The sequence below is a fragment of the Chlorocebus sabaeus genome, chromosome 22 (assembly GCF_047675955.1).
Source record: "Chlorocebus sabaeus isolate Y175 chromosome 22, mChlSab1.0.hap1, whole genome shotgun sequence".
NCBI lineage: Eukaryota > Metazoa > Chordata > Mammalia > Primates > Cercopithecidae > Chlorocebus > Chlorocebus sabaeus.
This window is the reverse complement of record NC_132925.1, coordinates 59,153,175-59,297,353: the sequence shown is the minus strand read 5'-3', so window position 1 is coordinate 59,297,353 and position 144,179 is coordinate 59,153,175.

Here is a 144,179-nt window from a genome sequence, read left to right as displayed (position 1 = left end):
TCCATAAATCCTGTAGGCTTCCTTCACTCTTTTTCATTTTTTTCTCCTCTGAATGGATAATTTGAAATGACCTATCTTTAATTTTGCTGATTCTTTCCTCTACTTGATTAAGTCTGCTGTTGAAACTCTCTACTGCATTTATTAGTTTACTTATATTATTATTATTATTATTTGTGTGTATACTTACTGTATTCTTCAACTCCAAAATTTCTGTTTTGTTCTTTTTATGTTTTTAAATCTCTTTGTTCAACTTCTTATTTTGTTCTTGTATTATTTTCTTGATTTCATTAAATTGCTTACCAGTATTCTCTTGTAGCTCACTGAACTTCTTTAGAACAAGTATTTTGAATTCTCTGTCAGGCAATTTGTGGATCTCCATTTATTTGGGGCTGGTTACTGAAGGTTTATTATAATCTTTTGGTGGTGTCATGTTTCCCTGATTTTTTTGGTGTGTTCTTTTACATCCTTATGTTGATTACCGCAGATTTGAAGAAGTGGTCACCTCTTCCAGACTTTATGGAATGGCTTCAGTAAGGAAAGGCCTTCAGTTCTAGAGGTGAGATGGTGCTAATGGGGGTGTAGTACCTTGTGGTCCTGTAATTTGAAGCACCAATCTGTGGCATCAGATCTATTGGTATGGGGCTCTAAGTGCAGGGCTGTGTGGCAGCTCCAAGTTCAGGCAGGCATAGTGTTTGCAGACCACTGGAGTCTGTGATATTGGCAACTGGATGGCTCTTGGCAGCAAACTTCTATGAGGGGTGGTCTGCAGTGGTTGTGAAGGCTGTTGGGGTCCTCAGAGGCACCTCTGGGTCCAGTGGAAAGTGTGCTTGGGTAGGTGGGGGCAATGACCAGTGGTCTGTGCCCACATGGCAGTTGGGGCTGATGATAGGGGTTGGGGTTGACTCTGTGCATGTGCATGGCTCCAGGGGTCAGGGCTGGCAGCTTATGGGTGTTTAGTGACTCCATTGGGTTCTGGGATCAGAGTGCCCTTGGTGCACTGGCTGGGACAGGTCTTGCAGGAGAAATGGGTGAGGGAAGTGGTGGGTCAGGCAGGTGTGTTCCATGAAGGCAAAAAACTTTGGGGCCCTCAGTGGCAAAAGTTGCAACAGTGTCTGCAACAGTTGTACTAGGTGTTGGTTTCCTCAGTAGCAAAGCTGCTGGGGTCCAATTTGGAGTGGGCTTCTGGATTCTATTATGGTGATCACTTCAGGGTCCTTAATGATTAAAGCTGTGGAGGTTTCATGGTGACTGCAGAGGATGTTGAGAACCTCAATGGTGAAGGCTACTGGGTTCTTTGCAGAGTAGGCCACTGGGGGCGGCTAATACTAATAATCCCCACCCTTCTTTTTTGTGCCTAGCCATTTCCAGCTGTCTCAGCTATGTCAGTCTCCTTACTGTTCTGGGTGGATGAAACTGAAATCAGTTCTTTATGCAGCACTGTGAAAGACTGGGGAAGCTGGAATCTCATTCTGTTCTTCTTTCCTTCCACAAGGGGAATTCAGGGGCTGAGGATATCACTTGCAGCACTAAGCTGTGCCACCCTGGGGGATAGGATGATGAAGGCAAAATAAAACTGTCCTTTCTATCCTTTCTGTGCGGTTATTTTTGAATTTTGCTTCACTGTGTTGCTGAAGCTTCTTACCTAGACTTGAGCTCTCTCAACTATTTTTGTTCATTGATAGCTATCTAATTTTGTTTGTGTGTGTGTGTGTGTGGTGGGGAATGAAGGCTGGGATCTCCTACTCTACTATCTTGCTGATGTCACTGCTGCTATTACCAGACACTATCTTCTTATTTTGGAAATAGAAAAGCAGTATTGCTCGAGGAGATGTTTTAAATCTGAGAGCCAGTATGGTAGATGCCTTGAAATCATATTCTTGTGCATAATTCAATACTATAGATTTCATTAATGAGTTTATTTTCCAAAGTGAAGACAACAGATTTATTTTGCTTCTGTGTCATTGTGGAATCTGCTCCATTATTAGTAAAGCAAAGTAACTCTGGGAAAATGGGGCATGACATTTGAAGATTATTTGAAATGGGGCAGTGCTTACTGAGATATTTAAGTGGTAGATTAAACAGAGAAGCAGAGATTAAATTTATAAGAGGAGTTTCTCAAAAAGGTCTTTTAAATAGACAATTTGGATTTAAAATTATCAACTTGGGGAGGGATATCCACTTGTTGGTTAATGGGCATTTAGGCTGGTTTCACATGTTTTGCAATATGTGCTGCTATAAACATGCATGTGCAGGTGTCTTTTTCATATAATGACTTCTTTTCCTTTGGGTAGATACCAAGTAATGGGATTGCTGGCTAGAATGGTAGTTCTGCTTTTAGTTCTTTAAGGAATCTCCATACTATTTTCCATAGTGGTTGTACTAGTTTACACTCCCACCAGCAGTGCAAAAATGTTCCCTTTTCACCAAATCCATGTCAACATCTATTATTTGTTGATTTTTAAATTATAGCCATTCTTGCAGGAGTAAGGTGGTGTCTCATTGTGGCTTTAATTTTTCATTTCCTTGATAATTAATGATGTTGAGCATTTTTTATATGTTTGTTGGCCATTTGTATATCTTCTTCTGAGAATTGTCTATTCATGTCATTTGCCCACTATTTGATGGGATTATTTTTTTTCTTGCTGATTTGTTTGAGTTCCTTGTAGATTCTGGATATGAGTCCTTTGTCAGATGCATAGTTTGAACATATTTTCTCCCACTCTGTGGGTTGTCTGTTTACTCTGCTGATTATTTCTTTTGCTGTGCAGAAGCTTTTTAGTTTAATTAGGTCCCATCTATTTATTTTTGTTTTTGTTTCATTTGCTTTTGGGTTCCTGGTCATGAACTCTTTGCCTGAGCCAGTGTCTAGAAGAGTTTTTTTCCAATGTTATCTTCTAGAATTTTTATGGTTTCAGATCTTAGATTTAAATCTTTGATCCATCTTGAGTTGATTTTTGTTTACGGTGAGAGATGAGGATCCAGTTTTCATTCTTCTACATGTGGTTTGCCAATTATCCCAGCACCAATTGATGAATAGGATGTCCTTTCCCCACTTTATGTTATTATTTACTTTGTTGAAGATCAGTTGGCTATATAATTATTTGGCTTTAGTACTAGGTTTTCTATTCTTTTCCATTGCTCTACATGCCCATTTTTATACCAGTGCCATGCTGTTTTGGTAACTATAGCCTTGTAATATAGTTTAAAGTTGGGTAATGTGATGCCTTCAGATTTGTTGTTTTGCTTAGTCTTGCTTTGGCTATGCAGGCTCTTTTTTGGTGCCATATGAATCTTAGGGCTTTTTTTTTCTAGTTCTGTGAAGAACGATGATGGTATTTTGATGGGAATTGTACTGAATCTGTAGATTGCTTTTGGCAGTATGGTCATTTTCACAAAGTTGATTCTATTCATCCATGAGCATGGAATATGTTTTCATTTGTTTGTGCCATCCATGATTTCTTTCAGCAGTGCTTTGTAGTTTTCCTTGTAGAGATCTCTCACCTCCTTGGTTAGGTATATTTTATTGTATTTTTTGCAGCTGTTGTAAAAGGGATTGAGTTTTGATTTGTTTTTCAGCTTGGTTGTTATTGGTGTATAGCAGCACTGCTGATTTGTGTACATTGATTTTGTATCCTGAAACTTTACTGAATTCATTTATCAAATCTAGGAGCTTTTTGGATGAGTCTTTAGGGTTTTCTAGGTATATGATCATATCATCAGTGAATAGTTACAGTTTGACTTACTCTTCACTGATTTGGATGCCCTTTCTTTCTTTCTCTTATCTGATTGCTCTGGCTAGTACATGAGAGGTTTTGGGAAGAGGTAGAAGTTAAACCATCCATGCCTTTCATCTATTTATGAAAGAATATTAAACACTATTGCTATCTTTAGATCAAAGAAAAAGCCATGGGCAGAGAGGGGATAGACATTATCAAATTTGAGTGTAGAAAAGATTTCCCCATCTGAACTCTAGAGCTCTAATGGGAGGGAGTTAAGAGAGGATGTGGGTCAACTATTTAAGAAGGCTACTTTGCACCTGAAAGCATCAGGACACCAAATATCACCCAAGTGTGCAGAGATATAATTTCTACTTTCATTGCTACTTTGGATAGAGGTAGTAGATCAAACCTTGTATTACCATTTTGTAGCAGGACCTTTATTGCAAACAAAATCTTCAGCTTCATAAAAAATGATAAATATTGTACTGCTCTGGCTTAGGTGGGTTTGGGAGGTAGTGGACAGAATTCATCTGTAATGATTAATTTTGTTTGTCAACTTCGCTGGGCCACAATGTCCAGATATTTGGTCAAACATTATTCTGTTTTTGAATAAGATTAACATTTAAGTAGGTGGACTGAGTAAAGCAGATTGGCCTCCTTAATGTGGGTAGTCTTCATCCAGTTAGCTGGGGGCCTGAACAGAACAAAGACTGACTGACATTCCCTGAGCAAGAAGGAATTTTGCAGTAGATGGCCTTCTGACTTGAACTGCAAATCTGGCTCTTCTCTGGGTTTCCAACCTGCTGGCCCTCCCTGCAGTTTTTGGACTTGCCAGCCTCTATATTCATGTGAGCCAATCCCTTAAATCTCTCTGTCTCTCTCTCTTTCTCTCTCTCTCCCTCTATCTGTATATACATTTTATTGGTTCTGTGTCTAGAGAGCTCTAACAAACTTTCTATCCCTCCTCTACCCCATTTAACCCCAATGGGGAGCACCATCCTTACATTCCTTATAGCCAAGATTACAAACTACTAGCTTAAGGCTTCAAGAGGAGGTTGGTGATAAGAGGGAAGAAACATCCACTGGGAATATATGTGAAACTCTGGTACCCCTCTTAGATCTGTTCTATTTGATCCCTGTCTTCTCCTTGCCTTAAAATACAGTAAAAAATGATGATTAATAAATGGAAAGTATTTTTTCAAATAGGATTAAAAGTAATTGTACTCCTATTTTTCCATTTTAAGCATGGAATTGTACAACAGAACATGGGTAAAGATGACTACAGGAAATTGACCTCTTTGGAATGTCAATAAGACTAATTACCTTCCTAGGCTGGAAAAACAGGAGTGAACAACTCATCACTTATATTAGCAGTGCTTCTTAACTATTTGGGTATGAGTGGCTTTAACAATCTGATGATTATTAAAGCCTTGGCTCTTTCCTTCCCAAAATGTCTGATTAAAAAGCACACATTTAATGTTTTATTATGCTTTCAGATGTTCGTAGATATCATCTTAGAAACTCCTGCTTTGGGAAGTAACTCCTGCTTTGGGAAGTAAAATGTGGCTGGTGGTTGTCATAATAGAACGGAAGGCACTCTGTATATGGAATATGAAGACCTGGTTCAACCTCTAGCTTTTTACAAACAAGTTGAGTGATTTTAAGCAAATGGCTTCATCTCAATGAGTTTCAATTTCTGCAGTTGTGAAATGGGGATGGCAATATTTAGTGCAGATGACCATTGTGATGGTTAAATTAGATCATGCCTGTACAGACTTTGCACACTATAAAGGTCTATATGGATGTAAGATGATGGTATCTTCTCATTAGACAAAGTTATTAATCACCTTGGTGGACCTTGCTTGAAGGCATGGGACACAGGAAGATGAGTTTTCATAAGGGAGAATGCAAATGCTTGAAGTCTTTGCTAATGTGGCAGGCAGTGCACAGAAAGTTATAGGAGTAGAAGCGGATAATAGGCAAAAGAGAGAACATCAGGGTTCTTGACAGGAGGGTGGAAAGATGCTAAACATTTATCTCTTGTCACTATTTTGCATAAAGTTGGACACAACTCAGCTATTTGCAAGAGGCCAAGTGGATATAGAGGCCTGGGTGAGATCAAAATGAACAGATTTGGGAATTCTGGGTACATGGGGGTGGAAAAGTCTTTAGGCCTTGATGTCTCCCTGTGTCCAAAATTTTGAAAGATCGATTGAGTCAGTAGGTATTTCATCTGTTTCTCTGTGCTTTCTAAGGGTCAGAGAATAGAGATGTCAAAAGAAACAGCTATTCTAACCAGGCATTGCAGTGATCCTCCATTAAGCCCCCTTGAGGCTCTTTAGGGCTTGTGCTAGTATCCAGCTTGAAAATAATAGTGTTGGTACTACCTTATAATCAAAAAGGGATTTCAGCTTGTCAAGGAGCATGCAAGCTGGTGATCACGTTTGAGGTATTTGAGGCTGGTTTCTATTACGGTTACTTCATGAATGAGAAATCTAAGCATGAGATGGGCTGACCTGCTCAAGATCACATTGCAAACTTGTAAGTGGTATCTATCTCCTACTCTTGTGCCTTTTAAATTGTGCTGACACGTAACCTTGAGAGGTGGCATGGCACAGTGTTAAAAGTGTAGACTCCAGCAGTGGATCTCATTTATTAGATGTCTGTTCATGGGCAAGTCCTCTAGATCTGCATGCCTCAGTTTTTTCTTCTATAAAGTGGGGATATTGACATACCCACCTCTAAGTGTTATGGTAAGGATTAAAAGTATGAATATACTTTAAGTGTTTGGGAACTGTGCCTGGCTTACAATAAGTGCCATTTAACTATGTCTGTACCAGTGCATCTCAATGTGAGAAACTGTGAACATAGAGGATCTTTGGTGGAAAGTTTTAGAAATGGAGACTGACTATGGTCCTAGGAACTTAATAGGCACAGTGGCCCCCTTTAACATTTAACAGGAATGGTGCTTGCGGCCCATCTCACATGCTTTTCTCATCCTTCAGGTCTTAGCTCAAATACCCCCTCCTCCAAGAGATTGTCCCTGTTTATTGGTGGTTTCCCTTCACTCCCTGCCCACTTATTCTGTATCCCATCATTCTAACTCTTCCTCTTATAACACTTACCACAATCTGTAATTCCCTTTACTTACTTATCTCCTTATTCATTGGATGCCTCCCTCACTAGAACGTCAACTTCATGAGGGCAGGGACCTTGTCTATTTTCTTCACTTCTAATATCACAATGACCAGCATGTTTCCAAATGCATAGAAGATACCCTATGACTAATTTTCTGTGTGTGTTGTGGTTGGCAGTGAACTTCTGGCTTATCTAGAAGTTCATGTGATAGGGAGCACAGACTAGAACAGAAATTCAGAATTTAGGCATTCAGGCTGGGCTCAGTGGGTCACACCTGTAATCCTCATGCTTTGGGAGACCAAGGTGGGCAGATCACTTGAGGCCAGGAGTTCAAGACAAGCCTGAACAATATAGTGAGACCCCCATCTCTACAAAAAATAAACAAACTTAGCTGGGCGTGGTGGTATGCACCTGCAGTCCCAGCTACTTGGGAGGCTAAGGCGGGAGGATTGTTTAAGTCCAGGAGTTTGAGGCTGTAGTGAGCTATGATTGTACTAATACACTCCAGTCTGGGCAAGACTCTGTCTCTTAAAAAAATTTAGGCATTCACCTCTATCATCACGTTTCTGCGATCTTTCTCCCCTGCATGTGATGATTTTATTAGCACACCACTCCCTGCCTTCAAGCCTAGGATCTCTTTGTGTCCCACATTACATAGCAGCAGCTAACAACATGCCTCTTCATGTCATGATCTAAATAGAAGCTTTCCTTCTCTGCCACAGGCATGGATTATTTTGGTGCCTTTATTATTTTTCTGATAGATGAAAGTGACCAGGGCTGAAAGTTCCAGACAGATCTATTTGTGTCCGCTTCATCTTCCATTTCAAATTCTATTTATAAACACCATTCTCTTCACCTTCTAATTATGAACTGATTAAGGTAGAGTGCGTAAACACGATACAGAGGGCACAATAGATCACTGAAACATGAGCTCATTTACCTGGAGAGAGATTTCACTGGCTTTTATAATACCAAAGGAACAGGTACAATAAATTATAGCACTTCCTTGAAATTAAAATTTTTACTCAGAAACCAGAGGTACTAAAGAAAAGTCACCTGAAAAGCAATTACATGGTAATAAAATGTGTGGACATTTCATTGATGTTGGAAGTTGGACTCAGTTTGCCAGTTAAATTTGCAATGTGGGGTTCTTCAAATGCATTGTGTGTGCCCTAGGCTTTGATGAGGGACTAGCTGTGAGTGTGCTGGCTGGCTGCAGGTCGCTGGTCTTTGCTTTTTTGGATGGTATAGAGGTTTGCTTGACAAAATGCAATTATTTCTGCTGCAGAAAGAATAGCAAAGCGCCAACCAAAGCTAGAAATAATTATTCTATCTGAGGCTTTAATAGGAATATCAGATGTAGCTCTGAGCTGTTAAACAACTTTTTAAAGGTAGTTAGGTTGGATTGGAGCCTACCTTAGAAATACGAGCTTTCTTAACAGCTTCCTTAGCTTGAGTCAGTTATGTTCCCACTCTGGCTCTCTGTTTCCTCATCCGTAAAATGAAGGAGTGGGGCTGGATGATTTCTAAATTTATTTGTAGCTATTTCTTCCTAAGGCCATATACAGTCAGGTGTTCTGTTCAGTAGTCATCTAAGACAGTCCTCATTTTATTTGAATCATGTTTAAATTGAGGAGGTGAAGGCAGGGACTGGTGTTTGGCTTTACCAAGCTAGATTTGCATAGGTGTGAGTTGGAATATCATTCAATCATGGGAGCTTGGAACTTTCCAGTACCATGTATAGTAGCAATTGGGGATCTTGGGGAGTCATGAGCTGAGATTCAAATAGATTCACTCAGCTGGATGGAATTTTCCAGGTAACACATTACCACTTTGTAAAAACTCAAGCCCCTTTATAGGCTGTGAAGGCAAATTATCAAATTCTTGACTTGGGGATTGAATGAAAGCGCTCTGAGGTTGAGGATCCCGTGGGTCTTGTTTATCATTGTTTCTTCTACCTGGCACTTGGTTGGTGCTTCATTGCTACTTGCTAATTTAATAAATGACTAAATGATTCTGTACAATAGACTATGGAAGAAGAAGGAGGGCTTGGGTGCCTCCCTATTTTCTTTTTCAGTTTAGTCCATCAATTTCTTTCTGTTATGACTGTTAAGAAATCCTGGGACTGACTGGCCGGGGTGGCTCACGCCTGTAATCTCGCACTCTGGGAGGTGAAGGTGGGTGGACCACCTGAGGTCAGGAGTTCAAGAGCAGCCTGGCCAACATGGTGAAAACCGTCTCCACTAAAAATACAAATATTACCTGGGCATGGTGGCAGGTGCCTGTAATTCCAGTGACTTGGGAGTCTGAGGCAGGAGATCACTTGAACCTGGGAGGCGGAAGTTGCAGTGAGCCAAATGGCACCACTGCACTGGGCGACTGAGTGAGAAAAAACAAACAAACAAAATCCTGGGAATGCTTCGGTAGCCCAGAAAATTCTCATTTTTCTGAGGGAGAGAGTCAACCAGTGCAGGGAGGTTCTCTTTGCAGTGCTATTAGATCCCTACATTTTCTCTCCATGATTCAGTTAGAAATGACCAGACTTTCTGAGTTAGAAGTGAGCAACAATCTAGGAATTGCAAGGATGTTACCCAATTTAGCCTTATTTCTGTTACCCACCTCCTCTTCTGTCCTTTCCCTTCCAAAGCCTTCCCAGGAACTCCAGGCTATTCTACTCCAGGTGTTGCTAGAGCATCTTGTAGCCATGGCATGCATTGCATTGTTGAATACTTACTTGTTCCCATGTCTAAATTCCCAGCTTCATCACGAGCTTCCCCCAAATGGAATCTTAGCCTTTTCATTTTGTGTCCCTCTTAGCACAGTTCTTTTATCTATGTTTGCTAAGAAAGAAAGTCCTTTAGAAACCCTTGTGACTCTTTGATACATGAACAGGGAAGAAACAAGTCTTTAGTAAGCAGTGTTGATGTTTGGTATGATATAATGCGTGCTAGGACTAAGGGGCTGTATTGGAGGGGACAAGGCAAGCGAGGAGTGGGGCTGGATGATTTACTACCCTTGAGCTTCTACCCTTTGTGGAAAGGTAAGAACCCTTTAAGTACCTACCCTTAAGCTTCTTTCAACTTTGCTAGAGTTGTAAGTTTAGATCTATTTAAAAAAAAAAAAAACAGATTAAAATCCAGGCTTTGTGGATACAAGAAGTTTAGCTCTTTTGGCATTTAAAGGAATCAAAGACAGTTAAGGATGACATCTTATTTTCTAAAGTGACTCTAATGCACCTTTAAAAACCCAATATAGACACAATCACATTCCAGAAACAAACACTCTCAGACAAAACAGCTGGCCAGTCAGTTTCTTGCCCATCTTACATTCACAAATTGTGGGTTATGACATCTGTCTGTTGGGTTCTCTCACCCTTGACTTTATGTGACCACAAAGATGCATAAATTTCTTTCAATTTATTTCTAATTACCTGAGGCTTTGTTTTTAAGGTAAATGCACTGAGATTTCTTTTCTGCTGATGGGTTCTTGACTGACAGTATTGTGGAATTCCTGAAACTCCCCAGGCAAATATATGAGAAAATTACTTGATGGTTTGTATGACTAAACCATCACAAACAGATATATCTTCCATATCTCTATGGGTGCATCTTGCATCTTTGTAACTATGACATTCAACATGTATTGAATGGTAGAATATGTCAACTACTTGTCTAGATGCTGAGAATACAGCAGTGAAAACACACACACACGTGAGTGTGCATGTACATATGCATGCATGTATTTTCCTAGAGTTAACATTCTATTTGCAGGAAACAGGCAATTGATAATATAAACATGGTATGTAAATGATATGGAAGGTTAGAAGGTGATAAGCGATATGGGGAAGCATAGGGCAGACCAAGGTGGTTGGACATGCCAGGGCGGGTGGGTGTGGGTTGCCATTTTACACAAGTTGGTCAGGATGGACCCCACTGTGGTGGTCAGGATAGAACCCACAGACAAGGTGACATTTGAGTAACCTTGAAATTATTATTGAAGGAGGAAAGGGAGAGAATCATGCAGATAATTGGGGAGGAGTATTCCAGGCAGAGGGAACAGCCAGTGCAAAGGCCCTAAGGCAGAAGCATACCAAGCATGTACGAAGAAGCTCCCAAGGAACCCAGTGTGCCCAGAGTAAAGAGTAGGAGGCGATGATATTGGAGAAGGAATGCAGGTCACATTATGTAGCTCCTTGAAGGCCATGGTAAATACCTAAATTTTGACTGTGAGTCAATAAAGAGGTAAAGGGGACTCATTATTTTACTATCATATATTTCAGGAGATGGTATTTAGCAGTCTCTTAGAAGACTAGCTATTGGCCTCAAAATGTAAATTTGTCTGCTTTGATTTGATCTGCAAGGACCTCTAAGGCCAGTCACTTGTCAGTATGATAAAATGATAAAATGGAAAAAGCCAGCCTGGGTACTACTCTCAGATTCACTCCTATCTGGGTCATGGCTCATTTCTCTTTCAGTGCCCCCAGTGACCCTCACTGTAAAACGAACATGGTAGGCAAATCAGAAAGGGAAATATTTGTTTTATGTACCAACTCTAGTTGGTACTTAATGGTTGCTCCAAGTACCCAGAGACGGAGTCGCAGTAAAATCTTTGTGATTGATTAGCAATGTCTACCCTGAGAACAGACCAGGAAGTGGTGGGGAGTATGCTATGAGCTAAGAGGCCTTAGGGTGTGAAAATTCTGTCCTTTATAGTTGGTTTTTAAGAGAAAGACTACAGAGTTTTGTGATTTTGACTTACAGTTGTGTTCGTCACAAAATGTGGGAAGACTTTGCAGCTAGAAGAAAAAAATGTAAGAAATGAATTGGATAAAAGGAGCTTATATCCTTTTGTGTGACAGTGCAAATTCTCATTCATTATCATAAAATCTTAACTTTCCTTGATAGACCTTATGGTAAAAATAACACTTTTAGGCTCTTCCTCATAAATCAATGAGATAGATTGGATGGGTATTTTCCTAGTTTTATAGGATACTGGATCACAAAGTCATAACTAATTACCTAATTAAAAATTAACTATGTTTTGCTAGTGTAATGGCCAAAATAGGACCTTCTGAGAGTGAAAGAAGATGCTATAAATAATTACTCCTAGACAACAGGTATCCAATGGGACTATCCGTGGCAAATGGGGATGTTGGATCATCCTAGATTTATTTGAGGCCCTGTGATTGATGCTTGGATCAGGCAGAACTGGAACCCAGATGTTCCTATTGAAAACCATTTCCTTTTATCCAAAATTCTGATGCATTAGACGCAGTGTAGAATAATAATAATACTGGCAGCTACCAGTTTTATGTGCTCATCGTGGGCACAGTCATGTGCTACTCGTTTTTTTTCATGCTATTATAATTTCAGTCTCACACTTCAAGGTCAATATTCTCTCCCTATTTCATAGACATTGAAACCAAGGCTGAGAGATGTGAAGTGACTTGTCAAAGCCACAGAGCTCAGAAAGAATCTTATATTCAAGCCCAGCTCTGTGTAATCCAAAGTTCAAGTTCAACCACAAGTTTATTCATTGGAAATATTTATGTTAAAACTATTTTTGTTTTTTGAGATAGTCTCGGTCTGTTGCCCAGGCTGGAGTGCAGTGGTGTAAACTTGGCTCACTGCAACCTCCACTTCCAGGTTCAAGTGATTGTCATGTCTCAGCCTCCTGGTTGGCTGGAATTACATGTGTGCCCACCTCGGCTTCCCAAAGTGCTGGGATTACAGGTGTCAACCACCACGCTGCCCAGCCTTGATTCTCTTTAAAGGGATTCATTACCATTAATTGAAGTATTTTGTATTTAAAAGAGGGTTTAAATTAAACCAAAGGCCCTGAGCTGATACCTCACTTCAGTATTATGTTCCAATTTAACCACCTTTTGAGGAAGGGAAATGGAGAAGATACTGGGATTGGTATAAGGGCTAGCGCCAATGAAAATAATAAGATGTAGCAACACTACTTCCTGATTTGGATAAAGAAGAGCTGGAGTAAAGAGAGCTGTTTTATTTCAGCTCCAGAGGGAAAACCCTAGTGTGTATTATAGGAGAGAGCAGGAGGGAGTGGGAAGAACCTTCTGGCTGCTGCTCAGATGTGTGCTGGAACTACAAAGTAGGGATTTTCCTTTGATGAACTCAGACTGGTTAGAAAGGTGAAGAGTTCACTTGTAAATGAGACTTGGTAGTGCGAGCCAGGAGCAAAAAGAAGGAGCTCTCGTGTTCTTGAAGCTATCTTCAAGCCTCCAGTGATGTGTAGGGGTCTGAGGTTCCCACTCTGGGCTGTGGATCAGGGTGAGTTAAAAGGAATGTTTTAGTGAAAGAGCAAGAACAGAAAGAAAACTTACCAACATACACGTTAGAGTATATTAACTTTAGAGTTGCTTTATAAATAGTAGTTGAATAGATGCTTCATCAAAATTTGATGCATGTATGAAATATATATTTGAATATGCATTTGAATATATATACATATATGTATCCATTTAATTGCATTGTCAAAGCAGATGGACTTAACAAAGAGCTATCATTGTAATCTTATGTCCTAAACAAGAGGTGAGCTGTCATGTCTGTGGTACATTACCACTGCCTGGTAATAGACTATTTAAGTTATAGGATTATTTGCAAAGACAAAATCTAGCTCCAGTGCTATAACTGAACACTCAAAATGAGGAAGTAGAAGCCTAGGTAGTGATGATCCGTAAGTGAAAAGAACTGATCTCTGTTCTCTTGCTATTTAGAAGCCACTGTTGTCATTCAAACAGCTTTCAAGCTCCATCAGTTCACACGTATCATATGCTTAGGGCTGGTCACGATTCTGCCAACAATGCAACCTCTGTACCTATCTTTCTATCTTTTCTTGAGATTCCTATTCTCCCTTTGTTCTCTATCACATTTATCATAGAGCATAAAGCAAATAGAATTTTCACAACTTTTTGGTTAGGTCCTAGATAAATCGGCTGGGCTTTTTTTCCCCCATGGATGATTGACAATTCTGATTTAATACAAAATAAAGGGAGTGCTGAAGACCAAAGTCTACGGTCTTCACTGCATCTCAATTCCTAACGATTCTTATCACATGCTAACTTCTACAGTTTTAGTTTTAGAAATTTTAGTGTTCTGGGACAGGAGGTTTTAATTCTAAATATATTCCCTGCACCATAAAACCCAGTAACAACAGCATAAGTACTCAAGCTAAAATGTGTGAATAATAACCTAACCAAATCAATAATTTAAGACCAGTGTGGATGAGTGAAGTTGCATGTGTTCCTGATGACTTTGTTATTCTGTTTCTACTGGTTTTGTTTTTTTGCTTCCAAGTCTAGTGAAATGCTTTTGCAATACAGAGACATCAAAGGCATGATGAGTGAGCTTGTGATGCTGATAAGCAGAAAGATCAAAGCAAGCAGGGCTATAGAGGGACTGGGAATATTATCACAGCAGAGGTTCAGTGATAAAATCAACCTAACAGGGTAGAACCTTGGTTTTTGGAATAAGGCTGGCCTATAAGGTCTAAGGGGGATTAGCAGAAAGAAGAGATTCATGCTGAATCTTGTGATGGCTTGAACTAGGAATTTAAAAATTCCCCTGGTCAAGGAAATGTTGTAGGACTTTCTCCTTCGTTCAGCTAAAAGCTGGGTTCTTGTCATATGGTCATGAGAGATTAGGCTCTCAGACACTTTGAAGGGTGAGAAAAATGGAATTTATTGGGTGAAAAGGAAAAAAAAAAAAAAAAGGGAAACAGGGACTCTCAGCAAAGCAAGAGTCCTGCTAGCTGGTTTCCACCTGACAGATTGAATCCCAGTTTCTATCCCCAACAGGAGAGGCCAGGCTCCTCCCCACTGCAAAGGGTGTGAACTTCTGTGGCTCCATCCTGTTCTCCCGGTGTGCAGGCTGGTCGGAGTTTCTCTGGGGACCCCTTTAGACTTGGCTGTCTCAGAAAGAATGGGCTTCAGGTCTTAGGAGTAGCCTAAGCCAAGCCTAAGCAAACCAAGGAGAGAGACCCCAAGAGAAACTAACCCTAATGATGCCTTGATCTTGGACAATCTATCCTCCAGAATAGTGAGTAAATAAATACATTTCTGTTGTTTAAGCCACCCAGTCTGTGCTATTTTGTTATCATAGCCCTAGGAAAACTGAGGCTTCTAATGATGAACAAGTGACCCCATTCATGGGAAGGTTTGGGATGTCAGGGCCGGAACCAGGCAGATCCTGATTGTGCCACAAAAGAGAATGTAGGGGATGAGACTATTTCTAGGCAACATTTCAGGTTCAGAGCAATCATTGCATTTTGAGATTTTTGGGTAAGGTCACTGTGTCAGGAGGTCCCCAAGACCACTCTCAGGTTTGTTGATTTGCTGGGAAGACTCATAGGACTTAGCATACAATTGTACTCACAGCTAAGATTTATTTTGGTGAAAGGATAGGAAGCAGCATCAGTGCAAAGAAAAGATGCATGGAGTGAGGGCTATAGGGGGCCAGGCATCAGTTGCTGAGAGTCCTCTCCCAGTGCAGTCTTACAGGTCTTACTTAATTTCTCCAGCACTGAATTGTGACAATGCACGTAAAGCATTGTCTATCAGGGAAGCTCACCAGAGACTCGGTGATCTTTTTACAGGGGACTGGTCATGGGTAGCTGAGAACATACCAAAATTCTAGGCTCCCAGAAGGAAAAGAGATGTTCAACATATACCACATTGTTTGTACAAACTATTTCTATTTAGGCACAGTGAGCCACTCTGATCAGGTAGGGGATGGTGGGAACCTTCCTGAAATCCAAGTTCCTAGACAGACACTAGGTAAGGGCTAACTTTGTAAGTGGGTTTTCCTAAGGAGAGCAGTCTCAGAGCTGCTATATTAAACTCTTCTGCACAGTCGCCTAAGTGATAATTCTGTCAAAGCTGGGACGGCTGCCTCTTGTGTATAGCGAGAGTCTGGCACAGGTTGGGGAGTCTTATTTTGGGTGTTTGCAAAAAAGGCATGGAGATAATTTCTGCCTCAGGCTCCCTGATAAATGAGAACCCCAGGGATTCTGAGTATGGTGGCTCCAGATTACATGTCTTCTTGGAGTACTAGGCTATGTTATTCTGTTCAATGTCACTCATTATCCTCCAGGAAGATTGTCTACCACAGATCACATTCTTACAGGCTATAGAGGAGAGTTTTCCAACTTCATTGGGGTGAGGACCATTGAGTTCCCCCATCACTCGCCACTCCACACACTCCCATCTTCGCTCTTTTTTTTTTTTTTTTTCTTTTGAGACAAGGTCTGACTCTGTCACCCAGGCTGGAGTGCAGTAGTGTGATTTTGGTTCACTGCAGCCTCAGCCTCTCAGGCTCAAGCGATCTTCCCACCTCAGCCTCCCAAGTAGCTGGAACTACAGGTGTGCACCACCATACCCGGCTAATTTTTGTATTTTTTGTAGAGACAGGTTTTGCCATGCTGCCCAGGCTGCTCTTGAACTCCTGAGCTCAAGTGATTCACCCGCTTCAGCCTCCCAAAGTGTTGGGATTATAGGCTTGAGCCATTGTACCCGACCATCTTTGCTCTTGAGTTCTTAAAGGCAGGATCCATGTCAGATTCATTCTCAAAATCTCTAAGAGTTCTAGAACGTGACTTGCAAATAGTAAACAGTGCATACTTAATAAACACTTACTGAATCACATAGAGACGTTGTCATGTATCAACGACAGGGTCTCCCTCAGAGACACTGGTAGACTTAAAACTTTGTGCCTAAAGACCCAGATCTTCTTACCAATTTAAGACTGTGAAGGAGAGAAAACTCCCAGCAGAGTCTGAAATTAAAATGTAAGCAAGTGAAGCTAAAAATAAACAGCAACGTGGGATTCCTCAATTCCGACAGGCTGTGACAGCACCAAGTGTCATGCAGCTCTGAGTGGTGAAGAAGAGGAATAAATTTAGAAGGCTTAATGAGGGGGGATTCTATAACTGCTTGAAAAGCCTAAGCCACCAAATGGAATGAAATTTTCCTAGACAGGAGTGCGATATTCCCTGCCTCCACCCCTGACGCCTCTGGGCAATGTGACACACTTTCTAACCTCCTGAATACAATCAGGTCACCCATCCTGGAGAGAGTGGAGTCTAGTGAGAAGGAAGCACAGTCTCTGACCCTAAACCCAGAGTGGCTGCTGGGAATGCCCCATCCCCAGGAGTTCTTTTTACGGTACATAGAGTCATCATCACAGGGTATTAGCAATGGAATCAGCCTTTGAGTCATTAATGATTTTCAGAATCTTTGAGCTGCAAAGACTTCGCAAAATGTTATGCAGAAGGGCAAGATGGAAGCATAAAAAGTAGAACTGCTGTGATTGAAGTGGAGGCAGCAGATTGGCTTCCCATCCCTCTACCTTCCCTACCTTATATCTGTGGAACCCCTGGGTTCCTGAAGAGCAGGACCGCTGTGTGGCATCATGCAGTTTCTGCACATAGACAGTGTGTACATTTGCCTCAGAGTACAGCTTGAACAAATTGATATAATTTAATCTTCTTACTTATAAGTAAGGAAATTCAGGCCTGAGGTGAAGCGACTTGCACAATGTCAGTAAGTATCAGAGGTGGGATTTGGACGTAGGACTAGTGACTCCCAATTCATTGCTATTTTAGGGTCTTCTTGATATCTAGGGTCTCACTAGCCCACCCGTGCAAAAACAGCCTTACAGCAGGAATCATGGGTCAGAGTGAAACGTCCATCTTGCTTCAGAGAAGAAACAAAAGAGAAAACATCTTCATGGTCCAGCTGTGCTTTCAGAGGTACCAGCTTGGGTGCACAACCAGGCAATCACCGGCCTGTCCTTTACGCATTGGTAGTGAGTGAAAAGCTGAGAAACTCTCCCACTCCCAGGGCTGTGGCTTTCCAATAAAGGTTAACAGTGATAAAAGACTACCCGCATGACGTGAACTATGGCTTTGACCGTGACTACAACTTTGTCCGTGACTATGATTAGGACTATTACCCCCCCAACTGCCCAGTACCTATTAGAGATTCTTGTTGCATTACCCACCAAAATGTAGGATCCAAGAGAGCAGGGCCTTTGCCAGTTTTGCTCTTCATACATAGTTGGTGCTGAATAAATATTGGGGATTGTTTTAGGCTGTATTATATTCCCCCAAATTCATATGTTGAAGTCTTAACCCCCAGTGCCTCAGAATATGGCTGTATTTGGAGTTAGGGCCTCTGAAGGGATAATTAAAGTGAAATGAAGTAATATGGGTGGTCCCTAATGCAGTGTGACTGGTATCCTTATAAGAAAAGATTAGCACACAGCCACAGAGGTAAGACCTTGGAAAGACAAAGAGAAGAGGGCCATCTGCAAGCCAAGGAGAGAGACCCCAGGAGAAACTAACCCTGCTGACACCTTGATCTTGGACAATCTATCCTCCAGAATTGTGAGGAAATAAATACATTTCTGTTGTTTAAGCCACGGAGTCTGTGGTATTTTGTTATCGTAGCCCTAGGAAAACTAACACAGGATTAAACAGAGCATCCCAAGCTAGATGTGCTATTTCTGACTTTGGAGCTCTACCCACTGTTTGAAATGACACGTGTGATATTCCTGTACGAGGAATGATGAGGGATAGGGATAAAGACCTACTCATTCAAATGATTTTCAGTGGTTACGGATTCAAGGTTACCTTTAAGTCATGAGAACTTATTCTGTTTTGTAGGACAAAATCTGAACGGGCTGTGATCTATAATCACATCTTTCTGCCTACTCCCCAAGCTTTTGTTGTTAAAATGTTTGGAAGTTTTTTGGTCTCCTTATTTTAATTTTTACAAAGCAGATGAAGAAGTGAGAAGCATAGGTAATAACAAAACTATAAAACTAATTAACACCTCGGATTATAAGGAGAAGGGGTTGACAGAATGTCTCTTTTAAGAAAACCTGTGAATATTAAGGGTTTCACTGCTGTCAGTAGTTTCCTAGAAGAAGCAGGTCCTTCCTTCTGTATCCAACCCCCAAAATAAAAAGTAGCCTTAATGTGTTCATAAATTATAAAAACAGAGTTATATCAGAAACCACACTCTTGGCAAACCACCTTGGGGAGATAATTAGGGATATTGGTACTGTTTGTTTCTGGCTGGCATTTTGCTTGAACAAATGAGCCTTCTGTTAAGGCTGAAGGAGGGGATGGGGGCAGGGGCACTGGCAGTGAAAAATCTATCATAAGATATAGACTCTCCAAGAGCATTTAAACTTCAGACATCACGAATCTCCTTGGGATACTTAAAGCTTCCCCAAAGCCGCCATGTGGCTGTGGAGTCAAGGAGATCTGACTATATGACCTAGAACAGGTCACTTGACCTTCCTGAGCCTCAATTTCCCCATCCCAAAACACAAGTAATGTAACTTATACCTCAGAGAAGTTTTTTGGGAGAAATAGATGAGTTTGGTACAGGAAGTTACGAACTTATAAAAGCAAGTGGATTTATGGCTGTGAAGTAGACTTTGGTCAGTTCTTAAATATTTCCAGGGATGTGGAATTTGCTAGATTCACCTTTCCTTTGGTTCAGGAGAAAAAAAAAAACAACAGTAAAGTGGGAGTGAGATGACTTTAATTCTAGGTTCAGATCTGTTATTTACTAGTCACATGTCCTTTGATAAGTCACTTAATTTATCTGAGCCTCAGTTGGTTCAATTAAACAAACTCAGGGTTGCAGGGTGACATGCTCTCAAAATTGCTGCGAGGATGAAATGAGAGAATGTAAAAGAGGTGCATTGTAACCTGTAAAGTGTTATGCCAATTTACAGTAATATTATTGCCCTTGGGGTTGTGCAGAACAAGCCTTAGCACAGTTATTTTCAAGTGTGTCTGAATTTGCATCTAGGAAGATGAGTGTCGCCCTTTGGTCCTGGACAAATGTGAATGTTGATGATCCTCAAGTGTTTTCTATGAAAACCAGTGTCCCATGACAGGTTGCAAGGCATTCCTGGGGGAAAAGACTTTCTGGCCAAATAACTTTGGCAAACACACTGTACTCTTTGCCCCCTTAGAGACTGACAAGGCTTACAGTGTATTAAAAGGTCATGTATTGATGAAATCCATGTTCCTTAAATGTATTTGTCCTCAGAACCTTCTTCATAAAATACTGGTTCGCTTCTTACGGAACAGGATTGTGGAAATGCTGCCAACCTCTGAGATATCTGACGAGGCTTTGCAGTGTCCCAAATATTCTCTTCTCCTGGCTAAATATTATCCATTCCTATAACTATGTGCTCCCTGGTCTTGAGTCTTTTTTTTTTTTTTTTTAAACCATCTTGATCATTCTTTTTCACACGTCCCATGCATCTCTATTTGTCTTTGTCTGCCCTGTCCTTGAGCATGATTTCTAGGTGTGGCCCAGTGATTAGACTAGACAAGGACAGACTCTTTAGGACTGTTGGCTTTCTGTAGGAAAAGGGGTTTGGAAGTGGGAGAGGGTCATACATGTCACTTTTGGTCTCTCTTTCCCTGTTCTCAACAGACAGAACTCCCCCGAATCTCACGGCTCCGTGAGTGTGAGATTGCCCACCTTCAAACTTCAAGAGAATTTACTGGGCACAGAAGCAACAGTGTCTGGAAAAGAACGGCCCCTAGAGGGCAATATGGTCACAAAAAAAGACACTTGGTCTCCCAGGATTTTTCTGGGTGCTAAACCTATACAGATGCTACTCTGAGGAAGTGCTGTACTCTTTCAGTGTATTTTTGTATTTACCAAATGTCTTAGGAAATAGTCAAAATGTCAACTGGAGCATAAAAGGCAAACACCAAGGAAAGGTGGGAGTCCCAGAGGAAGGAATCAGGCATCGTCTCAAAGAGGAAATGCCCTGAAGTCAGTCACTTGCCTGGGGCAATGCTTGTGGCTATCGTGTCTTCCTTGCTACTATGATTCTGCTTCTGGTTTAGGGCTTCGGTTATTGGGAAAGATATTCATATTTATTCTGAGCTGGAGCAAACTTCCTTAAGAGTGACGCATACACTAATGTTCCTGGGCATTAGCATTTGATTAGAATTTTAATGAAAAGGTAAGGTTGACATTTTATTTAAATCAGTAATAAACTGTTTTATGTCACAATATAATCAATATGAACAATTATTATAATGGTTTAGAGCAAAGGTTTGGCCAGGGTTGAGTCACAATCTGGCATATGCTGTTTCCCAGCAGGGTGAACCTGGCCGTGCGATTTGAGCTTCTTTAACTTCATAGAGAGTTGTTTCTTCAACTCTCTCTGAGGAACCACTGTCTGTCTCAAAGGCTGGTTGTGAGGATTAAATATAACGTCAAATGTAAAACATCTTGCAGAACAGTGGTTCTCAAAGTGTAGTCACTGGACCAGCTGCATCAGCATCAGCATCATCACCTGGTAACACCTTAGAAAGGCAAATTCTTACAATAGGAGGGGGAGAAAAAAATGGAAATTCTCAGGTCCCACCCCAGATCTACTGAATCAGTAACTCTGGGGGGTTGGGCCTAGCAATCTGTGTGTGTGTGTGTGTGTGTGTGTGTGTGTGTGTGTGTTTGTGTGATGGAGTCTTGCTCTGTCGCCCAGATTGGAGTGCAGTGGCACAATCTCAACTCATTGCAACCTCCACCTCCCAGATTCAAGCAATTCTTGTGCCTCAGCCTCCCGAGTAGCTCGGATTATAGGCACACAACACCATGCCCAGCTAATTTTTTTTTAGCATACATGGGGTTTTACCATGGTGCCCAGGCTGGTCTTGAACTCCTAATCTCAGGCAATCCACCTGCCTTGGCCTCCCAGAGTGCTAGGATTACAGGCATGAGCCACCGCACCTGGCCAGCAATCTGTGTTTTAATAAACCCTCTAAGTGACTCTAAGGCATGCTAAAGTTTGAGAAATGCTGTTGTATAGTCATTGGCTTATGGATGCTAAATAATAATATTTGTTGTTATTGTTATTGTTATGAATTGTTACTGAGAGTCCAAAATACACAGTCTCTACTTCTTAGAGGCCTAGAGTCTTGTTGGTGGACCAAGATGTTGAATGTGAGATAGTCAAATAATCACGGTCATTATTGACAAGAAGAGAAGTAGAACTTCTGAGGAAAGGGAAATAGGGGTCTGCAGGACTAATTTGACTCATTGAAGATTTGTGATGGAGAAGGACTGAAGGATGAGCAGCATTGTAAAGGTAGAGAGATAGTCAGGCACGGTGGCTCACACCTGTAATATCAGCACTTTGGGAGGCTGAGGTGGATGGATTGCTTGAGCCCGGGAGTTCAAGACCAGCCTGGGCAGCATGGCAAAACCACATCTCTACAAAAACAAAACAAAACAAAAATTAGCTGGGTGTGGTGGTGTGCTCCTGTAGTCCTAGCTACTTGGGATGCTAAGGTGGGTGGATCACTTGAGCCTGGGAGGTCAAGGCTACTGTAAACTGTGATAATTGCGTCATCCAGCCTGGGGAACAGAGCAAGACCCCGTCTCAAAAAAGACAGAAAGAAAGACAGAAAGAAAGGCAGAGAGATGTTAGCAGGGCATTCTGGTTGAGGGAAATAGCAAGAGCAAAAGAATTATGGCTTAGAGGGGAGAATACTCAAGAAGTACTGAGATGTCAGCTAAGTCAATATGTCAGCTAAGTTCAACACAAGTTTAACATTTCTGAGTATCTATTGCAGGCCAGATACTGTGTTAGTACTGAGGACAGGGACATCAGAAAGGCTCAGGCAACAAATTCCTAAAGGTGCTATAATTATGGAATAGAATAGCATCATTATTATAATGTTCTTCATTTTCATCATCATAAATACCGTGTATTGAGAACTCCCTATGTATCAGACACCATTCTGAGCACTTTACGTAAATCTGCTCATTTAATTCTAAAAATAACTTGATGGCGTATGTATTATTATTCTCCCATTCCATACACGAAGAAACTGTGGCTTAGAGGGTTTAGATAGTCAAAAGTCATGCAAGGAATTAAGTGGAGGAGCTGGGAACTGAGCCTAGTTCTGCTCGATTCTAAGGGGCTTTTAAATAAGTAGTCAATTCTTCTTGAGGGCTGGAGGGTTTGCAGGGCACTGCCAAGAAGTCTCACTCCATATTGCATTGCTCCTCTCCATGTCTCAGCCCTCTGTGCAGGTAGGCGAGGCCACATGATTACTACAGGCCAAAGCAGCATGAACTGAAGGGACATGCATCACTTCTGGGATCAGTTATTGAAAAACTTGTCGACAATTTTCCAGCCCCTCTTTTGTTGCAGTATCAACCAAGTGGGCAGATTTGTGTTCTAGATGTGCCATGACAAGATCATGGAACCTTTGCTGGCCAGAGTCCCTGAGTAAATCTGTGATGCAGGGCACCCTGGGCATTTCTGCTGGATGTGTAGTTTAAGCAAGAAATATACCAAGTGAACAGGCTGTGATTTGGGGGTTATTTGCTACTGCAGCATAAGCCTAGTCTATGCTGACTAATACAGTTTGAAAAAGGGGATAAACCTAGGTTTGTAGGGTAGAGAGAGACCTCAATTTTGGCCTAAAGTTTTCCAGTGTAGTTTGCAGGCAAGTTGAACCATTGAAAGTTTCTTTGCACAAAGTGGAAATCCCTTTTTTTTTTTTTTTCTTCTGAGATGGTGTCTTGTCCTGTTGCCCAGGCTTGAGTGTGATGTTTTAGTCTCAGCTCACTGCAACCTCCACCTCCAAGGTTCAAGCAATTCTCCTGCCTCAGCCTCTTGAGTATCTGGGATGACAGGTACGTGCCACCACACCCAGCTAATTTTTGTATTTAGTAGAGATGGGGTTTCGGGTTTTGCCATGTTGGCAGGCTGGTCTTGAACTCCTGACCTCAGGTGATCCACTTGCCTTGGCCTCCCAAAGTGCTGGGATTACAGGCATGAGCCACTGCACCTGGCCCAAAGTGTAAATCTTTGGGTCTCTTTTAGGAACTGAGTTAAAGGTAGGCACAGGGATGCATAAATAGCATTTTTTGTTTGTTTGTTTTTAGACAACCCTGTTTTAAGATGTGCTTTCCAGTTATCTCCCAGAAACCAAGCCATTCCAAGATCCTGGAAAATCCAACAATTTGAGGTTAATTCTAAATTTTACTGGCTTCTTTAGTTACATAAAATCAACACACACACAGACACCAAAACAAAAAGGAAACATTCTCTTCTCTGCTTGTGTGTCCTAATTTTCAGTCTGGGAAAATATGATTACCTTAGACATGTTCTCCTGGCTGCCCCCAGGAATATCTTCAGAGTTCAGTTCCATGAGCAGAGCTTGATCTTGTAATCTACATCCAACCCTTTCTTCCTGCCTTTGGCAGAGGAGCCGTGACAGCGCTGCTCTCCGTGAGCCTGGCCACTGGCATGTGTGTAGTATACTTCATTTGGTTTCCCTGAAGGATATGCTGGGAGCTCTGTTGGACCTTTTAGATTCTTGGCATGCTTTGGAGCTCAGCTGAGGTGGATAGGATTTCTAAGCCTGCTGAGTAATTCTTTGTTATTTATTTTTAATGTCAAATTAAAACAAGAACTACCAGGACCTCGAGGGAAACATCTTTGAACAGAACATAGCACCATGGTGGGTCTTTCCACCAGGTAGAAATTCGAGAGCCAATTGCCAAGGGCAAGTGAAAGAAGGGGAGGAGGATGTATATATCTATAAACATTTGTATAGAGATACAAACATATGCTCATTTAGATGAGGATCTCTCACCAGGAAAATCACATTTCAACAATGAGTATATTCACAAAGAAATTCAATGTAGAACTGGTAGTGGTTGTTTATTTACTTGGTTTTCATGAGGCCAAAGTTCATGGAGATCTAAAGTACTAAGAGGTAGTATGTTCTTACATAAATATTCTACAGAAGAGTTCAAGGAGGGGCTGATCTCTTGTCCATTCTGTGTAAATTCTTGGCCATAGCATTGGAAGGTCTGGGATAGCAGCGCCCAAAAAGGTATGGCATCAGATCTTAGGCTGAGAGACCTTACACACCACTCAACACGAGTGGGCTTCAGTCTTCTTATCTGAGAAATGCATATTTGGTCATTAATTCAACAAATATGTGCCTCGACTATTCTAAATGTTGGGGATACAGTCAGGGAATAAGGTAAGATGGTAAGTAGGGGAATAAGTAGGGGATGTAGTAGGGGTTGTGCTCTCACGTGAGGAAACCAATAAATGAACCAGCTAATTATTGTTGGCTGCTAGTGCTATGGGGGGAAAAAAGGTTGAAAAGATAGAAAATGATTGAGGGGTACAGAGGTAATTTAGATTGGACTTGAATGGTGAGACAAGACAGCCATGTGAGGTTCTGGGAGTAGAGGGAACCACATCATGAAGTCCCCAAGTCACAAATGAACTGGGAATGTGATGACCAGAAAGGAGCCAATGAGCCAGGGAGATGTGGAGGCAGGGACAGGCAAGCAGCAGGTGACAGAGGGCCACGTACAGCATAGGGGGCGCTGTTTGGATTTTATTCCGAGTGCAATGGGAAGTCATTAGAAGGCCTTACGCAGGGGAGTGACATGATCCAATGTGTTTTTTTTTAAATTGTGGTTTGTTTGCCATAGGGTCTTGCTGGAGGCTGGAGTGCAGTGGTGTAATCATGGCTGACTGCAGCTTTGAACTCCCAGGCTCAAGTGATCCTCCTGCCTTAGCCTCCCAAGTAGCTGAGACTACAGCCATGCGCCATCACATTTGGCTAATTTTTAATTTTTTTTTGTAAACACAGGGTGTCGCTATGTTGCTCAGGCTGGTCTTGAACTCCTGAGCTCAAGCAATCCGCTTTCCTTAGCAAGTGCTGGGATTATAGGCATGAGTCATCGCATCTGGCCAATGTGCATTTTTAAAAGCCTCATTCAGGCTGCTATGTCAAAGATAGATTATTGAGAAGTCAAGAGTAGGAGCAGAGAGACAAGTTAGGAAACTCTTATAGCATCTCTCAAGATTGAATCTGCATCGGGGAAGCAAAGGAATTTTAAAATGATGCATCTTAGTGTCTGGCCAAAATAACCCCCCTAAGTACATAGCCCATCCCCTAACTGAAAACTGCTAGGGACGAAGAGAGTTCACTATTCAAGCTACATATTCCATATATTGAATCAGAGGTGAATTAAAGTTATCAAAGCTCATTATTACTAACTAACAATCATGGGGTAAAGAGTGATGATTTATTCCCTTAGGTATTGACACTAGTCATGGTTTAGCCAGGAAACAAAAATTACTTGAATATTTAATATGGAAGGCCTTTCATGGAGACAATGGGATACACAGGCAATTAAAAGGCTGAGATGCAGGCCAGGAGTAGTGGCTCACGCCTGTAATCCCAGCATTTTGGGAGGCCGAGGCAGGCAGGTCACTTGAGGCCAGGAGTTCGAGAGCAGCCTGGCCAACATGGCAACACCCCGTCTCTACTAAAAATACAAAAATTAGCCTAGTGTATTGGCAGGCACCTGTAATGCCAGCTACTCTGGAGGCTGAGGCATGAGAATTGCTTGAACTCAGGGAGCGGAGGCTGCAGTGAGTCGAGATCACACCATTGCACTCCAGCCTGGGCTGCAGAGCGAGAGTCTGTCTCAAAAAAAAAAAAAAAAAAAAAAAAAAAAGTGGAAAGGCTGAGATGCCAAACAAGGGACAGTGAGGCAACCAGAGATGAAAGTCATAGGAACGGGAGTTGCCTGAGTAAGCTGGACCATGGTGGCCCTGTCTAGAGTGAACTAACGGCATGAAGGAAATACAGTCACTGCCGGAGATGCCTGGGAAAAATATCCCAGCTTCTCCCTCTTCCTTCTTTTCAATCTCTTACCAGTGCCCCACATTGGCCAAACCCAGCAAGAAGCAAGCTGCAGTGGCAGCCTGGGAAGCACAGCCTGCAGTCCTCCTGGGATACAGAACAGAGCAGGGAAGGGGGAACATGGACCCGGGGCACACAGGCCCAGGACAGGACCTCACTCTACCTTCTGCCTCCAGATTCAAAAAGCAGGTGCTGCCACTTAGGGTTGGCGAAGAATGGATGGTGGAGGAGGCGAGATCGATTTATGAGCTGGTAGGAATTCTTAAGTATCATTTTGTTTTATATGGTGCCTGCAGCTGAGTCTATGTCAGGCATTCTTTGGCTTGCTGTTTCAAAGCTGGGCAGGTAGTAATGCCTCTGTAGCAGGGAGTTCCAGCTGACCTCTCAGCTTCACCACTGCTCAGGCTGGGGAATTTCTGGACATCCTGGATGAACTGGTGGGGCAGCCCCTACATAGGTATATTTTCAGGAAGGATCAAGGAACTTAACAGAGTAACATTGATCTTGAAGAAAGAGGGTTCCTGGTACAATGACATGGTTTTGATTGTTGGGAAGTGAGTTGGCATGCAGTTCTTGGTTTTTATGATTGAATCAGCTTCTAAGACCAGCCTCTCTGTGGTTTTGTTTTTGTGTATGTGGGGGTGTGTCCTGTGAGCTCTGACTCGATGGAGCTATTCCACTAAACTCTGTTAATACCCTTGGCTGTGAGCATTTCTCTTCGGAACCCTTGGACAGCATGTGCCCTAAAGTGAGGAGAGAGGCCTTCCTCTTTCTGCATGGAAAGCAGTGTGACTCCTAGGCAGTGCGAAGTCTAGGGGCTAAAACACTATCTTCCTGCTTCAAGAACTTCAAATATCAGTGGCAGTTATAAAGGTGGCTCAAAGGAGCAGTGGAGTACAATTTTGGTGGGATTCAAGTGAGAAGTCAAGGAAAAATATGAATGCCTTTGGGGATACTCAGTTTCCAGATATCTTGAAATAGTAGACTGAGGCAAGGACAACAAAATGGCAGTGACGCATATAATTAGAATTTGAAAGGCCATAAACATTTATTTAATCCACTCATGTACTTCTCTGTGTGTTGGATATACGTTGATGAAAAATTTCTTATAAAATTTTATGTAATCCATTCTCACATATTTGCAGGAACTTTATGTGTACATCTCATCCATCTTTCCATTCATCTATCCACACACCTGCCTGTCCATCCATTTAACAGAGATGTATATTGAAAACATACTAAGTACAAGGATCTGGGAACACAGCAGTGAACAAGACAAGATGACTGTTTTCACGGAGTTTATATGTGTTTGTGTGTGCATGTATGCGTCTGTGTGTATAATAAATACTAAAAAGTGATATAAAAACACAAAACTCTAATAGTAAGATAAACAAGTCTCTGAGAGGCCCCAAATGGGGATGAGCTTAATCTGGGTTGTCAGAGAAATCCTTAGAGGAAGTAACTCTTTTTTTTTAGTGTTTTTGAGACGGAGTCTTGTTCTGTTATCTAGTCTGGAATGCAATGGTGTGATCTCGGCTCACTGCAACCTCTGCCTCCCAGGTTCAAGTGATTCTTCTGCTTCAGTCTCCCAAGTAGCTGGGATTACAGGTGTGAGGGTGCCACCACACCCAGTTAATTTTGTGTTTTTAGTAGAGATAGGATTTCACTATGTTGGCCAGGCTGGTCTCGAACTCCTGACCTCAAGTGATACACCCACCGCGGCCTCCCGAAGTGCTGTGATTACAGGCGTGAGCCACCGCACCCAGCCTAGAGGAATTGACTCTTGATAAGCGATCTGAAGAACGAGGAAGAATGAACAAGGTAATGAGGGAATGGAAAAACATTCTAGGTGGAGGGAAATCATGAGCAAATGGCCTGCGAGGGGACAAATCAGTTTGTATATGAAGGACTGATTAAGGGCAGAGGCGCAGGATGCAGAGACAGGGAAGAACCTGGGTTCTGGAGAGGCAAGTAAGGACCTGACACACAGGGCCTTGCAAGCCAAGGTAAGGAGTTGTATCTGCCCTAACTATTGGTGACCATTTGTAACCTGGTTCCCAGTGTCTGGTCCTTTACATGTAGCTCATTTTGTGTTTGTTAGACAATTTTTCTTCATATTGGGTTGGAATCATTTTTGCTTTAGCTTCCAGCTCTAGGCTGTATCCCCTGGAGCCTTGCAGAGAAATCCTACTACTTATCTATTCTTTCTCTAGATCACATTTCCTGTAACTCTCCTGTTCTCTAAGTGTAGCCCATCCTCATATGACAGGGTTTTAAGAACCTTTCCTGTCAATGTCGCCTTCTTTGGGACACACTTCAGTTGGCCAGCATCCTTCCTCAGATGCAGTCTTCAGAACCAAACACCTGAGGCTGGGTGAAAGTAGAGAAGGACTTTCACCTCTCTTGTTTAGGACACTTAGCTTCTCTAGACGTGTCTTTAAGATCAAAGTCTTTTTTTCTGAGTGCCTCCTCACACTGCTGATTCAAAATAAACTTGCAGTCAGTTAAAACCTTTAAATTCATTTCTTGTAAGCTGCTATTAAACCAGGTGGTTCTCATCCAATATGTATGTAGGCATTTATTTTTAATTTATACCTTGTCTATTTCTAAAAACGACTTCAGCCTTGAACAGAACTCAAGTATACAGCTACACAGTTAAAATAAAGATCCAAGGGAGTGCAGAAACATATTTTCACAGTAGCCTTTCTGAAGGCAAGTGCAGGTCTCTAGCTATACCCCATTTCTATCTCATTTTGTTGACTTAGGACTCTATGCTATACTGTGCTATGTGTATTTTCAAATCTCCTTCTTTTCTTTGAGTTGGAAGCCACTCTCAGCACTGGTTCATCTGCCAATTTGCTGTTGATCACCATTCTTACATATTTCCTGATTCTTTAAGTCAGAGGTACGAGTTCCATCATTTACTAGCTGTGTGACCTGGGGCAGGTTAATTCACCTCTCTGTACCTTAGTTTCCTCATTTGCATAATGGTACCTAGCTGATCAAGGTGTTGTAAGTATTAAATAAAGCAATAATGTAAAGCCCTTTGAACTGTGTGCTATTCAAGGTAAGCTCTTGATACATTTTAATTATTTTATTATTATGAATATAAACATTGATTGAGAATTTATTGTGTTCTAGGCAATGTGGTAGATACTTAAATACAATATTGTATTTACTCCTCCCATTAAGCCAGTCAAGTAGTTACTATAATCACCTCCGTTAGAGGTAAATGACTCATTTGGGTTCCCACAGCCAGCAGTTTGGTGTTTGCAAGAAGAGATAATGGAAGGACATTGTAGGCAGTGGGAACCACACTAGCAAAGACCTGGCCTACTTGATGTACAGTGAATCACTGTAGTCTAGAATATGTGGGTTTGCACCAGGGTGGACAGCATCTCTCTTTCCTTCCATTTCTAAAATAGGGCTTGTTTCCTAGAGTTTCTACCTGTACCCTGGCCCAACTCCTCTTCCGGGAGGCTCGTATTTCTCTGTCCTGCATTGAGACTGGATGGTGTGTCTTATCTTACATATTTGTTCCTGGTAAGTGAACAAAAAGTCATGCTGCTCTTTGGAAGTAACTAGTAATTACACCTCAATTTCTGTAGAAAAAAGAAGACTGACCATCAGTCTTCTGCCATTCTGGTAATATGACCATAACTATCTGTGAGATTTATTCTATTGTGCTTGGGCTAGGGAGTGTCATTCACTGTTTTTGAAATGTCTCTGGAAGAGAACCAGGGTTTCATCTACACCTTTTAACTACAGCTACATTTCAGTATTGGCTTGACATGACAGTATATAAATGGAACATTTGCATAATGTATTGAATTTCTAGTTAAGTCTTAATGATAATTAACTGAACTGGATTGTCCCATAGGAAATAATGAGATAATGAGTATTGCTCGCCTTGCGTCTAAGACTTTAAAATGTCAAATAACTTAGGGAAAAGTTTTTGCCTTTACCTAGTTGCCTCATCTGTTCTGCTTTTGCTGCCTTTCCCACAAACTAACGGTGCACTAGACTTTCCAGGGAATAAGCACTCACCCATATTGCAGTTTCCTTGTGTCTACCTGTCTGCTGACAAGCGTGTCAAGCTTCCACAGTAACGTGCCCCTAGAACAATCTATGTTTGTTTCTTAAGATTTCTGAATGTCCATTAAGAAACCAGTTATTTCAAGAAATTTTTATTATAGTAACATAATTTGGATTAGCTTTTATTAAAAAGAGAACTCTCTCCTTTCTTTCTCTGCTTTGTTGAGATATTTAGGAGGTCTTAGGCTCTGAAAAAGATTATGCCAATCCCCACTTTAACTACTCTGTGTGATTCTAGGGAAAAAACAACACTAAGTTTTAAAATAAGTATGAGGAAGTTCCACACAATCTGATTCTGGGTAGGCCAGGGGAACATGAGCAGGCCGCTCAGGGCTTGACTGTCTGTTAACTTTGGTGTATGCTCATGGTAGCATTTATTCCTGTTGTAACTTAGTACCTGTGTGCATAATTATCTTCTTGCCCATTTCCTTTATTAGACTGTAACTTTCATGAAGGCAAGGAACATATCTATCTGTTTACTGCTATACCCCTGGTATCATCTGAAACATCATCTGTTTCAAAACCAGAGCCAGGTATACAGTATGCACTCAATTAATAATAATAATGAAAGATAAATAATAATGAAAAGATAGATAATAATAAAAATAAATTATAATAAAAATTATAGCTAAATTGATAGGTTATTATATAAAAGACATTTCTAGGTGCTTCACATGTAACTTTTTTTTTTTTTTTTTACAACAACCTGTTTAATATTCACTATATTGATGTGGACATTGAAGTACAGAGAGGTTAAGAAACATCAACAACATCACACAGGAGGAAAGCTTCCTTCAGTTTTAACATTCTAGGAATTTAAATAGCTTTAAAACCAATCTCAAGTGGGTTGGAATACTCTCTTCCACAACAGCTGTCAGCAAGATTATTGACCTGAAGCGTTAGTGACTGGTGGAAGAGTTCTTGATCTTCAGTGACACTGTTGAAAGTGCTCAAGACCCCCACTGCTTGAAGAAAATTGGACCCCAATTGTCTTTCTGTCTTTTAAAGTTTAAAATGTTTCTATCATAGCGGAAAATTGCAGAAGTACAGGATAGGTTCAGAAGGGCATATGGAGTGAGAACAGATTGCTTCCAGTAGGCAAGAAAAACATTTGAGTTCTGATGTGGATTACACCTTTGGAAAAGAGCAATGGCTGTTGCTAATTCTATAATAAGATGTTTCAGATTCTCAGATCCTCATCTGGTGCCTTTCTTACAAAAGCCAATGGCTTATAAGTTCCAAAGTTCTTAAGTGGTCAAAGTCCATCACGATCTTGTTTTAAACTTCATTTGGATCTTCTTTTTCCACCTTTCTCCACCTGCTTGCTGTCAGTCAGGACTTTCTGTTACGGGTAACAGAAAACTCACCTCATACTGGCTTGAGTGAAAAAGGATGATGTACCGGTTCAGATAATGGAAAGAGTTCACTGGGAGAACTAACTTCATCTAGGGGCTCAAATGATGTCATTGTGAATCTGGTGTTTCCCCACATCTGCTTTCCTCTGTGATCAGTGAGTTCAGGGAGGTTCTTTCCAGGCAGAACCTCTCATCTCCCTATCTCAGTAGCCCTTGATACCCCAGGCTTACACCCTGTACTCTCAGCAGCCAGTTTGAATTAGTTGGCATAATGCTAGCTGCTGTAAGATGCAATTTGTTAAAATTAATTGTCTTCATGATTAGCAAAAAGAGCTTATTTGTTTTCTCGTATGACATCTGGATGCAGGTGCTCCTTGTTAGTGAGTGGCTTTTCTCCATGGAATGATTAAGGGCCCACCATCCTTTAGGCCTCAGAGTTTTCTTAGCAAATGGGGAAGGAAAGAGTGGAGAAACTGCAATCATTTTTTAAAGGACGTTTACTCTGCACCTTCTCTCAACTCTCTTTAGTGAAATTGACCACATGACCAAATATGGACACAGGAAGGGCTAGAAAATGTAGCCCCAGACTGAGATACTTCTTTCTAGCCACAGTGTCACACCACGGGCAGGAGCACATGAATTTGTTGATTGCTGTCAGTCTCTGTCACAAATTTCCAGTAATGACAACCAGAGTCTCTGAAATTAAGAAGTCTTGGTCTGGTTTGGGTCATACGCCTATTCTTGAATGAATAACTGCTTCAAGAGATGGAATTCATTCATTTATTCTATCATTTATTCCACAAATATTTATGACAGTTATTATGTGCTAAATACTATTCCCAACCCTGGGAATACAGCAGTGAATACAACAGGTGAAAGTCCCTGCTCTCATGCAGTTTATATTCTAGTGAAGCCAGATGACTAAAACATATGGCATTGCAGATGGTGCTATGATCAACAATACACTAAGGAAGAAGGATAGGGAACACTGGGAGTCACAGATTGGAGTTTTCTTTTGGGTGTTACAGAGGCTTCCCCCAGAAAGTGGCATCTGAATGAAGATTGGAAGGAGATGAAGGAGTGAATCATGTATGGGGGAAGAGTGCTGCAGGTAGAGCGGACGGCTAGTACCAACGACTGAGACAGGGGCAAGTCTGGCATATTTGTGAAAAGCAAGGAGGCCAGTGCTAGGGTCTAAATGTCCCCTCTTCACCCCAAATTCATATGTTGAAACTTAATTCCCATTGTGGTGGGATTAAAAGGTGGGGCCTTTTGGGGAGTGACTAAGTCATGAAGGCTCTGCCCTCATGAATAAACTAGTGGCTTCTAAAAGGGTGGGAGGGAACTAGCTCAGATCCTTTGTGCCCTTTTACCTTCTGCCTTGTGAAGACACCTAGAAGATGCTATAATGAAGAATGGGCCTTAGCCAAACATCAAACATGCCAGCATCTTTATCTTGGACGTCCCAGTCTCCAGAACTGTGAGCAATAAATTTCTGTTATTTATCAATTACTCAGTCTCAGACATTTTGTTACAGCAAGACAAACAGAATAAGACAGCCAATGTGACTGAAATGAAGTGAGCTGGGAGAAAGAAAGAGAAGGAGAGGACAGGGGAGTAACAGGTAGACAATCAGATAGGACTTTGCTGATTACTGTAAGGACTGTGGCTTTTCCCAAGTAAGATGGGTGGTCTAGGAGAGTTTTGAACAGGAGTAAAATGAAGTGAGTTATGTTTCAAAACTGATTTCATAGTAACTAACCCCTCTGATAATTACACTGAAAATAGACTGTAGAAGAGACTGTGGAAGCCAGATAAGAGGCAAGTGTGGTTATCCAGTGATGAAATGATGTTGGCATGGGCCAGGAGCGTGAAGATGGAAGTAAGTGGTCGGATTTTGGATACTTTTTAAAGACAGATGAATTATGCTGATTTTCTGGGCTTGGGTGACATGTTTTATCCTGAAGCAAGAGAGTGGAATCAACACATCGGAACCACATGAGTCAGAGAGAAATGATTTCCTAAAGAAAATTGAAAAGGGAATTGGGAAGATGAGACTGAGCAGTACTCAGTCAGGGTGGGCTGATACTACAGTAATCAACAACCTCAAGACCTCAATGGCTTAAAGCAGTAAAGTTGAACTTACTGCACTAGTGACATGCCTAGTGCAGATTAGCAGGGGACTTGAGCTTGTTATGGTAACTCAGTGTTTTAACTATATTACCATGGGTGAGGTTTGGTGAGAGCAGATGCAAATCAAGAGAAGAAATACAGCTCCCTGGGAGAACACAGCACCCCATGAAAAACCACTTGGGGGATGCACCTTGGTCAGTCATGATGCAGAGGAATATGAGGGAACTGTGGGCACTATTGTGGTTTCTGTGGGAAGGAGAGGGTAAGGCAGAGCATGCAGGCATAGGAGTGGCTAATTTGAATGATTTCAGTGACTGGAGTATAGGGCCTGTCCTTGGTTGTAGAGTACTTGGCCCTGGGGCAATTAGGGTGAGTATATAGTGGCCTGGAGCATGAGAACCTGATACAGCAGGTGGTTGGGGTTTGGCCTTAATTGACTGTCCTAGAAGGGAACTGTCTGGTTTTTGGCCAGGGCCTCAAAACTGGGTTAAGACAGCTGGTGGGAAGATGGCTCAAGTCCATGAGTTTGAGGCTGTAGTGTGCTATAATCACACCTTTAAATAGCCACGGCACTCCAGCCTAGCAACATAGCAAGACTCTGCCTCAAAACCAAACCAAACCAAACCAGTTAAGGGCAGAACGGTTTTTTTTTTTTTTTTTTTTTTTTTTTTTTTTTTAAGAAATCTATGTTACACTCAGGGACTCAGACTGACAGAAACTCCACAATCTTATAATATCACTATCTCAGCAGGAGGCATCAAGATTGAAGTCAACAGAATGGGGAAATTGTGTACAAGCTCCTAAATATTTCACCAAAAGAGACTCATGACACTTCCTATGATGATTGACTGGCCAAAGCAAGTCACATGGCCATACCTAACTTCAAGAAGGTGTGTGTCTGGATGGAAAGGAGAATCAGAAATCTTGGTGATCAACAGTAAAGTCTACCAAAGGAGACAAAGCTCACAGATATCCACCATATACTCCACATTTTCCAAAACCACTACGTGTCCACCTTTTTAGACTTCTGTTGTCCATCTTCTGAACTTTATTCATCTTCTGAGACCAAGCCCTAAAGCCCCTTCCTCTGTAATTGCCCTTTCTCTTCACTCCAGGAAACATTTGTTTTTTTCTTTTTCTGTGCTCTGGTAGTAGTTAATTTATGCCATTTTGAAAACTTAATTCTAATATTAGCTTGGTTCCAGTCATCTGTTGCTATCTAATAAACTACCCCCAAACTTTGGCTTATAGAAACAATAATCATTTGTTTTGCTCAAAAATTGTGGTTTGGTCAGGGCAGTCCCTATCTTCTTCACAGGGCATCAGCTACAATGGCTCATCCAGGGCTGAAGGATGGCTCACATGGCTGACCAGTTGGATGCTGGGCTCCCCATGGGAACTTTGGGCTTCCTCCCAGCATGGTGGCTGGGCTCTATGAAGGAGTGTCCAAAGAGTGTCCAAGTGACTTCTAAGGCTAGATCTTCAAAGTCAATATGACTTTTAAGTCAACACAACTTTTAAGATCTAGCCTTAGAAGTCACATGATGTCATCTTAGCTGTAAGCACCAACCCTTCCTGATTCAAAGGGAGGGAATACAGACTCCATCTTTCACTGGGCAGAATGTTAAAGTCACACTGTAAGAAGAGCATGTGAGATGGAAAGTTCTGTTGTAGGCATTTTTAGAACATACAACCTGGCAAAGCTCTTTACACTTCCAATCCATTTTATAATTAAGCAGGGAAACAAATAATACAAATTGTTGTGCGGGTGCTCATTCCCCTTGTATCACTGTGTGATCCTTTATAATAGTGGCTGTGGTTTGTTCATCTTTGTATGTCTAGTGCAGAGCACAGAGGTAGATGCTCGAGGGAAGACGCTGCTTAGTAGGCACTGCTTTACCTTTTCTTCCTTACCAACAGATCCCTAAACTTGTTTAGGTGACAACATGCTCAAGAAAGGTGGGCCCAGACCTAGGGGATGAATCATGATTGGTCTTCAGCCTTTATGACTATCATATTCCTTTATTCTGGATTATCGATTTAAGAATGTTTATGTGATCTAATTCTCTCCAAAGAGATGCAAAAGAAAGTCTGTTGAAAGGAATTGTGACAAAGACTTTTCATTCTAGAAAAAGAGATGGGCATGGAGAAATCCCACGTTCCTTCCTACTTTTGGGTGGTGTTGTGTGAAGATGCTATGTTTGAAGCTGTGGCAGCCATCTTGAAATCATGATGATCTCTCCAAGGGAATCTCAAAAAAACCAACCAATATTCTTGGCATTATTTAGCTGCTAGATTAACCAATTTCTGGACCTGCCTCTCTCCAACTTCTTGTTATGTGAGGTAATTAATTCCTATTATTTAAAGCCAACTTTAATTGGCTCTTTCAGCTGTTATTTGCAGCTGAAAGCATTCTCACTGAAACAGAGCTCAATTAATGTTCATAGAATTGAATTGAATTCCCCTAACTGATTTGGCTCATTTCGTAATCTGGGCCATGCACAAGAATAAGCGCAGAGGATTGTAAAATCTCATTCCTATGTATGCTGCTACTCTGAGTTTCTTCTGTGAACCTCAGGGATTTCAAAGTTGGATTGCCTGAAATGTTTCCAAACCGGAGTCCATTGGCTCACATATGTCTAAACGGTAGCTTTCCTTAGGAAAAAAAATGTCTTTTTGGTCCAAGTATTTAAAACACAAAAGACCTCTGGGTGTGCTGGCTTCTTGGCATTCCCAAGTCTTGCAGCTGAGACATAATGACTAACTACAGGCAATTAGAGGGTGAAGTTGCTACCAGCAGTTTGAATGAATGGAGAATGCAGCTGGGTGCAGGCAGGTCTTTCTGGCCTCAACTAGGGAAAACTTTGCCAAAACACCTGTAAACTTTCCCAGCCTGCTTCAGCAAAATCTCCCTCTTTTAGGGAGCATCCATCCCCTCATGTTTGCAGCATGATACCTAAGCAAGTGTCCTTTGACATTTTCTTCTTTGTAGGCAGTTGTTATTATTATTTAATAGCATATTTTAATCCCTTTCTTCAAGCAGATTCTAAATAAGGCTACAGGGCTCTAGCCAGATCATGTTGTGACGGGTTAAGGATGGCTATGAAGAAAAGCCCTGTAGGTAAGTGAATTATGGGACTACATGGGTGGTTTTTCACAGCTTCAGTTTTTGTCAGTCCCACACCTAGTCCTTCCTCTCTTCTCCCCTTCCTTTTGTTGTAGAACTTCAAAATTTAGGTTTGTATACTTGATGCACAGTAAGCCAAACACTGACACATCAGTGCTTAGGAACAGAGAAAGGTTTATTTGATTTGGCCAAAGCCAAAGAAGATGGCAGAGATGAGCTCTCAAATCTGATCTGCCTTTGAATATAACCAGGGGCTTTTATGAGTAAGGCAGGAAGTGAGGTTCCCTTGAAGATCAAAACTGTTTGCATCCCTCAGCCCAATCAAACTCCTGGATGCTCTCAAGGAGGTCTGCATGACTAAGGATCATTGATAGAGAACAAAGAAAGCAAGTTCATGAATCTTGCAAGCAGCCCTGGGGGGTTAGGATATGAAGTTAATCAATTACTAGCGACTCCTCTCTACAGAAATGACTATGAGCAAGCCAGTGTGCCTGGAAGAAAGCAAAGAAGGAAAAGTTAAACATACGCGCACACACACACACACACACAAATCCCTTATGAGTTTTATGATGAAGGCTCAGTTACACTTTCATCACCCACAGAGGAGGCAAGTGACCCAGCCTAACTCTCAGAAGGCCCCACTCTCTTCAGCCAGAATGACTGGTTAAGGGTGGACACAGGCCCCCATGACCCACCAGCACTACCCGAGTCCCTGTGAGAGAGTTGGGTATGGATTTTTCAAGGGGGAGGTCTTTAGTCCTGTGTCAGTGTGCGTGGCAAGGATGATGACATCCTGGCCCTGTCAAAGACAGGCTTCTCATCCCATGAAGAGAGTTTGTCTGCAACTGAAAGACAGTAACACCAAGGAGAGAAGAGCTGGGAGGGAGAGAAAGAGCACTGGCTGTGTGTATGGATACCTTGAGCTGACTTTTTAGTTATGCAAACCAATAACCTCCAACTCCCATTCCTTTCATTTTGTGCATTCCTTAAGCTCGTCTGCACCATGTTTATATTTTTAGCCACTCCACGAGTCCTGGCTAGTAGAGCACAGTTAAAGGTCTAAGAGCAGACAAAAGAAATGCCCCAGTGCTTAAGTGTTTTTTGTTCCAACTAGATGAAATCGTTGTTATTTTGAGGACAAAGTCATCACTATCCAGCTGGAGAATATGATGTGGGACAGATACATTTAGATATAGAGGATGAAGAAGAAAAATATCTGGAGTCTTAGATGTATTCAGACTTCTTTTCCAAGCCTGCAGCAAGGTCCTGCAGGGCACCCAGAGATTCACTCAAGAGCACTGGCTATCCTAGGGTTTGAGAAGGAAGAAAGAATGGAAGAACTACAGGCTAATATTTCCTATGTCAAAGTTTTGTGGGTAGTTGGGTGGTGTTTCTATTGGAGACAAGAAGAGTAAAAATGATCCAAATTGCAGCAGGAACACTTATGTGCATCTTTTTGAAGAAGTTCTATAACTCTTTTATTTTTGTCTTATTTATTTTTTTTTCAGACAGATCACTCTGTCAACCAGGCTGGAGTATAGTGGTACAATCTCAGCTAATTGCAACCTCTGCCTCCTGGGTTCAAATGATTCTCATGCCTCAGCCTCCTGAGTAGCTGAGATTTCAGGTGTGCACCACCATGCCTGGATAATTTTTTGTATTTTCAGTAAAGATGGAGTTTTCCATGTTGGCCAGGCTGGTCTCGAACTCCTGGACTCAAGTGATCTGCCTCCCTTGGCCTCCCAAAGTGTTGGGATTACATGGCATGATCCACTGTGTCCAGCCAATAAGTGTAACTCTTGGGAGACATTTAGGAAAGATGAAGGAGTCATTGATTGGATTGTCACAAATGTAGCAATGATGCAAAAGCACAGAGAAAGACTCAAGTCATAGGGTGACCAATTGTCCTAGTTAGCTTGGGACTGAGGGGATGCCTAGGATGTGAGACTTTTATTTTTAGAACTGGGAAAGTCCTGGGCAAAATGGAACAAAGTGCTTACCTTACTTGAGGGTTTCTTAAGCATCTAATTGATCAGCACATTTATCAAGCACCTGCTGTGTGCCAAGCACTGCCTTAGTTTCTAAGGACCCACAAATGAATAAGACACAGTCCTTGCCCTAGAAGAGATTTAGAGTCATGGAGCAAAATGTGGATTTCAATCTCACATAAGAAATTCTGTGGCTTTATCAGTGTTCACAGCAGTTTCACCCAAAACATTTGAGTCTATGGCTGATGTGAAATCTTAAACCAGGAATTTAGGTCTTAAGGCTTCCCATGCAGGAAAACATACTGAAAAATTACTGTGATTGGTTGATTAGGCAAAAGTGAAGTTCTTTTGATTAGAAGTTTAGTTCAGTTACCTATCTGAAATAGACATTGTTGAAGCCCTGCCCAGATCCCGTTTACCCAGCTGTTGCATCTCCCAGCTGCTGGCAGTGCTGGCTGCTCACGGCTCTTTGCTAGATCCTTCTCTAAAGAATTGCCCTTGGTCCACAAGAACAACCTCAGTAGAAAATGCCTGGGAGCTTATGGTCCCACATCTACTTGTAAAAGACCAGGAACAGCCCAGTTCTCTTGCATTCCCGTGTGTTCTCTGATGCTATCATATTCCAGAGCTTCCTGTGGGATCAGACTGAAGCTAGACTGTAGCTGAAGTCACATCTTTTCTCTTGCCATCTTCTGTTCCCCACACTTTCTTACAGGCTTCTCCTGAGAACACTCCTGTTGTGGACTGAATTGTCATCTCCTGCTCCCTAAATTCATATGTGGAACCCCTCCCTCCCAGAACCTCAGAATGCATCTGTATTTAGAGGTAGGGCCTTTAAAGAGGGGACTTAGTTAAAATAAGGCCATTAGAGTGGGCTCTAACCCAAGCTGACTGGTGTCCTTATGAAAAGAGGAAATCTGGATACACAAAGAGACACCAGGGGTGCACGTGCACAGAGAAATGGCCATGTGAGGACACAACAAGAAGGCAGCCATCTGCAAGCAAAGGACAGAGCCTGGGAAGAAGCCTGACCTGCCCATACCTTGATCTTCGACTTCCAGTCTCCAGAACTATGAGAAAATAAATTTCCGTTGAAGCCATCCTGCCTGTGATATTTCGTTATGGCAGCCCAAGCTGACTCACATGGCTTCCTCAAAAAATCCCGTGCATAAGAATCCTCATCTCAGGGTCTGCTTTCCGGGAACCCAACCAAAGATATTGTCTTAGAATAACTTGGAGAGTCAACAGGAAAAAAATTCAGCAGTCAGGTGTTCCTACTAACTTCTCCGTCAAAGCTTTGTGGGATCTAAAATTTAAGAAATGCCAGAAGATTGCCTTTCATTTTACCGAGTCACATGTTGGTACTTTATAAGAACTATACATACATACATACATGTTTGCTTTCTTAATGTTTTATTAAAATATAAGAATTTGAAAATTGAATCAATAAAGCGTACTTCTAAGTCTAGGTGACCACCCCTACTGCCTTTCATATTTGAAGGTGGACAGTGGGTCCACTGCATGTCATGTCTCTGGTTTATGTTTTTGAAGCACAGGGTTGGAAGAGTTCTGAAGATTAAAGGAGGATCACAAGAATGATAATGCTAAGAATAATATTAACAGTGATCAGAGGAAGAGGAAGAGTATAGTATAAAATTCAAGAGAATGAGTTTTACAAAGATCTAGAACCAGAAATACCATTTGACCCAGCAGTTCCATGACTAGCTATATGCCCAGAGGAATAGAAATCATTCTCTGATAAAGATACATGCATGTGTGTGTTCATTGCTGCACTATTCACAATAGCAAAGACAAGGAATCAACCCAAATGCCCATCACCACGAGACTGAATAAAGAAAATGTGGTATGTAAACACCATGGAATACTATGCAGCCATAAAAAGGAATGAGATTATGTCCTTTGCAGGGACATGGATGGAGCTGGAAGCCATTTTTTTTTTTCAGCAAACTAACACAAGAACAGAAAATCAAAACACTGCATATTCTCACTTATAAGTGGGAGCCGAACAGTGAGAACACATGGACACAGGGAGGGGAACAACATACACTGGGGCCTGTTGAGGGAGTTGGGGAGGGAGACCATCAGGATAAATAGCTAACGCATGTGGGGCTTAATACCTAGGCGATGGATTGATAGGTGCAGCAAACCACCATGGCACATATTTACCTATTTAACAAACCTGCACGTCCTGCACCATGTATTCCAGAACTTAAAATAAACAAAAAGAGTATGAGTTTTAGAGAGAGAAGGATTTGGCCTTCTGATCTCTCTTTAAATATCAGTTTTCCCATCTGCAAAATGGCAATATTAATTGCTAAGGATAACAAGAGCCCCATGGAGTTCTTGTAAGGAATTAAGGACATAATGCTTGTCAAACATTAGCACATACCCTGACCTATAAATGCTCAATAATGGACAGCTATTATGAAAATACCAGGAGAGAAACATTTTTGTAAACAGAGAGGGTCTCAGGTAATGGTATTTTGAAGTCACTTAGAATACCACTTCTAAGAACTGATAGTTCAATTTTCAGGAAATTTGTGAGCCTGTTGTTAATCTCAGCCATCCTTGAGGTCAGCTGCAGAGAAAATGGTCACAAGCTACACATCAGGGCTCGTTCCCTCCCCAAGAGCCAGCTGTGATGCATTTACCAGTACAGAGAGGTCTAGGATTGCTCAAAGGTGAGACTTTTGGTGCCCATTTACAATGCTGTTCTGCAGTGAGTGTGCTCCAGCTCTGCTGCTTGCTTTTGCCCTGCCTGTTTCAGATTCTGCAGCTTCACCCTTGCTGTCTCTGCTGCTGTGCTTCACTCATTTTTCTCAAATCCTCCCTTTCCTTCAAGGCCCAGCCTCAAGCATCATCTCCTCCTAAAGCTCCATCCCAACCCTTCCTGCCCTCTCCTCTGGAATCTGCAGGCACCTCCCATATCGCTCATTTGTTAACACTCTGTTGCATCAGTGCCATCTCTTCAAAAGTTCTTCAGGCTCAGTGACAGCAGGTGCCTTTGTTTTACCCCACTCCTCCTTCCCTAGTATATAGATCAGTGACAATCAGGCTTCAAAGACCCCCTTCTCTGGGAGTCAGCTCATCTAATTATATGTGAGTTTCCTTCATTTAACCTCAGCCAATCAGTTTCTAATTTGCAAAATGAGTAGATGGGACTAGTTTGTTTCCACATTCCCTTCCAATACCATCTTTCTAATAAATCCTGGTTGAACTGAGTTGACTTTGCCCTGGATTGTGAATTCCTCAAGAACTTAGAGCATCTGTGTATAGTTATCCAACCCAATCGCCTAACAGGATCAGCTACACACAGTAAGTTTTCAACAAAGGTTTATTAACCTCCGCAGGAGCAACAAACACTTCTGGGTAAAGTTACATATAGGATCCTTTATGAGAGAAGACTATGTGAATCAATGAGTAAGTCCAATTTACATCAGCAAGTCCCACGCCTAACCCACTTCTGTTTGTATAAACTTGCTGTGAGATTTCAACCACTTTAAAACAATCTCCTTATGGCTCAATGAATGAGTCAGGATTTCTGGGGGCCTGATGCACAAAATCACGATCAAAGCTGGTTGGTGAGTCACATCCTTCGTGAATGATCACTCCTGGGCAGGAAAATATACAGTCTCCCCGCCCCCCCAATCCCCACCCACTGTTGCTCAGTATCTTCTCTACCTGGTCAGAGCCAAGGGTCACAGAGACATTGGCTGGAGACAAGAGTAAAGATCACAAGGGGACTGAACCAGAAGCCGGTTCCATGGGACATTCTTTGTATTCCTTCCTCTTGGGTAGGAAAGGTCAGTCACATTGGATATCCTGGTGCAGGTAATTTTTGTTCCCCTCCTGTATTAGTCCATTTTCACACAGGTGTAAAGAACTTCCTGAGACTGGGTAATGTATAAAGGAGAGAGGTTTAATTGACTCACAGTTCCACATAGCTGGGGAGGCCTCAGGAAACTTATAATCATGGAGAAAGTTGAAGGGGAAGCAGGCACCTTCTTTTTTTTTGAGATGGAGTCTTGCTCTGTCGCCCAGGCTGGAGTGCAGTGGCGCAATCTCGGCTCACTGCAAGCTCTGCCTCTTGGGTTCACACCATTCTCCTGCCTCAGCCTCCCGAGTAGCTGGGACTACAGGCGCCCACCACCACGCCCGGCTAATTTTTTGTATTTTTAATAGAGATGGGATTTCACCGTGTTAGCCAGGATGGTCTCAATCTCCTGACCTTGTAATCTGCCCACCTCGGCCTCCCAAAGTGTTGGGATCAGAGGCGTGAGCCACCGTGCCCGGCCACAGGCATGTTCTTCACAAGACGGCCGGGCAGAGAGAGTGGGAAGGAGGAACTGCCAAACACTTATAAAACCATCAAATCTCCTGAGAATTCCCTCATGATCACGGCAACAGTATGGGGGAAACTGCCCCGTGATCCAATCACCTCCCTCCAGGTCCCTCCCTTGACACATGGGAATTACAGTTTGAGATGAGATTTGGGTAGAGACACAGAGCCAAACCACATCACCTCTACTATTTGTGAAGATTTGTTATGATGAGGCTTCTGCCATGGAAATGTTAACATTTGACTCCAGTGTTGCTGACGTTTTGAAATAAAGTTTTTGCAAGGGTTGCAACACATCATTTTCCTTACACACCTGCTGGCATCATTACATTCCCTGGTCAGGAACCAGGAGGTTCACATGATGTATAGTACTGGATCTTTAACAATCTAACTTCCTAATTCCTTAGTCCTTTCTGTCCAGGACTCCTAATTGCTTATTCTCTGTGGAAATTACATTCTCATTCTCCCTTCTACCTGAATTCCTGTCTGCCTGCCTCCTTCCTCTCCTCTCTACTTCCTTTCTTTCTTTATCTGCTATTGATAGTACTTGGAGCTGCTGATACAATTTAGACGCTACCCAGGCCTTTAACGAGTTCCTGCTTTCTGCTGTTGCCATGAGCTGAAATTCTTTTTCGTCTTTACTTATCCAAAGCTGCTGGGAGGTAGCTCAAAGTCTAACCCAACCAAGAACACAGTCATTTATTCACTTATTTGTTTACTAAATTAATATTTGTGGAGCACCCACTCTGTGTTAGCCTGTGCCAGATGTTTGCTGTTCAGGTAGGAAAAAAGGTTCCTGTTTGCATGGAGCTTGCATTACACAGAGAAAAAAGATGAAAAGTAGATAAAATATCCAATATCAGTGGTGGTTCCAGAATCTCTACATCAAATGGGCTCAGAGGTGGAAATTTGGTAGGAAAGTTGGTTAGAAGAAACGGAGTTTTAAAATCTGATTTTGCATGGTGAGAGTTAACGTTAAAAATGGATAAGATGTTGCCAGGGCCTGGAGGTGGAGAGGGAGGAATGGGAGTTGTTGCTTTACAGGCACAGAGTTTCAGTTTTGCAAGATGAAGAGCTCTGGAGGTGAATAGTAGTGCTGGTTGCACAACAGTGTGAATATGCTTAATGCCACTGAACTGTATGATTACAAATTGTTAAGGTGGCAAGTTTTATGTTATGTGAACTTTACCACAATTAATAAAAAACAAAAATTAAGTTTGCTCAAGTTTACATAAGACTGAGAAAATATCAGCAGTCTGCATCCAAAACTGTTATTGTGGGAACTGACTCCTCAGTACCACTTATCAGAGAGTGATAAATACTGGGGGAAAATAAAGCAGGGAGGTCTGTTTCCCTGTGGCTGGCTGATTGGCGGTCATAGAAGCCCCTGAGTTGATGATGTTAAACTGAGAGATAGTTGTCAAGAGGGAGCCAGGCGTGTGCTGATCTGGAAGCAGAACTGCCCACACAAGAGGAATGGCTAGGGCAAAGTCTCCAGGGTGAGAAGGAGCAAGTTTGGAATATTCCAGAAACTGAAAGCAAGGGCCTGTGTGGCTGAAGCATGGTGGAGGAGGGGCCGATGGGTGAGAGATGGGGCTGGAGAGGTGGGCTGTCTTACAGGAACACAGTCAAGTCCGTTTGTTTGCAAACATTTGTTTCCAACTGTCGAGGGCTACTTTCATGCTAGAAGGGTGGACTTGAGTAGTTGTGATGGAGTTTTGGCCCACAATACCAAAAATATTTGCTATCCTGCCCTTTTAGAAAAGGTTTGCCGACCTCTGCTTTCGAGGGTTATGAGCAGGGAAGTGGCACAATCTGATGGGAAGTTTAGAAAGATCACTGTGGCTGCTGGGTAGCATATTTGTAGCTGACCCTCAAGTGTCTCCTATGTAGGTCTGAGCTCCAGCTGGACTGAGGGCAGGGTCTCTACTTTGTTCCCCAATGATTCCCTATGAGATAGTGGGCATGAGAAAGCTGAGACAAATAGAGGTGCAGGGACTTGCTTCAGGTCCCAGAGCTGTGAGTAGAGGAGCAAAGATGGAAATTGCTACCCAAATGACTTCATAGCCTAGGCGTTTTCTTTTACACCCAGCTGCCTTTGACTGGAGAAGCATAAAATGCCTCTAATCTATAATTCTGGAGCAAAACAAGGTAAATCAATCAAATGCAGGTGGCATAAAGTATGTGTAAAAAGAAGTTATTTTTAAATATAATCATGCATCACTTAACGGTGGGGATATATGCCGAGAAATGTGTCATTAGGCAATTTCGTCACTGTGTGAATATCATGAAATGTACTTGCAAAAACCCAGTCGTGCAGCCTATTACACATCTAGGCTAGCTGGGATAGCCTATTGCTCCTAGGCTGCAAACCTGTATGGCATGCTAATGTACTGAATACTGTAGGCCATGGTAACACAATGGTTAAGTATGTGTGTCTCTAAATATAGCTAACCAGGGAAACTGTAAAGTAAAATTAGGGTATTATAATCTTATGAGACCACTGTCATACATGCAGTCAATTGTTCACCATAATGCTGTTTTGCAGCATCTGACTGTATTATATTTGGTGAAAGATGACCAGGAGTAGAGGTGACCTCCAAAAATCATTATCCCATCCTCCAATACCTGGGAAAGTAACTCATAGACCCAAACAAGATAGATGATGATGTGTGATGCTTGATTGATGTAGAACTATATTCAGAAATCTCCATTTGTTTTCTTTAAGCCAGCTATAGATTGTGTTGAGTAATTTAAATAACCAAAATAACTGTTTTCAAATAGTCTCCCTGCCAAGTTTGATACCTCAAATACTTGAAATGTTCTGAGGAAAGAAGCTGAGATTACCAAAGTGAAGAACAAAAAGGGAAGCCAGATTTTTGAACCAAGAGGGAGATTGTGCCAGGCCTAATCCAGCAGAGAGAACATTTTGAATGGGAGTTTTCAAGAAGCAGGTTTTGGCTAGTGGAGGTGAAACTGTGAATCACAAAATAATGACATTGTGAGCTGTAAACAGTTTTAATTTATACAAGTGACATTTAAAATGCTAATCAGACCTTAAGATAATTGCTGGAAGTTAGAAAGTCTCAGCTGGGAACTCTTCCAGTTTCTATGGAAATGGTTCAAAACATAACCAGATCAGTGAAGATGTTTCTGGTTTACCTGACTTGGGTTTCAACTTGTAATAGCCAAGGAATTTAAGTGACTATTACTTGTGGTGACACTTTTGGTAATTGAAATGTATAGACTCCAGTCTGTAAGTAGAGAGTGAGAACTCATCTCAGCAAGGGGAGATTTCAATGTAGCTTCTGTGGTCTGTTCACCTTGCAAGTGGAGACGTATCAACAGTAAGAAAATTAACTCTGTCTTCAACCAAGTCTGGTTTTGTGCATTGATTGCAGGTCGTACATACACACAAAAAATCTCAAAGAAGTTTTTTTCCCCACTATTAGCAATTTATTACACAGTTTTTCAATATTGTGTTTGTTCAACAATCAGCAGGAGTTCAAGTGCCTGCCATGTGCTGGACATTGCTTTGGCCCCCAGATGTGGTGATGAACAAGGCCAATAAGGTCTCTGCTCCCAGGAACTCATATGTGAAGGGAGAAATTAATACACATAACTGCTACATACATAAAGTAATATTGCATCTCTGATGAGTAGCGCAACCAAAAATAAGCAGGGTAATAGGATTGAGTGGATGATTAGAGGGCTCCATCCACCTGAATATCAGGGCAAGAGGATTCCAAGTAAAGGGAACAGTATGTACAAAGGTCCTGAGGCAGAAACAAGTTGCCATTTTCTCTCTCTCTCTCTTTCTTTCTTTCCTCCTTCTTTCTTTCTTTTTTCTTTTTTTTTTTTTTTGCGACAGGGCCTCTCTCTGTCACCCAGGCTGGAGTGCAGTGGTGTGATCTTGGCTCACTGCAACCTCTGCTTCCCAGGTTCAAGCAATTCTCCTGCCTCAGCCTCCCGAGTAACTGGGATTATGGGCACGTGCCACCACACCCAGCTAATATATTTTTAGCAGAGACAGGGGTTCACCATGTTGGCTAGGCTGGTCTCGAACTCCTGAAAGGTGATATGCCCATATCAACTTCCCAAAGTGCTGGGATTACAGGCATGAGCCACCACTCCTGGCCAACATTTTCAAAAGGAGCAAAAACACCTATCTCAAGGAGAAGAATAGTACGAGACAGAGTGGGTGGTAGGAAGAGAAAGAGTTTGGGTTTTCCACGAGTGCCTTTGGGGGTCTCCCTAGACCACCTGTGGTATTTCCCTTTTGAAAGTCCCTCTGTGACACCTGTCAGGTGTCCCATGAAGGAGAGCCCTCTGCTTTGTGGAGACACGATGATGTCTAAGATCTTTTACGACTTTGGATGACAGTGAGTGGTTTTTAAAAAATGGTTCCTTGAAGGGCATGATCCTGTAAAACCACTCGAACATTGATATGGTTTGGCTGTGTTCCCAACTAAATCTCATCTTGAATTGTAGCTCCCATAATCCCCATGTGTCATGGGAGAGACCTCATGGGAAGTAATTGAATCTTGGGGCAGGTTTTTCCTGTGCTGTTCTCATGATAGTAAAAAGTCTCACAAGATCTGATGGTTTTATAAAGGGCAGTTTCCCTGCGGATGGTCTCTTTCCCACCACCATGTAAGATGTGCTCTTCCTCCTCCTTTCCCTTCCGCCATGTTTTTGAGGCCTCCCCAGCCATGCTGAACTGGAGTCATTTGAACCTTTTTCCTTTTTTTTCTTTTTTTTTTTTTTGAGACGGAGTCTTGCTCTGTCGCCCGGGCTGGAGTGCGGTGGCCGGATCTCAGCTCACTGCAAGCTCCGCCTCCCGGGTTTACGCCATTCTCCTGCCTCAGCCTCCCGAGTAGCTGGGACTACAGGCGCCCGCCACCTCGCCCGGCTAGTTTTTTGTATTTTTTAGTAGAGACGGGGTTTCACCGTGCTAGCCAGGATGGTCTCGGCCTCCCAAAGTGCTGGGATTACAGGCTTGAGCCACCGCGCCCGGCCGAACCTTTTTCCTTTATAAATTACCCAGTCTTGGGTATGTCTCCATTAGCAGCGTGAGAACATACTAACACAAACACTCAAGCTTAGTTTTCCTACTTGTGAAAAGGGGTGAAAAATATGCTAACACTTCCTTTGTACACCACTTTTACCTTAATTTTGTTCCTATCTAGTCCTCTATTTTATTTTTATATGGCTATTTTTGTAGCCATATAAAAATACAGCTATTTTATGAAACCTCCCTGAAATCTCAGGAAATGACCTCACATGATCAATTTAAATCAGAATTTTCCAACTAGATTTCACAAGCCAACAGTTACTGGTTGATGGTATTTGTTTGGTCTAATGTTGGCCTGCATAGTGTTAAGACTTTTTTTTTTTTTTTGGTAATAGCCATATAAAAATCAAATAGCTACCACCACACTCCCTATTGTCACCCCACATTCTACTACTTTACTCACTTATTTACTAGGATGTCGTCTGTAGATTTGGAATTAGTGACCACTGACTGAAACACTTGAGATAATTTTAATCCCTGTCAATTTTATATGGCTATAAAAATAAAATAGAAGACTAGATAAGAAAAAAATTAAGGTAAAAGTCATGTACAAAGGAAGGCTGATGATAGCATTGGTGGCACTTTGAGCATCTACAAGCCTTTCCTGATCATACTGATAACTCTCTTCATTAAACTTCTCTTTGGCCACTTACATAGCAAGATTTCAAGATCCCAGAAACATCTAATCTCTTCAAAATATCCACCGCCACCTACTTCCTTATGCACAAACTTCTGTTTCTTTGATTTTAGCCTACTTCTTGCAAAACTTACCACTGAGTTCTTTGCCTCTAGCACTGTCCTGTTACATCGCAGGCACTAAATAAATGCTTGTAGAATAAATTAGCCTCCATTCATTGGTTTTAATCACGCTTTCTGTATTCCCTCTCTTGTGACAAATCAAGTCTTAAAGGCAGTGCTCAAGTCTGTCATGATTGTTGTTTCTTCTTCTTTTGCCATGGTCCCAATCTCTCCATCACCCAGGCGGCTTGCCTTCTGACACTTGTCAAAGTGTCTCTTAAAACGTGGTACCTGGAGCACATCATTGCACTTTGCTGGCAGGCACTGTCAGCTCTGTGTACACTGTGCTGGCCTCAGCAAGTAGTCAGTGATCCCCGAGACTATGCCCAAGCTATCCAACAGTCGTTAACCATGTGTGGGAATAAAGAAGTTGTTCAACAAAAACATTTATACACAGAAGTCTTGATTCTGTTGCTGCCCATGCAAATAATCTGGAGCTTCAGGCCACAGTGAAGTAGCTCCTTGTTTCAAAAACACCAGCCACACCTTGTACAGAAGGTCTTGTATAAGTTTCTAGATGCTGGCTGATTAGAAGCACCTGAATTGCAAGAGTTAGGCTGGGCTGCTGCCTTTGGCCTAGGTGGGAGAAAGCTGCTAAAAGCTCCCCCAGGGAATGGTTTTCTCGTGAACAAATGGATTTAGATGAACAAATTACCTGCAATTAATTTCAGCCCTGTGCACAGTAAACTGAATTGGGGTTACCTGTGAATTCCAAAAGATGTGGCTTAAGATAATCATATTTTACCCCTTATTTTTATTTTACTTTTTAAAAACTGAATTAAAATGTAATTAACTCAAAGCATGTGTGTGCATGTGTGGGTGCTCGTGTGCGCGCACGCGCGCACACACACACACACACATGCACACACACACACACACACACACACAGTGCTCTTTCTGAGAGCCAGAACTCTGCTAAGAATAGAGCGATGAAGGCTCCAGCAAATCTTTTCTTTTAAGATCCATCTTATCCTCTTTGAAGCACCCGAAGAGCAAATTGCAATGTGAAGTGTCTCTGCACAATTAGCAATCCCTTTCTGTACTCATTTTCTGCATGGGCACCCCCAACTCCTTTGCATTAACTCTCTCTCAAAGCTCAGGAAATGACCTCGCATGATCAATTTAAATCAGAATTTTCCAACTGGATTCCACAAGCCATCAGTTACTGTTTGATGGTATTTGTTTGGTCTGGTGTTAGCCTGCACAGTGTTAAAATATATATGTATTTTTTTTGTATTAGTTGTCAAGAAATTTAATACAGACCTTCACTCAAAAATGAACATCTAGTCGTTTAGGCTTTAAAAAAAAGTATGGGGTCACTCAAGGCCCACGTTCCTGCCTGGCAACAATGAGTAGAGCTGAGTAGTTGCTCTCCATTCAGGGGATGTGTGGACCCTTTAGCTAGCTGCAGTCCCCACCACTCCCTGTCGTCACCCCACATTCTACTGCTTTACTCATTTACTTGACCTGCGTGACTCCTGTAGATTTGGAATTAGCGACCACTGATTGAAACACTTTGAAATAATTTTAATCCCTGTCAGTCTTCTTCCCTAGAGAATTGGCATCTTCAGCCTTAGATAGTCTCTTATTAAGGGAATTTGACATGGATCATAGAGAGATTTTATAAAAAAAAAAAATCCCCTTTAAAAGACCCCCCTTTAAATCCTACCAGATAGGAATTTATTTTTAGGTTTGTGCATAAGGCAGACTCTATCCTCGTTAGTGGATGCTTTCATTATTTACGTGTTTTAATAATGTTGTTTCTCTCTTTTTTATATCTTTGTCCAGGTTCCTTACCTGCCTTGAGGCTAAGGTAAATTTCCTACAGTGAACTTCATTATCTCTTATCTCTTTTTGTACTCATTATACAGGAAGCTTTTCATTTAGCTGGGATGCCCTTTCTCTGTCCTTTCTCTAGGCTTCATTATTGGCTAGTTTTCTTTGGTGAACCCTGTTTGCCATCCATTTTCCCAGCCTTGTAGATAAGCTTTTTCTTTTTGTAACCTGAATGGTGTCTGGCGGTATGGTATTCTACCAATTAAACAATGACGTTCAGCTGGACCATGTTGCCAACCTGTTTGAAAATAATAATGTATCCTCTTATCTCAAACTCTGCTGAAAATTTTTGCTGCTGGTTTTTTTTTTTTTTGTCAAGAACCTCACTTTTAGAGCACATTTCTTGCAGTGTGGATATTAGTCTTGCCATCTATGTCTCTTCCCAAACTTTATCTTGTTGTTTTCATGGGCTTTGGAGTCAGAGACCTGGGTGCAAGTCACTTCAGAGACTGGAGCTGTGTGATCATAGGCAAGTTATTTAACTTCTCTGAGCTACAGTTTTCATATCTGCAAAATGGGGACAATCATAGTACCTGCCTTTTAGGGTGGTTGTAAGGAGTATATCTTATAATAAACGTAAAGCACTTAGCTGAGAACTTGGCACATAGTAGTTGCTCAGTAAGTATGGGTAGCATGTTTGCTTAGTATCTCACTGTTTTCAAAGTGCTTTCACATTCTTATAATGCCCATAAAACCCAGTGAGATAAGCTGAAGCTCAGAATCAATATCAGAACCAGGGAGGATGAGAGTGGAGAGAGGCTGTGCTAATTGTTGGGGATTATGGTGCTACAAATCCTCTACTGAAATGTTTAGATCTTGATAGGGGACCCATCCCACCCATCCCTTGTGGGAATGAACCTGCTTCCCCACCCACAGATAAAGATCCTCGTTAGGGCTGGGGGAATGATCATTGCAGGAACAGACTTTTAAGGGTGACCAGCTACTCTGGTTTGCCTGGGACTGAAATGTTTCCTGGAATAAAAGCCTTTCAGTGCTGAAACTTGGACAGCCCTGGGAAAACTGGGGTTGTTGGTCACCCTCGACTCCCCAGGAGGCCACTGTAAAGCTAGAGGAAAGGAAACACATCCGTGAACTCTTGGGCACGTTGTCTTTCTTTGGCTGAGAGTGCTGCTTCTTAGTGCAGGCTTTAGCTCAAGAACTAGAGGTTCATCATGCTTGAACAAAAATATAAAATATTTCATGAAGAACTTTTTTTTTTTTTTTTTTTTTTTGAGATGGAGTCTCATTCTGCTTCCCAGGCTGGAGTGCAGTAGCAAGATCTTGGCTCACTGCAACCGCTGCCTCTCAGGTTCAAGCAATTCTCCTGCCTCAATCTCCTGAGTAGCTAGGATTACAGGTGCTCACCACTGTGCCCAGCTAATTTTTGTATTTTTAGGAGAGGTAGGGTTTCATTATGTTGGCCAGGCTGGTCTCAAACTCCTGACCTCAAGTAATCCTCCCACCCCCACCTTTGAAAGTGCTGGGATTACAGGTATGAGCCACCTGGCCTCCCATGACTAACTTTTGTATTGGTTACATGTTGAAATGGCAATATTTGGATATGTTGGGTTAAAAAAGTCACAAAATTTCCAAAAAAAGGCAGCAGCATAGCAAAAATTATTTTTTCTTGGAGCGACTGAGGCAGGAGAATGGCATGAACCCGGGAGGCGGAGCTTCCAGTGATCTGAGATCCCGCTACTGCACTCCAGCCTGGGCGACAGAGTGAGACTCCATCTCAAAAAAAAAAAAAAAAACTTTTCTCTACTTACACTTAAAATATCACTGGTGCGTATGCTCTGTGTGGAGCTAAGAGACCAGGTAAGAACAGTCCCCAGCAAAGCCACTCCTGTACATCCCCCGTGAAGCCATCTTGAGGCCATTATGTTCTGTATCACAGGCCCTCGCTACTTAAAGTATGGCCTGTGGACCAGCAGTATCAGCATCACCTGGGAACCCATCAGAGCTGCAGATTCACAGGCCCCACAGCAGGCTGCTGAATCAAACTGTAGTTTAACAAGATCCCCAGGCAAATCACATGCCCGGTAAAGTTTGAGAAGCTCTGGTCCAGGCTTCAATCAGGTTCTTGAACTTTGGTGGGTCTCAGAATCTCCTGGGGAACTTGGTAAAGGCAAGCAGGTGCTTTCCTACTTCAACGAGTAGAAGTCTCGCTGCACTTGATTAGCTCTCCACGTGATTCAGATCCCGCAGTTTGCAGACCACTGGCTGAAATGATTAAGTATTGACAGCAGGTGAAGGTGGACTCCTCTCACCAGTCTGAAATCCACCCGCAATGTTGCAGACGCGGAACAGAGACACAAAAGTAGGCATGTTTGCAATTGCTCTTAGCTTCTCAGTCACAGCAGAAGCTCAATTTATCTACAACAGCAAAGAGATCCCCTGGTATTAGCCAGGACTCATACACCTGTCCCATTTGATGCATCATTTCTGTGAGTCCATCCTTCGCCAAGGTGAGTGTGCCCTCTGGGTAGGAATTATTGGGAGGAAAAGGACTTTGCAGACAAGAGGGCCTGGCTTTGCCATATCTACTGCTCACACACTGAGTTCTCCTTGAGGGGACTCCAGCCAAATCGAATAGTTCTTTATTGAGCAAATGCCTTGGGGTCAGAGTGGGAGGTCACATCTAACTAAAGTGTTACATGCAACATGATAGCAGGGCTTTACACTAGTGTGATCTGGGGTGATGAGGAGTGTTTAAGATGAGAACAGAAACTAGGTGTTGAGGTTAAAGTCCCTCAGTGGCAATTGACCTTTGGAGCTGTAGCAAATATCTGTGCCCACATTTCTACTCTGTGCCCGGCCCTGGTTTTTGCTGCAGCTGTGCCGGATGGTTTCATGTAGGTTCTGACTTACTCGCCACTGGCAGTGTCTCACCCCAAGGGTTGGCTTTCTCTAGTATGGGAGGCCTTCCCAGTCTGGAAGATTAGAGGCATTAACTCCCCAAGGGACAGCTCTCAAACAATGGGAGAAGAGCCAGTGGATAAATACTTCAGACTCTGGTCCTTCAGGGAACATTTCTGGAACGCTTTCTTTGTTTTCTCCAGTCCTGCAGGAAATTGAGTTCCTGTTGCCTCTTGAGAACTCAGCAGTGCCCCTCATATTAGCTGCTCCTTTCCTGTCTGCCTCGCCTCACTCCTACACCTCCCACTTCCTTGATTTGTCTTTCAAACAGAGCACCTTCCACCAAACCCTTGGCTCTGCCTCTGGGGGACCTAAACAAAGGCAGGAGCAAACCCTGGTTTCTTGGCCTTCTTCTCCAGTCCTCTCTAGTGTTATTGAACTTCCGGAGCAAACCCTGGTTTCTTGGCCTTCTTCTCCAGTCCTCTCTAGTGTTATTGAACCTCCCCTAACCATTCCATTTGGAACAAGCATCATGGGTCGTCTCTAACCCTGCTAAGGAGCACTCTAGTGTGGTGTATTCTCTCACATGACATTTTGTTCATAGTTTGACCTATGCTTTCAGGCCAGGCCCATGTGTAGTCACTGGAGTGAGAAGCTCTTCCATATTGGTACAAAATGCTGATTTATGGAAGTAAAAGCAATGAGAACATGACTGGAAGACCTAGTTCTCATGCAGCTGGTCCCCAACCATGTTCAACCCCCCTTAGACCACACAGCAGGCTGGGACGCTTTCATCCAACCTTTCTTCTCTCTCTCTGTCCATCACTCAGACTGAGATGTCAGACAGCCCCTCCTGCTTTTCTTCCACATAGCTCCTCTCCTAATCATATCCTTGCGACTTAATCCCATCTTGGTGTCTGCTCTTTGGAGGATCTGGACTATCACAAAGAGAATTGTGTCACTACATCCCATCTGCTTTCCTCCTATTCTCCTTGTCTGCTGGACTCTTTCTTCAACTGTCTTGGTTGCTTTTCCCCTGATACTTCATTGCTCCGCTCCAACCTCCCTATCAATCAATGACTTCTGTGACTTCTCTTTGTCTGACGGGGTTCCTGGTATCTCTGGTCTGGTTTTAGCAGCTATGTGGTTGGTATGGGGGTGGGGTCTCATGTGCAAGGTCTGTATGGATTGTCTGGCTTTCCAGTTTGTGAAGTGCTGCCTCTCAGGGCATTCATTATGCAGATGCATTGACATCAAAAGACAGTAGTAAAATATGCAATTCTGGGTTTCTTTATTTTGATTTGGATACACAGGGAACCAATATTTTTGCTGCTGAGGGTCAAGCACTGCCCTGGATGAAGTCATTCACCTGTTTTTAAAATTTAATCCTTAGTGTTCTCCTGAGAAGTAGGAGGCATGATTCTCATTTCATAGACAAGGAGAATGAGGCTCAACAACCTTCCCTAACTTGCCTCAGCCCATGAATTCACCCACTGTGTTTGGCTGAGGAGTACAAAGTGCTTGATTAAGCTGTTCTTTTTGGTTTGTCCCGTAGCTCCTGGGACCTATGGTGAGCATATTGTTAATTGTATAATGTGGAAACTGAGGCAAGGGGTGGCAGTAACTCTGAGTATTCTGAGATCAGAACTGGCAAGGGCTGAGCAACTGTGTCAAAAGGAACCGGTGTTGGCCCACATATTGTGGTTTTAGTTATGTTTTTGCCTGGGTTTTGACTATGAAAGCCCTGAGGTGAGTTGAAAGATGGTTTCATCCAACTAAAAAAGACTGTGTGTGTGTGTGTGTGTCTGGCTGATTGGAGCCAATTCTCTATTCTCTGCATGCTAGGGTTTAAAAGATGCATGACGAACCATACTTGTCTGGTGCTAATGTTTTATTCAGTTTCATGTGATCCCTCTGATGCCTGCTGTATCATCAGAGGCCACTTCCAAAGGAGCCATGTGAGAAACGACACCATGCCCAGAACAAGGGCACTGCATTGCTTTTTAAATCTGCTGTAAGCAGCCTCATTTGTACAGATTTGGTTCCTAATGATCTTGTTCTGGCTTTTCTCTGCTTCCTGAGCCTGGGTCAGATACGCAGTTAGGAAGATATCAGAGGGGAGATTCTTTCATGGTTATGAGCTTCATTCTCCTGAGTTAGGCCAGCTGTGGCAGGTGGACTCCGGGGCTGGTTACTTTGTTTAGTGGCCTCTTAGGTCAGGCACTTGAAGTTTCTTGTGGAAACTGGTTCAGGAAAAAATCAGAAGGAGCTGCCGGTACAGTAGGAGGCTTCTAGTATCTTGGCGTGCTGCAGGTAACCTCAAGAATGTATTGTTTCTGGGAGTAGTGGTTGGCCAATAAAAGGCAAGGCGTTGACTTCTGTGTATCTTTGCCTGGGTGAGGTATAGGGATGTGTGTGAGGGGAGAGATCTGTTTTTAGTGAAAAGAAATTCTCAAGTTACCCTAAGGAATTGTTCATTCATTTATTTCTTTGCTCAGATGTTTAATAAGCTCCCCTGATCTGTCAAGCACTGTGCTATGTGCTGGGGATATGGGAGTGAACAAGACAGATAATCTTTGTCTCATGAGCTTAGAGTCTGTAGACATAGAGGTTTAGGAGCAATGTTTAGTTTTGTGCAAAACGCATGGATATGGGTAAATTTGGCCCACCTGGAGCTTGGCCTTTATGGAGTAGCCTTGAAATTTAATAAGAATATCAAGTAATTTTAACATTTGTATTAATAGTTGTATGTGTTATTTTCATTCAGCACCTTTCTTTACTTTTCTTTCTGCAAGAGGCCCTGACTCTGGGCATAATATCTCACACCCACAGCTATGGGTAATTGGTCTAAAGTCGAGGAATGTAGCCAAGCTTGACCAATCATAGTCCTTCCCTAGGATTTTTAAAACCAATCTAGGAGTGTGCCTCCCTTCTGTCCCCAATCCATTTCTGCCTCCTTTCACCCCCCATCTCTCCCCAACCCCACCTTCTGGTAATGGAGTAGAGAGAGAGGAGAGGAAGGCAAGGGGGAGGGGTGGCAGAGAGAGGGGTGGGCAGCAGAGGATGTACTGGAGGGGTGCTTGACACAGACTAGGGTGGGGAGTGTTAGGAAAAGCTGTTTGGAAAAGAGTTGGGTCTTGAGGGTTGAGCAGGAGTTTGTCATGCCATTGTTATAGCTTTCAAGTAAAGGACAGGGTGACCAAAGGTAAGAGAGTAAACATTCTCGGTCCGTTCCTGTAACTTCCAAAAGTGCAGGTGCTATAGCACAGGCCACGTGAGGGAGGAGTAAGGAGGGAGCAGGAAGGGGCCTGGGATCACCTCAGGAAGTGTAGAGTTGATCCTGAAGGCATGGCCAGCACTGAGCATTTGCTGTTCTATGGGTTAAGCATAACCTGGGCCCCATAGACACCAAGGCCTGATGAAAGAGCTGCTGGCACTGACAGATCTCCTGGGCTTCCAGTTCCCCTTTCCCATTCAGCATCTGAATGCTGCATCTCCAACACACAAAACCAGCGACGTCCCCTGAGTGAGTCCACTTCTTAACAAACGACTCCCCTGTGCCTCCCAAGTTTAAGCGCACCTGCTCTTATTGTCTGGGTAACACAAAAATTTTTTTTTTTAGCTTGGTTTTTCTTTGCCTCTTTTAAAAGTTCAGAGAATGACTTGTAGTTCTTGAAGTGTCAGTATAGATTGCATGTCTAATTTACTCTACTTGCCCAGAGACACTTGAGATAATTACAGTGGGAAATTCTGTTTTCTAAAAAACCTACATGCTGAGAGGATTATTTTGCCAGGTTCTCCACGGGACTCTGTCCCTTATGGGAATAAAGAGTACTTTATATACCTACTGGGGTGATTCTGAGGCTCCAAGCCCCAATTTTCTCAGTGTTTCCAGAGATCTGGCACAGAGGCTGTAGCATGTTTTTGAAAATTCAGTTTAGGAAATATAATACATTCAGACATAGGTAATTTCAAGTTGAACCTTTCTCTTCTGAGAGTTTCAAATGTGCGAATGTCCACTGTATCTTAGAAACAGGTTGCTGATTGGAATAATGAATGACTTTTAACAAATATCATTTTTATTTATTTTTCTATCTTTGTAAACTTTAGTGAAGTATAACATATACACAGGAAAGGGCACAGATCTGCCAGTACAGCTCAATAAATGTTTCACTGATTGGTTCAAATGCGGAACCAACTCTCAGATCAAGAAACAGAACATTGGCGGGAGCACTGCAGAAGTCCCCTTGGGTCCTCACCTCCCCTGCTCCTCTTCCCAGGGTGACTGTGACCACAGATTTGTTTTGCCTCAGTCAATATTGTATTTGTGAGTTTCATCCTTGTTGACTGTACTTGTACTTCATTTCATCAGTCTCTTGGCATTCTGTTGAAAGAGTATATTGTAAATTTTTCAAAACACAGTGAATGACCATTTGGGCTGTTTCTGCTTTTTGCCTATTATGAAGAGTGCTGCTACAAGCATTCTTGTTCATAGCAGATGGACTTTGTGCATTTAATCTCATAGTCTCTGTGTTAGGGTTTGCCAGAGCAACACAATCAGCAGTGTGTGTGTGTGTGTGTGTGTGTGTGTGTATTTTTAAGGAACTAGATCATGAAATTATGGAGGTGTAAGTCCAAAGCCTGCAGGATAGGCTGGCAGGTTGAAGACCCAGGGGAGAATTTCAGTTCAAGCTCAAAGGTCATCTGCTGGCAGAATTTCCCAGACCCTGGGGGAGGTCAGCCTTTGTTCTGTTAAAACCTTCAACTGATGGTCAAGGCCCACCCACATTATGGAGGGCAACCTGCTTTACTCAAAGTTTGTGGATTTACATGTGACTCTTATTCAAAAAACACCTTCATAGAAACATCTAGGACAATGTTTGAAAAAATATCTGGGCACCATGGCCCAGCCAAGTTGACATACAAAATTAACCATTGCAGTCACTTACTATTTGCTATGTGACTTCTCCTGTGCTAGTGCTGGGTTGGGAGATAGAGGTGGGTAAAATGTGGTAGGAGTGCTTTAAAATATAGTGTATTAATGGAACATTTGAGGTATAGTTGGGCCAACAGATCAGGAGGTAACTGTCATTGAAAAGATAGTTTGGGTGGGGCATGATGGCTCACACCTATAATCCCAGCACTTTGGGAGGCCGAGGCTGGTGAATTCACATGAGGCCAGGAGTTTGAGACCAGCCTGGCCAACATGGCAAAACCCTATCTCTACTAAAAATTACAAAAAATTGGCTGGACATGGTGGCACACACCTGCAATCCCAACTACTAGGGAGTCTGAGGCACGAGAGTAGCCTGAACCTGGGAGGCAGAAGTTGCAGTGAGCCGAGATTGGAGATCATGCCACTGCACTCTAGCCTGGGTGACAGAGTGAGACACTGTTAAAAGAAAAAAACGATAGTTTGTTACAGTTCCCCTGGGGAAAGGAACAGCACACCACACCATGCAGGGCCACATGAGGAAGCACCAGCATTGGTCAGGAGGCGGAGGGGGAACAGGGGGATGGGGAGTATATTGTGATTTCTGCAAGAAGAAATGGATGAGGCAGGGTAAGGAGGATCACGATTGGCTAGCTGAATAATTCCTACGGGCTCTGGGGGAAGAGGGGCTGTCCCTAGTTGTGTGATATATGGCCCTGGGGTAATTGGGGCAGGTGGCTAGAGTAAGCTGGAATGGTAAAGGAGGTGGTTGGGTTATAGGCTCTGGATTGGTTGGTTTGTATTTGCAAAACATATTTTCTAAGAATTGACTAGTCCTGGCAGGGTCAGCAAGGCCCCAGATACTAAAGCATGGAATACTATGCAACCATAAAAAGGAACAAGATCATGGCCTTTGCAGGGACATGAATGGAGCTGGAAGCTATTATCCTCAGTAAACTAATGCAGGAACAGAAAACCAAACACTGCATATTCTCACTTATAAGTGGGAGCTGAATGATGAGAACACATGAACACAGTGGGGAACAACACACACTAGGTGGAGAGGGAGGGAGAACATCAGGAAGAATAGCTAATGGATGCTGGGCTTAATACCTAGGAGATGGGATGATCTGTACAGCAAACCACCATGGTACACCTGTGTAACAAATCTGCACATCCTGCACATGTACCCTGATCTTAAAGTTGAAGGTAAAAATATATACATATATGTATATATAAAAGAAAAGAAGGTGATACGGAGATAGGAGAAACTCTGAAGTAGGACTCGGGACCTAGAGTGCGTCATTAATCACTGATTCTTATTACATTTTGCAGTAATGATGCCCACTTTACTGGTGAAGACCCGAGGCCTAGAGGAGCTAATCAGGTCGCTGGCAGGGAGAGAGCTGAAGCTTAAATCTGAGCCTCTCTGACTTGACTTTCTTAATCTTTATGCTTTTCTCCCTCTCAGGATTGTTCAAAACATGTTATTCTTAACTCTTCAGTCACACAGGGTTATTAGAAGATAATGAGTTTATATAAGTGAGGATGCTTCGTTCCCAGTGATGAGCTAGACAGGTAGATGGTAAAATTTTTATGAGTTTATGTTACAGGAGTGTGACTATGATTCAACCCTTGACATATATAAATTCAACTTATAGGATCTTAGAACCAGAAGTATTTGGAGATCATTTGGTCCCTGTCTCTGTTCTTAAATAGGTGGGATCTGAAACTACTTATTTTCTCCTGGAGAGTAGCCAGTCCCTTGGTTGCATCGTATGTTATGACTGTGAAGAGAAAAAGATCAATGGATGTTTATTTCACAGGGACTTTGCTTAATAAGTTACTTCTTCTGTGTACCCAAGAGAAACTTGATGATCTGAGTGTTACTAAAGAAGCTTTGGATGCACCTAATGTACCCAAAAGACATGGTTGAAGATGTGGCTCAATATGCCTTACACAGATCACCCAGTCTGTGATTAGTAACAGTCTCACAAAATTCAGAGTTCTTTGCCTGTGGGAAGTGGTGGCAAGAGTCCTGGACTGGAGATAAGGCATTACTGCTGGTGCTGCTTGACTGCAAAGTGATTGGTTGATCTTGGATGGTGACTTGATCATCTGAGCATCCATCTTCTCACTTAAAAATCAAAGGATTGGTTAGATGATGTTTCAAGTCCCTTTCAGCATAGACAGACGATGTTCAATCATCTAGGATTTGGATGGCTAATGTCATTTTGATAGAGGGACAAAGCACTTATAAGTAGCTAGGAATCTGGTCGCTTTGATGTCTGGTAGTTAATAAATACAGATTTTCATGAATAGCTGAGCTGGTCTTTAACTCTCTTGCCAGCTCTCTGCTGACTCCACTTTCTTGGTTAGCCCTGGGTTACTGTAAATTAAGCTAACTGCGTTTTCTGGGAATAGTGCTCTGTAAATCAACACTGGAGGAGAGTGGCTCTGTCAAGAAGGCTTTTCATGAGATGCTCTAACCATTGGAAAGACAACATATTATCTGGCAGCTGTTTCTGAATATTAGTTTATGTCTGGGCAATTGTTTTCTTAATAATCCAAAGCTGTCAAGGAAACATAGCTCATGTAGCTTGGAAATTTGCCCTGCCATCTCTGCCTGGTAGCAGCTCATTCATTGTTTTCCTTCTTCCCCACAAACCCTTTCTTTCTGTATGTGGCACAATTAAATTAAATGATCAGTTTTGGGTTAATTATATCATGAAACAACTCCATCCTTTTTTTTTAAAAAATCAAAAAGACATTTTTTTCTAAAATGAAACTGTATATCAGTGCCTGTTTTTGTACTGTCATTCATGTGACTCTCCAAAATAGGCTGATTCATCATCAGTGAATTGATAGTTATTTTCAGCACTGGGGCTTAATCAGACATGCCCCTATACCTCCAAATAATCATTTTTTTGGTTTTAATTATCTAGTTAAAAAATATGGAAGCCATCTCAGTGTTACTTTGAATATCCACAATGGCAAAAAAAAAAAAAAAAAAAAAAAAAGAAAAAAAGAAAAAAAGCCACTTCTGTGACATCTGTAGCTGGTGTGCTGAGCTTGTAGAGTTACTGGAGTTCAATTGTCTCATTAAAATGGAAGGGGATGCTGATATTTCAGCCCTCCCCGCTGCCCATTCAACATATCAGTGCTAAGCTCAGAGGAGAGCTACAACTTGACCCTTAGGTTCCTATACTTCTCCAGAAGCTTCCTAGATTTACTCACAAGTAGGGAAGACAGCTAAAGCAACCTCCAGTTTACCTTTCCACCCACAGAGACTCAGTAAATAATTGCAGTGGCCTATGAGAGAGATGCAGTGATGAGGTCATTTTAATGAAAATGAGCCACCCCCAACCATAACAAGGGTGACAGACTTAATCACCTCTCCGTGGGGAAAATGGCCAGGATTAGGCAGTTTATTACTGAAATGGAGACTTGGAGAGAGAACTCTCAAAAGCAGACATGAACTGCTGCTGATTGTGCACATGCTGCTTCCAAGGAATAGTTTCTCCCTAGGATGTCTTGGCTCCACGGAAGACCACATTGTGCCAAGAAATCTGGGCTCAAAGGAATTAGTTATGAGGCATTTCATGAGCAGCCAGGACACTGGGATGTTCCACCTACCAAGAATGACTCACGCTGGGATGTGAGGTGAATGGTACCAAATTGACCTGGAGATGGTAGGTGGGGCTTCATCACTATCCTAGTGACTATATTTGTGATACAATTTGAGCTGTTGAGATGATTTTTAAATAGACCTCATACCTCTTGCCTGGGGAGAAGGGGAGAATTACTAGTCACAACAGAAACTTCATGGGTGGTTAACATGGGTTTGAGTTTGGCGGTAGCATAATTTGGACATGGAAGGAATAGCCGATGTGCTATGTGCCTCACACACATGCTTTTGGCACTGACTACCCATAGTACACCTGTGAAAATCTGCACTCTCTGTGGGAGGGTGGTGGTCGTTGTGTCTGCTCAGCCTGTGTGTGTAGGGCAAGTTGGAAGAGCTGGATCATGCTCTGGAAGCAAGTTTCTAATGACAGGTGGAGATTTGGTGAATAAGTGCCCCCATCTCCTCTGCTTCTTGATTGGGATAAGCCTGGGGCACAGTCTACACTGTGTCCCAGAGCTCTTCAGTGAACTTGACCTCCAGTCATCCTCGGAACTAACTTGCTCAATGACGTACCTTTAGTTGACTTCTTTCCAGTCCCCATCTTATTTCTCTACTCTATTACCAGTGTTTCTCAGATGAAAGAATTCATCTGAATCCTTGCCTCAGGTTTGTTTCTGGAGAAAGTTAACCTAATTTAAGGGGTGGGATTGCTACAAAACAAGACAGGTTACTTATTACTAGGATATAATGTCACTGTTCCCACCCACCACTCTAGTATCTCAGAGGATGATTACTCAGCATGACACAGCATTTTCCTGTTGGCCTCATGGAGATAGCTCAGGTCAGAGATTCTTTCTCTAGCTCTTGGCAGGGTACAAGGTGAAATGCTAATAGATTTAGTTAGGCTAAGGCTAGATTATGCTGCAATAACAAGTAAGCCACACATAGTTTCATGTTGGTTAAATGGTTCTCCCTGGAGACTTTTCCCTAAGCGTGACTCAGGAATTTGGTCTGTTTTTATCTGTGGGAAACTGCAACAACTGGCAGTGTTAGTGGGTGAGGTGCAGGCAGTGGCAGTCAGGGTTCTCCACTGAGCAGGGAGCTAAGATCTGAGGGGGAGGTGAGGATGAGAAAATCTGGAGAGAAGCATAAAATAGGTCCAGTACAGGTGGCAAATGTATCTGCAGGCAAGATTTGTGTTAAAGATATGTGCTAAAAATAAAAGAGAATGTAAGTTACTTATCAGAATAGATGCCAAATTTGATTGCTGGTGTGTGAAACATTCATGCTGTTAGTTTGTCCCAACTCAATAACTATCACACAGTCTATAGAATAGTATACCAGCTAGTATCATTAGTCAGATAACTAGTACCTAACCTAGTGCAGACAAGGTCAAACCAGTTGTTTATCAATTTGCATCTTGTATTCTGAAAAGACACTTCATGGTGGGAATATAGTGACTTTTCAACTGGAAAGGTTGGTGGTGTGTGGGCCTAGTTAAAATCTGGAGCTTTGAGTAAGTTGGACAGACTTTTATAGGATTATTTTTCTAGGTTTTCTATTTATTTTATTAAATTGAGAAACACAGGAGTAAAAGGAATGCAGAATGTAACTTGAAGGTCACAGCCGTAGAGAAATTTATGAATTTTTCTTTTTTTCTCAAATTGTTACATGCTTGAATAGGGGGTAAAGTTTGAACATAGCATTTTGAGTCAGAAAACCAGGGTTTGAGCTTCAGCTCAAACATGTCAGTTGTGTCACTTTGAGTAGTTTTCTAACTTCTCAACTTCAGTTTTCTCCTACGATTGGGCTGATAATCTGTGTCTAAGGATTAAATGACTTAGGACAAAGTACTTGGTTTGGTATCTGACATGTGGCAAGGGCTTAACGATGGCTATTTTTTTTTTTTTTTTATGTCCTGACATATAAAACGGGACTTCAGTTATTTATTCACTGTGTCAACAAATATTTCTAGAATGTCTACTGAGTGCTAGGCCCTATGCTAGATGCTAGGACTGAAATGGTGAGTAAATATAAAGTGTAGTCCTTGGCTTGAAAGTTCCTGGTCTGGTCAAGGAGATAAGATGTTGGCAAACTTTTTCTTAAAGGGTCATGTGGAAATTATTTTAGGTTTTATGGGCTATAGGGTCTCTGTTTAACCCATCCAACTCTGCCATTGTAGCAGGAATGTAGCCTTAGATAATACATAAATGAATAAATATGGCTATAGTCCAATAAAACTTTATTTGCACAAAGGGTCAGATTTGCCCTGTGGCTATAGTTTGTCGCTCATTGACATAGCTAGTAATAGCCATTAATAGCTATTATTTATTGAGAGCTTACTATGTACTCGTTCCTTTATTTATTTAACATTTATTTAGCAAACACTTAAATAGCAATTGCTATGAGCCATGCAATGTTCCAATCACTTCACACATATTAACTCATTTAAAATGTCCTTAAACAACTCCATGAGGTTGGTACTATCCCCATTTTACAAGATGGACTTAGTACTAGGGTCATTCCTATATTTTTTGTTGTTGTTGTTGCTGAGATGGAGTCTCGCCCAGTCCCTTTGTTGGAGTACAGTGGCATGATCTCGGCTCACTGCAACCTCCACCTCCCAAGTTCAAGCAATTCTTCTGCCTCAGTCTCCTGAATAGCTGGGACTACAGGTGCACACCCCCACACTCAGTTTTTTTTTTTTTTGTATTTTTTTGGTAGAGACAGGGTTTTACTCTGTTGCCCAGGCTGGTTGCGAACTCCTGAGCCCAGGCAATCTACCTGCCTCGGCCTCCCAAACTGCTAGGATTACAGGCGTGAGCCTCCATGCGCAGCCGGGTCATTCTCATTTTACAGATGAGGAAGTCAAGTCAGTAAGAGGTGAAATAAGCCAGAGATGGAGTTGGGCTTTGAACCCAAATGATCTCTAGTGCCAGAGTCTGGTCTTGCAACCACGATGTCCCACTGCTTCCCTCACACAGCACTTAAATATGTACTCTGATTCATGACGGAGGTAACAGTTACCTCTACCTCTCAGGTTGTGACCTTCCAAAGAAATGAAAGTGCTTGGTAAATTGTAGCAGGTTAAGGAATTGCTAGTTGGTTTTTCTTTCTTTCTGGAGCAGTAGCCTCTGACACTTGAGGTGGGACATTTGGCTTTGGTTTCCGAACTGCAGAGTAGAAATGGGCTGGACATGGCTTGTCTGCAGCTCTCAGAAAGGAAAATGAGCCATCTCTCTGAGGCCACATCTCATTTCTCCCTTTAAATGTCTATGAATTAAAACGTTAACATCGGTTCTTATGATATGCAAAGTCTTGTGCTAAGTCTTTCACACACATTCATGGAGTTTCATCTACAGAAAAACCCCAGGAGGTAGTTATCATGTCCATGGAACAGAGGAACCAGAATCTCGGGAAATGTTAAACAATGTGTCCCATGGCTGAAAGTGATGGAGCCAGGATCTGAACCTGACTTCTCTGCTGCCTGCATTTTTGATCATGGGAGCCAGGAGCAGGGCATGTGTACACACTGTTCCTGATCTTGCCCTTGATTTCCATTGGCTGGTCAGCATAGAGGGCAGTTGAGAAGAATTGGTTAAACTGACTGTAGCTGACAAAGAAGACGATATTCATCTTATTCAGACACTGTCTGTGACACGGAAAGAATTTGATAAACAATAGCCTACCCATCTTGATCATTAGGGCTTCTGAAAAATAATGGTTTGGCCCGGAGGTATCATTACCTGGAACAGACAGCTTAGTGTCTGTTTCAAAACAGTGATAATTTTTATTCCCTACCGTAAATGATCACTTAAGCAGCTTGAAATGACGACAGGTCAGAATGCCCCCTGTGCTTGTGGGTTTTGTGCTAGAAAGCTAAAATTGCTCTTAAAGAGAAATGCCCATCTGTGCCCCCAAAGTGCTTGTTAACTCTCCTCATGTTTTAATAAACAGTGGACTGCCAAAACTTGTCTTGGGCAGAGGCAGAGGCACAGGCAGTACGGGAGGTGTTTTTGCTGAGTGGAAAGAGGGCAGATGGGGTCTGAGATGGCTTTAGAAACGCCCTGGGAGGCACTTGGGATTGAATTGTGTCTCCCCAGAAGATCTATTGAAGTCTTAACTCTTGATACTTGGTACCTATGAATGTGACCTTATTTGGAAATAGGATCTTTGCAAATGTAATTAAGATGTTAAGTCAAGATGAGCTCCTACTGGAGTAAGATGAACCCTTAATCCAATATAACTGATGTCCTTATACGAAGAGGAGAGAGAGATGCAGATGGAAGGCTGCCAAATGCAGGTAACAGAGGCAGAGGTTGAAGTAATACAGCTGCAAGCCAAAGATTGATGAGCACCACCAGGAGCTAGAAGAGTCCGGGAGGGATTCTCCTCTACAGGTTTCAGAGGGAGAGGGGCCCTGCTCACTTATCTATCTATCTATCTATCTATCTATCTATCTATCTATCTATCTATTTATTTATTTATTTATTTAGAGACAGAGTCTTGCTCTGGTGCAGTTTCGCGTCACTGCAACCTCCGCCTCCCAGGTTCAAGCAGTTCTCCTGCCTCAGCCTCCTGAGTAGCTGGGATTATAGGTATCTGCCACCATGCCTGGCTAATTTTGTATTTTTAGTAGAGACAGGGTTTTGCCATGTTGGCCAGCTGGTCTTGAACTCCTGACTGACGGTGATCTGCCCACTTTGGCTTCCCAAAGTGCTGGGATTATAGGCATGAGCCGCCACACTCGACCCGTGCTCACTTCTTGATTTTGGGTTTCTGGACTTTGGAACGGAGAGACAGTAAGTTTGTTCTAAGCCACCCAGTTTATGTTGTAACAACAGCCATAGTAAACCAACACAGAGCTAAGATTCATGGACATAAGGTGGGTGTGTGTGCACACGGGAGAGGGGACGAAGCATTGAATAACTGTGTTCATTTATTTCTTTGTTTGCCACTAACACGGAAGGCAGTATTTGATGATGATTAAGAGGAAGTCTTGGGAACTAGACAGACCTACATTTGATTCAGTTCTGCCACTTCTCTGGGTGAATTTTGATTACAGCAATGACCTCTAGCATTTATTAATTACAACATTCTAGCCCCTGTGCCTGGAGGTGAATATGTGATATCTCCTATTTTATTGGAGAGGAAACTGAGGCGCAGAAAAAGTCACTTGCTTACAGTTAAGTAGCTATTAAATGACTGTGGAATTAGAACCTAGGTACTTTGGCTCCAGAGATTCCTCTATTAACTACCATGAAACACTTGAGACTCGCTTTCCTCAGCTGTTAAATGGGTAAGATTAAAATGGCTAACAGAATTTTTTATGAGGATAGCAGTTAAAAGAATTCAACCAATGTATACATGTAATTAAATCCAGTTATTCTTTAAACATCTTTATCATGAAATAATTTCTGGACTCACAAGAAATTGCGAAAGTAGTACAGGGAAAAACTGAAGACACTTCATCCAGCTTCTGCCAGTCTAACATTTTATTGACTCAGTTAAATTTCAGCTTATTCTTTTTCCTTTGAAGTTCAATTTTTCGTTTCAACCTCTTAGACCACATTTCCTACTTACCTAGAAAAAAAGGGTGAAGGATTTTTATCTTTTACTTGATTACTTATTTTTATTATTTTTTAAGCGATAGGGTCTTGCTCTGTTATCCAGGCAAGAGTGCAGTGGTACAATCATATCTTACTGTAACCTTGAACTCCTAGGCTCAAGCGATCCTCTTGCCTCAGCCTTCCGAGTAGCTAGGACTATAGGTGCAAGCCACTGTGTCTGGCCTTACTTTTTAATTTTTAAAGAATAACCAAATGAAGGATATAAAAGGGACAAGAACTTGTCCATAGAAATGTATAAGGACACTACCATTGGGCAGAAGAAAGAGATCACTCAGCGAGGCATGAGGCAGTATATGAATCAGAATCTATTGAACCCTAATTCTTTGCCTAGAACGAGGATAAAGGCAACAGATGACGTTTTACCTTTGTTTTAGATTCAAAAGGGAAATGAAACAAATATATAGGTGAGGGAGTTGAAAGCCTGTCTTAATGACAGCTTAAAAAAATAATCTAAAGACCTAGGAGCAGTGATGTGTGCCTATATTCTCAGTTACTTGGGAGGCTAAGGTAGGAGAATCACTTGTGCCCAGGAGTTTGAGTCCAGCCTGGGCAAAAGTGAGACCCTGTCTCTAAAAAGACAAAAACAATAGTCCAAAGGAATGGGAGGTTCAAACCAAGTCCAAAGGTGTAAGGTGTCAAAAGAGACAGGTCAGCCATGAATGAACAAGCTCCGTGATGAATAGGCTAGGGAATTTGAGCCTATTTCAGTCTTGCAGTATTTTCAGTGTCCATAATCCTGGGACAGGGGCATGTTTTGAAAGGTAAAGGTATTCTGGAGTGGAGGTGCACCCTGGAAGTATGAACAGTGTAACTCAATAAGGTTGTCAATAATCAATACACTTTTATGGTAATGAAAAATGCGTTAATACAAATGAAATAAATTTGCAAGCATGTAGTGACGGTCTACTTAGAACTTTGTACGAAGCATCATGAGAGACAAGTTGGGAAAAAAGATGTGATTCTCCAAAGTAGTTAGTGAAAACTAAAAATTTGAGATTACAAGAGCAATTACACACAGAATTGTGGTAGTAAACTAGCATCCAGAAAAAACAACACAATTACCGTTACAGGTGGCTTCAGTCCTCCTAGGCATAGCTATTTTTGTTCATAAATTGTGTTTCCAATATATTTAAAGTGTTCTCTTAATGCTTCCACTACTCCTTTTATTATAAAAGGTCCTGTTTGTAAGTTATTCTTCAGCCTCACATCCATTTTACCTGGGCGAGGAGGCTGTGTGGTCCAGTCTAGTCTTTGACACATTGAGTCTGTTTCTACCTGGAGGTCTTTGGAGAGCAAGTGTGATGTGGATTGGCTTGGGCTGGGGGGTGGGGGTTGCTCTTCAGCTTCCTCTCTACCCTCCTTTTCTGACCTTCTCGTTGAATGACAGCTGTGCATGTGCAGAGGCTAGGGGCAAGGGTGAGAGCTCTCTTTAAGTTCTCACCCACCTCCAAGGTAAGGGTCCCTTCCAGTCTCAGGTCTTTGGGCTGCTTGTGATTCCTCCCCACCCCCAGTATAACATCTTGCATAACTACAGTACAACTTCAAAACTAATAAAGCGGCATTTGTCCAATCTACAGAATGTATTAATCTTTTCCCAGTTTTTACATGGACTACTCTGTGTGTGGGAGTGCATGTATGTGTAGTTGTATTCAATTTTATCAAATGATAGATTCACATCACGACCACCACAATCAAGGTGTACAGCACTTTTCCCTCACTATGTGAGAATGCCCTTGAGTTGCTCTTGGGTCGTTGTAGCCCAGTCTCCATCCCTAATTCCTGGCTATCTCTAATCACTTCTTCATCTTTGTGATTTTATCATTTGTGAATGTTATATAAATAGATCTGTACAAGAAGTAACCTTTTGAAACTGGCTTTTTTTTTTTCACTCAGCATAATAGCAAATGTTTTTTGAGCTCTTCTCTAAGCCAGATGCCATGTCTAACTGTGAGTATGGCATGTTCTCACTTATAACTGAGAGCTAAACAGTGGGTGCACATGGTCATACAGAGTGGAATAATAGACACTGGAGACTCCAAAAAGTAGAAGGGTGGGAGGGGGATGAAGGTTGAAAAATTACCTATTGGTTACAATATGGATGTAGTATATGCATATAAGAAACCTGTACTTGTATACCCTAAATATATAAAAAGAAAAACAACAATAAAAGAAACTCTGGGTATAAAAGTGTCAAATTTGTCAAATTCTGCATTTTCACTTGAGCTAGTCAACTTGCTAGGTTGGTCTGCCTCGTTATTGAGGGGAAAATGTCCCCAAGTTAAGTCAACAGACCATTTTTCTGGTGGCAGACTTTGCCTCTTTTTCATACTGGCTTATGTTTCCCAGTGCATTTTCTTCCTCAAGTCAAACGTTTTCAGCATTGTAATTAAGAAATATGTGAAGAGGCTGTGAGAGTATTTTAATGGAAACAACTTCACAAACACTAAATTGCTCTTTATTGCAGTGGTAGCCTGTAAACGTTAATTGAGACCTGGTGCAGGTTCATTGCTTTTGTTTCCATCTACCTCCGAGCTCACCCAACTTCATGGGTGAGGTTTTGGAAAAAAGGTTAACTGTTAACTCTCTCTGACTATAGCCAGCAGATGGGTGGGGGAAAAAAAATAAAGAATACAAGGTGGTATGTTATCTGTTTGCCCATGTACTGAGAGAAAATCTCAGTCTATGGAAGTACAAGGTAGAGAGTAGAAAAGTGTTGTTTCAAAAAGATTGAGATCCTGATACACTGGTTTCTAGCCTCATGGTTGTTACTAAGAAGTTGTGTGCCAGCAGCCAGTCACTGAACTGCTTCAACCTCTTCTGTGGAAGGAATACTTTGGATTATTTGACCTTAAGTTCTTCCGTAGATGGAGACAATACTTCTGTTTCTGTTTGGAGATCCTACTTTATAGTCATTTCATCTTAAGAACACCCAAACTGAGACTATTTGAAAGGCCAGTGGAACCCCTTATGGCCCCATTGCCTACCCTCTAGACTCATCTGCAGCTGGACCTCCTACTCTGTCTTCCTGTGCTCCGTAGGAGGAGTGTCCCTGCTGCTGTCAAAAGCCAACCTCTCCCTCAATGCTTTAGGGTCCAGCCTTTAGCCCTTGCAAGGTCTTTGCTCCTGCAGGTCTCTTCCTCTTTTTTTTTTTTTTTTTAAATTTATTTTTTATTATTAATCTCTGGGACACATTTAAAGCAGTGTGTAGAGGGAAATTTATAGCACTAAATGCCCAGAAGAGAAAGCAGGAAAGATCTAAAATTGACACTCTAACGTCTCTTCCTCTTTGGTATCATTTCTTTTCTGTCTGCTGGCCTGTTAATCCGGACATATGAATGAGCTCTAGGTATCTCTTGTAAATAAACAGCTCTCTTCGGATGCCATATCCTCCTCCAGCTGATATCCTCTTCTTCTTCCTCCCTTCACAGCAAAAAATGTGTAAGCATTGCCCACACTTTCTGTTTCTTGTTCCTTATCTCCAACTCTCTCCACAACTTGCTCCAATTAGGTTTTTGTTTTCATCAAGCCAGTAAAACTGGTTTTGTCTTTAACAACCTCCATGTGGCCAAGTCTAAGAGGCCCTTTTCTGTCTTCATCGTAGAGACTACTCATCATCTTTGACCTTCCTCCTGCCTTGGTCTCTGCAGTGCCACTTTCTTTGGGTCATTCCTCCTTATTCTGTACTGTATTTCCTTCCTCAGAGTGATGAGACTACTCTGGGTTTTGTTCTGAGTCCTTTTTTACATCTCTCTCCATATTCTCTCTAGGTTTCTCACACAGACCCATGGCTTTAACAATATCTGAATGCTGATGATTGACATGTGTGTGTCATTGACCCTGTCCCCTGCTCATGTATAGAATATTCTGCATGGTTTCTCAAAATGAATATTTTCTAGGAACCCCCAATTTATTTTTCTTCGCAAACCTCCTTTTCTTTGTGTGCTTACCTAGTTTCTCTAACCAGCATTCTAGGCTCTAGGCCAGAACTGAATGTTCCCCTTTCTGTCATTGGCCACATTGAATCCAAGTCCTTTGGGTTATCTCCTAAGTGTATTGCAAATTTTTCCATCTAATCATCTCCACTTTCACCTCTCTAGTCAACGTCATCACCATGTTTCACCTAACTATTGTCTAGCATCTGTAACTGATCTCTGTACTTCTATTCTTGTCTGTATTTATTGTCCACAGAACAGCCAAAGGGATTTAAAAAATGAACCCATTTCAAGTCAGATTATATCACTTTCCTGCTTAAAACTTTCCAGTATCTTCTCTTCGTGTTTTGGATAATATTCAGACTTTTTGCCAGGACCAAAAGCAAGCTGCCTCCTCTGGCTTTCTTTTACCTTTCCAGCTGCTGCTCCATCACTCTCCTGGCTCACTGGGCTCCAGCCGAGCTGTGTCTTCCTTCTATTCCTCAAACAAGTCAAGCCCTTTTATAACTCTTGGCCTCTGTGCTTACACATCCCTTTGCCTGACATGTCCGTTCTTATAGTCTTTGTATGACTACCAACTTAGTCACATTTGGGCATAAACATCAGCTCCTCAGAGACCTGTCATAATCACCTTTCCTAAAATGCCTTTCCCGATTTCCACAACTGTTCATCATGTATCCTGTATATTTTCTTCCTAGCGTCTATAATGGTTTTGTTTTACCAATTTATACTAGTTTAGTAGCTTTTTCTTCCCTATCCCTCTACTCTTTGTTCCGAGAACAGGAATATATTTAAAAATAACTTCCTTTTTAATGTTATTTTAGGCATAAAAAGAAAATAATAGTAATGTTAATAGTAGCAAACATTGAACTTGTGCTTACTCTGGAGCAGGTGCTCTGCTTTCTAGGCTCGGCAATGGCTACTCACTTTCCAAAGGGACTACAGCCAGAAGAGGCAGGTTTGGACAAACCATGCCCCTTATTATTAGCATTATTAATGGTAATATGCATTATTGGCATTAATAGCACTACAATAATTCACGTTATTAATGCTGACCCTTTTTCATTATAGATAGAGTAGCAAAGAAAAGAACACAGTGTATGATGATAAACCCCAGCTCTGACTCTTACCTATTGTGGGAGCTTGGACAACTCACTTCATTTCTGAGCTTCAGTTTCTTAGTGAAAAAAGGGGACAATAACAACTATCACCCAAGGTGTTAGGAGGATCTAATCAGATCAATAGCTCTGTCACAGTGCTAAATGAATGAATGTATTAAGTATCCAGCACAGACTCTGGCACTCTGTAATTAGTATTATGTGTTAATATCTCTGGACTTTGGCTTTTGTCTAGGTTGAAGGCAAGGGTCATATCTTTTCTGTAAATGAGGTCCACTGAAAATGCACAGTGAATCCTAGGGTTGGCCAACACCCAGGTGTACGTCATTTAGCCACTTCCTCCCTTCCCTTCCATAGACCTTTGGCCAGCCTCTCCTCCAGAAACCCACTTCTCCTGTGTGTCCCCTGCCCTGAGGTTCTAGACCCAGGTCTGCTCTTGCACACTCCCTTCCCGAGCACAACTTTTTTTTGTGACTCCTATGGCTGGCTGTCAAACTGGGAAGCAGTCTGATAAATGAATCCTATCTAGGGGTGAAATGTTGGATAATGTTTGAAAGTGCTACCACATTGGCATTTTAACAGAGGACTTACAGAGAGGCAAGGCTTGAAACCTAAGGGTCATCTCTCTCCTGGTGAAAATCCTAGCCCAGTGGCAGGTTGGAGTGGGGAAGCAGTAAGGAATATTGGCGGGCCAGGAAGCTTTCCTAGAGTCTGTAAATCATCCCTCCAACAGGTAGTTGCTGTCTCAGCTTTTTGTATAAGACAGGCCCTGCATGCTCACAAAGAGCACTCAGGAAGTAATTTACTAATGATTAGGATACTGCCACTGAATAATGGAAAGCATCATCCAGGTGCCCATCTGTTCTTCATTTGGTCCAGGGGAGCTGAAGTCAGAGGGGTCTGCTACAATTACAGGTAAAAACCTGATGCACCTATTTACTAGAAGCCAGCCAACCCTGAATGCTCAATTACCTAGGACTAGATAGTGTTTCCCAGCAAGAGGAGAAGAGCAAAAAAAGTTTTTATCAACTTCTGTTAGAAATTGACTAAAAAAATAAACATCCGGGTCATATCTTAAGGTCATGCCTGAGCATGGAGATATATGTGTGTGCATGTGTGTGTATAAAACTTTTATTTTTGAAATAACTTTAGATTTATAGAAAAATTGCAAAGATGCTACAGGGTTCCTGTATATCCTTCACCAAGCTTCCCTTAATGTTATACTCTAGATGTTTGGAGTTGTAACTTTTTGTCTCAGAGAGGAAAATCCTTCATTTATCATCTAGTTTTTGGGAACTCACTGTGTACCATGCACTGTGCTAGACACTAGGGATAGAATGATGAATAGGACAGACTTTGCCCCTTGCTTCATGAGTCTCATAGTCTAGCTTAGTGGTTTTTTTTTTTTTTTCTTTTCTTCTTTTTTGAGATGGAGTTTCAGTCTTGTCACCAACTCTGCCTCCTGGGTTCAAGCAATTCTCCTGCCTCAGCTTACCGAGTAGCTGGGATTACAGGCACCTACCACCACGCCTGCCTAATTTTTGTATTTTTAGTAGAGACAGGGTTTTGCCATGTTGGCCAGGCTGGTCTCGAGCTCCTGACCTCAGGTGATTCACCCGCCTCAGCCTCCCAAAGTGCTGGGATTACAGGCATGAGCCATCCTGTCTGGCAGCTTAACAGTTTTCAAGGTGGGTGGTATCTGTAACACCAGCATCACCTGCGAACTTGTTAGGACTATAAAGTCTCAGGACCCACTTCAGACTTGAATCAGAAACTCCAGGGGTGAGGCCCAGTGATTTGTAGTTTCACAAGCCATCCAGGTGATTCTAAAATATGGTTATGTTTGAGAACTAATGGTCTAGTGGGGAGAAACAAATACTAAGTGGTTAATTACAAATAATGATGTGATTTTATCACATGAGACAGAACTATTGTCCCACACAGTTGAGCAGCTCACCTAGCCTGAAGGTAGACAAGGCTTGGCTGGGGAAGGGGTTCTTAAGCTGCCATCTGAAGGCCGATGAGAAGTTGTCCAAGTGGATTGGAGAAAAATGTGTCCTAGGCTGGATAACTGGAACCAGCGTGAGAGAAACTTGACATTGAGATCTTGCCTCTTCAACTCCTGTAAAAATTGTGAGTTAGAAAAGATTAGTTTTTGGTATGAAAGCTTAACTAGAAAGTCCAACTAACTAGCTCTTTGTAGTCTCCAAATATTTCAGTTTATCTGGGTTTTAAAAACCAAATGTATGTTGCATTTAGAGGATGCTGTGATAAAAAGGAGGAGCTTCAAAATAAGGGACAAGAGACCCATTCTTGTCCAGACTCTGCTCCTATGGACACAATTAGCCTGTGGGGGCAATTCAACTTCACTACCTCATTGTCCTTACCTGTAAAATGAGAGGATTGGATTTTCCAGCCATTTTCTTTTTGATTTCATGATCCAGAATTAGCTATAAATGTCATTTTACTGCTGTTTACTTTTAGAATATACATTTCTATTCATTTAGTTCAGTAGCTAATTCTGCACATTGCCTACTGGCTGGCAACTTTAAGAGAGATTTTCTATTTTTTTTTCTAAAATTACTGCCATAAGTTTATCCCACAAGAATATATTATTTGCTCTAATGATCTGGTAATTATCGGGTAATGAAATGAGCAATGGTAAGTATATTATTAAGAGCAGTTGCTGCATGGAATATTTTTGTCATGCAATTAAAAATGTTACTTAAATTTCAGTAATGCATATGAAGTTACATGCTGAGGAGAATGGAAATAGAGAATATCTTTCCTTCTTTTGCTGAACGAACTCTTAAAATCCATATATTAAAAAGTGGAAGGAGTCTGATTCCATGGACTGGAGTTTAAAGCCAAGCTTTATCTGGGCGTAGGCGATGTGCCCCGCTATCATTAATTAGAGCTCTTCCCTCCAGGGGAGTTGAGAATGTTGTTCCCAAGCTGGATTAGGCCATCACGTTTCTAAGCGGACCATCCTGACTTAACTGGTCCCTCTTCATGCTCTATTGGGTTCATTAGGAGAGTAATAATCCTGATGGGTAGAGAGCTCTCCACTGAGTCAGGCACAGAAAGGCCTTTAATAAGAATAAATTACATTTTAACTAAACTATATTCACACTACTACTGCTGCATCTGCGGCTGATTTGTGGACGTCAGAATGAGCCATATAGTACTCAGGCATCTGCATTTTGAAGAACGTTGCGTAAGTGTAGAGATTTACAAGTATTAATTTTGGCCTTTGGGACTTTAATCTTTGATTCTAGTAACCCCCATACTGGTCTTTATTTTCTTTCAATATGACATGTCTCAGAAATGTTTCACAAGACAAATGAGAAGTTACCAGGCAGTAGCTAGAAGCAGTAAGATTCTTCCCAGGCTCGGCTGTCCCTTGTCGGCACTGACAATTGTGTTATGTGCTTTATTTTCTATATATGCATGCATAATTTTCCATTCTTGACTGTAAGCTCCTTGAGGATAGGATCCATATCTGATTCAGCTTGGTGTGTGATATTAGGTAGCACTTGAGGGTGCTAACTTTGAGGCAGGCATTTTACATTTCATTTGTTATTCCCCATACCTCTATAAACAGCGCTGCAAAACATCCTAGCAATAAACTGGGGCCTCGTCTGTGAGGTAAGAATTACTAATCCCATTTTATAGATGAGAAAACTGAGGTGCAGAGAGATTCCATAATTGCCTTAGGGACATTGAGCTAGTTAATGCTAGAATCAGCATTCAAATCCATTTCTCTCCAACTCAAGTTTGTGCTCCTAAATAAATCTTCTCTTGCAATGGTATGGACCCTCTAACATCAAGTGAACTCAATAAATAATTGTAGAATACATGAATAATGCTCCATCTAGATGGCATGGAAAGCTGGTGTACTCTGGGGAAGGTGAAAATGCATCAGGGGGCTAAGTGTGAACTTGGAAAGTATTAATATGTAGACAGAATCTATCAGAGATTATATAAATAAAGGAAATGCATCTCTACCTGAGTAAACCGTAGGATCTACTGTATTGCTTGTCTACCGTAGTGATGCTCAAAGCCAACCATCTCTGGTAGAAGCAGTGTAGTTCTTGAGCTTGTTTTCTTTCCATATTGCATGGTTGATTGTATCACTTCAGGTCTGATATCACCCTTCTTAATTTTTGTTAGATGGTTCTGTTGACACTGCTTCTTTGCCCAAGGCAGTCTTCATAGGTTAGGGGTTCAGTTCTGGACAGAAAAATTACTAAGTGAGGGGAGTCATGGGACTACATCATTCCATTCCACTCCATGCCATTTCATTCCATTGAAATTGTTTCCATGTTGCTCTATTCCATTCTACAGACATCTCTTGAGTACTATGTGCTGCCAAGCATGGTATTAGGTACTGAAGACGCAGTGAGGATCAGGTTAGGTATAGCCTCTGCTTTACCTAGGTTGGTGTCCACTGGAGAGGTAGATAAGAAAACAGCCAATTGCAATGCAGATAGGTAAGACTGATGAATGGAATACTACAGGGAGGATGAGAGCTCAGAATGTCTTGGGGTTGGGGCTTAACTCATGAGTCAGAGAAGGTACTTAAAGTGAGTGAGACCTGAGAGAGGAAGAATCAGCCAAAGGACATTTTAGTGATCCAGTAACAGAAACAAGTTGAAGACAGACTCCAACTCTCTACATTTTTCACTCTCAAAAGATCAGCTTGCTTGCATGGAGATCTCCAATCTGCTGAACTGGAAGCAGGTTATGATGTTAGACTTGTGTTTCTTCTCATAAACCTGGGCAGTGTAGAATGACAGCACTTGTTAACAAGGTGGAGTGGTCTGATGCTCAGAGAGTCCAGTGGGTGCTACGGTTTGAATAATGGTGTTCCCTCCAAAATTCATGTTGAAACTTAATCCCCAATGCAACAATCTGTAGAGCTGTGTCCTTTGGGAGGTGATTAAGTTCTCAGGGCTTCACCCTCATAAATGTAGTTAGCACCTTTATAACAGGGCTCAAGATCGAAGGGAACCTGTTCCTGCCTTTCCATCTCTTCCACCGTGTGAGGACACAGAATTCATCTCTTCCTGAGCATACAGCAACAAGGCACCATCTTGGAAACAGAGAACGGGCCCTCGCCAGGCACCAAACGTTGGCACCTGGATCTTTGACTTCTCAGCCTCCAGAAGTGTGAGACGTACACTTCTATTCTTTATAAATTAATGAGTCCATAGTTTTTTTTTTTTTTATAACTGCACAAATGGACTAAGTGTAGGAAGAGGGAAGAATAGAGAATTAGAATATTTCTAGATTGATTTGCCTTTCTGAAGGAAACCTCAAACTTAATTTCTGGAAAATGTTTTTTTTTTTTCCTGGTCAGATTTGCTTTGCCTGAGTTAAAGTGTTCTTCACCTCCCCCATTTGACTATGTTTCTATGGATTCAGCATGAATATGGTTGGCCTCATGCACATTTAACAATATATTCCTCATTCTTAAGGAATATTCTGTAGAGACATCTTCAAATAGATAACCAGCTGTTTTAGATCCTAAATTCTGAGGACACCATTCTACATTTTCTCTCCTTTAAAATTCTTTACATTTTCTTCTTATTACATTAGTGACAGTCAAAGGTGCTAGCATCATCAACACCTGCTCACCCCTCTTTTTTAATTATACTTTAAATTCCAGGGTACATGTGCACAACGTGCAGGTTTGTTACATATGTATACATGTGCCAGGTTGGTGTGCTGCACCCATGAACTTGCTGTTTACATTAAGTATATCTCCTAATGCTATCCTTCCCCTCACCCCACAACAGGTCCCGGTGTGTGATGTTCCCCTTCCTGTATCCAAGTGTTCTCATTGTTCGATTCCTACCTATGAGTGAGAACATGCGGTGTTTGGTTTTCTGTTCTTGTAATAGTTTGCACAGAATCATGGTTTCCAGGTTTATCCATGTCCCTGTACAAAGAACATGAACTCATCCTTTTTTATGGCTGCATAGTATTCCATGGTGTATATGTGTCACATTTTCTTAATCCAGTCTATCATTGATGGACATTTGGGTTGGTTCCAAGTCTTTGCTATTGTGAATAGTGCTGCAGTAAACATACGTGTGCATGTGTCTTTATAGCAACATGATTTATAATCCTTTGGGTATATACCTAGTAATGGAATGGCTGGGTCAAGTGGTATTTCTAGTTCAAGTTCCTTGAGGAATCACCACACTGTCTTCCACAATGGTTGAACTCGTTTACAGTCCCACCAACAGTGTGAAAGTGTTCCTATTTCTCCACATCCTCTCCAGCACCTGTTGTTTCCTGACTTTTTAATGATCGGCATTCTAACTGGTGTGAGATGGTATCTCATTGTGGTTTTGATTTGCATTTCTCTGATGGCTAGTGATGATGAGCATTCATGTGTCTGTTGGCTGCATAAATGTCTTGTTTTGAGAAGTATCTGTTCATATCCTTTGCCCACCTTTTGATGTTTTTTTTTTTTTCTTGTAAATTTGTTTAAGTTCTTTTTAGATTCTGGATATTAGCCTTTTGTCAGATGGGTGGATTGCAAAAATTTTCTCCCATTGTGTATGTTGCCTGTACACTCTGATGATAGTATCTTTTGCTGTGCAGAAGTTCTTTAGTTTAATTAGATCCCATTTGTCAATTTTGGCTTTTGCTGCCATTGTTTTTGGTGTTTTAGTCATGAAGTCCTTGCCTATGCCTATGGCCTGAATGGTATTGCCTAGGTTTTCTTCTAGGGTTTTTATGGTTTTAAGTCTAACATTTAAGTCTTTAATCCATCTTGAATTAATTTTTGTATAAGGTGTAAGGAAGGGATCCACTTTCAGCTCTCTACATATGGCTATCCAGTTTTCACAGCACCATTTATTAAATAGGGAATCCTTTCCCCATTTCTTGTTTTTGGCAGGTTTGTCAAAGATCAGATGGTTGTAGATGCATGGTATTATTTCTGAGGGCTCTGTTCTTTTCCATTGGTCTGTATCTCTGTTTTGGTACCCATACCATGCTGTTTTGGTTACTGTAGCCTTGTAGTATAGTTTGAAATCAGGTAGCATGATCCCTCCAGCTTTGTTCTTTTGACTTAGGATTGTCTTGGCAATGCAGGCTCTTTTTTGGTTCCATATGAACTTTAGTTTTTTCCAATTCTGTGAAGAAAGTTATTGGTAGCTTGATGGCGATGGCATTGAATCTATAAATTACCTGGGGCAGTATGGCCATTTTCACAATATTGATTCTTCCTATCCATGAGCATGGAATGTTCTTCCATTTGTTTGTGTCCTCTTTTATTTTGTTGAGCAGTGGTTTGTAGTTCTCCTTGAAGAGGTCCTTCACATCCTTTGTAAGTTGGATTCCTAGATAATTTCTTCTCTTTGAAGCAATTGTGAATGGGAGTTCACTCATGATTTGGCTCTCTGTTTGTTTGTTATTGTTGTATAGGGATGCTTGTGATTTGTGCATATTGGTTTTGTATCCTGAGACTTTGCTGAAGTTGCTTATTAACTTAAGGAGATTTTGGGTTGAGACAATGGGGTTTTCTAAATATACAATCATGTCATCTGCAAACAGGGACAATTTGACTTCTTCTTTTCCTACTTGAATACCCTTTATTTCTTTCTCCTGCGTGATCACCCTGGCCAGAACTTCCAATACTGTGTTGAATAGGAGTGGTGAGAGAGGGCATCCCCGTCTTGTGTCAGTTTTCAAAGGGAATGCTTCCAGTTTTTGCCCATTCATTATGATATTCGCTGTGAGTTTGTCATAAATAGCTCTTATTATTTTGAGGTATGTTCCATCAATACCTAATTTATTGAGAGTTTTTAGCATGAAGGGCTGTTGAATTTTGTTGAAGGTCTTCTCTGCATCTATTGAGATAATCGTGTGATTTTTGTTTTTGGTTCTGTTTATATGCTGGATTATGTTTATCGATTTGCATATATTGAATCAGCCTTGCATCCCAGGGATGAAGCCCACTTGATCATGGTGGATAAGTTTTTGATGTGCTGCTGGATTTGGTTTGCCAGTATTTTAATGAGGATTTTTGCGTCGATGTTCATCAGGGATATTGGTCTAAAATTCTTTTTTTGTTGTGTCTCTCTGCCAGGCTTTCGTATCAGGATAATGCTGGCCTCATAAAATGGGTTAGGGAGGATTCCCTCTTTTTCTGTTGATTGGAATAGTTTCAGAAGGAATGGTACCAGCTCCTCCTTGTACCTCTGGTGGAATTTGGCTGTGAATCTGTCTGGTCCTGGACTTTTTTTGATTGGTAGGCTATTAATTATTGCCTCAATTTCAGAGCCTGTTACTGGTCTATTCAGGGATTCAAATTCTTCCTGGTTTAGTCTTGGGAGGGTGTATGTGTCCAGGAATTTATCCATTTCTTCTAGATTTTCTATTTTATTTGTGTAGAGGTGTTTATAGTATTCTCTGATGGTAGTTTGTATTTCTGTGGGATCAGTGGTGATATCCCATTTATCATTTTTTATTGTATCTATTTGATTCCTCTCTCTTTTCTTCTTTGTTACTCTTGCTAGCAGTCCATCAGTTTTGTTGATCTTTTCAAAAAACCAACTCCTGGATTCATTAATTTTTTGAAGGGTTTTTTGTGTCTCTATCTCCTTCAGTTCTGGTCTGATCTTAGTTATTTCTTGCCTTCTGCTAGCTTTTGAATGTGTTTGCTCTTGCTTCCCTAGTTCTTTTAATTGTGATGTTAGAGTGTCAATTTTAGATCTTTCCAGCTTTCTCTTGTGGGCATTGAGTGCTATAAATTTCCCTCTATACACTGCTTTAAATGTGACCCAGAGATTCTGGTACGTTGTGTCTTTTTTCTCATTGGTTTCAAAGGACATCTTTATTTCTGCCTTAATTTTGTTATATACCCAGTAGTTGTTCAGGAGCAGGTTGTTCAGTTTCCATGTAGTTGAGTGGTTTTGATTGAGTTCTAGTTTGATTGCACTGTGGTCTGAGAGACAGTTTGTTAAAATTTCTGTTCTTTTACATTTGTTGAGGAGTGCTTTACTTCTAACTATGTGGTCAATTTTGGAATAAGTGCATGTGGTGCTGAGAAGAATGTATATTCTGTTGATTTGGGGTGGAGAGTTCTGTAGATGTCTATTAGGTCTCCTTGGTGCAGAGCTGAGTTCAATTTCAGGATATCCTTGTTAACTTTCTGTCTTGTTGATCTGTCTAATGTTGACAGTGGGGTGTTAAAGTCTCCCATTATTATTGTGTGGGAGTGTAAGTTTCTTTGTAGGTCTCTAAGGACTTGCTTTATGGATTTGGGTGCTCCTGTATTGAGTGTATATATATTTAAGATAGTTAGCTCTTGTTGAATTGATCCCTTTACCATTATGTAATAGTCTACTTTGTCTCTTCTGATCTTTGTTGGTTTAAAGTCTGTTTTATCAGAGACTAGGATTGCAACCCCTGCTTTTTTTGTTTTCCATTTGCTTGGTAGATCTTCCTCCATCCCTTTATTTTGAGCCTATTTGTGTCTGTGCAGGTGAGATGGGTCTCCTGAATACAACACACTGATGGGTCTTGACTCTTTATCCAATTTGCCAGTCTGTGTCTTTTAATTGGAGCATTTATCCCATTTACATTTAAAGTTAATATTTTTATGTGTGAATTTGATACTGTAATTATGATGTTAGCTGGTTAATTTGCTCATTAGTTGATGCAGTTTCTTCCTAGCATCAATGGTCTTTACAATTTGGCATGTTTTTTCAGTGGCTAGTACCAGTTGTTCCTTTCCATGTTTAGTGCTTCCTTCTGGAGCTCTTCTAAGGCGGGCCTAGTGGTGAGAAAATCTCTCAGCATTTGCTTGTCTGTAAAGGATTTTATTTCTCCTTCACTTATGATGCTTAGTTTGGCTGGATATGAAATTCTGGGTTGAAAATTCTTTTCTTTAAGAATGTTGAATATTGGCCCCCACTCTGTTCTGGCTTGTTGAGTTTCTGCTGAGAGATCTGCTGTTAGTCTGATAGGCTTCCCTTTGTGGATAGGGAAGGTCCACTTTCTCTCTGGCTGCCCTTAACATTTTTTCCTTCATTTCAACTTTGGTGAATCTGACAATTATGTGTCTTGGAGTCACTCTTCTCGAGGAGTGTCTTTGTGGCATTCTCTGTGTTTCCTGAATTTGAATGTTGGCCTGCCTTGCTTGGTTGGGGAAGTTCTCCTGGGTAATATCCTGAAGGGTGTTTTCCAACTTGGTTCCATTCTCCCCATCACTTTCAGGTACACTAATCAGATGTAGATTTGGTCTTTTTACATAGTCCCATGTTTCTTGGGGGCTTTGTTAGTTTCTTTTTTCTCTTTTTTCTCTAAACTTCTCTTCTCTTCTCTATTTCGTTCATTTGATCTTCAGTCACTGGTACCCTTTCTTCCAGTTGATTGAATTGGCTACTGAAGCTTGTGCATGTGTCACATAGTTCTTGTGCCATGGTTTTCAGCTCCATCAGGTCATTTAAGGTCTTCTCTATGCTGTTTATTCTAGTTAGCCATTCATCTAATCTTTCTTCAAGGTTTTTAGCTTATTTGCAATGGGTTTGAACATCCTCCTTTAGCTCAGAGAAGTTTGTTATTACCAATCATCTGAAGCCTTCTTGTCTCAACTCGTCAAAGTCATTCTCCGTCCAGCTTTGTTCCATTGCTGGTGAGGAGCTGTGTTCTTTTGGAGGAGAAGAGGTGCTCTGATTTTTAGAATTTTTAGCTTTTCTGCTCTAGTTTCTCCACATCTTTGTGGTTTTATCTACCTTTGGTCTTTGATGATGGTGCCGTCCAGATGGGGTTTTGGTGTGGATGTCCTTTCTGTTTGTTAGTTTTCCTTCTAACAGTCAGGACCCTCAGCTGCAGGTCTGTTGGAGTTTGCTTGAGGTCCACTCCAGAACCTGTTTGCCTGGATATCACGCACGGAGGCTGCAGAACAGCAAATATTTCAGAATGGCAGATGTTGCTGCCTGATCCTTCCTCTGGAAGCTTCGTCTCAGAGGGGCACCTGGCTGTATGAGGTGTCAGTCGGCTCCTGTTGGGAGGTGTCTCCCGGTTCGGCTACTCGGGGGTCAGGGACCCACTTGAGAAGGCAGTCTGTCCGTTCTCAGATCTCAAATTCTGTGCTGGGAGAACCACTACTCTCTTCAGTGCTGTCAGACAGGGACTTTTAAGTCTGCAGAAGTTTCTGCTGCCTGTTGTTCAGCTATGCCCTGCCTGTAGAGGTGGAGTCTACAAAGGCAGGCAGGCCTCCTTGAGTTGCAGTGGGCTCCACCTAGTTCAAGCTTCCCAGCTGCTGTTTACCTACTCAAGCCTCAGCAATGGTGGGTACCCCTCCCTAAGCCTCACTGCCACCTTGCAGTTTGATCTCAGACTGCTGTGCTAGCAATGAGTGAGGCTCTGTGGGCATGGGACCCTCCAAGCCAGGTGTGGGATATAATCTCCTGGTGTGCCATTTGCTAAGACCATTGGAAAAGCGCAATATTAGGGTGGGACTGACCCGATTTCCTGGGTGCCGTCTATCACAGCTTCCCTTGGCTAGGAAAGGGAATTTCCCAACCCCTTGTGCTTCCTGGGTGAGGTGATGCCTCGCCCTGCTTTGGCTCACGCTCCCTGGGCTGCACCAACTGTCCTGCACCCGCTGTCTGACAAGCCCCAGCGAGATGAACCTGGCACCTCAGTTGGCAATGCAGAAATCACCCATCTTCTGCATCACTCACCCTGGGAGGTGTAGACTGGAGCTGTTCCTATTTGGCCACCTTGGAATCCCTCCCCTCACCCCTCTTTTAATAAAGTGATGGTACTCCAAATTTAGAGCAGTCTTTGGTTTTGAGGGGTATTGGAGAGGATATTGAGGTCAGGATGACTTCTTAATGGCCTCAAACCAACTTGTGATCATGAAGATTATGAAATTGGGATATAAGAGGGTTTACATGTTTCAATTTTGTATAGCAAATGTCACAGTAATTGCTATAAAAAGAGGAAGATTTTTCTCTCAAATGATGTATGTAAATGTATATTCTCCTTGACGTCACTGCTATCTTGTCACTTAAACACTAAAATTATTTCTAGTTTGTGTATCTCAAAATATCTGAACTCTGTTTAAAAAATCAGTGAATTTTTAATCAAAGCTTTGAAGCTTATTTGACTAAGGAAGCTGATGTCATTTTGACCACTGCCACTGAATATTATATGTAATATTGTCATCTTAATCATCTGTACATATTATATTTTTTTCTACTTCTGATACTCTAAAACAGCCTTAAGATGAATCAGTGGAAAATTATTAAGGCTTTGTGTAGTAAAGAATTTGGCCTTGCTCAAAAAGAGCTCTGGACTTTGTCTTCAGCTTCTGAAAGGCAACCTGTGTCATACCTGATAGGAATGTCTTTGTTTTGGACAATGGCTGGACACACCAGAAAGATTAACCATGTGATCTAGGGTAGGGGTTTAGGGCCACACTATCAACCTGGAAAGGGTTATCAGCCATGTGGGCCACCAGTCAATCATGCCTGTGTTAAGGGAGGCCTTTTATGGGTTGAATCATGCGCCCCCCAAAAGATATGTTGAAGTCTTAAACTCCAGTATCATGGAATGTGACCTTTGGAAATAGCATCATTGTAGATGTAATTTGTTAAGATGAAGCCAACCACCATCCAATAATATGACTGGTGTCCTTATGAAAAGAGAGAGACATGTGAAAGGAGAATGTCGTGTGGCGATGGAGACAGAGATGGGAATGGATGCAGCTGCGAGTGAGAAGTGCAGAGAAATACCAGAAGCTAGAAGAGGCAAAGAAGGATTGTCCCCTACAGGTTTCAGAGGGAGTGAGGCCCTGCTGACATGTTGATTTCAGATTTCCATCCTCTAGAGCAGTGGGACAAAAACATTCAGTTGTATAAGCCACCCAATTTATGGCACTTTTTTATGGCAACCTTAGGAAATGAATACAAGCCCCAATAAAAACTTTGAACATAGAAACTCAGATGAGCATCCCTGGTTGACAATTTCATGCATATTATCACACATTGATGCTGAGAGGGTAATGTCCTGAGCACAGTGGAAGCTTCATGTTTGGTGTCCTTTCAGATTCTGCCCTCTTCCTTTGGATATAAAGGCAAGTTATTTATTAATACTTGGATGCTTCTATCTTTAAAGCAAGTTGTGTTTCTCACTTGGTTAGTTGCAATTGATCAAGCATAACATTTTTCTATGCAATCTTTCAGTTTTGTTTTTTGTATTTATTACATTAGGGCAAGGTAGGCCCCAAAGGCTAGGATTATGAGCAGTGGCTTTTTTGTTGCTGTTGTTGTCATTTTTTTTTTCCAATAAATGAAATCTATTCTTACCCAGCATAGCGGTTTCACATTAGAAAGAAGCACTGATTAAGGCCAACACAATGGCCCAAATTCAGGCCAAAATTAGTCTTGACCCATCTACCATCCTCTTTGCGTAACCTCCTCCAGATCAGGACGCTGTCTGTCTTCCTGAGGAACTAACAGTGCTTGTTCCTTCTATTCTAGTTTCTTTTCTCAGGAAGCACTTGGAATATTTATTCACACTAAGCTATTAGTGGCTTAAGGTTATTTTTCCCTGTGAATAAATATATATTTTAAAAGAGGTCAGCCCTGGCTGAGTGTGACGGCTCACACCTGTAATCCCAGCACTTTGGGAGGCCAGGGTGGGTGGATCGCCTGAGGTCAGGAGTTTGAGACCAGCCTGGCCAACATGGTGAAACCCTGTCTCTACTAAAATACAAAAATTAGCTGAGGGTGGTGACAGATGCCTGTAATCCCAGCTACTGGGGAGGCTGAGGCAGAAGAATTGCTTGAACCTGGGAGGCGGAGGTTGCAGTGAGCTGAGATGGCGCCATCACACTCTAACCCAGGTGGCAAAGCAAGAGTCAGTCTCAAAAAAAAAAAAAAAAAAAAAAAAAGTCAGCCCCAAAGAATATTACTCTCAAGTGGTGAAATCTGAGGTGTTTGAAATGGGAAAATTTTTGGTATCTGTCAGAGTCCTACATTCTGCTGCACAGTAGTAGATAGTGTGTGCCTCTAAATAAAACCAATCCTATTGGTAAAAAGAAAATTATTATCAAACTGACATTGTGGAACACGAGCTACTCTGCATGAAAGCTGTACTGTAAATGAACAAATAATTCTTGAAGACGGACTATGAACCACCATTTTTCTACCCATCTTAACCTTATTTATTTTGTGTCCAGATTTATGAATTTTAAAATGTAAAAATCATTGCATTAAAAAATCATAAATCAGGACACACTTAAAAATTATTTTCTGATTTGTGTGTGTTTAATATAAACAGTGTTCCAAAAGTATTGCAATTAAATCACTTTTAGATATATCTTTGATGTAATGCTCTTGTTACAAAGGGAAAAAATTGTCACACAAAATGCTGGACTGAGGGCTACTGTGGGCAGTGTGGAATTGGTGAAGAGCTCTGGTCTTGGAGTCAAACAGATGTTGGAAAGCGACTTCTTTTTTTTCCTTTAAACTATGTTATTGAGGTATGGTTGACTTATAAAAAGCTGTGTATCCTATGTGCATAACTCCATGAGTTTGGGGATAACTACATACCCGTGAAACCATTAACACCATCAAGGCTGTGAACACATCTATCATCTCCCAGAGTTTCCTTCTACTCACTTTATTGTTATAATTTAAATTATAGTAACGTAATTATAATATGTTTTTGTGGAAAGACCCCTGAACATAAGGTCCACCCTTTTAGCAGATTTTAAGTATACAATGCAGTATTGTCAGCTATAGACACTGCCGTGTAGTAGACCTCCAGAACTTACTCATCCTGCAACTAAAATTTGGTCCCTTTGAGCATCCTGTCCTCATTTCCCTCTCCCTCCACCCCCTGACAACTGCCATTCTATTCTGTACTTTTTTTTTTTTGAGGCAGAGTCTTGCTCTGTTGCCCATGTAGTGGTGTGATCTCAGCTTACTGCAACCTCCACCTCCTGGGTTTAAGCAATTCTCGAGCCTCAGCCTCCAAAGTGTAGCTGGGATTACTGGTACACGGGACCATACCTGGCTATTTTTTGTATTTTTAGTAGAGATGGGGTTTTGTCATGTTGGCCAGGCTGGTCTGGAACTCTTGGCTTCAAGTGATCCACCCACCTTGGCCTCCCAAAGTGCTAGGATTATAGGTGTGAGCCACTGTGTCTGGCATACTCGATACTTCTATGAGTTTGATTATTTTAGATTTCATATAAGTAAGATTACATAATATGGTTTTCTGTGTCTTGCTTATTTCACTTAGTGTAATGTTCTCCATGTTCACCTGTGATAGTGCAAACGGCAGGATTTCCTTCTTTTGTGTATATATGCCACCTTATTCATTATGTATATACACCACATTTTCTTTCTTCATTCATCTATTGATGAACATTTAGGTTATTTTTATAGCTTTGCTATTGTGAATAATCCTGAAATGAACATGTGGGTGCAGATAACTCTTTGAGGTAGTGATTTTTCTTTACTGTAATTTTGATTCTGTTTTCAGGTTTTTTTTTTTTTAATTATACTTTAAGTTCTAGGGTACATGTGCACAAAGTGCAGGTTTGTTACATACGTATACATGTGCCATGTTGGTTTACTGCACCCATCATCTCATCATTTACATTAGGTATTTCTCCTAATGCTATCCCTCCACCAGCCCCCTAACCCCTGACAGACCCCAGTGTGTGATGTTCCCTACTCTCTGTCCATGTGTTCTTGTTCACCTCCCACCTGTGAGTAAGAACATGTGGTGTTTGGTTTTCTGTCCCTGTGATAGTTTGCTTAGAATGATGGTTTTCAGCTTCATCCATGTCCCTGCAAAGGACATGAACTAATCCTTTCTAATGGCTGCATAGTATTCTGTGGTGTGTATGTGCCACATTTTCTTGAAACAGTCTATCATTGATGGGCATTTGGGTTGGTTCCAACTCTTGGCTGTTATGAATAATGCTGGAATAAACATACATGTGCATGTGTCTTTATAGTAGAATGATTTATAATCCTTTGGGTATATACCCATTAATGGGATTGCTGTGTCAAATGGTATTTCTAGTTCTAGATCCTTGAGGAATCACCATACTTTCTTCCACGATGGTTGCACTAATTTACACTCCCACCAACAGTGTAAAAGCATTCGTATTTCTCCATAGCCTCTCCAGCATCTGTTGTTTCCTGACTTTTTAAAGATTGCTATTCTAACTGGTGTGAGATGGTATCTCATTGTGGTTTTGATTTGCATTTCTCTGATGACCAGTGATAATGAGCATTTTTTCATGTGTCTGTTGGCTACATAAATGTCTTCTTTTGAGAAGTGTCTGTTCATATCCTTTACCCACTTTTTGATGGGGTTGTTTTTTTTTTTTTCTCTTGTAAATTTGTCTAAGTTCTTTGTAGATTCTGGATATTAACCCTTTGTCAGATGGATAGGTTGCAAAAATTTTCTCCCATTGTGTAGGTTGCCTGTACACTCTGATGATAGTTTCCTTTGCTGTGCAGAAGCTCTTTAGTTTAATTAGATCCCATTTGTCAATTTTGGCTTTTTTTGCCATTGCTTTTGGTGTTTTAGTCATGGTCTTTGCCCATGCCTGTGTCCTGAATGCTGTTGCTGAGGTTTTCTTCTAGGGTTTTTATGGTGATAAGTCTTATATTTAAGTCTTTAATCCATCTTGAGTTAATGTTTGTATATGGTATAAGGAAGGAATCCAATTTCAGCTTTCTACATATGGCAAGCCAGTTTTCCCAACACCATTTATTAAATAGGAAATTCTTTCCCCATTGCTTGTTTTTGTCAGGTTTGTTGAAGATCAGATGGTTGCAGATGTGTGGTGCTATTTGTGAGGCCTCTGTTCTGTTCCATTGGTCTATATCTCTGTTTTGGTTCCAGTACCATGCTGTTTTGGTTACAGTAACCTTGTGGTATAGTTTGAAATCAGGAAGCGTGATACCTCCAGCTTTTTTTAAAATCAGGATGATGCTAGGCTCATAAAATGAGTCAGGGATGATTCCCTCTTTTTCTATGGATTGGAATAGTTTCAGAAGGAATGGTACCAGCTCCTCTTTGTACATCTCGTAGAATTCGGCTGTAAATCCATCTGGTCCTGGACTTTTTTTGGTTGGTAGGCTATTATTGCCTCAATTTCAGAACCTCTTATTGGTCTATTCAGAGATTCAACTTCTTCCTGGTTTAGTCTTGGGAGGATGTATGTGTCCAGGAATTTATCCATTTCTTCTATATTTTCTAGTTTATTTGCATAGAGCTGTTTATAGTATTCTCTGATGGTAGTTTGTATTTCTGTGGGCTCAGTGGTGATATCCCGTTTATCATTTTTTATTGTATCTATTTGATTCTTCTCTCTTTTCTTCTTTGTTACTCTTGCTAGCAGTCTGTCTATTTTGTTGATCTTTTCAAAAAACTGGCTCCTGGATTCATTGATTTTTTTTTGAAGGGATTTTATATCTCTATCTCTTTCAGTTCTGGTCTGATCTTAGTTATTTCTTGCCTTCTGCTAGCTTTTGAATTTGCTTGCTCTTTTCTCTCTAGTTCTTTTGATAGTGATGTTAGCGTGTCAATTTTAGATCTTTCCTGCCTTCTCTTGTGGGCATTTAGTGCTATAAATTTCCCTTTACACACTGCTTTAAGTGTGTCTCAGAGAGTCTGGCATGTTGTGTCATTGTTTTCATTGGTTTCAAAGAACATCCTTATTTCTGCCTTCATTTTGTTATTTACCCAGTAGTCATTCAGGAGCAGGTTGTTCAGTTTCCATGTAGTTGTGCAGTTTTGAGTGAGTTTCTTAATCCTGAGTTCTAGCTTGATTGCACTGTGGTTTGAGAGACAGTTTGTTGTGATTTCTGTTCTTTTATATTTGCTGAGGAGTGTTTTACTACCAATTATGTGGTCAATTTTGGAATAAGTGTGATGTGTGCTGAGAAGAATGTATATTCTGTTGATTTGGGATGGAGAGTTCTGTAGATGTCTATTAGGTCTGCTTGGTCCAGAGCTGACTCAGGTTCATGTCCTGAATATCCTTGTTAACCTTCTGTCTCATTGATCTGTCTAATATTGACAGCAGGGTGTTAAAGTCTCCCATTATTATTTTGTGAGAGTCTAAGTCTCTTTGTAGGTCTCTAAGGACTTGCTTTATGAATGTGAGTGCTCCTGTATGGGATGCTTATATATTTAGGATAGTTAGCTCTTGTTGAATCCCTTTACTATTATGTCCTGGCCTTCTTTGTGTCTTTTAATTTTTGTTGGTTTAAAGTCTGTTTTATCAGAGACTAGGATTGCAACCCCTGCTTTTTTTTTTTTTTCTTTCCATATGCTTGGTAGATCTTCCTTCATCCTTTTGTTTGGAGCCTATGTACGTCTTTGCACATGAGATGGGTCTCCTGAATACAGCACACCAATGGATCTTGACTCTTTTCCAATTTGCCAGTCTGTATCTTTTAATTGGGGCATTTAGCCCATTTACATTTAAGGTTAATATTTTTATGTTTGAATTTGATCCTGTCTTTATGATGTTAGCTGATTATTTTGCCCATTGATTGATGCTGTTTGTTCATAGCGTTGATGGTCTTTACGATTTGGCATATTTTTGCAGTGGCTGGTACCAGTTGTTCCTTACCATATTTAGAGCTTCCTTCAGGAGCTCTTGTATGGCAGGCCTGGTGGTGACAAAATCTCTCAGCATTTGCTTGTCTGTAAAGGGTTTTATTTCTCCTTCACTTATGAAGCTTAGTTTGGCTCGATATGAGATTCTTGGTTGAAAATTCTTTTCTTTAAGAATGTTGAATATTGGCCCCCACTCTCTTCTGGCTTGTAGAGTTTCTGCTAAGAGTTCTGCTGTTAGTCTGATGGGCTTCCCTTTGTGGGCAACCCGATCTTTCTCTCTGGCTGCCCTTAACATTTTTTCCTTCATTTCATCTTTGGTGAATCTGACGATTATGTGTCTTGGGGTTGCTCTTCTTGAGGAGTGTCTTTGTGGTGTTGTCTGTATTTTCTGAATTTGAATGTTGACCCGCCATGCTAGGTTAGGGAAGTTCTCCTGGATAATATCCTGAAGAGTGTTTTCTAATTTGGTTCCATTCTCCCCATCACTTTCCAATATTCCAGTCAAATGTAGATTTGGTCTTTTCACATAGTCCCATATATTTTGGAGGTTTTGTTCACTTCTTTTCACTTTTTTCTCTAATCTTCATGCTTTATTTCATTAAATTGATCTTCAATCACTGATATCCTTTCCTCCTTTTGATCAAATCAGTTATTGAAGCTTGTGCATGTGTCCCGAAGTTCTTGTGCCATGGTTTTCAGCTCCATCAGGTCATTTTAGGTATTCTTTATACTGTTTGTTCTAGTTAGCCATTTGTCTAACCTTTTTTTCAAGGTTTTTAGCTTCCTTGCAATTGGTTAGAACTTGTTCCTTTAGCTCAGAGAAGTTTGTTATTACTGACCTTCTGAAACCTACTTCTGTTAACTCTTCAAACTCATTCTCTGTCCAGTTTTGTCCCCTTGCTGGCAAGGAGCTGCAATCTTTCAGAGGAGAAGAAGCGCTCTATTTTTTGGAATGTTCAGCTTTTCTGCCCTGGTTTCTCCCCATATTTGTGGTTTTATCCACCTTTGGTCTTTGATGTCGGTGACCTACAGATGGGGTTTTGGTACAGATGTCCTTTTTGTTGATGGCCGAATAGGAACAGCTCCAGTCTGCAGTTGTCAGTGAGATGGACTCAGAAGATGAGTGATTTTTGCATTTCCAACTGAGTTACCTGGTTCATCTCCTTGGGACTTGTTGGACAGTGAGTGCAGCCCATGAAGGGGGAGCTGAAGCAGGGCAGGACGTTGCCTTACCTGGGAAGTCCAAGGGGTCAGAGGATTTGGCTTTCCTAGCCAAGGGAAGCCGTGACAGCCTGTACCTGGAGAAACTGTACACCCTTGACCAAATACTGTACTTTACCCACAGTCTTAGCAGCTGGCAAGCCAGGAGATACCCTCCCATGCCTGGCTCAGTGGGCCCCATGCCCTTGGAGCCTTGCTCACTGCTAGCGCAGTAGTCTAAGATCGACCTGCAATGTCACAGCTTGACATGGATGAGGGGCACCTGCCATTGCTGAGGCTTGAGTAGCTTGCAGTGTAAACAAAGCAACTGGGAAGCACGGAATTGGCAGAGCCCACTGCAGCTCAGCAAGGCCTACTTCATCTATAGGTTCCACCTCTGGGGACAGATCATGGTAGGACAGAAGGCAGCAGACAGCTTCTACAGACTTAAACGTCCTTGTCTGACAGCTCTGGAGAGAGCAGTGGTTCTCTTGGCATTGCATTTGAACTCCGAGAATGGACAGACTGCCTCCTCAAGTGGGTCCCTGAACCCCCATGTAGCTGGGGAGATACCTCCTAGTAGGGGCTGACAGATACCTCATACAGGCAGATGCCCCTCTGGGATGAAGCCTCCATAGGAAGGATCAGGCAGCAATATTTGCTGTTTTGCAGCCTGCACTGGTAGTACCCAGGATGGTATCAACAGCAGGGTCTGGAGTGGACCTCCAGCAAATTCCAACAGGCCTGCAGCTAATGGGTCTGACTGTTAGAAGGAAAACTAACAAACAGAAAGGACTAGCATCCACAGTTGTTTAAATATATACCCAGAAGTGGAGTTGCTGCATCATATGTTAGTTCTGTTTTTAATTTTTTTTTTTTTTTTTTTTGGTGATAGTGTTGCTGTCTCACCCAGGCTGGGGGGGCACTGGTGTGATCTCAGCTCACTGCAACCTCCACTTCCCAGGTTCAAGCTGTTCTCATGCCTAGGCCTCCTGAATAGCTGGGATTACAGCCGTGTACCACCATGCCCGGCTAATTTTTGTATTTTTAGTAGAGACAGGGTTTCACCGTGTTGGCAAGGCTGATCTTGAACTCCTTTCCTCGAGTGATCCACTAACCTCAGCTTCTCAAAGTGCTGAGATCATAGACATGAGCCACCATGCCTGGACTATTTTTAATTTTTTGAGGAGCCTCCATCCCTTTTTTTCATAAAGGCTATTCCATTTTATATTCCCACCAAAAGCAGACCTGGGTTCTTTTTTCTCTACACCCTGGGCCAGACACAGACATTTATGGGCTTTGGTTTTCTCTTCTTTCTTTCTTTTTTTGTTTTTTTAATTTATTTATTATTATTAAACTTCAAGTTGTAGGGTACATGTGCACAACGTGCAGGTTTGCTACATATGTATACTTGTGCCATGTTGGTGTGCTGCACCCATCAACTCGTCATTTACATCAGGTATAACTCCCAATGCAATCCCTCCCCCCTCCCCCCTCCCCATGATAGGCCCCGGTGTGTGATGTTCCCCTTCCCAAGTCCAAGTGATCTCATTGTTCAGTTCCCACCTACGAGTGAGAACATGCGGTGTTTGGTTTTCTGTTCTTGTGATAGTTTGCTAAGAATGATGGTTTCCAGCTGCATCCATGTCCCTACAAAGGACACAAACTCATCCTTTTTTATGGCTGCATAGTATTCCATGGTGTATATGTGCCACATTTTCTTAATCCAATCTGTCACTGATGGACATTTGGGTTGATTCCAAGTCTTTGCTATTGTGAATAGTGCTGCAATAAACATACGTGTGCATGTGTCCTTATAGCAGCATAATTTATAATCCTTTGGGTATATACCCAGTAATGGGATGGCTGGGTCATATGGTACATCTAGTTCTAGATCCTTGAGGAATCGCCATACTGTTTTCCATAATGGTTGAACTAGTTTACAATCCCACCAACAGTGTAAAAGTGTTCCTATTTCTCCACATCCTCTTCAGCACCTGTTGTTTCCTGGAGCTGGTACCATTCCTTCTGAAACTATTCCAATCAATAGAAAAAGAGGGAATCCTCCCTAACTCATTTTATGAGGCCAACATCATCCTGATACCAAAGCCTGGCAGAGACACAACAAAAAAAGAGAATTTTAGACCAATATCCCTGATGAACATCGATGCAAAAATCCTCAATAAAATACTGGCAAACCGGATTCAGCAGCACATCAAAAAGCTTATCCACCATGATCAAGTGGGCTTCATCCCTGGGACGCAAGGCTGGTTCAACATTCGCAAATCAATAAACATAATCCAGCATATAAACAGAACCAAAGACAAGAACCACATCATTATCTCAATAGATGCAGAAAAGGCTTTTGACAAAATTCAACAGCCCTTCATGCTAAAAACGCTCAATAAATTCGGTATTGATGGAACGTACCTCAAAATCATAAGAGCTATTTATGACAAACCCACAGCCAATATCATACTGAATGGGCAAAAACTGGAAAAATTCCCTTTGAAAACTGGCACAAGACAGGGATGCCCTCTCTCACCACTCCTATTCAACATAGTGTTGGAAGTTCTGGCTAGGGCAATCAGGCAAGAGAAAGAAATCAAGGGGATTCAGTTAGGAAAAGAAGAAGTCAAATTGTCCCTGTTTGCAGACGACATGATTGTATATTTAGAAAACCCCATTGTCTCAGCCCAAAATCTCCTTAAGCTGATCAGCAACTTCAGCAAAGTCTCAGGATACAAAATTAATGTGCAAAAATCACAAGCATTCTTATACACCAGTGACAGTCAAACAGAGAGCCAAATCAGGAATGAACTTCCATTCACAAATGCTTCAAAGAGAATAAAATACCTAGGAATCCAACTTACAAGGGATGTAAAGGACCTCTTCAAGGAGAACTACAAACCACTGCTCAGTGAAATCAAAGAGGACACAAACAAATGGAAGAACATACCATGCTCATGGATAGGAAGAATCAATATTGTGAAAATGGCCATACTGCCCAAGGTAATTTATAGATTCAATGCCATCCCCATCAAGCTACCAATGAGCTTCTTCACAGAATTGGAAAAAACTGCTTTAAAGTTCATATGGAACCAAAAAAGAGCCCGCATCTCCAAGACAATCCTAAGTCAAAAGAACAAAGCTGGAGGCATCACGCTACCTGACTTCAAACTATACTACAAGGCTACAGTAACCAAAACAGCATGGTACTGGTACCAAAACAGAGATATAGACCAATGGAACAGAACAGAGTCCTCAGAAATAATACCACACATCTACAGCCATCTGATCTTTGACAAACCTGAGAGAAACAAGAAATGGGGAAAGGATTCCCTATTTAATAAATGGTGCTGGGAAAACTGGCTAGCCATAAGTAGAAAGCTGAAACTGGATCCTTTCCTTACTCCTTATACGAAAATTAATTCAAGATGGATTAGAGACTTAAATGTTAGACCTAATACCATAAAAATCCTAGAGGAAAACCTAGGTAGTACCATTCAGGACATAGGCATGGGCAAAGACTTCATGTCTAAAACACCAAAAGCAACGGCAGCAAAAGCCAAAATTGACAAATGGGATCTCATCAAACTAAAGAGCTTCTGCACAGCAAAAGAAACTACCATCAGAGTGAGCAGGCAACCTACAGAATGGGAGAAAATTTTTGCAATCTACTCATCTGACAAAGGGCTAATATCCAGAACCTACAAAGAACTCAAACAAATTTACAAGAAAAAAACAAACAACCCCATCAAAAAGTGGGCAAAGGATATGAACAGACATTTCTCAAAAGAAGACATTCATACAGCCAACAGACACATGAAAAAATGCTCATCATCACTGGCCATCAGAGAAATGCAAATCAAAACCACAATGAGATACCATCTCACACCAGTTAGAATGACGATCATTAAAAAGTCAGGTTTTCTCTTCTTTCAAATGGGGACGTTAATGAGCCCATGTGACTGTTGTGAAAATTAAATGGTAATAGGAAAGCGTGTAAAGCACTTAGTATTGTGCTAGGCACAAACAAAACGTTCATTCAATTGTATAAATTGTATAATCATATACTAATTATGATAGTTATGATTTAATGGGAAAAATTGCTTGGAGTGGGGATATTTTGTGTGTGTGTGTGTATGTGTGTGTGTGTGTGAGAAAAGGAATCAAAAGTGAGATGGTAGAAATAAAAATATGCAGAAAGTAGCAAATTCAAGAGCCACTCCCATGATCAGCCACACAGAAAAGAGAAGCAGGCACAAGACAAGGAGAGATGGAGAATGGAACCAACCACAAGAGTGCAATGAGGGAGGACCAGGACGTACTAGAAATAGGACCAAACAGAGTTAAAGGTTTTTGTCAAGGCCACATTGGACACTCTAGATGTTAGCTGCTCTATCTGTAGGAACCCTGCATTATGGTAATGACATTATTATAAGAGAGTTGGTGCCCAGATGAGAAAGTCATAATTACAAGTGGAGCCAAGCATAGTTTAATGAGCTCCACCTTGTGGCAAAGGTCTGGAGTCTGTAATGCAAAACCAGGAATGAGGTTTTGAGGGAAATCATTTGTGTTATAAACAAAAGGATGGTGTTGATGTTGAGGCTGTAGTTGTTGTTTTCCTTTCTTTCTTTCTTTCTTTTTTAAAATTATACTTTAAGTTCTGGGATACATGTGCCTAATGTGCGGTTTTGTTACATAGGTATACACTGCCATGGTGGTTTGCTGCACCCATCAACCTGTCATCTACATTAGGGATTTCTCCTAGTGTCATCCCTCCCCTAGTCCCCCATCCCCCAACAGGCCCCAGTGTGTGATGTTCTCTTCCCTGTGTCCAGGTGTTCTCATTGTTCAGCTCCCACTTGTGAGTGAGAACATGTGGTGTTTGGTTTTCTGTTCTTGTGTTAGTTTGCTGAGAATGATGGTTTCCAGCTTCATTCATGTCCCTACAAAGTACATGAACTCATCCTTTTTCTGTGACTGTGGAGTATTCCATGGTATATATGTGCTGTATTTTCTTTATCCAGTCTATCATTGATGGACATTTGGGTTGATTCCAAGTCTTTGCTATTTTAAACAGTGCTGCAGTATACATATGTGTGCATGTGTTTAATTTATAAATGATTTATAATCCTTTGGGTAAGTACCCAGTAATGGGATTGCTCGGTCAAATGGTATTTCTGGTTCTAGATCCTTGAGGAATCACCACACTGTCTTCCACAATGATTGAATTAATTTACACTCCTACAAAAACAGTGTAAAAGTGTTCCTATTTCTCCACATCCTCTCCAGCATCTGTGTTTCCTGACTTTCTATTGATCGCCATTCTAACTGTTATCTCATTGTGGTTTTGGTTTGCATTTCTCTAGTGACCAGTGATGATGAGCTTTTTTTTATGTTTGTTGGCCACATAAATGTCTTCTTTTGAGAAGTGTCTGTTCATACTCTTCTCCCACTTTTTGATGGGGTTGTTTGTTTTTTCTTGTGAGTTTAAGTTCCTTGTAGATTCTGGATATTAGCACTTTGTCAGATGGGTAGATTGCAAAAATGTTATCCTATTCTGTAGGGTGCCTCCTCACTCTGATGATAGTTTCTTTTGCTTTGCAGAAGCTTTTTAGTTTAATTAGGCTCCATTTGTCAATTTTGGCTTTTGTTGCCATTGCTTTTGGTGTTTTAGTCATGAAGTCTTTGCCCATGCCTATGTCCTGGATGTTGTTGCCAAGGTTTCTTCTAGGGGTTTTTATGGTTTTAGGTGTTATGTTTAAGTCTTTAATCTATCTCGAGTTAATTTTTGTATAAAGTATAAGGAAGGGGTACAGTTTCAGGTTTCTGCATATGGCTAGCCAGTTTTTCTAACACCATTTATTAAATAAGGAATCCTTTCCCCATTGCTTGTTTTTGTCAGGTTTGTCGAATACCAGATGGTTGTAGATGTGCGGTGCTATTTCTGAATCCTCTGTTCTGTTCCATTGGTCTATATCTCTGTTTTGGTATCAGTACCATGCTGTTTTGGTTACTGTAGCCTTGCAGTATAGTTTGAAGCCAGGTAACGTGATGCCTCCAGCTTTGTTCTTTTTGCTTAGGATTGTCTTGGCAATGTGGGCTCTTTTTTGGTTCCATATGCAATTTAAAGTAGTTTTTCCTAATTCTGTGAAGAAAGTCAGTGGTGGCTTGATGGGGATAGCACTGAATCTATAAATTACCTTGGGCAGTATGGCCATTTTCATGACATTGATTCTTCCTATCCATGAGCATGGAATGTTCTTCCATTTGTTCGTGTCCTCTTATTTCGTTGAGCAATGGTTTGCAGTTCTCCTTGAAGAGGTCCTTCACATCCCTTGTAAGTTGGATTCCTAGGTATTTTATTTTCTTTGTAGTAATTGTGAATGGAAATTCACTCATGATTTGGCTCTCTGTTTGTTTCTTATTGGTGTATAGGAATGCTTGTGATTTTTGCACATCGATTTTGTATTCTGAGACTTTGCTGAAGTTGCTTATCAGCTTAAGGATATTTCGGGCTGAGACAATGGGGTTTTCTAAATATACAATAATGTCATCTGCAAACAGAAACAAAATTTGAGTTTCTCTCTATTTGAATACCCTTTATTTCTTTCTCTTACCTGATTTTCCTGGTCAGGACTTCCAATACTATGTTGAATAGGAATGGTGAGAGAGGCCATCCTTGTCTTGTGCTGGTTTTCATAGGGAATGCTTCCAGTTTTTGACCATTCAGTATGATATTGGCTGTGGGTTTGTCATTAATAGCTCTTATTATTTTCAGACACGTTCCATCAATACCTAGTTTATTGAGAGTTTTTAGCATGAAGGAGTGTTGAATATTGTCAAAGGCCTTTTCTGCATCTATTGCGATTATCATGTGGTTTTATTCATTGGTTCTGTTTATGATGTGATGGATTACATTGATTGATTTGTGTATGTTGAGCCAGCGTTGCATCCCAGGGATGAAGCTGACTTGATTGTGGTGGATAACCTTTTTGATGTGCTGCTGGATTTGGTTTGCCAGTATTTTATTGAGGATTTTTACATCGATATTCATCAGGGATATTGGTCTAAACTTTTCTTTTATTATTGTGTCTCTGCCATGTTTTGGTATCAGGAGGATGCTGGCCTCATAAAATGAGTTAGGGAGGATTCCCTCTTTTTCTATTGTTTTGAATAGTTTCAGAAGGACTGCTACCAGCTCATCTTTATACCTCTGGTAGAATTTGGCTGTGAATTCATCTGGTCCTGGACTTTTTTTGGTTGGTAGGCTATTAACTTACTACCTTAATTTCAGAACTTGTTATTGGTCTATTAGGGATTCAACTTCTTCCTGGTTTAGTCTTGGGAGAATGTATGTGTCCAGGAATTTATCCATTTCTTCTAGATTTTGCTTTATTTGCATAGAGGGGTTTGTAGTATTCTCTGATAATAGTTTGTATTTCTGTAGGATCAGTGGTGATATCCCCTTTATCATTTTTTATTATATCTATTTGATTCTTCTCTCTTCTTTATTAGTCTGGCTAGTCATCTATTTTGTTAATCTTTTCAAGAAATCAGCTCCTGGGTTCATTGATTTTTTTTTTCTCTTTTTTGAAGGATTTTTTGTGTCTCTGCTTCAGTTCTGCTCTGGTCTTAGTTATTTCTTGTCTTCTGCTACCTTTTGAATTTGTTTGCTCTTGCTTCTCTAGTTCTTTTAATTTTGATGTTAGGGTGTCAATTTTAGATCTTTCCTGCTTTCTCTTATGGGCATTTAGTGCTATAAATTTCCCTGTAAGCACTGCTTTAGTTGTGTCCCAGGGATTCTGGTACATTGTGTCTTTGTTCTCATTGGTTTCAGAGAACTTTATTTCTGCCTTAATTTCGTTATTTACCCAGTAGTCATTCAGGAGCAGGTTATTCAGTTTCCAGGTAGTTGTGCGGTTTTGAGTGAGTTTCTTAATCCACTGTTTTAATTTGATGACACTGTGGTCTGAGAGACTGTTATGATTTCCATTCTTCTGCATTTGCTGAGTAGTGTTTTACTTCCAATTACATGGTCAATTTTAGAATAAGTGCAATGTGTTGCTGAAAAAATGTATATTCTGATGATTTACGGTGTAGAGTTCTGTAGATGTCTATTAGGTCTGCTTCCTCCAGACTGGGTTCAAGTCCTGAATATCCTTGTTAATTTTCTATCTCATTGATCTGTCTAATATTGACAGCAAGGTGTTAATGTCTCCCACTATTATTGTGTGGGAGTCTAAGTCTCTTTGCAGGTTTCTAAGAACTTGCTTTATGAATCTGTGTGCTCCTGTGTTGGGTGCATATATATTTAGGATAGTTAGCTCTTGTTGCACTGATCCCTTTACCATTATGTAATGCCCTTCTGCTTTTTTATCTTTGTTGGTTTAAAGCCTGTTTTATCAGAGACTAGGATTGCAACACCTGCTTTTTTTGCTTTCCATTTTCTTGTAAATATTCCTCCATCCCTTTATTTTGAGCCTATATGTGTCTTTGTACGTGAAGTGGGTCTCCTGAATACAGCTCACCAATGGGTTTGACTCTTCTGCAATTTGCCAGTCTGTGTCTCTTAACTGGGACATTTAGCCCATTTACAGTTAAGGTTATTATTGTTATGTGTGAATTTGATCCTGTCATTATGATGCTAGCTGGTTATTTTGTCCATTAGTTGATGCAGTTTCTTCACAGTGTCGATGGTCTTTTCAATTTCGTATGTTTTTGCAGTGGCTGGTACGGGTTGTTCCTTTCCATATTTAGTGCTTCCTTCAGGAGTTCTTGTTAGGCAGGCCTGGTGGTGACAGAATCTCTTAGCATTTGCTTGTCTGTAAAGGATTTTATTTCTCCTTTGCTGATGAAGCTTAGTTTGGTTGGATATGAAATTCTAGATTTAAAATTCTTTTCTTTAAGAACCTTGAATATTGGACTCCCATTCTCTTCTGGCTTGTAGGGTTTCTGCAGAGAGATCTGCTGTTAGTCTGATGGGCTTCCCTTTTTGGGTAACCTGATTTTTCTCTCTCACTGGCTGCCCTAACATTTTTTCCTTCTGAAACCTTTGTGAATCTGACAATTATGTGTCTTGGAGTTGCTCTTCTTGAGGAGTATCTTTGTGCTGTTCTGTGTATTTCCTGAATTTGAATGTTGGCCTGCCTTGCTAGGCTGGGGAAGTTCTCCTGGATAATATCCCGAGGAGTGTTTTCCAACTTGGTTCCATTCTTCCCGTCACTTTCAAGTACAACAATCAAATGTAGGTTTGGTTTTTTCCCATAGTCCCATATTTCTTGGAGGCTTTGTTCATTCCTTTCCATTCTTTTTTCTCTAATCTTGTCTTCACACTTTATTTCATTAAGTTGATCTTCAATCTCTGTTATCCTTTCTTCTGCTTGATTTGGCTATTGATACTTGTGTATGCTTCACGAAGTTCTTGTGCTATATTTTTCGGCTCCATCAGGTCATTTGTGTTCTTCTTCAAACTGATTGTTCTAGTTAGCAATTCTGCTAACCTTTTTTCAAGATTCTTAGCTTCCTTGCATTGGGTTAAAACATGTTCCTTTAGCTTGGAGGAGTTTGTTATTATCCACTTTCTGAAGCCTACTTCTGTCAATTTGTCAAACTCATTCTTCATCCAGTTTTGTTCCCTTTCTGGCGAGGAGTGTGATCCTTTGGATGGCGAGGCATTCTGGTTTTTGGAATTTTCAACCTTTTTGCACTGGTTTCTCCCCATCTTCATGGATTTATCTACATTTGTTCTTTGATGTTGGTGACCTTTATGTGGGGTTTCTGTGTGGATGTACTTTTTGTTCATGTTGATCCTATTCCTTTCTGTTAGTTTTCCTTCTAACAGGCCCCTCTGCTGCAGGTCTGCTGGAATTTTCTGGAGGTCCACTCCAGACACTGTCTGGGTATCTCCAGCAGAGGCTGCAGAACAGCAAAGATTGCTGCCTGTTCTTTCCTCTGGAATCTTCGTCCCAGAGGGGCCTGGCCAGATGGCAGCTGAAGCTCTCCTGTATGAGGTGTCTGTCAGCCCTGCTGGGAGGTGTCTTCAAGGCAGGAGACATGGGGGTCAGGGACGCACCTGAGGAGGCAGTCTGTCACTTAGCAGAGCTCAAGTGCTGTGTTGGGAGATCCACTGCTCTCTTCAGAGCTGGCAGGCAGTAACATTTAAGTCTGCTGAAGCTGTGCCCACAGCTGCCCCTTCCCCCAGGTGTTCTCTCCCAGGGAGATGGGAGTTTTATTTATAAGCCCCTGACTGGGGCTGCTGCCTTTCTTTCAGAGATGTCCTGCCCAGAGAGGAGGAATCTAGAGAGGCAGTCTGGCTACAGCAGTTTTGCTGAGCTGCGGTGGGCTCCACTTGGTTCGAACTACCCAGTGGCTTTTTTACACTGTGAGGGGAAAACCACCTACTCAAATTTCAGTAATGGTGGACGCCTCTCCCCCCACCAAGCTCAGTCATACTAGGTTGACTTCGGACTGCTGGCAGCGAGAATTTCAAGCCAGTGGATCTTAGCTTGCTGGGCTCCATGGGGGTGGGATCTGCTGAGCAAGACCACTTGGCTCCTTGGCTTCAGTCCTCTTTGTAGGGGAGTGAACGTTTCTGCCTCACTGGCATTCCAGGTGCCACTGGGGTATGAAGAAACTCCTGCAGCTAGCTCGGTGTCTGCCCAAATGGCCGCCCAGTTTTGTGCTTGTAACCCAGGTCCCTGGTGATGTAGGCACTTGACGGCATTTCCTGACCTGGGGGTTGCACAGAATGTGGGGAAAGCAGAGTCCCTCATAGCTTCCCTTGGCTAGTGGAGGGAGTTCCCCAACCCCTTGTGCTTCCAGGGTGAGGCTACACCGCACCCTGCTTTGGCTCACTCTCCATGGGCTGTACCCAGTTTTTAACCAGTCCCAATGAGATGAGCCAGGAACCTCAGCTGGAAATGCAGAAATAACCTGGCTTTTGCATTGATCTCACTGGGAGCTGCAGACCAGAGTGCTTCCTATTTGGCCATCTTGCCAGCCACCTGGGGCCATAGTTTTAAACCTTTAGATACCACTAACTTCTTCCTCAGTCTGCTGACTCCGCTTAAGTCAGTGCAGGTAATAAATCACACTGCTGTCTGCGTCTTTCTGTTCTACTTATTGGCATTGTTGCTATTAAGAAAACGGGGACAAAAGATATAAGTTCCTTCTTCTCGTGTCTTGAGGAGGTTAGCAGGGTACAAGGTAATCTCAGAAGGCTATTACTTAGTATTATCTCTCTCTTTCTTACCTTTGCCTAGAAGGGATGGACTTAGAGTGAGGGATAGCACATGAAGTCAACAATCACTGTTCTCTTTCACATACATACACATGGGTGTGTGTATGCCTACACACCCACACATGGTGAGCGAAGGTCTTTGGTAGGTGCCATGTGGGAATACATAATCCTTGGGGTCAGAATTTTTTTTTTTTTTTTTTTTTTTGAGAATGTGACCACATAGGAATATCCTTTTGTGAAGCAGCAGGCTTGTATGGTCAATTTAATGCAGGGTAAAATCAGTTCCTAAGTCTCAATGGAATAGGGAATGTCTCAGTCTGGAGGCATGAGCCAAAAATCTCTCCCCATATTAGCTGCACTGATTTGAGTGTGCAGCTTTATCAAGGTAAGGTTTCTTATGGAGCTTTGCAGCCCCTAACCTGCTGCAAGTTGGTGAGGATAGAAGAGACTTGTCTGTCTCTCTGTTCTTTTCAGGGCTAGAAATTACTCTTCCCTGAATTTTCTACTTTGGTGTCCCGTCTCTTAGATACCAACACCTTGCTTGACCTCATTCCCAGTCTGTCTCTCTGGTCTATCACTATAACATAGAGACATGTTTTATATTTATAATCCTGCCTTTTATTTTTGATTTCCCAGGATCTTAGGAATATTGTTGAAATATAGCTACACGCATGATGTGAAGGCAAAAGGGGACAAGGTACCGATCATCCCAGCCTTAACTTGTGATGTTCTTACCCTTTAACAGGAAGCTAAAGACATCTCAAAGAGAGTTTATGCTCAAGTTTCTTCCAGGCTATTTCAGTGTATGAACTTGAAATGGTTCAGTAGTAGATGAGAGTTTTAGAATGCTCTTCCTAGCTTAGGAAAAGTGACCTTTTCCTATTCAATGGGTAAATCCATGCTTTGGGGCGCTAAGTCTGCCACCTATCTTTTCTGTAGTTTGTATTTTTCTAATCATATACTGCTTTTCTTTTTCTAATGTCCCTCTGTGATGCTGTCTGGGAGCCACAGAATGGGATGACCTAAAATCAGAGAAAGAGGTTAATTGAAATGAGGCTTGTCTGAGCCTAATGTAGCCAGCCTTTGGAAAGAGTGCTCTGAAATGGGGGTGGAGGGTAGAGGTCCAATAAACATTTTAATGCTTTGCCTTATACCAGGTCTTTCCTTGAAAAACTCTCCTGGTCTTTAGTGACATTAATTAAACTATGAGTAAATATGCATGTCTGCATATAATTCTGTCCAGATTGTAAAGAGGATGTTTAATTGTAAAGAAGGAACAACAGAGGTATGTGTTGAATCTGGGGAACTGAGAGTCTGTTATCTTTATGAAATGTGGTGTTTTACAACCTTCCTGAATACTGTCAGTTCATCTGCTGCCTCTCCCCTCTACATTGGGTTGAAGAAATAGCAAGTTGTGCTTCTAAAGTAGGGCTAGATGCTAGAAAATTTGCTTCTACTTTTCTTGTGATTCTACCTTTACAAGAAGAGAAAAGTAGATATGGGATGCATCATCATTCAATTCTATTAACATGTTTATTTCAGTGTTATTTACATGTCAAAATGACTCTTCACTACAAAAATAATATATTTAAGAAATACCTAAATATCCAGAGTAAAATATGAGAGTATCTATTTACCACCTTGATTCCTTTCTCACTTACCTGTCTTCTGTAAACACCTCTTTGTATCAATTACCTCTGGGTTTATACTTCTTCTGAACCACACATATGTCCTTGTCACCTGTCTTGCGCATCGTATCATTGTCTATGGCTTTTCTCTGGGTTTTGATATCCCTAAATTTATCTTATATGCTTTCTATATTGAGGGAGCCTTAAAATTTCTGGCTCACTGAAAGTTGACAATGCAGAATTTCTTATCTAGCAATTATACTTAAACAACAGAGCAATGCTACATATTTATTTTGTTTTCTAGTAACTTTTATGTTGTTTCATGTGATTTTGAGTAGCCAGGATGATTGTTGAAAATGTTTATTGTACATTTGATCTAATGTTTACATATACATTTAGAGACATAGTTTAGACTGCCTAAGTAATTTGACTATAACTGCATGGCTCCTAGGATAGTGTCTGTTAAAGGTATTTTGTAAAAGTTTGCTGACAAATGGTTATGAGTTAAGCCATGACTAGAATTGGGTCTTCTGAGCCTTGTTTACTCTTTCCATGACAGCATACCGATTTCAAGTTTTCTCTCTTTCTCTGTATCTCTTTCTCTCTTTCTCTCTTTCTTTCTTTCTTTCCTTCCTTCCTTTCCTTTCCTTTCCTTTCTGTCCCTCCCCTTCTCCCTCCCATTCTCCCTCCCCTTCTCCCTTCCCTCCTCTCCCCTCCCCTTCTCCCTCCCCTCCACTCCCCTCCCCTCCCTTCCTCTGTAGCCCAGGCTGGAGTGCACTGGCGTGATCTTGGCTCACTGAAACCTCCACCTCCTGGGTCCCGCTTCAAGCAATTATCCTGCCTTGGCCTCCCAAGTAGCTGGAATTACAGGAGTGTACCACCATGCCCAGCTAACTTTTGTATCTAGTAGAGACAGGATTTCACCATGTTGGCCAGGCTGGTCTTGAACTCCCAACTTCATGATCTGCCCACCTCAGCCTCCCAAAGTGCTGGGATTACAGGCGCGAGCCACTGTGCCCAGGCCCAAGTTTTCTATAAACCATACCTTTTCTGATTTGGATGCAGTGCTATTTGGGAGGTAGATATTCAAAACATAAGATCATAGTTTAAGTAGCTGTGTGAATTAGCATAGACTTGCAGTAACATAGCCTTAAAAAAATCTGCCCAGGAGAAATAAGCCTCTAGAAAATAAGTTTCTTAATAGAAATTGATAATGCAGTTGGAAGCTTACATGTAACTCTTTGCTCTGTTTTCTTCTGACACTTTGAACATGAAGATAATGCTAACCATTCCGTCTTCTATTACTGAGTTGTTTGAACCTATAAACCTGACTTTGCACAAATAAAGCAAATGAGCCAAAGGCAAGATTTTGATGATACTCACAGCAGATTTATGTATTCAGTTAACTGCTGGAGGAAATCCATAAATTTGAAATTGTTTGGGGTTATCTGTAGACTTGAGCTAAACTCCAATAGCCTATGATTGATAAATGCTTTCATTCATTCAAAAAGTATTTATTGAGCATCTACTATATGCCAGTACTTTAGTTACATGGAATTCTAGAAATACAGCAGTCAACAAAATAGACATGGTCCTCACAAGGCTTTCCATTTAATATATAGGAGATCAACTTTCAATTAACAATTATAGTCAGACATTTTGTTATAATTAAGTGATGAGGTGAGAAAAGTATGTTATGAGAATTTAGTGTCTTCATGCAGTAGAGGAAAATTCAGTGTCACTGGAGAGAGAGGAGCTCTGGGTCACATATTTTTCTAGGGTAGCATGCCACATGTCCCTTGCCAGCAGTGCTTAGAGGAATCTGTAGACCTGCTTGTGGTGAGGAAAATGTTCTTATGGTATGTAGGTTTGAAGCTGACTATATTCCCTGCAGAATTTTTTCTTTCTAAGCAGGAGGATCAATTTTCAAAGAACAATGGGTGACACCAGCACTATTTGTATTATCAAGCCTGGCTAAGTAGATAGGGTTGTGTACACTGTTGATGCCTGAATTAGATCTTCCAGGATTTCACTAAGCAGCATTTTCTTTATCCCAAGTGTTTTTTTAAATACAGAATTTTGCTCACAGTTACTTGGTAATCTATACCAGGTTTAATTTATTCTGTTTTGGCACTAATCACAGGCTGAATTATTTACATGGGAATAATTTTAAAATCTGTGTTTTGCATCTTCCAGACAAAATTAGAATTATAGTATGTAAACTGCATAAGGAAAGGAAATCTCTTCCAAGATAGATCCTACTGTGAGTTTAAATGTGGAAAGCAGACTCTATTTTTTGTCCTCTTTCAAAAAAGTAAACTTAATTTTAGAATTATTTCAGATGTCAGAAAAATTGCAAAGGCAGTACAGAGCATTCCCCTGTACCCTACGCCCGTTTCCCCGGTTTTAACCTCTTATGTTAGTGTGGTACATTTCTCACAGTTGATGAACAATCTTGCTAAGTATTACTAACTAGAGTCCTTCCTGTATTCCCATTTCCTTAGTTTTTCCCTAATGTCCTTTTTCTGCATCAGGATCACATCTAGGATACCATATTACATGCAGTCATTATGTGTCTTCAGGATTCTCTTGGCTGTGGCCATTTCTCAGTTTCCTTCCTTATTTTTGATGACTTGAGAGCATTGAGGAATGCTGGTCAGGTATTTTGTAGGGTGCTCCTCGATTGGAATTAGGTTGATGTTTTTCTCATGATTAGACCAAGGTTATGGGTTTTGGAGAGCGAAGGCGTAGAGGTAAAACGCTATTCCCACCACATCATATTAAGGGTATGTACTATCAGTATGACTCATCACTGATTAATCTTGATCACCTGGTTGAGGCAGCGTCAGTCAGGCTTCTCCATTGTAAAATTACTTCCCCCTCCCTCCACCCTTTCATGCTTTACTCTTTGGGAGGAAGTCACTATGTGTGGCCCAGACTTAAGGATCAGAGTTCTCCTCCTTCTCCTTTAGGGTGGAATATCTACATAAACTGCGTGGAATTCTTCTGCACGAGAGTTTTCTCTTCTCCCCCATTTATTTATTCAATTAATCATTCATTTATATTGCTATGGACTCATGGATATTTATTTTAACTTCGGGTTATAATTGAATGCTACTTTATTTTGCTGTTCAAATTGTTCCAGTTTTGGCCATTGGGAGCTCTTTCAGTTGGTTTTTGTGTCCCTCTGATGTATCCCATCCTTGTGGGATTCTTGGAATACTTTTTTTTCTTTTCTTTTTTTTTTTTTTTTTAACTTTCTGACAGACCAAGACGCTCCAGGCTCATCTACTATATTTCCTGCCGTGGTTCTTGTTCCTTTCTTTTAATGCTTTTTTTTTTTTTTTTTTTTTTTGAGTGGAGTCTGGTTCTGTCAGCCAGGCTGGAGTGCAGTGGCTTAATCTCAGCTCACTGCAACCCAGGCTCAAGTGATTCTCCTGCCTCAGCCTCCTGAGTAGCTGGTATTACAGGTGCCCACCACCACGCCTGGCTAATTTTTTGTATTTTTGGTAGAGATGGGGTTTCACCATGTTGGTCAGGTTGGTCTCGAACTCCTCCTGACTTCAATTGATCCACCTGTCTTGGCCTTTCAATGTGCTGGGATTACAGGCGTGAGCCACTGTGCCAGGTCTTTTTTTTTTAATGTAAGAAATATTGTGTTTATTGTAACTATTGACAATATGTTATAAATCTTAAGGTTAAAAAAACAAAAAATCAAAATCTGAAATGTTCCAACTGGGGAAATTATTCTACTATTTTGTCTTCATGTTTTCTGTGATCTTGGGTGATCCCTGGTAGCAGGGCTAAGTTTGTGAATTTGTGTTTTGGGTGCTCTCTTGAGGCTGACAGGAAGAGCCCAGATCAGCAAACCTTTCCAGTAAAGGGCCAGATAGTAAATATTTTCCACTTTGCAGTCCAGAAGGTCCCTGTTGCAGCTACTGGACTCTGCATTTGTGGTGTGAAAACAGCCATAGACAATATACAAATGAACAGGGTGGCTGTCTTCCACTATTTCCACTTTTAAAAGTGTAAACTCTGTTTCTAAAATTAGATGGTGGCCTGAATTTGGTCTGTGGCCTGCAGTTTACCTGTCCTATGTTAAAAGAACTGCCTGGGCAAACGTGAGTTTAAGTCTTGTCACCTGCTGCCTTGGTGTTGGGCAAGTAATTTAACTTTCAATGGCTCCAACATTCTTCAGCTTAATGATGGGCATACTAACAGTATTAACATTGGTCCCTTATAATGTTTAGGGTTTAAATGATATAAGTAAAGCACTTAGCTCAATGTCTAGCATGTGTCTGCTAGCCATATTAGAGTGATTATATCATTTACTGTTAAAAGAGAACTCTTTTTTTTTATTTTTTTATTTTTATTTTTATTTTTATTTTTTGAGACGGAGTCTTGCTCTGTCGCCCAGGCTGGAGTGCAGTGGCGCAATCTGGGCTCACTGCAAGCTCCGCCTCCCGGGTTCACGCCATTCTCCTACCTCAGCCTCCCCAGTAGCTGGGACTACAGGCGCCGGCCACTGCGCCCGGCTAATTTTTTTCTATTTTTTAGTAGAGACGGAGTTTCACCATGGTCTTGATCTCCTGACCTTGTGATCCACCCGCCTCGGCCTCCCAAAGTGCTGGGATTACAGGCGTGAGCCACCGGGGAGGAAAGTAAGTGATATCAATCATTGATCATGCAGGGACAAGGGGTATGAATAGTGATCATCCGAAGTCTATCTCAGTATGTGTGTCTACCCCAGCTATTATTATTAGGATCATCTCTCTTACCTACTAATGCCTCTAATTTCCTGCAAATGTTCTGTCCTCCTGCTTCCTATGTCTGGATCCAGACTGGGCCTGCCTAGTGCTCAGAAATTACCCTTTATTATTTCTTCTCTTTGATCTCAGGAAATGATCTGATTTGATGAGTCTAAGACCATGTTAGTTGATTTGGTTCAGCTTAGATACTTCATGTTTAAATGTGTTGAGTTTCCTCTTTAAGAGTTGGCAGTTTGCAATTAAACGTGATGCTCTACACATGTTCAGATGTTACAATTTTTTTTTTCTTTCCTTTCGCTTGTACTGAACTTCCTAGCTCTTCTGTTGAGATTCGTGATTTGCCATTTGCTTTGACCTCCGGTTACTGTGAGCCTTTTCGTCTTTACCTTGTGTGCCTGATTACCTTGTTCTGCCTTAGCTCCTTCACCTAATTGCTCTCACTGGGAAGATTCTGTTTTTCCAGAAGATGTAGGCCTTTTGGCTGCAGTTAGTTATTCTTGTTACCTTGGCATACAGAAGGGGAACAGAGGACCGGCATAGAGAGGAAGGCGAGGCAGTTGCATTGTTTGTCAGTGTGGTCTTGACCTTGTGAGAGAATGAGCTGAGTCCCCATTAGAATGCAGGTTTCTGGGTAGCCCCAGGCACACTGACTTAGATTCCCTGGTGGCAATGCCTAGGAATCAGCATCCATCAAATACTCCTGATGATTCTAATGTGCTCTAAAGTTTAAGAACTACAGCAGTAAAGAATGTCTGAAAAGGGAGTATAAATTACAAGAAGCAATCTGGCATTATATTTTGTAGAGAGCTGTCCTTGAGATCAGAGATCTGTCTTCTGTGCCAGAAGTCACTGCTAAGGTTCTGACCTAGGTGAATTTTCAAGACATTTTCTGATTGCTTTCACTTTTCTCTTTCCTTGAATGTCTGTTGCAAAGAGAAGTGCAAACGGGTCATCATATTGGACAGGGAGGAAGTATTTGGAGTTGGGTTTTTCTGGAGGGTTTGAAGGGTGGGAGAAAAGATGATTGGGGCCTTGTTTACAAATATTCTTCAAAGTTGAGGTAATTAAGTGTGATGGGAAGTCAAGGGAAGAGAAGTGAGGTGTGGGGAAAGTTAACAGGGAAAGGGAGGGTGGAGTTTATGGAGGGATGTAGATGTACTATAGCCTATAAACAGCATATGCTGTACTGAAGGACAAGCTTGAATCACCCCAAGGAAGAATTTCTCTAACAGGACTCAGAAGGAGAGCAGGGAATTATTGAGGTTTTATTTAAAGCATACATTGGTTTAGTAATCCGTACTTGCCCAGATTTTCCTTCCACGTGTTTATGGAAAGACAGTTATTTTGAGGGAGGAATTTCAAATGCCTTTAGTGGTATGAATAGCAGAGATTTCCAAATATCCTAGTTTTCAATTTGAACAGCATCTGTGTTCACGTTTAAGGACATTTCTTTATCACACATGTCATGAGCGCCTACTTGCTGTGTATCAAGCTAGGCACCGTTGGGGAAACACAAAAGCATAACCTTGCATTTTCAAGAAGGTTTTATTCTTGGAGGGCAACCAAGAAATGCACACATAAACAGTGAAGTACCAGTAGAGCCTCTGTGATTGTTAAGTGTCTCGTTCTTTTCGTGAGCAACTCAAAGGGGATGGCTTCTGAAGTAGATGTCTTGGGATAGGCCTCGATGGATAAGTATGACAAAGTAAGGGAAAAGGAACTGAGTTGATATGGGCATATTGTCAACCAGTGACAATGGAGTGAAAACATGCATGGTGGTCTGAGGAAGGGCACGTTATCCCATCTGTTGGCACTGTGGGTTGTTTCTGGGGCACAGTGGGAGATTACATGAAACACATCAGCTTGGAGTAGATTATTAAAAGGGCCTCAAAAGCCAAACTCTGTTCTGTGGAAGGTCATACTATAAGATTTTTTTTTTTTTTTTTTTTTTTTTTTTTTTTTTTTGAGACAGGGCCTCTGTTGTGCAGGCTAGAATGCAGTGGCATGATCATGGCTCACTGCAACCTTGACCTCCTGGGCTCAGGTGATCCCCCTGCCTCAGTCTCTTGAGTAGCTGGGACTAGAGGTATGTACCACCATGCCAAGATAATTTCTTTCGTTTCTTTTTCCCTTTTTTTTTTTTTTTTTTTTTTTTGAGATGAGGTTTCGCCATGTTGCCCAGGCTGGTCTGTAACTCCTGGGCTCAAGCAATCCGCCTGCCTTGGCCTCCCAAAGTGCTGAGGTTACAGGCATGAACCGCTGCGCCCGACCATAGCTATAAGATTTTGAACAGAGGGGTAATATGCTGAGAATTGTATTTTAGAAACACTTATTGGTTATATTTGACTGGGAGCAGTGAAGTTAGGACTTGATAGAGGGAGTGAGACATGTCAAGAAGGTCTTTTGATAATGTGAGCATGGTAAGAGCCAGACAAAGGTGAACACAGTGGGAATGTAGAGGATGGATGGGAGAAAAGATGTTTCAGAAGAATATCCTGCATCCTGGGCACCGTGTAGAGGGCTCTGCATAGTCTCCCTTATTTCCTCAATGACTCTACAAGGGAGTATTTTTATCCCTGTCTGTAAGATGAGGAAACCAAATTACAGAAAATTAACTTACATATCCAAAGACACACAACTAGTAAGTGACAGGTATAGTGCTGTGCTGTCCAATGTGGTAGCCACTAGCTACGTGAAGCTATATAAATTAGAATTAATTAAAATGAAATATTAAAAAATTAGATCCTCAGATATCTGTCACATTTCATGTGTTCCATAGCCACATGTGGCTATCATGTTAGAGAGAGTAGAACATAGATTTTGAACCTACACCTTCTAACTCTTGAGTCTATGTTCTTTTATTAAATTTTTTTTTTTGAGACGGAATCACTGCGCTCCAGTCTGTTGCCAGGCTGGAGTGCAGTGCAGTGGCACAATCTCAGCTCACTACAACCACTCCCTCCTGGGTTCAAAGTGATTTTCCTGTCTCAGGCTCCTGAGTGGCTGGGACTACAGGAGCACACCACCACGCCCAGCAATTTTTTTTTTTTTTTGTATTTTAATGGAGACGGGGTTTCACCATGTTGGCCAGGATGGTCTTGGTCTCCTGACCTTATGATCTGCCTGCCTCAGCCTCCCAAAGTGCTAGGATTACAGGAGTGAGCCACTGCGCCCGGCCGAGTCTATGTTCTTAGTTCACTCCACCACTGATACTAACAAAAAAACTTCCCTGGTTTCTCACTAGAGAGTTAGGCCAAAGAAGAGAGTCAAGGAGGACTAATATAGTCTTTTGATGTTTTATCAATATTATTAATGAAACCTATTAAAAGCCCCTGGTGTAAGTTCGTTTCAGTGAGTTAGGTTCATTTAAATTACATAGGGGGAAAACAAGCTAATATTAATTCAGCACAATATACCTCTAAAATGATAACAATATCATGTTAGTCTTCTAGGAGGTACAGATTGCAATCTATTTATAGTTGAGGGCTCAGTTCTAATTTGAAGATTCCCTTTGGCACATTTTCAGTTTGGTAAGATAGCATAGTCATAGTCGTAAGTCCTGTTCTCTCTCAGGTTTCTCTCTAAGAGACTCTTCAGTTCTACACTTTTAAATGGGCTACAAAAGCATACTGAAAAGATGGATGTCTTCCTTGTCTGAGCACAATATTACTAAAGCGAGGACGCCAATGATAATTGCAATGTGATACAGGATCTGGGATAATGTTAAACTGCAGAGACATTGATTTCCTTATTTCAAATGAAAATGGAGAATCTCACTGCTGTTAGGGGCAGCTGGCATATAATTCTTTTTTTTTTTTTTTTTTTTTTTTTTTTTTTTTTTTTTTTTTGAGACGGAGTCTCGCTCTGCCGCCCAGGCTGGAGTGCAGTGGCCGGATCTCAGCTCACTGCAAGCTCCGCCTCCCGGGTTCACGCCATTCTCCTGCCTCAGCCTCCCGAGTAGCTGGGACTACAGGCGCCCGCCACCTCGCCCAGCTAGTTTTCTGTATTTTTTTTAGTAGAGACGGGGTTTCACCGTGTCAGCCAGGATGGTCTCGATCTCCTGACCTCGTGATCCGCCCATCTCGGCCTCCCAAAGTGCTGGGATTACAGGCTTGAGCCACCGCGCCCGGCCTGGCTTATAATTCTTTAGCTGTTAGGAGAGTGACCTTACATTTCCTGTAACCATCAGCATTCAGCCAAAATGTTTTACCATCTCATAACATTAGGTCTTATGGAGGCTGGACCTTCCTTTAAGAGGGTGGCTGGAGGGTCTTATCAGAATGCTCAATTTGCGAGTTGTTTTGCTCAGTGATTTTGTGCCATCTCCTCTGGTTCTCACGTGCGAGGATATTAAGCCTGTGATAATATCGTCAGACCCCTCAACAGTACTTTCCCCTAAATTCTGCAAGGCAGTAATGCAGGATATTGGACTTCATAGGTCTGTACTGCGCAAGATTGGCTTCTGTGTTCCTGTTGTTTCCCTTCAGTGATCTGAGTGTGCTTTTCAGGCATGTGATTCTTTATGTCACTAGGTAGTGGTTATAAGGTCAATTAAGGGGTGAAAAGTGGGAGAATGCTGGCTCCCTATTCTTAGGAAGCTTCTACAAACATCCTGAAAAGAAACCTGTCTTTTTTTCCCTCAGGTTCAGATTATAGCCAAGTTTAAAGGTCACATTGTATTATAACTTGGGTTGGGTCCTGGAGTATTGTTTAATATTTATCAAGCATTCACTTGTTGCGAAAGTGAATTGTGCACATGTAAAACCGGCTGTTCTTTTCCCTCTGGGTTACTTCTGAATTAGTCCACTTTCTTCAAATCCCTCCCAAACACAGATTTATTCATGCTGCTTTTTCATACTGGAAGGAGGGTCCCAGACTCAGGATGAAGATGGCATGGGGATTTCCCATTTTGTTCAGTGCCTAAAACTAGAGTTTTTATTAGTAAACCATTGTTCAGAAATCTTGCAATGGATCCTATGGTATTTTTTTCCCCTGTAGTTGTTAAATTGACCCACATGAACATTTGCAGTTTTTCATCATGAAAAATTTTAACCATTTTTCGTTTTTTTGTCCTTGACAATGTTAACAAATGAAATGCCTCATTTGACCCTAAACAATTTGTTTTAGTTTTGATAGCTTGTGGATTCAGGTGCAGAATTACATTCTTTCTTGGTTGCTGATTTAAAAGGCAGACCTGGAAGACAGTCTTCTGTTCTCAGTAGTACTAGGTATGTAGAATCCTTTTTTGAGACAGGGTCTCACACTGTCACCCAGGCTGGAGTGCAGTGGTATAATCACGGCTCACTTCAACCTCTGCCTCCCGGGTTCAAGCGATTTTCCTGCCTCAGCCTCCTGAGTAGCTAGGATTACAGGCACCCGCCACCATCCCTGCCTAGTTTTTGTATTTTTAGTAGAGCTGGGGTTTCACCATGTTCGCCAGGCTGGTCTTGAACTCCTAACTTCAAGTGATCCACCCATCTTGGCCTCCCTAAGTGCTAGGATTATAGGCGTGAGCCACTGCGCCCAACCTGGGATCCTTTTTGGATTGTGGATTTAGGTGCAGAATTACATTCTTTCTTGGTTGCTGATTAAAAAGGCAGACCTGGAAGACAATCTTCTGTTCTGAGTCATACTAGGTATGTAGACTCTTTTTTGAGACAGGATCTCACACTTGTCACCCAGGCTGGAGCGCAGTGGTGCAATCACAGCTCACTTCAACCTCTGCCTCCCAGGTTCAAGCAATTCTCCTGCCTCAGCCTCCCGAGTAGTTGGGATTACAGGCACCCGCCACCATGCCTGGCTAATGTTTCTTGTATTTTTTAGTAGAGATGGGGTAGATGGATGATTCTTATTTTTTAACTTGCCACTCTGTGTTTTTGTGTGTGTGTGTGTGTGTGTGTGTGTGTGTGTGTGTTTTTTTAGTGGGGTGTTTAGAACATGTACATTCAAGGTTAATATTGATAGGTGAGGTTTTGATTCTATCATCAAGTTATTAGCTAATTGCTTTGTAGTTTCTACTCTCTGGTTGCTTTATAGGGTCTGTGGACTGTGTACTTAAGTGTGTTTGGTGGTAGCAGATATCATTCTTTTGTTTCCATGTTTAAAACTTCCTTGAGGACCTCTTGTAAGGCTAGTCTAGTCATGAAGAGTTTCATTTATTACACATTGAACTCTATTAAATTACCTACTTCTCTTTTCTTTTGACATCTATTGTCTAATCACCAACCTTCTAAATACCTAGAGACCAGCAGTGGTAACATTAGTAAAATTGCTCTATCTCTGTTTCTTTTTCTGAAAAATGAAATGAAAACAATATTCTGATAGTGTATTAATCAGTTAGGGCTGCCATCAGAATGCCACGGACTGGGTGGCTTAAACAACAGAAGTTATTGGGAGCCTGGTAGTCCAAGATTGAGGTACCAGCATGGTTGGTTTTGGGTGAAGCCTCTCTATTTGGTTGCAGATGGCTGCCTTTACCTATGTTCTCACATAGCCTTTCCTTTGTGTGCATATATCATTGGTATGTCTTCCTTCTATTATGAGAACACCAGTGCCACTGGATTAGGGCCCCACTCTTAGGACCTCATTTAACCTTAAACGCTTAAAGGCCCTATCTCCAAACATAGCCACATTGGGGATGAGGGCTTGAACATGTGAATTTGGGGGTAGGTACAATTTAGTCCATATGTGTGTTTTGGGGATTAAATGAGATAATATATGTGAGGTGTTCAGTTCTGTGTCTAACACATAGTGCTCTCTCAATAAATAAAACAACTCGATTAATTGAATGCCTGTTATATGCCAGGCATGTTCTAGGTGCTGAAAGATACCACGGCAAACAAAACAGATCCAAATTTGTGCTGGGATGGAGTTCATGTTGTGTTGTAATTGTTTATTTATTTTTGAGGCAAGGTCTCATTCTGTTACCCAGGCTGGAGTGCAGCAGTGTGATCATAGCTCACTGCAGCCTCAAATGCTGGGGCTCAAGCAGCCCTCCCACCTCAGCCCCTGGGATAACTAGGACTATAGGCATGCACTGGCATGCCCAAATAATTCATTTATTTGTAGAGACAGGGTCTCACTTTGTTGCCTAGGCAGGTATTAAACTTTTGGCTTCAAGAGATCCGCTCTCATTAGCCCTCCAAAGTGCTGTGATTATAGGCATGAGCCACTGTACCTAGCCTGTAATTGGTTACTATTAGCAAAAATAGTAAATAACAACTAAGGAAACCTTATTCTATGGTTGCCTAAAAAATTTTATTGGAGTCTGGTTGGTAGAACGTAGTCAGTATGCTGTTGCAGAAGGAGGTTTGGACTAAGGGATTTGGAGCCTCTTTTGGCTCTGGCTTTAATTATTTCTTAACAATTAAGAATTAATTTCTTAATTGTTAACCTCTTTGGGCCATCTTTCTTGAGCTACTGCCTTTGTGATAGGAGACTGGAGATGGATCTGGTCAGTGGCCAATCTTATTTTGCAGAAATCTGTAGAAGTTCATAGAGGATATACATTTAAGGCTACACCCAAGTTGGGGTTCATATTTCAAAACGCATTTACAAAAAAAGTTATAAGAGTTCCTAAAGTATTTTTCTCATATGGAATAGCTTCAATTGTTTTGATTTTTAAATCCATAGTAGACATGGAAAAAATAAATCTCATCTGAAAGGCAGTTGTTCAGGGTGAGAAAGAGAATCAGGTTAATGCTTTGAATCTCCAAACACATTAACCTCATTTAATAATTTAATGCTATGTTATTGAATTGATTGTATGTTATGACTATACTGGCAGAAAACTAACCTTTCAAAAAGAGAGTTCACAGGAATACAAAAAGCATGAGATAGATATTTACAGTATGTCTAAATTTTTAAAACTTTGGCACACATAGATTTCTCATGTATCATGTAATTTCCTCTAAGTGAATTTTCATTTAAAGTGAGTTTCTGTTCCATTTGGTTGATTCCCACCCCACCTCCTTATTCCATCCCACACCCTCTGCATGGTCTTTTATAAATGACATATGTCATTTTAATAAATGCCTTCTGTGTATTCTGTTTTAAAGGAAACTATGAAGCCAGAAATCTCTAAGGGTTTATAATTATTTTAGACTATTTGAAAAATCTAGCAGGTTTATAGGCTAATTTAATAATTTCTATGCCAAATTGTACATTTTCTGGATATATGTGTCAGTTTCTACTTTAGCTCTTTATCAGATCTTTCAGAATTCTCAGCATCTTGAGAATTATATCATACTTTAGCAGTAAGACTAGGGACAGTTAGTGTGATGTTTCTCTTTTCTACCTCTGTATCCTTTTCTGATTTAGCTTATTTTCTCAACTTTCAATCTGAATAAAATGGCAGAATCCCCTAAATTCAGGTAATTAAAGATTCTTTGACTTCCAAATTGAGCACTGGCAACTTTCCTACTAGAGAACATTTCCTCATTCCTGGTTTTGAATAATTAGTTCATTTCTTTAAAAAAAAAATTAATGCCTGTATGTACAGTTATTGAGCTACTATCATTTGCCAGATTCAAAATTAAGTTCAGGAGGGATCAGAAGTAGAACATAGTCCCTGCCCTGGACAGGGCCATCCTAGATGATATGAGATGTAAACATATAAGCCTCATATATTTTTTCAAAGAAGAGCAATGGGGTTGCCCATAGGAAAACTTGATCCATTTTTCCTGGGGAGGTTATGGGAAAGTCTCCCAGAAGAGCTGCTATTAGGATAAATATGGGAAAAAAATACTAGAGATCCAGAGTTAAGTGCTAGTATGCAAGGCCATTTGGTGCGCTTAAGCCCTTAGTCATTGCCCCACTGCCATGTACCTTCTCTGAGCAAGGTAGATGTTTAGGCCTCAGAGGTAAATCAGACATTGCTCCTATACAAGGAGTTCAGGCTTATTTTCAAGCTAGGGAATACGTGTTGTCTGTAGGCAGCCAAAGGAAAAGGCCAAAGGAATGGGCTGTTCTTGACTGTTACACCTCCTCCTCTGCGTTAGCTTTCTCAGGGAGAATATGGTTAAACACCAGAAGAAGGATTTGTACAGGTGTAGGGAAAGGAAGAAGAGTGTCTCTTTCCTCTCTGCCTTCCCACTGCCAGGGCTTTTGGTCCTGGGGTCCGCAGTAGAGCTCGGGAAAGGATAATGGGCACTGTTCTTATAGTGTGTGAGAGCTACGGACAGTGTTCCTATAGTGTGTGTATGCTGTTCTCATAGCACATGAGAGCTTTGCATGCTGTTTCTATAGAGCGTGAGAGCCATGGGTGCCGTTCCCATACTGTGTGAGAGCTATGGGTGCTGTTCCTATCGTGTATGAGAGCTATGTGGCAATGTGGTACTCTTACTGCCACTTACCCCCTCCTGTGTTCTTAGCAGCCATCCCTAAATTGATCACAGTACTCTTCCTTGCTGGGCTCAGATTGGGGTCTCACTATCCTTCTCAACATGATCCTTTGAACAGCCACTAATCATTGCCTGGGAATTGGCATATGAGACAAAATATTTTGGCTTTCTTGCCTAGAATTTGGAGAAAAGGGTTAAACATACACTCGATTTCCAGGATTGTAAGTTGTGAATCCGCTTCTGCACAGTTTGTGAGGATAGAAAAGCAGACAGGCTTAGAGAAGCTTCTTTCAGGAATAAATGCACTGGGTGGTGCGTCCCGTGGTTTTTCTCTTGGAAACTCAACCAGTCAGAGACTAGATCAGGTACCACTCCTACCGACTTAAGGAAAGTATAACAGATAGGAGGGAAATCAGCCAAATCAAGTAGCTTACATGTGGGCCAAATACTAAGTTTTCTTGTGTTCTAGGGCAAAAATATGTGTTGAAATTCCTTGCATGTTGTTCTCAAATTTGATTATTCCCCCTCTACACACATCTTTCTAAAGTTCCTAAGTCCTACCTTACCTCAAGACTGACTTTGAGTCTCACATTCCCCAGGACACCTTCCTTTGGAGTTTCTGCCTCCTGTGATCACTCTCTCCTCTGTGGCCTTGTTCTCAGAACCACTCATGCACTTAATCACATATTGTCCTGTGTGAAAAATATTTTTATTTCCAGGAAGAATCCTCTCATTTCCTCAGGCAAAGGAACAATCCTTCTCTGGAGACTCTCATTGTTGGTTTAAGACAAATGAGGGTTAGACTTTAAAAAGTTAAGAAGGGGGAAATGAAGAGGACTCAAACACATTATTTTGGTTGCCTAGGAAAGGGCCTTCCCAGTGTTGTGCTGAGAGGAAGTGTGTTAATATATAACAAAGAGAAAAGATGTTCCATGGTCAAAAGAGTATGAAAACAAAATTAAGCAAATTTTAATATTACTAGAATTAATAAGGCAACATTAATAATTGCTACCACTTATTAGGCATTTACAATGTGCCAGGCACTATTGTAAGTGCTTCACATGCATAATCGCATTGAATTTCCTCAGTAATTTTATGAAGGAGAAATTATTTCATTTCCATTTTGTAGATGAGAGAATGGAGGCTGAGGGGGATTAACCTGTTCTAAATTTACTCCCAGTAAATAGGAGAGCTAAGAATCAAACTGAAGTCTGTCTGCGCCTAGTGACAAGCTCTAATCACATTTATTACACTTGAAAACCTCCCAAAGCTTTTACTGTTTCTATATGCATTTGGAATCTCCAAGAGGAAGGTAGAATAAGAACATTTTTCGAGTATGTAAGCATAGTTTCAGAAACCAATTTTTTTCCTCAAACTATCATGTGAGACTAGTGTTCTGAGGAATATGTCTTTTGATAAGTGGAACTCAGGTTTTATTATACTTACAGTTTTGTCTTTATTAACAAGCTTTTATAGCCATGCTGTCATTTAATTCTTGAGCTTGGCACAAGGTACATTAGGTATTATTAGAGCCATTTCACAGAGGGGGAAGTTTATAATATATCAAATTCAAGTAACTTTCTCAAGTTTCACATTAAAGCATGGAGGAGAAGAAGGTAGAATGTAGTCGATTAAGGGAGATTTAAGAGAATATGAGGTAAATGATCACTATTTTTTACTGCTGGTATGAGAATATGGTGAAGATTAATTGTATTTTGATAGTAGCAAGCAGCCTTCATTAGCCTAAAAATGAACTTGGATATACATTAAGTATTTCCACTTTCTAGAGTTCTGCCATTGTCTGGAAACATATTTGTGTTAGAGAAGGGAAAGGAACCATTAATGGAATAGAGATATGTCAGAGAATTTGCCAATTAGCAAGGAGTAAAAGAATGGAAGGAATTGTTACTCTATCAAACCACAGAAAACAATGAGAAGATAAAGTGGACACAACAAAGTAGAATAACTTACAACGTAAAGTTACCAGGAAGGAATTGAATCAAGTGTTTTGATTATTACATTAGTTGTTAATAAACTAAATGCATTCATTGAAAGGACAGATGATAACAGGTAGGGTTATAATATGAAATCCATTAATAAATTGGGTTAAACACACACAAAGTAATTGGAAATAATGGAATAGTCAGAGTACAGGCAAATGCAAACAAAAGAAAAAAAGTATTATATTTGGTAGAATTCCTGGTTTAAAGCAATAAACAGTTGAAGATAGACATCACATAATTAAAAACAACACAATTGATTAAGAAGATGTAGTGATCGTAAACCTGTATGTACCAAGCAGGGTAGCTAAATATCTCAAGCAAAAACTAAGAAATGCAAAGGGAACTTTAAATAATCATACCAGGAGATTTTAGCACAGCTCTTTCAAAATTGGACAGATTTTGTAGAAAACGGATGATACAGAAGTCTTGAATAAAAACAAACTCAATATATGTAGAGAACCTTTAATCCCTCAAGTAAAGTACATACAATTTTTCCCTTATGAATATGAAATATATGTAAAATTTGTTATGTATTTAGCTACAAACATGTTAACAAATTTTTTAAAGTAAATATTTTACAGGGTGGTAAAAAAAAAAAAAACAAAACAAAAAACCTCCAAGCATAAGCCAATACATTTAGGAAAAATAAAGCATGATGAAAAACTTAATTCCTAGGATGTTAACAGATACATTCCTAGATACCTTTTGGATTAAATAGAAAATAGCCACTGTAAGGAAAGTAGTAATAAAATCACACATATCCAATCATAGGGATACAATAAATCTTCAATGAGACAAAAATGTATAGCCTTAAATGTCTTCATTATTTAAGGATGACAAAAAATAAAGGAGCTTACTATTTGTCTTACTATTTTGGCATAAAGGTAGACAAAGTAGGAAGAAAGAAATAATAAAGTTAACAGTTGAAATTAATGAGATGGAAAACAACTAACAGAAGATAAAAAAGAACAAAAGAAATGTAGAGTCAAATGCTGTTTTTTGCAAAGATCAATAAAACACTCAAAGTGTTCCAAACTAGAATGAAGAAAAAAAGAGAAAAGTGAAAAAATAAAGATTATTAGAATCAAACCATAATCATACATTTAGGAAATATCAGGATAATTATAAGAAAATATTGTCATAAACTTAGAGGAAATGGATAATTTTTTGGCAAAATAATAATCATCAAACTCAAAAGGTAGAAAACACAACTAGATCCAACAGCCCTACAAGAGATTGGAAAGATAACAAATACTTTCCATTGAAAAAGGTGTAAGAATTGTTTTATTTTTAATGATACAAAGGCATCATAACTTTAACATTCAAACCTAATAATGATTGCAGCAAAAGAAAGCCCAAGATAAGTTTTACTTATGAATAAAGATATAACATTCAAAGTTAAACAACAAATGAAATATAGCAAAGCATGACAAAAAAAAAACTTGATGAAAAAGTAGGGCTTATTCTAGGAATGCAAAGGTGGTTTAACATTACAAAGCCTACCAGCATAATTCATTTCACAGAAAAGTTAAAGGATAGATGCCTTAAAGGGTAAATTGCATATTAGATGTAAGTCTACAATTTTTTATCCCAAACTCTTAGGGCCAGATATATTTTAGAATTTAGAAATATTTGCATCTTAAAAAGGAAATAAATTTGCTTATACAATTATGCCCAGAGGCAACTGGGGTACTGGAACATGTGAATGTTCATATGAAATGGATAGAATGTAACATCAGTTTTAAGGGATATGTGTACAGTAAAACTTAGTAAATAGACCATACATTGATAAATATGGATTATATTTTTAAGAAAACCTTTCAGAAAATATTTAAGCATATGCAGGTTTCAACTAAATCATATACCTGTACTTATACATTGAGTAAATGCTGCTTCCATCTGGTTGTTTGAGGAAGACATATCAGTATTGCCCTTGGACATACGAGGATGAGCCACAAATAGGATTCTCAAGTGATAAATCATCACTTTAACTGACAACCTTCAGTCTTTTTCTGACTGTCATTGGTTTCATTATAAGCTTTCATTCAGGTGTTAGCTCATTAATTGAATAAACTGCCTTAATCTCTTGTTCATTGACAAATACACATTGTTCATGATGAACTATTATTTAATATTTCTTGTTGACCGTATTCATCTATATGGATTTCTTTTCACTTATGTTCACAATAACATCCTCCTTATCATTACTAATGTTCTTAAACTTATCTATATTTAACACCACCATTCAGCCGTTTTCCCATCACCCAAGGAAAACACAACAGGTGTGTCACGGTTAAAGCTCAGTGTTTTTTTTCAATGACAACTTCTTTTTATTCTATAATTCTTCTGGCAAGGAAGATAAAGTTATCTTCTCATTACACATATGAAGTCCTTCAAAATCTTCACATGCAAGTTCATTTTCAAAATCTGTGGCAAGCATTTGTTAATGTTGACTCATCAACATTGTCCCAACTTTAACAACTATGTAAATGGCGTCCTCAAGACTAAGCTGTTTTTAAGGAAACCTTAAACTCCTAAGTTCCCTGTTCAATATACTGAGCATAGAATTTAAAAAATATTTGTACTTAGTCTTCATGGAACATAACATATCTTGATTATGGGGATTTTTAAAAATAGATATGTTTCACAGAAATAAGTATCAACAATGTTACTTGTCATAAGAAGTTTAAGAGAAATATACAGAGTACATGTCAAGGAAAAATATTATTCTACAATTTTCTTCCAGTCCAACTTAAGCCTCTGGTACAAAGTACTGTTGAATGTAACAGAAAAAAATTCATGTAATTACCCTATGTTCTTTTTTCTTTTAACAGATTTATTGAGATATAATTTATATACCAATTTAAATAGTTCCATGAGATGGTTTTTAGTATATTCAGAGTTGTGCAACCGTTGCATCTAATTTCTGAACGTTTTCATTATCTCCAGATGAAACCATTTACCCATTAGTAGTCACTTCCCATTCCCTCTTTTCCTAGTCCCTGGCAACCATTACTCTTTCTGTCTCTAGATTTCCCTATTCTGGATATTTTATATAAATGGAATCATATGGCAGGTGGCATTTTGTGAGTAGCTTCTTTCACTTAATAAATGTTTCCAAGGTTCATCCATGTTGTAGCATCGTGAATGTTGGCTTTTTCTGTGATTAACTTTTTTACCCCTTGTAGCTGTCTCAGGCTTTGGCATGTGCAAACATAGTCAGCATATCTATTAGTTTCCTTATACCTCTTGGTGTTCTTGATTGATAATGTTTTTCTAAGAATATAGTGCCAATTCAGAGCTGTTTTACCAACCTCTAAGTTTGTTCAAGACTAAAGTTTTCAGCAGATGTTATCTGAGCAAATTGTCAGTGTAACTTTAAAAAATCACTAGCATACTTTTCACCTTTGATTTTTCAGATATTTTACATTGTGCCATGTGTTACTTTCTGTAGCTGATGTTCTGAATAGTTATACATCCTGCTAATGTCCAGTTCTTCAAAGTATATTCTAGAATGTTTCAAGACTGAAAAACCAGTCAATGGCACCTGTCCGCTCTTTGGTTAAAAAAAAAAAAAAAAAAAAAAAATCCACGCAGTACACTGTCAAGATCTTCATTTTTTAAATAAACTGTTTGCAATATTTTCCCATTTATCATTAATTCTTGTTCATCATTATCACTGTGAAACTCCCATAACTTGTCTCTTTTGTTTAAGTCTTATAGATTCTTCACCATATTTGATATGATGTGGCTCTGTGTCCTCGCCCAAATCTCATCTCAAATTGTAATCCCCAGGGGTCAAGGGAGAGACTTGGAGGGAGGTGACTGAATCATGGGGGTGATTCCTACATGCTGTTCTTGTGATAATCAGGGACTTCTCACAAGATCTGCTTGTTTGATAAGTGTCTGGCAGTTTCCCTGTGCTGTCTCTCACCTGCTGCCATGTAAGTTGTGCCTTGCTTCTCCTTCGTCTTCAGCCATGATTGTTAAGTTTCCTGAGGCCTGCCCAGCCATGTGGAACTGTGAGTTAATTACACCTCTTTTGTTTATAAGTTACCCAGTCTTAGGTAATATCTTTATAGCAATATGAGAACAGACTAACACGATATTCATCAGTAGATGTCTTGCAGATAGACCTTGATCAAACTTTTGTGCTGATTCCACCTTCCATGCTACTGGTCATGACGATTCCTGTTGTTATCCATTGGCATATATTTAGTTCTTTCTGATACTTTCATGGTGTAATTAAATCCAAAATTACAAGAATAGCAAAGAACAGAAGATATTCTTATGACTGGCAGAATCACTGATACCAAGGTGAAACTTCAGTTCAAGTTGGGTTTTGCCACAAATTATTTTGGTGCTACATTGAAAGGAAAAACAACTTTCATTTTCAAAAACTTTGCATTTCAGTTTGTCGAACTTCTCAGGTCTCCAGATTGAGGATCAAGGATTATGGGCCTATATTTTCTGGGTTACATGCTCCTCATTTGTGCTTCCATGGCCCTTTGCATATATCTTTATCATAGCATTTGACACATTGAATTGAAGTTATTTTTCCATATCTCATCTCTGTTTGTAATAGACCATGAGGAGCCATGTCTTAATCAGGTTTTTTTGGGTCTCAGTGCCTGATAATTAGGAGGCTCTCAGCAAATGTTTGTTGTATTAATGAATAAGTACATACTTCAAATGATTTAGATGTCTAGGAGGATAGGGATGTTGTAGTCTAGAGCCTACATGGGAAAACATGAGGATTAGAATCTGATTTTATGCTTATAACAGGGTGTCTCAATGGTTATCCTATTGACATTTTGGGTTGGATCATTCCTTGTTATGAAGGCTGTCCTGCACAATGTGGGATGTTCAGTAGCATCCCTAGCTTCTCCCCACTGGATGTCAGCCGCATCCTTCCCTTACCTCCCATTCGATAATAAAAATCTTCAAACATTGTCAGATGTTCCTTGAGGGGCAAAACCACTACCAGGAGAGAACTGCTGGTCTATACAATCTTGGATTTGAGAGTCAATATCACTGCGTTGAACTATTACTCTGTTGTTGATGAGCAGTGCAAGTCAACATAGAAGGGACTCCAAAATTCCATTTATAAAATGGGATAATAGTAAAATCTTCCAAGATGATTGTGAAAATTACATAACAGCATGAAAAACCTCAATGAAAGGTAGCTTTGAAATTGTGTCAGTAATATTGGGGTACAAATAACCTTCAGGTGTAGGGTGTAAGGATCTGGATCTGTAACACTATTTCTCTCCACATGTTTATGTGTATGAGTGTGTGAATTTCTGTGTTTTTATGGCAATTTCTGTCAGTGTCTATCCCTGTCCATAAAGCCATTCATGTTTGCCTCTATGCTGATGTCTCTCTCTAGCTCTAGTTCTGTATCTCTTTGTCTCTCTCTGCTTTACCCCCCGCCCCCACACTCATATATGAATACTAACATGTCAGGAAATTGTGGAGTTTGAAGATACTGGAGTTGTGGGGACAAATCAGGATGGGGTTGTAGTGATTTAGACATCAGGTGGTGAAGGTTGGAATTGGAATGGTCAATCCAAGGAATACTTGAAAGAAGTCATGACAGAATTTCGCAACTGACAGAGGAGAGCATGTGCTAGAATTGAAAAAGCTGGGAGTTTTTGACTCAGATCAGAGTTGAATTCTTGATTCTGCTAAATGGTAATTGTGAGACATTGGGCGAGCTATTCAAAGGCACTAAACTTGGCTTGTCCTGAAAATGGTGATAATGCCTATCTTGAACTGCTGTGAAGGCTTCAGACATTGTATAGAGGTTAGCAGAAAATACTAGGCGCTCAAGAGAAGTTAGCTACAATTTATAGGAGACAAAGAGAGAGGGAGATGAAAACTGAGTTGTCTTGCAGGTGGAGGAAGACCATAGATGGTGAGTAGAAGCAATCTGATTTGTGTGGTTGGAGCGTTTCAGTGAGCAGCCTAATTTAAATTTGAATATAGAGATAAGTAAATTTTCTATAGTAAAGGAGGCTTCTAGCAAACCAGCCTTACATTTTATAGCACTACTGGGCATTTGTGCACCCCAAGCAGGTCATTTATAGTTTTTACGAGCCTAGATAGATTTGGAACACTTTGGTTTGCACTTGAATACAAAATCCACCCCCTCCAAGAAGTGCCGTGAAATACGACTGAAGAAATCCATGATATTGTTTATACTGCCGCGCGAATGTGGAACATGACGAATGAGAGTAATAGCTGGTAACCAATATTAGATCATGATGACAAGGAAATTCATTGTTGGGAACTTTCCTATAAAGAACGGATTGTACTATCAATCCATTCTTGCAGTCAGAAAGTTACTTTTTGAGAAATTATCCTTTCCACCTCTACTTTGCCTTTTCATGGTACTGCGGTTTGATTTAATGCCTTTCTCTCAATGCTAGCTTTTGTACAAAATGCCTTTCACTTTTCTAATGCTGTGCCACTTATTGGTGATCATTAATTTAGAGTGCTGCGGTTGTTGCAGTTTTTATTAGGCATTGTGATAAATCTTGTATTTGTATATTTTCTGGTTGTGTGTTTTTTATCTATGAAATAGGCATGAGCTTCACTCTGGCTCTTGGGCGTGGGTCTTGGGGAGTATATAAAACAGTTTTAAAATCTCCATCTAGCTCTGACCTTTTTTCACATTTATTTGTTGGGCTTTGTGTGGGATTGGGATAAACATGATCTGGTGGCTAGCTATGGGTTTGTTTTTTTTTTTTTTTTTTTTTTCCCTGCCCTACATCTCATCCCTTTGCTTCTGATAACTGTACTTTGCCTTTCTGTTGGAGGCCACTGCCTCTACTATTCCACAGACTTACTGTACTATTTTGGAAAGAAGGGCATCTCATGAATATTGATCAGAATACCTCACTTCCTGGTCATAGTGATTGGTTTATAGATTGGCATTTTCATTCATTCACTCACTCAACAATGTTTATGGAGCATGTGTGAGGCACTGATTTTTATTCTTGTGGATACAGAGGTAAGCAAAATAGGATATCTGTCCATATAGAATTTACTCTTTAGTTGGAGAAGACATAAACTAAGCCAGTAAACAGAAATTAAATAAAAATCTCAGGGGTTGGGTGTGGTGGCTCACATCTGAAATCTCAGCATTTTGGGAGGCTAAGGTGTGTGAATCACTTGAGATTAGAAGTTCGAAACCAGCCTGACCAACATGGCGAAACCCCATCTCTACTAAAAATACAAAAATTAGACGTGGTGGCGTGCACCAGTTATCCCAGGTATTTGGGAGGCTGAGGCATGAGAACCAATTGAACCCGGGAGGTAGAGGTTGCAGTGAGATCATGCCTCTGCGCTCCAGCCTGGGTGACTGAGTGAGACTCTGTCTCTAAAAAAATAAAAAAACAAACCCCCCCAAAAGTCAGATAATGGTATTATTTAAAAAGTGAAAAGCATGGAAGAGGTTTGAGAGTGATGGGAATGGTGAGCTGCGATTTTAGAAAGGGAGCTCATGGAAAACTTCTAAAGTGACATTTGGTCTGAAAGAAGTGAAGGAATGTGGCATATTAATATGTTAGAGAAAAACATTTTGGGCAGGGGAAATCGCCCAGTACAAAGGCCCTGAGCTGTATCCAGGAGGGCAATGTGGCTAGAATAGCAAGAGCAAGGCCAGAGTGATAGGAAATGAGGACAGAGTGGCAGCTGGGCCAAAATCACCCAGGAGCTCATGGATGTGAGGACTTTGGGTTCATTGGATGTGTGAAGGGAAGACCTAGGAGGGTTTTGAATACGGCAGTGACCAAGAAGGGTTAATCAGAAGCTTTTCTGAGCTGTGACTTGTGGAGACTGGGAGGGAAAGGGTGCTTCTTCACCTTTGGGATGATAAGCTATTGGAATGATGTAAGATGGAGCTGCTATAGTCATTTTCCTGGACACACAGATGAAGGTACTTGTAGCATTGAAATATTGAAGCCAATACAAAAAGAGAAATTAAAAAAAAAACAAACAGAAGATGGATAGAAAGAAAAAGAACTCTGTCAATCTAAGACCCTGGACCCAGCCATTCCTGAAGTACCTCTGGTTATGTGAATCAATACAGTTGATTTTTGGTTTGACTTTCATTGAGTGTGATTCAAGTGAGGTTATTTGTCACCTAAAGAGTCCTGAGCAATCATCACTGTTTTGATGGTGACCATTAGTAATACTCAATTTTTATTTATTATTGTGTTAGTAATGACTAACAAAACCCACCATTTTACATGATCTCATTTAGGTCTCATAATTATTCAGTGAGGTAAGCAGACAAATAATCTGACTTAGTGATGAAGAAAGAGGCCAAGGGCACTGTACTGAGTGATCTCCTTAATGTTAAGCAGGCAATAATTGGAAGAGCCAGAATTTGACAGATGTTTTGCATGACTATAAAATCCATACTTTCTCCAGTTTTTGGTGGCTTTAAAATATGTAATCAAATTAATGGATATTCCTCCTTTCAAGAGGTTCAGCCTAATTCCCTTTCCCTGTAGTGTGGGCTGTTTTCAGTGACTTGCTTCTAATGAATGAAACAAACAAAATATAATGGAAGACTGTAACTTAAGAATCTAGGTCATAGAAGATGGTGTGATTTCTTTGATCTCTCTCTCTCTCTCTCTCTCTTTTTTTTTTTTTTTTGAGACAGAATCTCCCTCTGTTGCTGCCCAGGCTGGAGTGCAATGGCATGGTCTCGGTTTACTGAAACCTCTGTCTCCTGGGTTCAAGCAGTTCTCCTGCCTCAGCCTCCTGAGTAGATGGAATTACAGGCGTGTACCACCATGCCTGGCTAATTTTTGTATTTTAGTACAGATGGCGTTTCACCATGTCGGCCAGGCTGGTCTTAAACCCCTGGCCTCGTGATATGCCCACCTCGGCATCCCAAAGTACTGGGATTATAGGAGTGAGCCACCATGCCCAGCCTCTTTGGTCTCTCTTATATCACTTACTCTGAGGAAGCCAGCTGCCAGATCATGAGGGCACACAGCCAGCCCTAGGAAGGCCTATGTAGTGAGGAACAGACCTACTGCCATGTGAGTGAGCAGCCTTGAAAGCTGATACTCCAGCCCTGGCCAAGCAGTCTTCAGATGTCTGCAACCCCAGTTGACATCCTAACTGCAACCTCATCAGAGTACCTGAGCCAAAACCACCCAGCAATAGATAACTAATCCAGTTCTCAGGTTTCTCCTTAGCCTTGATGCCTTTGCTGATGAGATCAGTTTCAAGATTGATAAAATAAAAATTACTATATTAAAAAAAAACTGTATTGAGGCTGGCAAGATGGCCGAATAGGAACAGCTCTCCTCTGCAGCTCCCAGTGAGATCAACACAGAGGGTGGGTGATTTCTGCATTTCCAACTGAGGTACCCAGCTCATCTCTTTGGGACTGGTTAGACAGTGGGTACAGCCCATCGAGGGCAAGCCAAAGAAGGGTGGGGGCATTGCCTCACCTGGAGAGCACAAGGGGTTAGGGAACTCCCTCCCCTAGCCAAGGGAAGCCATAAGGGATTATGCAGTAAGGAACATTGCACTCTGGCCCAGATACTATGCTTTTCCTACGGTCTTCGCAACCCAAAGACCAGGAGATTCCCTCAGGTGCCTATGCCACCAGGACCCTGGGTTTCAAGCACAAAACTGGGCGACCATTTGGGCAGACATTGAGCTAGCTGCAGGAATTTCTTTTCATATCCCAGTGGCACCTGAAACACCAGCAAGACAGAACTGTTCACTCACCTGGAAAGGGTGCTGAAGCCAGGGAGCCAACTGGTCTATCTCAGCGGATCCTACCTCCATGGAGCACAGCAAGCTAAGATCCACTGGCTTGAAATTCTTGCTGCCAGCACAGCAGTCTGAAGTCAATCTGGGATGCTTAAGCTTGGAGGGGGGAGGGATGTCCACCATTACTGAGGCTTGAGTAGGCGGTTTTCCCCTCACAGTGTAACCAAAGCCGCAGGGAAGTTCAAACTGGGCGGAGCCCTCCACAGTTCAGCATAGCTGCTGTAGCCAGACTGCCTCTCTAGATCCCTCCCCTCTGGGCAGGGCATCTCTGAAAAAAATGCACATCATCACTAACCATCAGAGAAATGCAAATCAAAACCACAATGACATACCATCTCACACCAGTTAGAATGGTGATCATTAAAATGTCAGGAAACAACAGGTGCTGGAGAGGATGTGGAGAAATAGGAACACTTTTACACTGTTGGTGGGATTGTAAACTAGTTCAACCATTGTGGAAGACAGTGTGGTGATCCCTCAAGGATCTAGAACTAGAAATACTATTTGACCCAACCATCCATTACTGGGGATATACCCAAAGGATTATAAGTCATGCTGCTATAAAGACACATGCACACGTATGTTTATTGCAGCACTATTCACAATAGCAAAGACTTGGAATCAACCCAAATGTCCATCAGTGACAGACTGGATTAAGAAAATGTGGCACATATACACCATGGAATACTATGCAGCCATAAAAAAGGATGAGTTCATGTCATTTGTAGGGACATGGATGCAGCTGGAAACCATCATTCTCAGCAAACTATCACAAGAACAGAAAACCAAATACCGCATGTTCTCACTCATAGGTGGGAACTGAACAATGAGATCACTTGGACACAGGAAGGGGAACATCACACACTGGGTCCTATTGTGGGGAGAGGGAAGGGGGGAGGGATAGCATTAGGAGATATACCTAATGTAAATGATGAGTTAATGGGTGCAGCACACCAACATGGCACATGTATACATATGTAACAAACCTGCACGTTGTGCACATGTACCCTAGAACTTAAAGTATTAAAAAAAAAGTACAAAGCCTCCAACAAATATGAGACTATGTGTAAAGACCAAACCTACGTTTGATTGGTGTACTTGAAAGTGATAGGGAGAATGGAACCAAGTTGGAAAACACTCTTCAGGATATTTTCCAGGAGAACTTCCCCAGCCTAGCAAGGCAGGCCGACATTCAAATTTAGGAAATACAGAGAATACCACAAAGATGCTTTTTGAGAAGAGCAACCCCAAGACACATAGTTATCAGATTTACCAATGTGAAATGAAGGAAAAAATGTTAGGGACAGCCAGAGAGGAAGACCGGGTTACCCACAGAGGGAAGCCAATCAGACTAATAGCAGATTTCTCTGCAGAAACCCTACAAGCCAGAAGAGAGTGGGGGCCAGTATTCAACATTCTTTTTTTTTTTGAGACAGAGTCTTGCTCTGTCACCCAGACTGAAATACAGTGGCAGAATCTCGGCTCACTGCAACCTCCGCCTCCCAGGTTTAAGTTATTCTCCTACCTCAGGCTCCTGAGTAGCTGGGATTACAGGCACACGCCACCACATCTGGCTAATTTTTGTGCTTTTAGTAGAGATGGGGTTTCACCATGTTGGTCAGGTTAGTCTCAAATTCCTGACCTTGTGATCTACTTGCCTCAGCCTCCCAAAGTGCTAGGATTACAGGCATGAGCCACTGCGACTGGCCTCATCATTCTTAAAAGAATTTTCAATCCAGAATTTCATATCCAGTCAAACTAAGCTTCATAAGCAAAGGAGAAATAAAATCCTTTAAAGACAAGCAAATGCTGAGAGATTTTGTCACCACCGGGCCTGCCTTACAAGAGCTCCTGAAGGAAGCACTAAACATGGAAAGGAACAACCAGTACCAGCCACTGTGAAAATATACCAATTTGTAAAGATCATCGACACTATGAAGGAATTGCATCAACTAATGGGCAAAATAACCATCTAGCATCATAATGACAGTATAAAATTTAAACCTAACAATATTAACCTTAAACATAAATGGGCTAAATGCCCCAATTAAAAAATGCAGACTGGCAAATTGGATAAAGAGTTGAGACCCATCAGTGTGCTGTATTCAGGAGACTCATCTCATGCAAAGACACACATAGGCTCAAAGGGATGGAGGAATATTTATCAAGCAAACGGAAAGCCAAAAAAAGCAGGAGTTGCAATCCTAGTCTCTAATAAAACAGACTTTAAACCAACAAAGATCAAAAGAGACAAAGAAGGGCATTACATAATGGTAAAGGGATCAATGCAACAAGAAGAGCTAATTATCCTAAATATATATGCACCCAATACAGGAGCACACAGATTCATAAAGCAAGTTCTTAGAGACTTACAAAAAGACTTAGACTCCCACACAATAATAATGGGAGATTTTAACACCCCACTGTCAATATTAGATCAATGAGACAAAAAATTAACAAGGATGTTCAGGACTTGAATTCAGCTCTGGACCAAGCAGACCTAATAGACATCTACAGAACTCTCCACCTCAAATCAACAGAATATTCATCCTTCTCAGCACTACATTGCAGTTATTCTAAAATTGACCACATAATTGGAAGTAAAACACTCCTCAGCAAATGCAGAAGAATGGAAATCATAACAGTCTCTCAGACCACAGTGCAATCAAATTAAAACTAGGGATTAAGAATAAATAATGAAATTAAGGCAGAAATAAATAAGTTCTTTGAACCAGTGAGAACAAAGACACAACATACAAGAATCTCTGGGACACAGCTAAAGCAGTGTTTAGAGGGAAATTTATAGCACTAAATGCCCACAAGAGAAAGCAGGAAAGATCTAAATTTGACACCCTAACATCACAATGAAAAGAATTAGAGAAGCAAGAGCAAATTCGAAAGCTAGCAGAAGTAGCTAAGATCAGAGCAGAACTGAAGGAGATAGAGACATGAAACACCATTCAAAAAACCAATGAATCCAGGAGCTGTTTTTTAGAAAAGATCAACAAAATAGATAGACCACTAGCCCGACTCATAAAGAAGAAAAGAGAGAAGAATCAAATAGATGCAATAAAAAATGATAAAGAGGATATCACCACTGATCAAACAGAAATACCAACTACCATCAGAGAATACTATAAACACCTCTATGCAAGTTAACTAGAAAATCTAGAAATGGATAAATTCCTAAACACATACACCCTCCCAAGTCTAAACCAGGAAGAAGTCAAATCCCTGAATAGAGCAGTAACAAGTTCTGAAATTGAGGCAGTAATTAATAGCCTACCAACCAAAAAAAAGCAAAGGATCAGATGAATTCATAGCCAAATTCTACCAGAGACACAAAGAGGAGCTGGTACCATTCCTTCTGAAACTATCAGAAACAACAGAAAAAGAGAGACTCCTCTGTAACTTATTTTATGAGGCCAGCATCATCCTGAAATCAAAACCTGGCAGAGACACACACAAAAGAAAATTTCAGGCCAATATCCCTGATGAACACCAATACAAAAATCCTCAATAAAATACTGGCAAACTGAATCCAGCAGGACATCAAAAAGCTTATCCAATATGATCAAGTCAGCTTCATCCCTGAGATGCAAGGCTGATTCAACATATGCATATCAATAAATGTAATCCATCACATAAATAGAACCAACAACAAAAACAACACCATTATCTCAGTAGATGCAGAAGAGGCCTTCGACAAAATTCAACAGGCTTTCATGCTAAAATCTCTGAAAAAACTAGGTATTGATGGAACATATCTCAAACTAATAAGAGCTATTTATGACAAACCCACTGCCAATATCATACTGAATGGGAAAAAGCTGGAAGCATTCCTTTTGAAAACTGGCACAAGACAAGGATGCCCTCTCTCCCCACTCCTATTCAACATAGTATTGAAAGTTCTGGCCAGGGCAATCAGGCAAGAGAAAGAAATAAAGGGTATTCAAATAGGAAGAGAGGAAATCAAATTGTCTCTTTTTGCAGATGACATGACTGTATATTTAGAAAACCCCATCATCTCAGCTCCCAATCTCCTTAAGCTGATAAGCAACTTCAGCAAAGTCTCAGGATACAAAATCAATGTGCAAAATCACAAGCATTCCTATACACAAATAATAGACAAGCAGAGAGCCAAATCATGAGTGAACTCCCATTCACAATTGCTACAAAGAGAATAAAATACCTAGGAATACATCTTACAAGGGATGTGAAGGACCTCTTGAGGTAGAACTACAAACCACTCCTCAAGGAAATAAGAGAGGACACAAACAAATGGAAAAACATTCCATACTCAGGAAGAATCAATATTGTGAAAATGGCCATATTTCCCAAAGTAATTTGTAGATTCAATGCTATCCCCATCAAGCTACCATTGACTTACTTCACAGAATTAGAAAAAACTACTTAACATTTCATATGGAACCAAAAAAGAGCCTGTACAGCCACAACAATCCTAAGCAAAAAGAGCAAAGCTGAAGGCATCACATTACCTGACTTCAAACTATACTACAAGGCTACAGTAACCAAAACAGCATGGTACTGGTACCAAAACAGAGATATAGACCAACGGAACAGAACAGAGGCCTCAGAAATAACGCCACACATCTACAACCATCTGATCTTTGACAAACCTGACAAAAACAAGCAATGGGGAAAGGATTCCCTATTTAATAAATGGTGTTGAGAAAACTGGCTAGCCATATGCAGAAACTTGAAACTGTACCCCTTCCTTACACCTTATACAAAAATTAACTCAAGATGAATTAAAGTCTTAAACACAAGATCTAAAACCATTAAAACCCTAGAAGAAAACCTAAGCAATACCATTCAGGACATAAGCATGGGCAAAGACTTCATGACTAAAACACCAAAAGCAATGGCAACAAAAGCCAATATTGACAAATGGTGTCTAATTAGACTAAAGAACTTCTGCACAGCAAAAGAAACTATCATCATAGTGAGCAGGTAACCTACAGAATGGCAGAAAATTTTTGCAATCTACTCATCTGACAAAGGGCTAATATCCAGAATCTACAAAGAAGTTAAACAAATTCACAAGAAAAAAAAAAATCCCATCAAAAAGTGGGCAAAGGATATGAACAGATACTTCTTCACAAAAGGCATTTATGTGGCCAACAAACATATGAATAAAAACTCATCATCACAGGTCATTAGATAAATGCAAATCAAAACCACAATGAGATACCATCTCACGCCAGTTAGAATGGTGATTATTAAAAAGTCAGGAAACAACAGATGATGGAGAGGATGTAGAGAAATAGGAATGCTTTTACACCGTTGGTGGGAGTGTAAATTAGTTCAACCATTGTGGAAGACAGTGTGGCGATTCCCCAAGGATCTAGAGCCAGAAATATCATTTGACTTAGTAATCCCATTCCTGGCTGTATATCCAAAGGATTATAAATCATTCTGCTATAAAGATATATGTACATGTATGTTTATTGCTGTACTGTTCACAATAGCAAAGACTTGGAACCAACCCAAATGCCCATAATGATAGACTGGATAAAGAAAATGTGGCACATATACACCATGGAATACTATGCAGCCATAAAAAGGATGAGTTCATGTCCTTTGAAGGGACATGGATGAAGCTGGAAACTATTATTCTCAGCAAACTAACAAGAGGACAGAAAACCAAACACCACATGTTCTCACTCATAAGTAGGAGTTGAGCAATGAGAACACACGGACACAGGGAGGGGAACATCACACACCAAGGCCTGTCAGGTGTTCGAGGGCTAGGGGAAGAATAGTACTGGGAGAAATACCGAATGTAGATGACGGGTCGATGGGTGCAGCAAACCAGCATGGCATGTGTATACCTATGTAACAAACCACATTCTGTACTTGTCCCAGAACTTAAAGTATAATAATAATAATAAAAAAAACTGCACCATCTTCCTTTTGACCAAATGATATTATTTCTAATGGAAGATAGTGTCAAAAGTTCAGAGAGAGAGATATATATATGTGTGTGTGTATGTATCTATGCATATATATATGTGTATATATGCATATATGTGATTTCACTATAGATTTCATTTCAGAATTGGTCTTTGCTTGTCTAAAGACATGCTTTGACTATAATGATACACTTGAATGCCAATACAACAGACTTAACAATTTATCTATTTGATCTTGACCTCTAAGGAAAAGGGCAAATATTCCTGTCTTCTGCATAGAAATCTACTTTTTTTTTTCTTTCTTTTTGAGATGGAATGTCACTCTGTCAGGCTGGAGTGCAGTGGTGTGATCTTGGTTCACTGCAACCTCTCCCTCCCAAGGTCAAGCGATACTCCTGGCCTTAGATGCTCTGACCATCTCAGCCTCCCAAAGTGTTGGGATTACAGGCATGTGCCACCATGCCCAGCTAGAAATCTGACTTTTGGATATTATTAGATCTGTAGGTTAGAAGAAAACTAGGTCTCAATTTCAGTAAAGTGACAACAATTTCATAATATAAATAAATGGGAACTGATTTAAATAATTTAATGTAGGGAGGTAGTATTATGGTATATCAAATAATGACAATGGGTTATTATGCAAATGTTAAAATTATAATATGGAAAAATGTAGCAACATGGGAAAAAGTGTGAGATGTCAGGTAAATAAGCTGGAAAAGATCGTGATTATATTGTTGATTATATTTATGTAAATGTTATATACAAAAGTGAATAAGGACAGAAAAGTAGAATTGAAAGATTTATTAGAGTAATAGAATTCTGAGTCTCTGGGTTTCTGTAATTGTGTCACTTGTGTAATTTTAAAATGATACATCCAAATTGAACTTAATTTTCCAGATGTGCCTTCCTTAATGAGACTATTGGCTATGTTAATATTACTTCTATAGTTCTATTAATGCAGTTTGAGCTCATAACTTCTTGCTCAGCTGCAATTTGTGTCTGCTATAAAGCATCTTCTTTAGGCATTATATTCTTAGGTTAAATTCCTGAGAGTTAACAACGTGAGTTAATGGGTTCTGAGAATTTTGTATGTGTAAAATCTATTGCTTTGGTAAGAGTTAGGCTCAGTATTTTAGGCATTTCTAATCTAGAGTTTTCCAAATTTCAGTTACTCCTAAGATTATGGCCATAGTCACAAACTCCCTGTGCTATTATTAATGTTTTTTTTTTTTTCCTTTAAATTGACTCATGTTCATATGCTGCCATTGCCCCTTGGAAACTCAGACATCATAAATACATTGTGGAAAGCTTTCTTGATGAACCCAGACATGGCCTCAGAATCCTCATCATCAAAGGGAACTGTCTTCTGGCCTCGCTTTTCAATGTACCTGTGTGACTAGATCTTACCAGTGAAACGTGAGTACATTGGGATGAATGAGCTTTTCTGCTACCATCAGTTCTGAGATGATCTAACATTAACTGCTTTAAGAAATGCAAGTGGAGATACTTTATGAAAAGTTAAAAAATGATCTGGTTTGTTTCTAAGTGAGGTCACAGGTTGGTTTTATAGCAAAGTCTTAAAGATCTTCATTTCTTCTCATCTCATTCCTCCTTAGTTGAGTTGGCTGCTTGTGTGTGTGATTTTCTCAGGATGCTTTGGAAATAAAAACGTCTTTGGGAAGCAGATTGTTATTATTTTTTTCCAACTTTTTACTCCTTCCCAGGGAAAGAATGACATATCTGCCCTCTTTGCCAGTTGTCTTTGGTGCCTCCCTGGACTAGCACCCCATTAATGTTTAACTTGATCACGTGACTTGCTTTGGTTAATAGAATATGAGAAGGAATGACAGTAAACAGAACTTTAGACAATCTTGTATGGTTTAGTTTGGCCTCCTGCATTAAAAGAATATGTTTTAGGTAACTGGTTGAAGGAGGTAAAGTGGCTTGTAGAACTGATCAGAATGCAATCTGCAGCTTGGAGCCAAGCTTAATGTTACTCTAGTGAAGTGCAGTAGAGTTACAACCTACCTGCAGACTCAGGATTGAGAAATGAATGCTGGTTTCTATGAGCCACTGAATTTAGGGTATTTTTATTACACAGCTACATTGCAGCAGAAATTGACAAATACACTCAGTAAATAGAGTTGTTTGGGAAAATGCAATTTTTGGGCAAGACATTGAGGAGACACACAAAAGAAATAGCCCTGAAGGAAATTGTAAATTTTCAGAGGAAAAGAGTATGACATGCAGGCACTTTAACAAAGATGATGGAGGCAAATGCACTTGATAAACAGGAAAATAATAATAAGTTCTTACTAGATAAATGTTTGTAAAAATAATAAAATAAACTGTAATATAAAACCTTTCTTGGCCCAGGCACCGTGGCTCACACCTGTAATCCCAGCACTTTGGGAGGCTGAGGTGGGTGGATGATGAGATCAGGAGTTCGAGACCAGCCTGGCCAACATGAAACCCTTCTCTACTAAAAATATAAAAATTAGCTAGGTGTGCTGGTGCATACCTCTCATCGTAGCTACTGAGGAGGCTGAGGCAGGAAAATGACTTGAACCCAGGAGGTGGAGGTTGTAGTGAGCTGAGATCGTGCCACTGCCCTCTAGCCTGGGTGACGGAGAGACTCCATCTCAAAACAAAACAAAACAAAACAAAACAAAACAAAAAACCAAAAAAAACCACTTTGAGTGCCCTGGGTCTGGACTTGATATGGTTGGTTGAAGATTATCTGTGCCAATGTTTTTTCGTCAGCCTGAATAGCTAAGGAAATTCTACTTTAGAGAGAGACTCAGCTTACCTGTTGCTGATAAGCTCTAGTGGCTAATTACTATTCTGAAAACTTTCCTGAACTGCTGTTCTCAACTATTTAAAACAGCTTTTCCAAGGGAGTGGAAGACTTGAAGGGAAAATATGCCACCTCTATTAACAGCAAGAAGGGGGTTCATGTGTGTAACAGTTTTGAGTTTTCTAAATTTCATTCACTCTGAAAATTGGGGTCAATCACACACCATATGTACTAGTATTTATACATATATATTTCTCTTTAAATTGACTCATTTCTTACATTTCATTTAAAAGTAAATTTATTCTATGTTCACAGACATGGAAATGCAGGTCCACGGAGTATGGCAGAGGCAGGTAGTCATCTCCTGATATTTGTGTCTGTCCTTCCATGATACAGAATTGTTGCTGGGAGTTACTCATTTAGAGACCTCATTTCCTTGTTCTATTTGTTCTGTCTAGATGTGATCCAAAGACTGGATCTCACTACTGAAGTGTGAGTGGTGAGTGGAAGTGAGATCTCATTTCCAGGCCTAGAACTGTAAGCAGTTTGTGTACGTTGTACATGCTTGTATTCTTTTTGCCAGCTGGAAGCCAGCTCCAAGACCTTCAGGGATGGCAGAGCCACAGTTGGGAGTAGCCTGTTTTCCTAACTTACCAGGTGGATGAAAGCAGGCTACAGATCAGGAATGTCCTCTATAAACTTTTCTGTGAGCAAGATATGAATATCAGTTGAATTCAAGCCACAGATACTTTCAAGCTCATTTATTCCAGCAGCCAGCATCATCTTTAAAATAGGTTTACAGTGGGTATGGTAGCTCATGCCTATAATCCCAACACTTTGGAAGGCCAAGGCAGGAGGACCGCTTGAGGCCAAGAGTTTCAAACCAGCCTGGGCAACAAGGAAGACCGTGTCTCAATGCCCACCTCCACCATCCCCCTGCCACCAAAAAAAAGAGAAAAGGCCAGGTGTGGTGGTGTGCATCTATACTCCTAGCTACTAGGGAGGCTGAGGCAGGGGGATCGTTTGAGCCCAGGAAGTTGAGGCTGCAGTGAGCTGTGATTGTACCACTGCACTTCAGCCTGGGTGGCAAAGCCAGACCCTGTCTTAAGAAAACATTAAAAAACTAAATAAAATAGACTTACAATGAGGTAGTGACAAAAATAAATACTTCTTATTCAAACTGCAAAAAGTACTCAGTATTTTATACCACCATCCCCGCTGGGTACCATCACTGATAAGTAGTATATTACACATTGGGATAGGTTGTTCCGGTGCTTGGGTGGACTGATAAAATGTCATGGGAATAATGGTTTCTTTCTTATTCCTACATTCTTGCTGCTGGTCAATTAGAGTACTTTTTCTTAATATTTGTAACCTGCTATTGAGATGTTGCCAAACTTGAAATGCTACCAAATCTTGTGGGTGTTCATTCTGATCCTCCAGAGAGAAGAATCAAAACACAAACCCTCTGTTATTAATAAAAGGGAGTGACTGATGGGTCGGGTCAGACGTGTTTCTCCTCAGCGTGCTTTGAAAGTGGCAAGTTATTTGATGGAAAGCATCTGGTGCTCTCTCACTCAGAAGCTTTCACTTGTGCTATTGCCAAGCTGTGGTCACCTCTGATGACCCAACATAACCCAAAGGAAGCTCCAGAAGGAGGTCCCCACACCCACCCTGCTGTTTCCTTGGTGTCCCTTTTGCTACTTTCTGCGGAGAAGAATTAAAGTTGGGAATGTCTCTGCCTCGGACATGAGGTGCGTTGGTTAGGGTTAGGAATGTTGACTGCTATCACATAAAAATCCTTTCTGGTGTTCTCGGTTCCGGGATCATCTTCCGCCTTTGTGATCTTTCTTGTGGCTTTGTTCACCACCAGGCCCTAGAAGTTCTTTCCACTAAGTGGGTAGGTGGGTAGGAATGGGAGTTTTCTTTCACAGTGATTTTTGCAGTGAGCATTTTGTAAAACAGTCCCTTCCAGCAAATGCGGCAGACAACCAAGATGTTTTTAGACTGTCTCCTGAACCCTCCCTCCATTTCCCTATTTCACTGTGCCAGGATTTCTGGCACCGCCCAAGTCTGGTGGGGTCTTTTCTCAGCTGCTCTATTGTTTGAAGCCGCTATAACTTTTCATTCTCATTACAAAGCTGCTGATGGGCTCCACTGGCAGAGCTTTGGCAGAGTTGATTATGATACAGGAAGTGTTTACTTATTTTATTAGCGATGATCAATGATTTTCTTGTAGATGAAAAGCTTATTTCTAGCATGCATGCACTGAACCCAGTGATTTGTTTGGGCTTATTACAACATACTTTCACATACATATGGCACCACACTGCTATGTTCTCTGTGCGTAAGACCCAGCACCTGCTTTCACTGCTGGAGTCAGTTATTGGTGGTCTTCGTGGAACTGGATACTGAGTGCCTGGTGGGGAGAGTCTCATGGGAGCCAATTTTCCCAGTGGTCTTCCTTAATATTGGAATTCTTCAAAGCTCAAAATTTTGAGAAGACCTTCGGGGTTCAAAGCCTTTGAGCCTGTAATAGTTAAGCAATTTGATATTTGCCAGGACATCCCTGCAACCTGGTCTCACATGATGCCTTCATGCAGTAACCTCTGTCCTGAGGTGTACAAAAAAGAAATGTACTAAGTACGTTCCCTGTTTGCTGTTTTTGTTTCCTGCACGGCTTCCATGCATCCCTCCTTGCTCCATTCTCCTTACTGTCTTAGCTTGTGACCTTATCAATTCTTCTACTAGCCAGTTTCATGGTTAAGAGCATGGGTTCTGGAACTACTTAGCCAGACTAGGGCTGGGGATTAGCCAACTCCTTACTGGTGTGATTTGAGGTGTGTGTGTGGTTTTTACATTTCAAGCTCATCTGTTTATTGGAGACAGCACTACCCATCTTGCACGTTAGTTGTTCCCATTAAGACAGTCAGTGCCTATAAAGCATTTAGTATATACTAGGCAGTGACAAAATGTAGCTATTATTGTCAGGTCCCTGCCTTGCCCATTGTAGCTCTCCTGTATGAGACTTCTTTCCACTGGAATTTAATCTCTCTGTTATCAGCTCAAGGATTTGCAGACTGTTCAGGGTAGTAGTTTTCTGAATAAACCCAGAACCTGTAATTTTCCTTACACGCCTTGTGTTGAGTGTCATGACTATCCCCATCTTACAGATGAGAAAACTGAGGCCAGGGTGATCACGTAACTTGTCTAAGGTTCTACAAATAGTAAGTGGCATAGTCAGGGTTTAAACACATCTCCCCACCCATCTGTCTGGCTCCCAGCTGCCTGCTCTTTTTTTGAGACAGATTTTGCTCTTGTTGCCCAGGCTGGACTGCAATG